General features: G+C 45.3%; 1 long non-coding RNA gene across 1 annotated transcript; it reads right to left on the bottom strand.

Moving 5' to 3' along the window:
• Positions 1–36,976: 36,976 nt before the first annotated feature.
• LOC122464388 lies at positions 36,977–97,654 on the bottom strand. Its single transcript, XR_006288347.1, has 3 exons — positions 97,561–97,654; positions 93,338–93,496; positions 36,977–37,568 (listed from the first exon to the last, which is right to left on the bottom strand). It is a non-coding gene; the product is annotated as an uncharacterized LOC122464388 (long non-coding RNA).
• Positions 97,655–138,511: the final 40,857 nt, after the last annotated feature.

Below are 138,511 nucleotides of genomic sequence, written 5' to 3'. Positions count from 1 at the left end.
ACCAGACAGCAAATGTGAAAAATCGGGACGGGGGTGGGGGGTAATAGGAGCCTATATAAGAAAAAGACCCCAAAATCCGGACTGTCCCTAGAAAATCAGGACATCTGGTCACCTTACACTAAATGGGGGGAGGGGGAGGAGCTGCCTAAGATAGCCAGTGGGAGAGGCCAATGACCAGGACGAGTACTAATCTCTGCCTCTCTCATGGAAATTGGTGCCTAAATATCGGCTGCAATCAGAGGCCTAGCTCTGCAAGTGATCCACAAACATGTAGACATCTCCTGGAGCCAGGTGACTTACTGCTGAAGTAGTTTCTTGCACGAACGTATTTGGCACCTACATTGTTCCATGCAGACTGGCCAAAGGTGATAGCGGTGCCTGTTTTATGATTTGTAGCCCACTAGTTAGTTAGAGCACTCACCTAGGATGCTAAAGACCTTGGTTCAATTCCCCCACCCTCTGCTTGAAGGAGAAGAAAAGATTGAACAGGGGATCTCCTACCTCCCTGGAGGAAGCATGCTACCCACTGTGGGGCTCCCTCAAGAAGCTGTTCCATTGTGGATCACTACAGAGTAGTTAGAGCAAGGGGACTAGACGCTGGGTCTCCCACGTTCCACATAAGTGCCCTAACCACCAAGCTACACAGTCATTCTCTCTCTCTCTTTCTGCCTCAGTGACTATTTAAGCACTGCAGCTCCAACATTTCATTTCTGTGGGTGTTAGGGACCTAAATCCCTTTGTGAATTGCACGCGAAGAGACCAGAAACCAAAACTTGATAGACACTGGGCTTGTCTACATGGGGCAGCTATATCAACATAAGCTAAATTATGAATTTAATTGGCAATAGTTATGCCTGTATAACTCCCCATGTGGACACTCTTATTCCAGTGTAAGGGGGGCTTTTTTGGGTGCAGCGTAAATTAAAGTGGACAAAAAGTTACTCTTATTTCAGAATAAGAGTGTCCACCTGGGAAGTTATACTGGCATAACTATATTGGTTTAAGATACTGGTATAACTGGTCAAATTTTTCCCATGTAGGCAAATCCACATACATTCCTTGCACAACATCATCCCAGATCCAGATTATTGTACATTCAATGAGATTCAAAACTGGACCGTGCTCAAGGTAGAACCCTCAGAAAGGGTTACTGAGGAAACCAGCTCCACAAGCTACACTGATGTGTTGCTAATATTCTAACAAGGCGCTTCCACTAAGAATCTGTCCGCTATGCTCTATGGAATGGGGAGCACATGCCTACAGAGAAGAGAGATGCTGAATCTGTTTATTTGTTTTCCCATTTAAGCACAATCTAATACCCACAAATCAAGAGAAGACCCAACACTCAGAGACTTAACACAAAAGCTTTGGTAGAAATCGGTCCTAAGGTTGGGGGTTCCACGACCACCGCTCCCAAGAGAAGGAGGCGGGTGGTGGTGGTCGGGGACTCTCTCCTCAGGGGGACTGAGTCATCTATCTGCTGCCCCGACTGGGAAAACCGAGAATTCTGCTGCTTGCCAGGAGCTAGGATTCACGATGTGACGGAGAGACTGCCGAGACTCATCAAGCCCTCGGATCGCTACCCCTTCCTGCTTCTCCACGTGGACACCAATGATACTGCCAAGAATGACCTTGAGCAGATCACTGCGCACTACGTGGCTCTGGGAAGAAGGATAAAGGAGTTTGAGGTGCAAGTGGTCTTCTCGTCCATCCTTTCCGTGGAAGGAAAAGGCCTGGGTAGAGACCATTGAATCGTGGAAGTCAACAAATGGCTATGCAGGTGGTGTCGGAGAGAAGGCTTTGGATTCTTTGACCATGGGATGGTGTTCCAAGAAGGAGAAGTGCTAGGCAGAGACAGGCTCCACCTAATGAAGAGAGGGAAGAGCATCTTCGCAAGCAGGCTGGCTAACCTAGTGCGGAGGGCTTTAAACTAGGTTCACTGGGGGAAGGAAACCAAAACCCTGAGGTAAGTGGGGAAGTGGGATACCGGGAGGAAACATGAGCAGGAGTGCGCGAGAGGGGAGGGCTCCTGCCTCATTCTGAGAAAGAGGGATGATCAGTGACTTATCTCAACTGCCTATACACAAATGCAAGAAGCCTGGGAAACAAGCAGGGAGAACTGGAAGTCCTGGCACAGTCAAGGAATTATGATGTGATTGGAATAACAGAGACTTGGTGGGATAACTCACATGACTGGAGTACTGTCATGGATGGATATAAACTGTTCAGGAAGGACAGGCAGGGCAGAAAAGGTGGGGGAGTTGCATTGTATGTAAGGGAGCAGTATGACTGCTCAGAGCTCAAGTATGAAACTGCAGAAAAACCTGAGAGTCTCTGGTGTGAGCAACAAGGGTGATGTCGTGGTGGGAGTTTGCTTTAGACCACCAGACCAGGGGGATGAGGTGGACGAGGCTTTCTTCCGGCAACTCACGGAAGTTACTAGATCACAAGCCCTGGTTCTCATGGGAGACTTCAATCACCCTGATATCTGCTGGGAGAGCAATACAGCGGTGCACAGACAATCCAGGAAGTTTTTGGAAAGTGTAGGGGACAATTTCCTGGTGCAAGTGCTGGAGGAACCAGCTAGGGGCAGAGCTCTTCTTGACCTGCTGCTCACAAACCAAGAAGAATTAGTAGGGGAAGCAAAAGTGGATGGGAACCTGGGAAGCAGTGACCATGAGATGGTCGAGTTCAGGATCCTGACACAGGGAAGAAAGGAGAGCAGCCGAATACAGACCCTGGACTTCAGAAAAGCAGACTTTGACTCCCTCAGGGAACTGATGGGCAGGATCCCCTGGGAGAATAACATGAGGTGGAAAGCAGTCCAAGAGAGCTGGCTGTATTTTAAAGAATCCTTATTGAGGTTACAGGGACAAACCATCCCAATGTGTAGAAAGAATAGTAAATATGGCAGGCGACCAGCTTGGCTTAACTGTGAAATCTTTGCTGATCTTAAACACAAAAAAGAAGCTTACAAGAAGTGGAAGATTGGACAAATGACCAGGGAAGAGTATAAAAATATTGCTCGGGCATGCAGGAGTGAAATCAGGAAGGCCAAATCACACCTGGAGTTGCAGCTAGCAAGACATGTTAAGAGTAACAAGAAGGGTTTCTTCAGGTATGTTAGCAACAAGAAGAAAGTCAAGGAAAGTGTGGGCCCCTTACTGAATGAGGGAAGCAACCTAGTGACAGAGGATGTAGAAAAAGCTAATGTACTCAGTGCTTTTTTTGCCTCTGTCTTCACGAACAAGGTCAGCTCCCAGACTACTGCACTGGGCAGCACAGCATGGGGAGGAGGTGACCAGCCCTCTGTGGAGAAAGAAGTGGTTTGGGACTATTTAGAAAAGCTGGATGAGCACAAGTCCATGGGGCCGGATGCGCTGCATCCGAGAGTGCTAAAGGAGTTGGAGGATGTGATTGGAGAGCCATTGGCCATTATCTTTGAAAACTCATGGCGATTAGGGGAAGTCCCGGATGACTGGAAAAAGGCTAATGTAGTGCCCATCTTTAAAAAAGGGAAGAAGGAGGATCCTGGGAACTACAGGCCAGTCAGCCTCACTTCAGTCCCTGGAAAAATCATGGGGCAGGTCCTCAAGGAATCCATTCTGAAGTACCTGGAGGAGAGGAAAGTGATCAGGAACAGTCAGCAGGGATTCACCAAGGACAAGTCATGTCTGACAATCTAATTGCCTTCTATGATGAGATAACGGGCTCTGTGGATGAGGGGAAAGCAGTGGACGTGTTGTTACTTGACTTTAGCAAAGCTTTTGACACGGTCTCCCACAGTATTCTTGCCAGCAAATTAAAGAAGTATGGGCTGGATGAATGGACTATAAGGTGGATAGAAAGTTGGCTAGATTGTCAGGCTCAGTGGGTATGATTAATGGCTCCATGTCTAGTTGGCAGCCGGTATCAAGTGGAGTGCCCCAAGGGTCGGTCCTTAGGCCGATTTTGTTCAATAGCTTCATAAATGATCTGGAGGATGGTGTGGATTGCACCCTCAGCAAGTTTGCAGATGACACTAAACTGGGAGGAGAGGTAGATACGCTGGAGGGTAGGGATAGGATACAGAGGGACCTAGACAAATCAGAGGATTGGGCCAAAAGGAATCTGATGAGGTTCAACAAGGACAAGTGCCGAGTCCTGCACTTAGGATGGAAGAATCCCATGCACCGCTACAGACTAGGGACCGAATGGCTCGGCAGCAGTTCTGCAGAAAAGGACCTATTGGTTACACTGGACAAGAAGCTGGATATGTGTCAACAGTGTGCCGTTGTTGCCATGAAGGCCAATGGCATTTTGGGATGAATAAGTAGGGGCATTGCCAGCAGATCGAGGGACGTGATCGTTCTCCTCTATTGGACATTGGTGAGGCCTCATCTGGAGTACTGTGTCCAGTTTTGGGCCCCACACTACAAGAAGGATGTGGAAAAATTGGAAAGCGTCCAGCAGAGGGTAACAAAAATGATTAGGGGACTGGAGCACATGACTTATGAGGAGAGGCTGAGGGAACTGGGATTGTTTTGTCTGCAGAAGAGAAGAATGAGGGGGGATTTGATAGCTGCTTTCAACTACCTGAAAGGGGGTTCCAAAGAGGATGGATCTAGGCTGTTCTCAGTGGTAGCAGATGACAGAACAAGGAGTAATGGTCTCAAGTTGCAGTGGGGGAGGTTTAGGTTGGATATTAGGAAAAACTTTTTCACTAGGAGGGTGGTGAAACACTGGAATGCGTTACCTAGGGAGGTGGTGGAATCTCCTTCCTTAGAAGTTTTTAAGGTCAGGCTTGACAAAGCCCTGGCTGGGATGATTTAGTTGGGGATTGGTCCTGCTTTGGGCAGGGGGTTGGACTGGATGACCTCCTGAGGTCCCTTCCAACCCTGATATTCTATGATTCTATGACTCTATGAAATCACTATACTTTGAACTTGCACATATACTCAGGGCTTGTGTACATGGCTCCGCAGTTTGGACTACGGGGATACGAATTATAGTGCAGTCGCACACTGCACAGTACACTAGTGTATGCAGCAGTTCACCCCGCTCCCCATAGTCTGAACTCCAGAACCATGTAGACATAGCTTAAGTGTACTGATAATATAACTCAGTGCTCAACTTATGTAATATGGAGTGAGGATGAAAGCTTTCTTAGGGCTTTAGGGGGCGCGCTCTTATAGAAAATATTTTTGAAAATATTTGACAGATGTTACAATATGGTCCATTCCAAGAGTTAAAAAAAGATGTAATTTTAATAGTTTCATGAGGAAGGCTACGATTTTGTCATGGAGGTAACAGAAGTCACAGAATCCGTGACTTCCGGAGACCTCTGTGTCTTCAGCCCATGGCGACTGGGAGCTGCAGGGTCCCGCCACCTCTTGCAGCAGCAGGGAGCTGTGAGGTACCCCTGCTGCCTGAGGCAGCGGGACCCCAAACTCCAAGCTGCCATGGGCAGCGGAGGTACCCTGCAGCTCCCAGCTGCCACAGCAGTAGGGGCATCCCCACAGCTCCCCGGCTGCCGCAGCAGCAGGGGAACCCCCACAGCCCCTGGCTGCCACTGGGGGAGGGGGGCAGGGAGAACCCCGCAGCTCCCCACTGCAGTGGCGGCAGGGGATCCCCATAGCTCCCCCCCATCAGGGAGGGGGCATGGGGACCCTGCAGCTCCCTACTACTGCGGGGCACAGGGGAAACCTGGAGCTCTGAGCCACCATGAGTGGTGGGGGCTCAGAGCCCCCAGCCACCCCACAGCTGCCCAGTCCCTTCCCATTTTATCATGGATGTTTTTAGTAAAAGTCTAGGACAGGTCACAGGTTTCTGTGAATTTTTCTTTATTGCCCGTGACCTGTCCATGACTTTTACTAAAAACATCCATGAAAAAATCTTAGCCTTATTCACGAGCCCCAGGGATAAATCATCTCTGGGAGGATGGATTTAGTAGTAGCCAAAGATGGGATGAACTACATTAGATGCAGGGAAATCATCCCAACTTTTCCTTCAATTTGATGGTGAGTTTCTCAAGAGACTCCTGGGAGTACCCAAGAGACCCTTCCAGCAAGTTATAATTAGCAAGGCCCTATGCTCAACTGGATGGCCTTTCTCTGTTTGTCTGTACAGTGATAACTTTTGAACACCACATCTGATCAAAATATCATGGATTGTCCTAGGCATCAGCGAGCAGAACCCTACGGATTTAGGTGAAAATGGAAAACCAGACGGGGTGGGGAGGATTAGGGTCACAAAGTCCCTGGCATATGGGGGAGAATGGGGAACCCTGCATAAGGGAAGAGAGCATGGGGGGCACATAGAACCCCTGGCATAAGAAGAGGAGGGTTGGGGGACCATTGAATGGGGGGGGGGGGAGACACAGAATTCCAGGAATGAGGGGAAAGGGCACATGGGGATACAGGGCCCCTGCCATGAGATTCTGCACCAATGAGCTTACAGATGAAATAGATAAGATGGACAGTGGGAGGGACAGGAAAGCGAGGTACAGAGAGAAGTGAAGGGACTTGCCTAAGGTCACACAACAGATCAGTGATGGAGCTAAAAATAAAATTCAGAGCCCTGATCCTAAAAACACCCATATATTTACCTTTATTACCATGAGTAGCCCCACTGAAATCAATGGAATTACTCTGTCATGGGCTTGTCTGCACCAGTGGGGTGTCTCGTGAAGTGAACTTGCCTTAATTTTATAGCAATACATTGATATTTAACTCAAGATGGCCACCTGGGCTTTAAATTCCATAACAAAACAGCAGGCCTTTGCTAGTCCAAACAGAAGGTGCAGTCAGGCCCTGCCAGGCTGGGTTTCAGGGGACGAAAATGGGAGATCCATCCTCCCCATCCCAGCTCCATCCAGAACTTGCCCCCTAGGAGAAGCAGCCAGGACTTTTTATCTTGTCTGCTGGACCCTGATTGGCTTCTGCCTGCTCCTTGCCCTTCTAGCCACAGAAGGACCAATTCTTGTTGGTTCTGCCAGCTCTGTGCAGCTTTTAGAGGTCTGAACTCATGGTTCTTTTTCTCCAAAAAGGGCACCTTCTTCAGGGCATGGTGCTAAGGCAGCAGAACAATCAGCAGGGGGAAGCAAACATCCAATACACTTTATCACATAATCGTGATAGTAAAGTTAAGCACATACTTAAGTGTTTGAGGGAATGGAGGTCCAGGTCTCCTGAGTTCCAGTCCAGTGTCCTATCCACTGGACAATGCTGCCTCTCTCAGCTGTATTGCTACAGACCCGTCAGAGAAGGCTCACACTCACAGGCCACCCTGCTACAGTGAAAAAAACATATGCAGAGTCTTATATATTTTATCTGGAGTACTAGCACCTGTATAGTTAAGGTTTCCTAAGTGCTTCCATTCTAACCCACTTTTTAGTCCCTTATATTTGTCACCACTTGAACAGAAATCTTCCATGCCTCATCTCTGCCCGAGGGTGACTGTCTTTTTTGAAGAAAGCTTGAGCAAAAATGACTCAGCTGGTTTTGAAAATGAGGGCAGTTTAAATAATATATATAAATAAAGAGATACTTTCCCAATTATGAACAGTTTTTGTGATTTATCTTTGATGGGGTCTAGCATCAAAATGGACTAGAACAGTGAAATTTGGTAGGTTTTTCCTACAGAGATTCTTTTGTGTCCCAGGGGAAACAAATGGCATTGATCTGGCTCAGTTAAAAGAAGTAGGAAATTGTAGTTGGTTCCTGTGCTGTGATTTTTTAAACAGTGCAAGTGTTGTTGTTTTTTAAATAATGATCTATCTAGGTACTTCTATACCCCCCCACCCCATCACTGTTGTACCTAATCAGCAAGTTAAAGAAGTATGGGCTGGATGAATGGACTATAAGGTAGATAGAAAGCTGGCTAGATTGTGGGGCTCAACGGGTAGTGATCAATGGCTCCATGTCTAGTTGGCAGCCGGTATCAAGTGGAGTGCCCCAGGGGTCGGTCCTGGGGCCGGTTTTGTTCAATATCTTCATAAATGATCTGGAGGATGGTGTGGATTGCGCCCTCAGCAAGTTTGCAGATGACACTAAACTGGGAGGAGTGGTAGATACGCTGGAGGGTAGGGATAGGATACAGAGGGACCTAGACAAATTGGAGGATTGGGCCAAAAGAAATCTGATGAGGTTCAACAAGGACAAGTGCAGAGTCCTGCACTTAGGACGGAAGAATCCAATGCACCGCTACAGACTAGGGACCGAATGGCTCGGCAGCAGTTCTGCAGAAAAGGACCTCGGGGTTACAGTGGACGAGAAGTTGGATATGAGTCAACAGTGTGCCCTTGTTGCCAAGAAGGCCAATGGCATTTTGGAATGTATAAGTAGGGGCATTGCCAGCAGATCGAGGGACGTGATCGTTCCCCTCTATTCAACATTGGTGAGGCCTCATCTGGAGTACTGTGTCCAGTTTGGGCCCCACTCTACAAGAAGGATGCGGAAAAATTGGAAAGTGTCCAGCGGAGGGCAACAAAAATGATTAGGGGACTGGAGCACATGACTTATGAGGAGAGGCTGAGGGAACTGGGGATGTTTAGTCTTCAGAAGAGAAGAATGAGGGGGGATTTGATAGCTGCTTTCAACTACCTGAAAGGGGGTTCCAAAGAGGATGGCTCTAGACTGTTCTCTGTGGTAGCAGATGACAGAACAAGGAGTAATGGTCTCAAGTTGCAGTGGGGGACATTTAGGTTGGATATTAGGAAAAACTTTTTCACTAGGAGAGTGGTGAAACACTGGAATGCGTTACCTAGGGAGGTGGTGGAATCTCCTTCCCTAGAAGTTTTTAAGGTCAGGCTTGACAAAGCCCTGGCTGGGATGATTTAGTCGGGGATCGGTCCTGCTTTGAGCAGGGGGTTGAACTAGATGACCTCCTGAGGTCCCTTCCAACCCTGATATTCTATGATTCTATGATTCTATCTCCCAAGTATGTTTAAACAGAAATAAACATCTCTCTCACCTCAGGCTTTGGGTCTTGAGCCAACTGCTAACTATTAGGGATTAGGATGAGACCTTCATGAGAGAGACAAGGTAGGTGAGATGATATCTTTCATTGAACCAACTTCTGTTGGTGAGAAAGAGAAGTTTTCAAGGTATACAGAGCTCTTCTTCAGGTCTGGGAAACTTACTCCGGACAGGTCTACACTGGAAATGCTACATTGGCGCTTGAATGAAGATGCTCCTAGGCCAATGGGAGAGCTTCCCCTCAACATAGTGCTATCTACATGGGGGATTAGGTCAGTATAACTACGTCGCTCAGCAGTGTGGCTTTTTCACACTCCTGAGAGATGTAGTTATACCAATATAGATCTGTAGTGGCCTCAGAGTGTCACGGCTAAATACAAGATGGAACAGATTGTTTCGCATAAGTAGTTAACACATATTTCAAGGGGCCATTCAAGGTGAAATGGCCTGTTAACACACCTCCAATCATAGGGAGAAAAGAAAGAGAGGAGAGAAGTTGGGGGTTATAGATTGTTGTAATAAGTCATAAATCCAGAGTCTCTATTCAGTCCATGATTTCCAGTATCTAGCAAAGTTATGAATTTAGGCTCCCAGGCTTGTCTTTTCAAAGTGTTGTGCAGGTTTCCTTTGAGAATGAGGCCTGGTAGGTCAGATATAGAGCGATCGCTTTGTGAAGAGTGTTCACTCTGAGGCTATGTCTACACTACAGTTTATGTCGGCGTCACTCATGTCACTCACGGGTGTGAATAAAGCACCCCCCGGAGCGATATAAGTTGCACTGGTCTGGAGAGCTTCTCCTGCTGATATAGTTTCCGCCACTCACGGAGGCTGGAGTAGTTAAGCCAATGTGAGAACTCTCCCATCGGCTTAGAGTGGCTGTATTAGAGAGCTTTCACTGATGCAGCTGTGCCTGTGAACTCCCTCGTGTAGCCGTGCACTGAGTAAGTTTCCCAGACCTGAAGAAGAGCTCTCTGTAGCTGGAAAGCTTGTCTCTCTACTAACAGAAGTTGATCCAATAAAAGATATCACATCACCCACCATGTCTCTCTAATGTCCTGGGATGGACACAGCTACAACAATACTGCATACCGTCATGAGGGACAGATTAGCTCACATCTGCCTCCTGCAACGTTTCTTGCACTTGCCTCTGAAGCAGCTGGTGCCGACCACTGCCAGAGACAGAATACTGGACCAGAGGGACCTCAGATCTGAGCCATTCCATCAGTTCTTATGTTCCGCTCATTTCCTCCCTTCCTACCCTCCAGGGATGTTAGCTTGATTAGTTTCTTGTGAAGTTTTCTTTGTTTGCTTCTTAGCGACTGTGGGTGAGTGAGTGGGTGTAGTGTGAGTCTGTTTGTAAAGAAGTTATTGAGGGAAAGCTAAATAGAAGAAATTAATCTTATTTCTAGGTCTGACTGTGGTGCAGTCATGATCATAATATCTCTTGTGGGAGACAGTCCATAGTCTAGGCCCAGCTCCATGAGGAGGTCCCCCTCATTGACTGACAGTGTCATTCTTCTGTTGGAGCAGAGTTGTCAGGGTGAAGGGAGGGGGAGAGATTTTCACTCTGGTAGCAGGAGGCAATCCATGGAGAGCTTTGGAATATCAGCATAGAGACCTGACTCTGCATTCAGTGGGGAGCCAATACAGAGACAGGACCTCTGGGATGATATGATCACCATAACCTGTATCTACAGCTTTAGCATTCACTTTGCAATCTTAACATTCTCTCAGTGAAGGGGTTTTTCCTTTTCTTTGTTTGTATTTTTTGTTTTGTTTCATTTATTTTATAGAACACAGATTCGATGATCACACACTAGAACTAGAAATTAGGAGATGCAAGTTCCTTTGGAGATCTGAGGAGAACCCGCTTTGTAATGAATCTGACACAAGGGAAACCGAAATATTACTCTTCTTATTTAGTATTATTGAAATTGTGTGATTATTTCTGTTATTATTTATTTAGTGTGTAGGAGACAACATGTCCCTACCCACAGCAATGTACAATCGAGCAACAAAAAGATTTCCCACTAAGAAACTAGGAGGAAATCTGTGCATTAAGGCAAAGGGGAAGAGTTTGCAGGAAAACCACACTGGATGGTAGTGACCTGCCCCAAATGGGCAAGCATAGACATCCGTTTCTTTGAAACACTGTCATAGACACAGTATCCTCCCATTTGGGCTAATATAGCTCCATTGACTTCAATGGACCTTCTTCTGATTCACACCAATGTGAGCAAGAAAAGAATCAAGGCCAAGTGCTTGATGTGCCAGGAGAAAGAGACTAGGAAGAGCCTAATTCTGCTCAATGAAAGTATGTCTGCATGACGGAAGATCCCCAGGTAGCAGCAGCAGGCGACGGGGGCCTCAGGGAAGGGGCAGAGCAGGGAGGGAAAGAGGAGGGGCCACCATGGCCCAGGTGTCCGGCGGCGGAGCAGCAATGGCTACACAAGGGGAGGCTTAGCCTCCCCTGGCCTATTATACCTGCCACCCATGTCTACACTGCAGTCAGAGGTGTGACTACAGTATGTGCAGACTTACCCAAAGCTAGTTTTGGTCTCGCGAGCTCGAATAATAAGAGCAGTGAAGCTACAGCAGCCTGGGGAGCGGCAGAGACTGTACACCTCACCCCAGGACTGTGGATATGTACGCCAGTGGCTAGCCCCTGCTGCCATTGCCTCACTGCTATTATTATCAGAGCTAGGGAGAACAAAGCTAGCTCAGGAATGTCGACACATGCTGCAGTCACATCTCTGATTGCCGTGTAGCCATACCCACTGAATTTACATTGGCGTAGGGAAAGGGTTATGTTGGGGAGAGTGGCCAGTAGGTCTGACCAAACTCCTCTCATGGAGAGGTAGGTGAATGGGCTCTCTCTCTACACTGCATTACATCAGTTTTACATTGATATGACTCTACTGAATGCTACTAACAACGGTGCTGTTGCACCCCAATGTGTACGTGTGTGGGAATGATTCTCTGATGCTCAGATGCCATGCCAATGGCTGCAGAATAAAATCCTAGATAGAGGAACTTTATCCCGCTTAGGCTGTGGATTTTCCCAGTTCAAATCCCATTTATTTGGTTTTGGGGAGATAATCCAGGGTTTGTCCCACAGACAGTATTTCTTCAAGAGCTCGGTGCATACACTGTAGCTTGTACCAACCATGCAAGTTGTGATTTTTTTATCTTGTATGGAGAAAGTATGGTCTGTTCTAAACTTCAGGCCAGCTTTTCAGCTGGGGTGAATAGACATAGTTTCAATGGAGCTGGGGATCTGGCCCTTTGCTTTATATTTAAAAATCAGAGGTGGTGTCTGGCTGAAGAGATATATATCTATATATTTGCATATCTGGTATTTTATAGCAGTCTCCACAGTGGGAAGATTGTTTCTCCGTAGTCAACATTTTAGAGGCCCCTCCAGGCTGGAGGCATTAAAAATGAATAATTTAAAGCAGCTCCATGAGACAGAATTTTGAACATATGTTTTACAGGCCATGCAAGACACCCCTCCCCCTTCTTTTGTCTTATTGTTTAATATTAGAAGCAGGCTGTGTTGGAAGCCAAAGAGTCTTCATTTAGGGCTCAAGCTGAACCCTGCTGCATACCAACACAGGGGACTTCTGGGTTCTAAGGGTCCCCCTTATGCCCAGGTGCAGGCTACCCACATCACTGGACCCTGTGCAAAGAAAGAAGAGGGGAGCTGCCATCGGGCTGCTAATCCCTCTCACATGCAGATTGGCAGGGCCTGGGCAGAGCTGTGACTCTGCCCCCACATGCCATAAAACACACCCGAGCTGATGTAGAGGTGCAAGTAAGCAAAAAGGCTGGAACAGATTACTTCAGCCCTGCAGCACAGGGGGCAGGAGCCAGACTGTGACTCTCAAGGTCACAGTCTGGTCCCTGCCTTGTCCCATAAGGCGGGGTTCCCAATGCAACCCTGCCCAACAATTTATTGCTGCTTCAGAGTTGCAGTTAAAGGGGAGTCATCCTGGTTACTTAAAAAGTTCTCTAAGATGAAAAAACTTGTGCAGTTTGGAGAAATATGTCAGCAAGACCTAAGGCTAACATGCCACGCGGGGAGTAAGAAGGCATGTGTTTTCCTTCACTCTCTCCCAATTTACTCTCGCCCCCCTCGGTAACCCTCCATCATTTAAACAAGTCAATTTCCTTTGAGCCTAGGCCAAGAAAGAGTTAAAATAGAACTTCAGCATTTGGAGTGTACAAACCTCCTGTCCTTGCCTGTGTAAAGTGTGTGTCAGAGGTGGCTGGTTTGCTTTAGAGGATGTGGACTAGCTAAATATGACACCTGCGCTGAGTTGCCCACTGCGGAAAAGGAGGTTCAAGAGAAAGCCAATAAACAGACCATTGCAGCTGACAATGGTCCAAGTACTTCCGATTTCTTTGCTGACCCACTGCTTTCGGAGGGAAAGTTTTTATAGGCAATGAAATGTCACTGAATAGTTACTGTAGCTTTTGGGATTGTGGAGTTTGTGGGAATGCTTATTTACTCTGGAACAAAAGTCCAATCATTACCCCAATCCTGCAGTGAACTCCACGCAGCTAGACCACTGACAAGCCTGGAGCCCCATTGCTGTTATTCCTTAGCAGGAGACACTGCAAAGTCATCTCTCATTGTCTCCTAGAGAATCAAGGAGACTCAGCACTTCTTAAGATCAAGCCACAGAACTGAGGATGGCTTATGCCAGTCAAAGGTGTGATCCAAAGCCCATTGAAGGCAATAGAAAGGTGCCAACACAAGGGAGTACTGAGTTCTAAAGATCCCCCTTATGCCCAAGGGTACACTACCCACGTTACTGGAGTGACTTCAGTGGACTCTGGATCAAATCCTCCTGAGCCTCCACACCTCACAGAATTGAGTCCCCGATTTGTTAAAAAAAAAATCTAAGTAAACATACAAACATTCCAAATTGCCCCTAGAGTTCAAAGGGCTGGGAACTGGAAGAGCCCTGTGAGTATTCTCATCTGACCAGCACCCCGAGTATTTGCTTCAGTATTCCTATACACGGGACTGCACCATATGCAGCTTTGAAGGAGGTGAGTTTAGGCCAAACTGCAAAATGGATGCCCATTTCAACCTGTGAGGGCTTATTAGTATTGCATATGCTATGTCATATATATAAAGGGAAGGGTAACCACCTTTCTGTATACAGTGCTATAAAATCCCTCCTGGCCAGAGGCAACATCCTGTTACCTGTAAAGGGTTAAGAAGCTCAGCTAACCTGGCTGGCACCTGACCCAAAGGATCAATAAGGGAACAAGATACTTTCAAATCTTGTGGCGGGGGGGAGAAGGCTTTTTTTTGTCCTCTTTGTTAACATTTTGTTCTCTCTTGGGACTGAGAGAGGCCAGACAGAAATCCATCTTCTCCAACCCATCCTAATCCAAGTCTCCAATATTGCAACCAGTATAGGTAAGCCAGGCAAGGCGGATTAGTTTATCTTTTGTTTTATGTGAATTTTCCCTGCGTTAAGAGGGAGGTTTATTCCTGTTTTCTGTAACTTTAAGGTTTTGCCCAGAGGGGGATCCTCTGAGTTTTGAATCCGAATACCCTGTAAAGTATTTTCCATCCTGATTTTACAGCGGTGATTCTTTTACCTTTTCTTTAATTAAAATTCTTCTTTTAAGAACCTGATAGATTTTTCATTGTTCTTAAGATCCAAGGGTTTGGGTCTGTGTTCACCTGTACAAATTGGTGAGGATTATTATCAAGCCTTCCCCAGGAAAGCGGGTATAGGGCTTGGGGGAATATTTTGGGGAAAGATGTCTCCAAGTGGTCTCTTTCCCTGTTCTTTGTTTAAAATGCTTGGTGGTGGCAGCATATTGTTCAAGGCCAAAGCAAAGTTTGTACCTTGGGGAAGTTTTTAACCTAAGCTGGTAAGAATAAGCTTAGGGGGTCTTTCATGTGGATCCCCCACATCTGTACCCTAGAATTCAGAGTGGGGAAGGAACCCTGACATGGTGGCAGAGCGGTGGGATCATTCTGAACCAGAGATCATTTTGAACCAAAAGCACAGACCTGAAGAGGTTTTTTTTTAAGCTGAGAGCAGCTAGAGGTTTTTTTGTCTATTTGCCTGGAGACAGAGGTGTTAGTTTTTTTACAAACGGATTTTTCTTTTTTTGAGCTGGAGTTTTCTCTACCTAAAGGCAGGGTAGTTAACCTCCTGCAGGGAAATTCACAAGTGTTTTTTTTTTTCTCCGAACTCTCGGTTATAGCTAGAGTTAAGCACAAGAAAGCAGGAAAATGACTACCAGTGAAGCAGCTAATAAACTAGAGCTGGCCAGATTCGAAGTTAAAGAGAAACAAAAAGAGCATGATAGACAGATGGCCTAAAGGCGCTTGGAGGTGGAGGCAGAAAAAGCCAGGGTGGAGGCAGAGGAAGCTGCCCACAAGAGAGCTATGGAGGCAGAGGAAGCTGCCCACAAGAGAGCTCTGGAGGCAGAAAAAGCCAGGGTGGAGGGAGAGGAAGCTGCCCACAAGAGAGCTATGGAGGAGAAAGAAAAAGAGAGGAAGCATGCACTGGAGATGGAGAAGGCAAGGGCTCAGCAGAATATACTAACCAACCCTAGCAATCCTTCTCCAGATACCGCTTCCCATCCCAGAAAGTTCCCCACCTACAAGGCAGGCGATGATACTGAGGCCTTCTTAGAAAACTTCAAAAGGGCCTGCCTTGGGTACAGCATCTCTACAGAGCAGTACATGGTAGAGCTGAGGCTGCAGCTCAGTGGACCCTTAGCTGAGGTGGTGGCTGAAATGCCTAAGGAACACATGAACAGTTATGAACTTTTTAAAACCCAGGTGAGAGTCAGAATGGGGCTAACACCCGAGCATTCCTGTCGGCGGTTCAGAGCCCTAAGGTGGAAACCAGACATGTCATTTACCCAACACGCCTACCACATTGTGAAACATTGGGATGCCTGGATATCAGGAGCAAGTGTTAAATCTCCAGAAGAGTTGCCCTTCCTAATGCAAATGGAGCAGTTCCTAGAGGGTGTTCCTGAGGAAATAGAAAGGTACATCCTAGATGGGAAGCCCAAAACTGTAATCAAGGCGGGGGAGAATGGAGCCAAATGGGTGGAGATGGCAGAAAAGAAAAAAACTAGTAACGGGGTGAATATCAGAAGGGGCAACCCGAAACAAAACCCTATGACCAGGAGCAACCCAAGGCCCCACCTACATCCCAAGGAAAACCCTAGACACCTTATCGTCCCACCACACCAGTCTCCAGCATCCCACTTCGCCCCAGAGACCAGTCAACTGGGCGATGTTTTAAATGTAATGAGCTGGGGCATGTGAAGGCCAACTGCCCCAAGAACCCCAACAGATTACAGTTCATTGCACTGGGGTCACACCAAAGATCCTCAGGCCCAGATGCCTCCCAGATACCCTTAGAGAGAAGGGAAACTGTGAGTATGGGTGGGAAGAAGGTTACAGCGTGGAGGGACACTGGAGCGCAGGTGTCAGCTATCCATCAATCCTTAGTGGACCCCAACTTAATCAACCCAGAGGCCCAAGTGACAATTCAACCCTTCAAGTCCAACTCTTTTGATTTGCCTACAGCCAAGTTGCCTGTCCAGTACAAGGGCTGGTCAGGAATGGGACTTTTGCAGTCTATGATGATTATCCCATTCCCATGCTGCTGGGGGAAGACTTGGCCAACCAGGTAAAGCTGGCCAAGAGGGTGGGAATGGTCACCCCCGCAGCCAGACTAAGCAAGCTTCCACACCTATCCCTGTTCCTGAGCCTTCCACCAGGGCCCCATCTGTGTTACCAGAGACCCAGATGGAGGTGGTGGAACCGGATCCACTGCCAACAACTGCAACGGCCATAGTGGGTCTAGTCCCAGAGACCCAGCCAAAGCCAGTCCCCTAACCGAAACTGGTGAAGCAACCAGCACCAGAACCATTGCCAGCACTGAGTCCAGCGCTTGCAACCCTGTCTACAGCTCCAACACCAGAGGGCACCACCGAGCCTGCACTGGCAGCAGCAGCAGATGACTCTACACAAGAGGCTCAGCCAGAGCCTGAAATACCCCATAGTGCACCAGCGGAGAGCAGTTCACCATCAACGGAAACAGCCTCATCACCTGCATCGCTTCCAGAGGGACCAAGCTCAGGTTCACAATCCATTGAGGAACTGATGTCTCCAGCATCAAGGGAACAGTTCCAGACCGAGCAGGAAGCAGATAAAAGCCTCCAGAGAGCTTGGACAGGGGCATGGAGCAACCCACTGCCTCTCAACTCTTCTAATCAATCCCAGTTTGTTGTAGAAAGAGGACTTTTATACAAGGAAACTCTTTCTGGTGGGCACCAGGAAAACTGGCATCCTCAGAGACAGTTGGTAATTCCAACTAGTTACTGGGAAAAGCTCTTGAGCTTAGCCCACGATCATCCTAGTGGCCATGCTGGGGTGAACAGGACCATAAACCGTTTGGGGAGGTCATTCCACTGGGAGGGAACGGGCAAGGATGTTTCTGCCTGTGTCCGATCTTGTGAGGTATGCCAAAGAGTGGGAAAACCCCAAGACCAGGTCAAAGCCCCTATCCAGCCACTCCCCATCATTGAAGTTCCATTTCAGCAAGTAGCTGTGGATATTCTGGGTCCTTTTCTGCAAAAGACACCCAGAGGAAAGCAGTACATACTGACTTTCATGGATTTTGCCACCCAATGGCCAGAAGCAGTAGCTCTAAGCAACACCAGGGCTAAAAGTGTGTGCCAGGCACTCGCAGACATTTTTGCCAGGGTAGGTTGGCCCTCCGACATCCTTACAGATGCAGGAACTAATTTCCTGGCAGGAACTATGGAAAGTCTTTGGGAAGCTCATGGGGTAAATCACTTGGTTGCCACGCCTTACCACCATCAAACAAATGGCATGGTGGAGAAGTTTAATGGAACTTTGGGGCCCATGATACGTAAATTCGTAAATGAGCACTCCAATGATTGGGACCTAGTGTTGCAGCAGTTGCTCTTTGCCTACAGAGCTGTACCACATCCCAGTTTAGGGTTTTCACCATTTGAACTTGTATATGGCCGCGAGGTTAAGGGGCCATTACAGTTGGTGAAGCAGCAATGGGAGGGGTTTACACCTTCTCCAGGAACTAACATTCTGGACTTTGTAACCAACCCACAAAACACCCTCCGAACCTCTCTAGCCCTTGCTAAAGAAAACCTAAAAGATGCTCAAAAAGAGCAAAAAGCCTGGTATGATAAACATGCCAGAGAGTGTTCCTTCAAAGTAGGGGACAAGGTCAGGGTCTTAAAGATGCTCCAGGCCCATAAAATGGAAGCATCATGGGAAGGGCCATTCACGGTCCAAGAGCGCCTGGGAGCTGTTAATTATCTCATAGCATTCCCCACCTCCAACCGAAAGCCTAAGGTATACCATATTAATTCTCTAAAGTCCTTTTATTCCAGAGAATTAAAGGTTTGTCAGTTTACAGCCCAGGGAGGAGATGACACTGAGTGGCCTGAAGGTATCTACTACAAAGAGAAAAGTGCTGGTGATGTGGAAGAGGTGAACCTCTCCATGACCCTTGGGCGTATGCAGCGACAGCAGATCAAGGAGCTGTGCACTAGCTACGCGCCAACGTTCTCAGCCACCCCAGGACTGACTGAACGGGCATACCACTCCATTGACACAGGTAATGCTCACCCAATTAGAGCCCAACCTTACCGGGTGTCTCCTCAAGCTAAAACTGCTATAGAACGGAAGATCCAGGATATGCTACAGATGGGTGTAATCTGCCCCTCCTGCAGTGCTTGGGCATCTCCAGTGATTCTAGTTCCCAAACCAGATGGGGAGATACTTTTTTGCATGGACTACCGTAAGCTAAATGCTGTAACTCGCCCCCGACAACTATCCAATGCCATGCACAGATAAACTATTGGAGAAACTGGGATGGGCCCAGTTCATCTCTACCTTGGACTTAACCAAGGGGTACTGGCAGGTACCGCTAGATGAATCCGCCAAGGAAAGGTCAGCCGTCATCACACATGTCGGGCTGTATGAATTTAATGTGTTTCCTTTCGGGCTGCGGAATGCACCCTCCACCTTCCAAAAACTTGTAGATGATCTAGTGGAATTGGGAGAATATGCAGTTGCCTACCTTGACGATGTGGCCATATTTTCAGATTCCTGGGCAGAACACCTGGAACATCTACAAAAAGTCTTTGAGCGCATAAGGGAGGTAAGACTAACCGTTAAGGCTAAGAAGTGTCAAATAAGCCTAAACAGAGTGACTTACCTTGGACACCAGGTGGGTCAAGGAATTATCAACCCCGTATAGGCCAAAGTGGATGCTATCCAAAAGTGGCCTGTCCCAAAGTCAAAGAAACAGGTCCAATCCTTCTTAGGCTTGGCTGGATATTATAGGCGATTTGTACCACAATACAGCTAAATCGCTGCCCCACTGACAGACCTAACCAAAAAGAAACAGCCAAATGCCGTTCAGTGGACTGAAGAGTGTCAGAAGGCCTTTAACCAGCTTAAAGCAACACTCATGTCTGACCCTGTGCTAAGGGCCCCAGACTTTGACAAATCGTTCCTAGTAACCACAGATGCATCCGAGTGTGGTGTGGGAGCAGTCTTAATGCAGGAAGGACCGGATCAAGAGTTCCATCCTGTTGTGTGTGTCAGCAAGAAGCTGTCTGAGAGGGAAAGCCACTGGTCCGTCAGTGAAAAAGAATGTTACGCCATTGTCTACGCTCTGGAAAAGCTACGCCCATACGTTTGGGGACAGCTTTTCCACCTGCAAACCGACCATGCTGCGCTACAGTGGCTTCATACTGCCACAGGAAATAACAAAAAACTTATTCGGTGGAGTTTAGCTCTCCAAGATTTTGATTTCGACATACAACACATCTCAGGAGCTTCTAACAAAGTGGCTAATGCACTCTCCCGTGAACGTTTCCCAGAATCAACTGGTCCAAATCGTCCTTAAGATGTGGGAAATATTGTTAGTCTTTAAACACTTGGTAGTATATTTAGAGGTGTATGTGTCTTATTAACTGTTTTATCCTAGAGCTCCAGGAAGAAATCACAGCCAGTGTTTAACCCTATCTGTGATTTGGGCAGTGTGTCATAAATAAAGGGAAGGGTAACCACATTTCTGTATACAGTGCTATAAAATCCCTCCTGGCCAGAGGCAACATCCTGTTACCTGTAAAAGGTTAAGAAGCTCAGCTAACCGGGCTGGCACCTGACCCAAAGGATCAATAAGGGAACAAGTTACTTTCAAATCTTGGGGGGTGGAGAGGCTTTTGTTTGTGCTCTTTGTTTACGTTTTGTTCTCTCTTGGGACTGAGAGAGGCCAGACAGAAATCCACCTTCTCCAACCCATCCTAATCCAAGTCTCCAATATTGCAACCAGTAAAGGTAAGCCAGGCAAGGCAGATTAGTTTATCTTTTGTTTTATGTGAATTTTCCCTGTGTTAAGAGGGAGGTTTATTCCTGTTTTCTGTAACTTTAAGGTTTTGCCCAGAGGGGGATCCTCTGAATTTTGAATCCGAATACCCTGTAAAGTATTTTCCATCCTGATTTTACAGCGGTGATTCTTTTACCTTTTCTTTAATTAAAATTCTTCTTTTAAGAACCTGATAGATTTTTCATTGTTCTTAAGATCCAAGGGTTTGGATCTGTGTTCACCTGTACAAATTGGTGAGGATTATTATCAAGCCTTCCCCAGGAAAGCGGGTGTAGGGCTTGGGGGAATATTTTGGGGAAAGATGTCTCCAAGTGGTCTCTTTCCCTGTTCTTTGTTTAAAATGCTTGGTGGTGGCAGCATACTGTTCAAGGCCAAGGCAAAGTTTGTACCTTGGGGAAATTTTTAACCTAAGCTGGTAAGAATAAGCTTAGGGGATCTTTCATGTGGGTCCCCACATCTGTACCCTAGAGTTCAGAGTGGGGAAGGAACCCCTGACATGGTAGCAACGTGGGTAAGATGTGAGTGAAGGGTAAGACACAGCACAACCTGCTCTCCATAAAAATCCAGGGGCACAAAGTAAGAAAAGCCTTTCAATATTCAAACTTACACACAGTAATCATGATTTCAGAGGCTTTAGGCAGCCACAGCTCTTCAATCAGCTCCTGAGCACAGCCACATAAAAATAACCCCCACTATAAAAGACTGCTTTGCTTTTACACTCTTAGATAAACTAACTTTTCACTATAAAGGCAAAATAAAATCTAAGAGGAATAATAAAAGTTAGAGAAGACTAAAACCCTACGGGGATATTAAGCTAGATAAAGACATGGGACTACTGTCAATATACAGGAAGTTAAAATCATGTAAAAACATTCACCAGCAAGCAATAGGTGAATAATAATAATAAAAAAAGCACAGCACAAACATCCCCAACATAAACGGATGATAAAGAGAAGTAAGTAGATAGTAAAGAGGGGTAGCCATAGTGCAGCTTATCGAGCGTTTTATATGCATGTTACAGGAGTAGTCTCCCAATCACAGATAACTCTTTTTAGCCCAGCTGCCATCACCTACAGAAGTCAAAACAGAAAAATTAGCCTGATGCACTGAGTGCATCTCGATGCTGCAATGCCCTGTGAGCACCAGCTCCCATCCATTTCAGTTGGGAATTCTCAGCTTTTCACAGGGTGAAGCTTAAAAACTGCGTGTGACATTACCAGTGTCATTGAATCTCATCTCATTTGCAGCTGTCCTCCAGCATAGATGGAAATAAACCGAAGGCAAGATCAGAGACAGCAGCAGAAAATAAATGCTGTTGGTTAGGTCAAGTATCCATCAGGTATGCTTGTGAGACACATGGCTCCAACCCCCATGAAGTATGATAAGCAAAGCCTATTAAAGCAACATTTTGACAAGCATGCATTTTCGGTGGATCAAACAGAACAAATACAGTAACACAGACCAACCCTTTCAAAATCAGGCTTATGTGCTCGTCTGATCAGACCCAGCGAAACATTTCATTTTTCCTGCTGTCAAACAAGTACACAAACTGTGCTGTAGAGCAGTTTTAGAGATAAATGGTTTCCTCCCCTCAGACCTCAAAGGACACAGTGCATTTCACAAAAGGCTGTACATATTAAAACACCTCACCTCACCCTACCAAAACAAAACACTGCTCTGTACATACCATTCTCAGCCCTGAGGAGAGCATGAAAGAAAGAACAAGCAATACATGACATCGCTTAATGAATGACTAGAAGGCACTCAGATACTGGTGATGACAGCTGTGTATAGACGAGTACAGATTCCCTTGTGCTAGATACACAGGGCCAAATGAACAAATCTGTTGCTAAAATTGCACCAGCAAATTTTGCGTGTGCAACCAACTGTGTGTGAAAACCCAGGCTGGAATTTGCAGGTGGGCATTTGCATGCAACTGCTTGCTTAGATAACCAACTTGCATTTCATATTTGAAGGCAGGTTTTCCATACAGTCATGGGTTCACATGCAGAACTGGCTGCCTCACATTTGGAGGGCTGTTTCGAAATTTGGACCACTGTGTAAATTATCTGATTAAGGAATAAAGACATTAAGCACGGCATTGAAATCTATGGGTTTGATCCTGTAGTCTTTGCTTACTTGACTCAGGGGGACAGTGTTGGATGTTTACTTATCAGGCATGTAGAGCAAGATGAACTTTCACAGTACTGTCCTTTATGCTTGGTACATTTCAGTGGAAGTGTGATGTTATTAACGTATTAAAAGATTGCTGCTGAAGGCATCTTCAGTAAATAAGGGAATATTTATGATGAAAAGCTCGATATATGATATGCATCTGAAGTGGTTTTTTACCCTCGAAAGCTTATGCCCAAATAAATCTGTTAGTCTTTAAGGTGCCACTGGACTCCTTGTTGTATTTATATATGATCTAGGAATTATTATTATAATGAAAAGGTTTACACCATCAATCACATATTACACAATAATACAGGAAAGTTTTCTGCGGATTAATCATTCCAAAAATGTAGTTTCTTTGCAAGATTTTTTTTTTGAGAACTTCCTTTAAAAAAAGTTAGCTGGCATGGGAGAGTCATGTTTGCACAACCGAATGTGAGTGACAGTCCAGTGTCTTCCTTTATTGTTTGTCTCTGTAATTGAAGGATAGATTCTTCCCACCATGTCCCATTCCCACCCTCTTGTTTTGATTAGGAGAAGACTCTGTGACAGATATGGCAATTTCCTGCTATATCTTTGAGAGGTCTTATTGAATTAAATTGAAGTCTCTTTGGGGTCCATTGTAGTAAGTGCAAAGTTTATGCATTGTGGGCCAGGATTGTATACAACCTCTCTAGCAGGGAGCTGTGAGGTGAGACTGGGAGTTCAAAGGACTATATTAAAAATGTGCCAGACAAGAATGGACTTTTGGCACAATAAGTTTTAAGTAGATTTCCTGAGGAATACCTAGGGGAAGGTGAATGCAAACTCCCCACCTCTAGTTATGAAAAAACCTAGACGTCTGAAACCTGAATTTGTGCTGAAAATGGCCCACCTTGATTATCATACATATTGTAAGGAGAGTGATCACTTTAGATAAGCTATTACCAGCAGGAGAGTGGGGTGGAGGGAGAGAAAACCTTTTGTAGTGATAAACACCCATTTTTTCATGGGGTGTGTGTATATAAACATCCTCTGTATTTTCCACAGTATGCATCCGATGAAGTGAGCTGTAGCTCACGAAAGCTTATGCTCAAATAAATTGGTTAGTCTCTAAGGTGCCACAAGTACTCCTTTTCTTTAGACGTTTGAAGTTACACTCTGAGGAGTGGGACACTGTCTGTTAATTACCTGTTCCCAGAGACAAGATCAAAAGCCCCAGCTGTATAAAGAAACAGCTGAACTGCCCAGTCGGGGTTCTGGTTCTGAATCCAAGACAGTTATGAACTTGTAACCATGGGAAAACCCAGTTGTTGGTTTTGAAGGATTGACACCTACCAGAGTCCAAAGTGAGAGTTGGGGTGAGCTGTGATAAGCTTTTTAGCATGCATGTGGGTTCTTTTATTGTTTTGAATATGTTTTCTCTGTAATGCTTTCACCTTAAGAATAAGTGTGCTTGCTTAGAAGGAGCTGTGTAGTAATGTGTAAGTGCAGGCAATGCACTGGGCAGAGCCTCTGAAGTGCAGACGTCAGTGTGTTGAGGCAGTCTGGCTTCCTGGGAATATCACACTGTAGGCAAGGAACAGGGCAGCCTGGAAAAACCCCAGTCAGGAAGGAGACTGACACAGGTCTGTACAGGCGATGGCTGAGGGGCCAGGGGCAGGTGCCCTCAAGGGACTGCGGAGGGGGGAATACAGAGGCAGTTGGCTTGCACTGTGACAGGCTCAAAAGTGGGTGCCTAACAAGATGTGGAATAAGCAAGAGCTGCCTTAGCCAACGTTCCAGATTCATGACAATGAATTATGAAAGGATGAGATCTCACACAAGGGCATTTTAATTCTAGGAACAACTGAAATAATTTTGAGTTCTCCCCCTGCACATCCCTAAAGAGGGAGCCCCATTGCATGGTTGAGCAACCAAGCTTGACCTATCTGTAACTTTAGATATCAATTGCCAGATCCTCAGCTGGGGTAATTGACCTAGCTCCTTTGACTTCAGTAGAACTATGCCGATGTAAGGATCTGGCCCCAGTTTCTCTAGCATGTGACATTTTGAATGCATATTCCCTCGCCCCTTATTTTTAATTTTTTTTATTTTAAAACAATCTGAGGCCCGGATCGAGCCTGGTCAGAACTGTATGGTAGGCTCTTACTCTATTGAGACATAGATAACCTGGTGATTGATAATATTAATGCTGTCTATTTTGTACAAATGTTACAAAATGTCCCTCTTCATAGGAAAAACCCGCTGACATCTGGCCAAAATGGTCAATACATTTTTTTAATAAACATATATTTGTATTTTCTCCCCAATAAAACTTGTACAGACACACAAAAATGGTCTCCTAATATGGGAAAATATACTTTTTAGCATGCAAGCTTTCAAAATAAATGTAAGGCAGGGCCATCACTTCTTTCTCGGTTTGTACAGTGCGTAGTGCAATGGGGCTCTGACCCTGATTGGAGTTTCTAGGTGTTACCACAATACTTATAACGACAGCAAGTAAAAGGAGACTGAAATATTTTCATACGTTTTAAGGCCAGAAGGTCTAGATACATCATCAATTCTGACCTCCAGTATAACACACATCATAGATATCATCCAGTTACTACTGTACTGAGCCCAGTATTTTGTGTTTGACTAAAGCACGTCTTCCAGAAAAGCACTTGAAGACATCAAGATGGGTGAGATAATATCTTTTACTGGACCAACTTCTGTTGATGAGAGAGACAAGAACTCTGTAGCTCGAAAGCTGGTCTCTCTCAGGAACAGAAGTTGGTCCAATAAAAGATATATTACCTTGCCCACCTTGTCTGTCTAATATCCTGGGACCGACATGGCTACAACAACACTGCATACAACCACTGAAGACATCAAGACATGGAGAAGCCATCATCTCCCTTGGTAGCCAATTCCTTGTAATTAATCACCCTCCCTTTTAAAAAAATCATGCCTTATCTCCAATTTGAATTTGTCTGGCTTCAGCTTCCAGCCATTGATTCCTGTTATGCCTTTCTCTGCTAGATTAAAGAGAACCTGGCATTCCCACTCCGTGAAGGGATTTATACACAGTAATCAAATCTCTTCTTGAGCTTCTTCAGCTTCTCACGGCAAGGTATTTATTTTAGGGCTGAAATCATTTCTGTAGCTCTTTTATTTTAAACATCTGCCCCTCCCCATCTCCTCCAAGGCATCGATCTTGCAAAGATTTAACATGAATGTTAAACCAGGACTACTGGCGTGCTGTACTTAATGCCCTGTGTGTAGCTACTGCACTCCTCACAGAGCATGAAGATAAACACGCATGTAAGTCTTTGCAGGACAAGGGCCTAACGTGGGATTTGACTAATGTGTACACTCTCTATAACCCTTATATGCTATTTATAGTGCCTTAATCCAGGGACATTGCATTAACAGGATAACTTCTTTCTATTTATATTGCTGCTGGAAATTGACTGGATTCTGCAATCATGAATCTTTGTATCTTTGCTTCTGGCCATGACTCAGGAGTTAATGTTGTCTCAGCGTCTCCGTTCTCAGCCACCTTCCTCCAGCCCTGTTTCCTAGCTAACAGCTGTTTCCAATCACATGAAGCTGACACTCCAGCAGGGCCAGCAAGCAGCCCAGATGTTTTATTTTTAATAAAACAATAGTATCTGGTGAGTTATGAAGCTGAGAACAATGAATGCATTCTTGGGGACTGTGATGCTTTTCTCCCCCGCCAGGAGGAGAAAAATGTCATACGGCCTCAGTCAGTAATGCAGACAATGCATTTACGCAGCCAGGCACCTTACCTTTATTTTAAAAAACAGAACATTACCCCCAACCCTCACCCCATAATGCTGCTTATGAGGATGCAAGAGAAGAGTCATAATTAAAAAAATTACAGGCAATCTGCCTTCTGCCAAGGAAAAACTGTAGCCACGGGTCTCCTGTAAGCAGGGGAGTTTCACAGCCATTCACCCTGCTGAAAGGCATCATATAGTGCTGGTGCTGCTGGCTGGGAATAAGGGGGCTGGGGAGGTAAGAACGCTTCAGAACTCCATTTGCCCTCGGTGCATCCACTGCCACCAGCCATTGGGCCTCCCCCCACCCTAGTCTCTCCCTCTTTCCTCTGTCCTTCCTTGCCATCGCTCCCTCGCGTCCCCCCTTTCTTTCGCATAGGTCTGAGCGCAGGCAGGGAGACATGGCACCCCAGTGGCTGAATCTTGTTGTTATAACATTGTCTGTTTCTGCCTGTGGGGCTACAATATGCTTGTTGCACAGATGACTCGTGTCTCCCCATTCTGGAGGGCCACAATCTAAAGGGGAGGACACGTGACCGCCCCATGTGTCTCCACTGCCCAGTGACCCCCCCCCCCCGGCCCTATGCCTAGCCCAGGGCCGCCACAGTCTCCTGGCCCCATGTTATCGGGGGTCGGGGGGGGAGGGGGGCTCTGTCCTTCTCTCCCTGTGCCTTCCCCTGCTCTCTCTGGCAGCCGGGCGGGGAGTGGGATGGGGCCGCTTCTGCCTGAGAGATCCTGGCTGAGAGGCAGCGGCAGCCCACTCCCTGCCCGGGCTCAGCTGCCTGGGATAGGGGCTGAGCATGCCAGGGGGAGGAGGAAGTGGGGGGAGGCCCTCCAGCTCACTTGGCCCCTCTTCTGGGCATCTCAAATCTGGGTCACGACACCCCCCCCAGCTCAAAGTGTAGACATACCCCTAGAGGGAGTGAGGTACTAAGCAGGTGTGCCTAAGAGCACTGCCTCTCCTCCCTCCAAAGCTATGGTTGGGGCCAAAGCTGAAGCAGAGTCAGGACCAAAGACAGAGGCTGAATGCCAGAGCTGAGGGTTGTTACAGAGTTGGAGCTGGAAATCAGAGCCAAGGATAAGACCCAGACTATGTGGAGTCAGGGAGGGCAGGAGCGAGGCTGGCTGCAGGGCAGGCGGGAGGCTGGAGCACGGCTTGGAGCCAAACACAGGAGAATCCATAGGTGTGTGCACTGAGCAGCCACTGACCTTCTGCAGCTGCTGAGCTAAGAGCAAGCCACCTGACTGCCTTAGCCAATCAAGTGCTTCAGCTGTGGCCCAGCTGCCCTCGTTGGCTGCCTGATGACTGGGCAGGTACAGCTGCTGGCCCTCATTCCTGACAGTTGAATAATATTTGGGGCAGCTAGCCCATCCCATAGCTCACGCTGCAGTGGCTGCCCTCTATTTTTAGTGCGCTCACTCAATCAGAGCTAGGGCGGGTATGTCTCCTTGAGCTGGGAATCACACCCCAGCTTGAAGTGTAGACATGCCCTGGTTCTGTAGTGTCGTCATTCCCTAGCTCCATCTGCTCTGCCGTTGCCCAACAGCCTGTGGAAGCTCATCCTGTCTTAGGGTTGGAGCTGCTCTTGTGTATCAGAGCTTCTGAAAACCAGGTTCCAATAATGAACCCATAACACTCAATTACGTACCTCCGTTTTGTGGAGATTCGTAAGTGTAAATGACCCTAATTAACTTATTCTAGACACTATAATGACTAGACGCACCTAGCTAGAGTTAAGCGAGTGCAGGTCAGGGTTGTTTGACTCTACATGACTGTGTTTTGCAGAGGTTATGTCTGAGCTAGAGCATTAGTTCAGTGTGTGTGTGTGTGAGAGACACAAGTGATATATATTTTATTGTTTCCTAGTTCTGCAGCATCTGAGGGTGGTGAAGCTACATTAGAAATCCCAGAAATCATCCATAAAAGACAGTTGGCAGAGAAAAGTCACATCAGCAGCCAGTGCGCTTGGATAATGAAGGTGTGTGGCTGACTTGTGGAAAAGACAGTTTCTGTTGATTTCTTCTTTTGTTCCAAGATGCTGCACTTCCTGGTAAGGACTCACACAGAAGATCACTTTTAGCCTGAACATGAAATTCCTGGGTTGTGCTTTGGGCCATGAAAAGGAAGAGAGGCGCTTACATTGCATTAAAATCCCACAACCTCTTAAAACCTCTTACACCACGCCAGTTCTGATTGCTTATATTATGTGGGCCTTAGGCCTTTTCTATACTTCAAAGGGTTTGCAGTATAGATATACTGGTAGAGCTATAACGGCAAACCCTTCTAGTGGAGATGCAACTTGTATCTGCGAGAAAGTTCTTTGGCTGGTATAGCTTAAACAGTTCTCTGACTAGAATCAGCTAGGCCGGCAAAAGACCTTTTCTGGAATATAACTGCATCAACGTTAGGGCTTTTGCCAGTACAGCAATGTCAGTTAGGGGTGTGGGTTTTTCACACTCCTAACTGACTCAGCTATGCTGGGAAAACTTTTGAGTGTAGGCCTTATTCTCCACTGTTTTACACCCTGGGTAGCCATTCGCATCTGTGCTCAGTGGGTATAAAATGCTGCTGTTCTGATTAGGTAGTGTTTGACATTCATTTTGTACTAGTATACACAGTTAGACAGGAGGGCACTACCATTTAGGTGACCACAACCTGGATGTTGACCTAGGAAGCAGACGCTTACAATGGCTGTGCCTTTGCACATCCTCTGGACCTATGTCTAATAATATAACAATGCCTGTGTTATACGCATGCACACCAGAGGCATGTTTAACTGTTTCCCCCCCCCTCCTTGGAATCCATTTTGGAATCCCACATGGCTGGGGAGGGGAGAGGAAGAGAGGAATGGGGACAGTGAAATGGAGGTTCTTCTCCCCTCAACTGAAGCTAAACCTGCCCCACAGCATGTACCATCCCCCATAACAGTAATGAGATGGGTCATAACCAGAACAGGTTATTAGACAAACATCTGTCAGGAATGGCCTAGGTATACTTGGTCCTGCCTCAGCACTAGGGGAAGGACTAGATGACTCTTAAAGTCCATTCCAGCCCTACGTTTCCATGATTCTGTGATTCTATAACCCATCCAACACAGCCCCTTCATGCTGCAATATCCCTCATAACAATAACAAAGACGGCACCACATAATGCTCATCTGCTGTGCTGCTGTTTCCTCTCTGGTCTGTTCCCTGGTCCCTTTCTCAAACAGGCCCTGGGACTCCAAGCTGAGATTGCACTGTCTGTGCCCTAAAGCAGTCAGTGTCTGTCCCTCTGCCCCCACTCAGATAATAACACTCAAAAGCCATTCTGCACAGCCATGGTCTCTGTCCTTGGGGCAGGGCAGAGCACACGGTCAGGCTCCTTGTAGTAGGAGCAGGTTGACGATGAGTTTACAGACTGGCCGTTGGCATCTTTTGCCTTGTGGTACACAGTCTTCAGGTTTTTGATTCTTTCCCTGCACTGAATTCCCTGCCAGCAAATCCCCTTCTCTGCCAGCCCTTTGGAGATGTTATTGCACATGTGATGATTTTGGTTATGTCTCCCCAATTCATGCCCCTTGCTGACCTCACACCAGAGTCCACCAGAACATTTTTCAGAGTAGCAGCTGTGTTAGCCTGTATCCACAAAAAGAACAGGAGTACTTGTGGCACCTTAGAGACTAACAAATTTATTAGAGCATAAGCTTTCGTGGGCTACAGCCCACTTCATCGGATGCATAGAATGGAACATATAGGAAGAAGATATAGATATAGATATAGATATAGATATATATACACACACACATACAGAGAAGGTGGAAGTTGCCATACAAACTGTAAGAGGCTAATTAATTAAGATGAGCTATTATCAGCAGGAGAAAAAAACTTTTGTAGTGATAATCAAGATGGCCCATTTAGACAGTTGACAAGAAGGTGTGAGGATACTTAACATAGGGAAATATATTCAATATGTGTAATGACCCAGCCATTCCCATCTCTATTCAAACCCAAGTTAATGGTATCTAGTTTGCATATTAATTCAAGCTCAGCAGTTTCTCGTTGGAGTTTGTTTTTGAAGCTTTTCTGTTGCAAAATTGCCACCCTTAAAACTTTTACTGAGTGGCCAGAGAGGTTGAAGTGTTCTCCTACCAGTTTTTGAATGTTATGATTCCTGATGTCAGATTTGTGTCCATTTATTCTTTTGTGTAGAGACTGTCCAGTTTGGCCAATGGTGTCAGCTTCAGCTAGCAACACATTGGAAGGAGGAATTCCTGGATGGCGTCTCTGTTCAAGTGCTGTTCAGCAGCTATGTAGAAATGGAGCAGGCTGTGTGAAATGTAGGGTTTAAATGCTGACCAGGAGTCTATAAACTGGCAGGTGACTTCTGGAGATGATTCAGGGAGTGGGTAGAAAGGCAGAGAAATATGGCTCTGGGCAACTTGTGGGAAGGCTCTGGAGGACTATCAGCACTCAAGTTAAGCAGCCTGCATTCACACTGCAAAGTGGGCAGGTTACAGCCTGAGTTAAAGCAGCACCCAGGCTCTTACCTATATCTGCAGCTGGGTCAGCTGCTCTGGCTTTGAAGCACCTCTAAACTGTGATCTGATGTTATTGTGTGCGGACAGTAGAAGGGGTAGGGTAATATGTGGTAAGATTCTGTATTAACTCTGCAATGAAGACAGACCCCACATGATTACACCAGGCAAAAGGCAGTGGCGAATCAGGCCCTGTATCTGTACAAAATTCTTGTCTTTATTACAAGTTGCACGGGTTTTATTAAATCAGTTTTTAAATCTATTCTGTTAAACCAGTGAAACTTCCCATGTGGATCCTCTAAAATTGCTTTAAACTTGACATATCAGCTCAGCTAAAGTCAGTAAGGAATTAACTTAAGCTAAATCCATCTAAGGCAGATTTAAAGCACAGGGGTCCACCCAGAGGTTTTCACTGGTTTAACTGAATCGATTTTAAAATCCACCTTTAGTTAAAACAGCATAACTTGTAATATAGACAAGTCCACAGTCCATATATGAGACTTTCACTGGCCTTATAAATGTGATGCAAAGCAAAAGTAAGCACTGTACAAAAGAAATCCTGAAGGATGAATGCAAAAGTATTATACACATAGAATAATACAAGAACTGAAATATTTTCCAATATTTTGATACTCATCTTTATTTAGCAAAGATAACCCCATATTAAACAAAACATATAAAACTCTCAGTCTTCTTCCTCCTCCCCTCTTTGACAGTTTATTATTTGGACTAAAATATTATTATAATCATTTATTTGTAACATCACACAAACATCCCCGTGACAACTGAAATAATATTTCATGGAGGATTAAGGGAATTTGCAGAAAGAGTGAGTGTTTCATGTGGGAACAATCAAATGTTCACTCTACGTTCATCTCTATTCTTTGATCTTAATTTATTTGTGCCAGTATCTTTGATTTGTTTTACAAATTTAACATAGATGGGTGGGATGGAAAGCCACTTAAAAATCTAAAATGATAATGTGACCAGATGGAAATATTAACTTTAGAAAGTCTGAGCACTAAAACTAACTGTTCTGGGTATTTGCCTCTTAAAGTACTTACATAAATCATATTAGTCTTTATGAGGATTATTTTTTAAGTATGCAGACTTTCAGAAGCATCTTCATCTCAAAAGGTAGCACATAGAGCAGATGAGCATGTGACTGTAAATTGGGGACTCCAGAGCTCAAATTCCAGCTCTGACACTGGCTTGATGGGTGGTGTTGGACAACTCAGTTGCGGCCAAATTTTCAGAAATAGCCTCTATTTTTGGGTGCCTAGTTTTAGACACGCTGATTTTACAGAAGTGCTGAGCACCCAGAACTCAAATTAAAGGAGGCTTGCCAACTCTCTTGTGAGCCTTGTAATATTTGGAGTTTTTCTTAAAGCCCCAGCTCCTGGAGGCAAGGGATTATGTGAGAATCTCAGCTTTCATTTAAAAGAAAAAGTAAGTTTCTTGCCCTCCTAGTTTCTGATAAAGTCCTGAAAACATGAACTGAGTACACCTAAAGACTCAGAAACCAGAAGGCAAACAAAAAGAACCCAACATTTATTATAGGAGTTTCTGCACTGTATAAGTTAACACAGCATCAGCAAGACCAGGAAGAAAGAAACAATGCACAACAGAGTTTCAGTCTTAGCCAAAACTCAATCTAGCTTCAGACAGATTTTAATTCCAAAGCCTTGTTCCTGCATTGTGATCCTTGTGAGTAGATTGCCATGAATGCATGGAACCCCCTTGAAGTCATTGGCTGCAATGGGGTTCCATGGAGAGTTGGCAGTAGTCCACCCATGCAGATTACAATGCAGGATTAGGGCCCAAGAAAATATTCCTGACATCCAGACTGCAGGAAACAAAGACAATGATTTACCTACATTCAAAAAGTCAAAGAATTGGGGGTTTCTGCAGCTCAAACATCTCAAAGAGCAAAAGACAAATTCCTTCCTGGGTTCCTTTGGTGCTGACTAGACTCACTCTATGTTATGTACAGCTCCAAGCACACTGCATAACAAGATCCAGTGCTTATTATTAGAGCAAAGGTTTCGTGAGCTACAGCTCACTTCATCGGATGCATACAGTGGAAAATATAGTGGGGAGATTTTATATACACAGAGAACATGAAACAATAGGTGTTACTATATAGACTAACAAGATTGATCAGGGAAGGTGAACTATTACCAGCAGGAGAGCGGGGGGGAAAAGACTTTTGTAGTGATAATCAAGGTGGGCCATTTCCAGCAGTTGACAAGAACAGTAGGAGGGGAAATAAACAAGGGGAAATAGTTTTACTTTGTGTAATGACACATCCACTCCCAGTCTTTATTCAAGCCTAAGTTAATTGTATCCAGTTTGCAAATTAATTCCAATTCAGCAGTCTCTCGTTGGAGTCTGTTTTTGAAGTTTTTTTGTTGAAGAATTGCCACTTTTAGGTCTGTAATCGAGTGACCAAAGAGATTGAAGTGTTCTCCGACTGGTTTTTGAATGTTATAATTCTTGACGTCTGATTTGTGTCCATTTATTCTTTTATGTAGAGACTGTCCAGTTTGGCCAATGTACATGGCAGAGGGGCATTGCTGGCACTTGATGGCATATATCACATTGGTAGATATGCAGGTGAACGAGCCTCCGATAGTGTGGCTCAGACTGACTCCTTAGACATTTAAAGGTGCAGTACAGAGAAAAGTGTTACATAAGTGCATACAACACAGTTTTCTTGTTGCAGGATCTTATCCTGAGGTTTCCCCACGTAGAATTTTTTTAAACAGCTAGTTATTTTGATGCCCATGGAAGGTTCAGCTTGATGGTGGTGGAGAATGCAGATCCAACAGGTTACACAGTCCTCTACCTGCCTAACAGGTCGAGCATGGCTTCCTCAGCACCAACCGAACTGCCAGGAAGCCCTTGTAGTCCGTATGTCCATTCAGTCTGAAATCTCTCTGTAGCCTGTCATTCTGTATTTTATAGGACAGACAGGTCTCCACTGAGAACTTGAAGATCTCCGCTCATTTCACAGAGGCCACCAAATGGCTTGCAGTAACATTGCTAACTGCTGCCCTGGAATGGATTTGCAGAAGCAACCAAAGATGAAAGATCCTACTGGTGAAATTTGCAAAAGCATTTAAGTGACTCAGCAGCCTAATAGGCCAGATTTCCAAAAGATATTTAGGATGCAAAGAGGCACCAAGTGGGATTTTCACAAGTGCCTAAAACAGGTAAAACACCTAACTCCCACTGACTTGAAAAACCCAGTAGGTGCATTTTAAGTGCCTAAATACCTTTGTAAATTGTCCCTAAATCCCATTTTCCAAAGTGACTCAGCCCAGTCCAGTGCCCTATCTACTAGGTAACTATTCACACATTGGTATGGTGCCTTTAAGAACTGTCTGCCAAAGTGGACAGTCAGTAATACATTCTTATTGCATAGGAAGATCTGTAGATGTTCTCTAATCTCTGCTCAGAGCAGACTTCACTCCACTGTAACGGCGAGACTTAAATCAGGGTTTCTTTGTTATATGATAAAAAGTTGGGTGAACTCAGCACTGTTTTGCGAAGACACAACCTTACGTATGCTGCCTAGACAAATGAACCTTTTGGCTATAAGAGAGCTTTGGATATAAAGAAAAGGAGTACTTGTGGCACCTTAGAGACTAACAAATTTATTTGTTATAAATAAATTTGTTAGTCTCTAAGGTGCCACAAGTACTCCTTTTCTTTTTATGGATACAGACTAACATGGCTGCTACTCTGAAACCTTGGATATAAAGGTTTATTTCCAAATAAAGAGTTCTGCAAAACAAAATCCCCATGGCAATGGACAGGTATCTTATGGCTGAGAGATTCTGAACAAGCAGCAGATTAGAGACTGACATCATCCTGAGCCGATCATTTGTTTGATTACTTTCACATCTTTTTTTCTTCTGAGCACATGATGTCCTTGAATTAACACTATTTGCAATTACTGGTACAGCTCTTCAGCAAATTATTCGGGATCTGCATGCTGGGTAGAATTCATCCCTTGTGCAGAGGGTCTCTGCAAGGCTTATGAATCCCGTAAATTTCACGTAAGCCCCAGAGGTATAGGTGAGGGCTCAAGCCGGATTTGTGTTGTGCTGGATCTCTGCACAGGGGTGAATTTCATCCATTCTGCACATTCAAATTTTTCAGTTGCATATACAGCTTCTAAATAAGTCTCTAGCTCTTTTGCTTGTAGAGGTAGCCTGGAAAAACGAAGCCAGTATAAACTGATACAAGTCAATTGCTGCAGTAAAAAAAAATTGTCACTAATTTCTCTGTAAAGGTCACAGGCTATTTGTGGTCACCCCCTGTAACCATATTGCCATGTAGAGCTGGCACTTGGGTCCCAAAGAACAGTCCTCGTGTGGTAATCCCAGATCTCTTGCAGAAATAGACGCAGTCCTACTCAGGGTGTCACTACACTCATTATCAATGTATTCTAGGTGCCTATATGGCCTCCATCACTATAGTACCTGAGTGCCTCATCACAGCATCCCTGTGATGTAAGAAAATCCTAGTACCCGCATTTTATTGATGCGTAACTGAGGCACAGAGAGGCTAAGTGACTTGCCCAAGACCAAATAGAAAGTCTGTGGCAGAGTTAGGACTTGCACGCCAAACTCTGGCCAGCATCCCAGCCACTGGACCATCCGTCCTTCACTTTCAGCCAGATCCACTTTCAGCCAGGCCTCTGATGGCAAGCAGGGGCAACTCAGAAGTGCAATATGAGTTGCTTTAACAATAAACAATTAATTTAAATAGCTAGAGTGGGAGCCAAAATTCTGCTCCTAGGTGCGTATGACTCAGATTGAGTTTTGTGGAGGATCCAAGGGCAGAAATCAATCCTAGAATTATAAATGCACCCATAGGTGCCGACTTTCTCTGTTCCTGGGGGATGCTCGAGCCCCGCTCTGCCCCCGGCCCCTCCCCCACTCTGCCTGGCCCACACTCCACCCGTTCCCCCAACTTCCCACCCCATTCCTGCCCTGCCCCAGGCCTCAGTCTTGCTCCACCCCTTCACCCCAGCCTCTGCCCTGCCTCTTCTCACCCCTGCTCCGCCCATGCCCCACCTCTTCCTGCCCCTGGCTCCTCCCCCCATGCCTCTTGCATGCTGCTGAACAGCTGATACGCGGCATGCAGGAGGCACGGGGAGGAAGGGGAAGGAGCTGATTGGCGGGGCCGCTGGCAGACGGGAGGCGCTGGGGGGGAGGAGCAGGTGCTGATCCGTGGGGCTGCCGGTGGGTGCTGAGCACCCACTATTTTTTTCCCGTGAGTGCTCCAGCCCCGGAGCACCCATGGGGTCAACACCTGTGAATGCACCAACCTCCAGGTTGGTATGCAACAGAGTGTGGAGGGAGTGCATCGTGTGACTTGGGCCCATCGCTTCCTCTCCCCCATGAAAAGCAGCAGAAAGAGAGAATCCACCTGAAAATCTGCGCAGCTTTGTACAGCAGGCAACTCTGTTGAACCTTCCCTCCTGAGACAACCTTTCCTCCCTCCTGCACTGTGGAGTAGGCAGGGAACGAGGTCTCCAAATCTTGAGTTGGGCCCAGATCTAGAGAAAAATTTGCTGGGTGCCTATCTCATTGCTGATATAGAGATCCAGTGCTTCGGTGCTTCCCTAAGTGACTCCCGTGGCTTAATGGCGATGCTGCTGTTGGCTGTCCCACGGCTGCCTGTAGTCAGTGACTCATCTGGTGGAATCAGAGCACTCCGAGCAGCAGTAAAACCCACATGTGGTTGAGTAGAATATGCTGTGAAGTGTAGCTGCACCTTGGCCATGTGTCTCCTGAGCAGGCTGTATTAGTAATGACATCTATCGTGGGCCATCAGCATGGCTTGAACCTGAGACTTTCAGCACCAAAAAGACAGACCTCTCCTACTCAAGCTAAAAAAGTGTCTCCATATTCTAGGGGCAGTACCAAGCTGTTATTGCCTCTGTGCACCAATCACTGACGGGAGACATGCCACACTTAGCCAGTATGAAACGCACCCCCTAGCCAGGCAGATCTAAATGCCTGCTATTTGCATGGAGGGAATGTGTCTGCAGCAGCCATTATTTGACCCAGAAATGACTGGAATGATTAAAACTTTTCTGAAAATGTGTACTGATCATTGTGCTTCTTCCAATTATCATCTTAATTCTCAGGCTTGTTCCTTGTAAAAATGATAGCAATACTGGCTGTGGATATTTCTGTCAAGGTGCCCACAGCCCAAGTACAAAGACACAGAGCTGGCACTTTACCTATCCTGAGAATAGCTCTGTCTCTGGGTTTTTTTTCTTTTCTTTTCAATTTATTTTACTCTCTCCAATTTTTGTGCCTTCTGAATGTAACTTTACTTAGTATCTTATTAAAATGGCAGGACTCTAATAGCACAACAAAGAGATTTCTAAAACAGCAACCATTTACCCATGGCTATGGTTCATTTAAAACATACCAATTCCTAGGGTATCTAGCGCTTTGTTCTCTGCCTTCAAAATGTTGCAGCAGTTGCCTTTCAGCAAACGTTCTGCATTGCTTGCAATTAGTCGGAAGTTGGGCAGTTAGACCAGTGAAGGATTCAAGAAGTAGAGGATGATAGATGAGCTGTAGCAACTGACAAGGGCATTATTCCATCTCAGTGTTTCAAATACATCATACAGCGCTCGAGCGATCATGTTGTGTCTTCGGTCTCTCGCTCTCTCCACATAGCCTAGGAAAAAATGTAAAGTATTAACACCACATTTTGTGGACTTACAAAAGGTGTCAATGAATGGATCAAGCATGCCCAAGGTATTGACATATTCACATTGTCTATGGACTGACAATAAGCCTGGATAAGAAGAAAGTTACTAGTGGCATCACGGCAGACTTTAATGTATTTCCAGTCCACTTCCTACTCACCAGTATAAAGTTGGCAATGACTGGACTATGTAAAACACACCAGGGAAAAATCAGACACATCACACTCAGCTGACAACAAATATTAAACTCCTGCAGCTGTCACCTCGGTGTTGCTATCTTGTGGTGGAATGATGTCACATGAGTCTATCAGAACCACGGTCACATCTGTCTCCGTTTCTCATAGACTCATAGATTTTAAAGCCAGAAGGGACCATCGTAATCATCTAGTCTGACCTGCTGCACATTGCAGGTTGCAGAACCTCACCCACCCACTTCTGTAATAGACCCCTAACCTCTGGCTGAGTTACTGAAGTCCTCAAATCATGATTTTAAGACTTCAAGTTACAGAGAATCCACCATTTACTCTAGTTTAAACCTGCAAATGACACGTGCCCCATGCTGCAGAGGAAGGTGAAAACCCCCCAGGGTCTCTGCCAATCTGACCCAGGGGAAAATTCCTTCCCAACCCCAAATATGGTGATCAGTTAGACCCCAAGCAAGTGGGCAAGACCCACCAGCCAGACACTTGGGAAAGAATTCTCTTGACCTTGGTATCTGTCTTCTGACTCATTTTGGTAATTAATTTTGACTCCTGCCTTTGACACCTTTGACTGGCCCAGCCGCATACACCTTGGCAATTGCACTTCATCTTGAAAATTTTAATGGGAATTCCCTGGAACAGGTTCAGCCAACAAGCTTCCATTGCCAGTGGGTTTGAACTCTCCTTCCAGTGCCTAGACATGGGAACAGATTAACCACAGTCTCTGAGCTCAAAGCACAAGGAATAAAAAGGAAACAAGAAAAAGCCAAGAATGGAACAGGACTGATGAGAACTGAGGACAAATCAACCCCTCCCCCATACATTTCTGAAGCATTTTAGCTGCACCATTCCAACTGGCTTTCATGGGAGGTGAGGATCCCACAGGCCTCAGGCAATGGTTTGAGAATGTACCCATGACTGTCTAATGCATGTTATCCATCCTAGCTACAATCCTGCCTTTGTTGTGGTCTATACCATGAGGTAATTTACTATCGTGCCATTAGCCAATCGCCTGGGAAAGAATTCTCTGTAGTAACCCAGAGTCATCCGCAGCTAGTGTCCCATGACCGGCCATTGGAGATATTTGCTACTAGCAGTTGCAGATTGGCTACATTCCATTGTAGGCAGTCCCATCATCCCCTCCATAAACTTATCAGGTTTAGTCTTGAAGCCAGTTAGGTTTTTTGTCCCCACTGCTCCCCTTAGAAGGCTGATTCAGAACTTTACTCCTCTGGTGGTTAGAAACCTTTGTCTAATTTCAAGCCTAAACTTATTGATGGCCAGGATATATCCATTTGTTCCTGTGTCCACATAAATAACTCCTTTCCTTCCCTGGTATTTATCCCTCTGAGTATTTATAGAGAGCAATCCTATCTCCCTTTAGCCTTCTTTTTGTTAGGCTAAACAATCCAAGCTCTTTGAGTCTTCTCTCATAAGGTAGGTTTTCCATTCCTCTGATCAACCTTCTCTGCACCTGTTCCAGTTTGAGTTCATCTTTCTTAAACACGGGAGACCAGAATTGTACACAATATTCCAGAGGAGGTCTCACCAGTGCCTTGTGTAACGGTACTAACACTTAGTGTCTTTACTGGAAATACCTCACCTGATTCATCCTAAGATTTCATTAGCCTTTTTCATGGCTGCATCACATTGGCAGCTTATAGTCATTCTGTAATCAACCAATACACCTAGGTTTTTCTCCTCCTTTGTTACTTTCAACTGATAAATCCCCAGCCCAAAATTATTGTTGTTAGTCCCTAAGTGCATGACCTTGCACTTTACACTATTAAATTTCATCCCATTTCTATTACTCCAGTTTTCAAGGTTGTCCAGATCTTCTTGCATGATCTTCTTCTCCTGTGTGCTTGCAACACCTCACAGCTTTGTGTCATCGGCAAATTTTATTAGCACACTCCCACTTTTTCTGCCAAGGTCATTAATAAAAATGTTAATGAAGATTGGTCTGAAGATTGATCTCTGAGGAACTCCACTAGTGACCTCCCATCAGCCTGGCAGTTCATCTTTCAGTGTGACCTGTTGTAATCTCCTCTTTAACCAGTTCCTTATCCACTTTTCAATTCTCATATTAATCCCTGTCTTCTTATGTATGGAACTGTATCAAATGCCTTGCTGAAATCCAGGCAGATTAGATATATTGCATTTCCTTTATCTAAAAAATGAGTTATCTTCTCAAAGAAAGAGATCAGGCTGGTCTGGCATGATCTACCTTTGTATTCCCATGTTATACATTATCCCAATTACCATTTACCTCTGTGTCCATAACTACTTTGTCTTTCAAAATTTGTTCCAAGACCTTGTTTACAATTGAGATCAAATTAATAGGACCATAGTTTCCAGGACCACTTTTTCCCCTTTCTTAAAAATGTGTACTATATTAGCAATTCTTGAGTCATAAGGTATGACCCCTGAGTTTATGGATTCATTAAAAATCCTTGATTTTTGTTTGCAATTTCATGTGTCAGTTCCTTAATATTGGATGGAGATTATCCAGGTCCCCTCCATTTCTGTACCATCTCTTCCCTTATGTCTCTCAAAACCTACTTAAACATCTTTCTGAAACATATCTGGAACCAAGACAGCATCCTTAGTCTCATATACTTGTGATGGGTGGGAAGCTCTCTTTGTGAGAGATACAACCACATGATTCGAGAGTGGATATCATTTCTTGTTCCATATCTTCACGCTTCTGCTGTGTGAGACACATACAATATGATTGGCTGTGCTGCTGGGCTTACATACTTTCTCCTGAGTATTGCCAGTAGGGGCTTGCTGTGTAGACTGGTATGTGCATTTCCAATACAAGTCCCCTACTCTATTCATGCTTTTAATTATTGTGCCCAAAATATGCGGTGAAATCCTGGCCCCCCTGAAGTCAATGGCAAACCTCCCATTAACTTAAATGGAGCCAGGATTTCATTCGTGGTGTCCCATTAAGCTGTCATCATAGACTTGATACTACCATGCAGTCTCGGGAAAGGAGAATATTTGGATAGGACTTCGTTCATCATGAGTTCCTTCGAGATGACCCAGAGTGGTTTATCTGTCTTGCTGCTGCAAGGATTAGCATGCTCGAAATGCCACCAGTACCTTCCGCAGCAATTTATGTCACTTCTGCAGTGGAATAATTTATTTGGACAGGTGTTTCTCAGTGGGATTGTTTGTAGTATGATAGTGCCAAAAGGCCTCCTCCAAGTTTGGGGCTCCATAGCGCTAGGTGCTATACAAGTACATGAGAACCAGTTCCTATAAAGCAGTTTCTAATCTGAACAGAAAAGTCAGACAAAGGGTGGGAGAAAGCCTACTAAGCTCCACTTTGCAGATGGGGGGATCTATATTTAGACATGTAGGGTAACATTTTCACAAGCACCCAAGTGATTCAGGAGCAGAAATCCCACTGAAAATCAATGGGGCCTATGTTCCTAGGTCACATAGGCATTTTTTGTAGTTGAAAATTTTAACAGTAAATAGGCAGCCTGAATTTAAGCACTGCTAAGCACCCATTGCTCCTTCTGAAGGTGTGTCTCCACATCAGGTGGGATGGTGCTTCCCCATGCAGGTCGTCAGACATGCATTGGCTCTGCTTGAGCTAGCTTTGAGCTAGGGGGAAGTGTCCCAGTTGTGGAGAACAGAGAGATGGTTTAGAATAGCAGTGTAAATCCCAGAGAGCCCTTTTTAGGCCTTGGGTCAAAAGCACCTAAATGAGTTAGGAACCTAAGTCCCATTTTCAAAAATGACACAGGTACTTGAGTACAGATCCTCAAAGGTATTTTAGTGCTTAATTCCACTGAAATCAATGGGAGTTAGGCATCAAAATACCATGGATGATATTGACCATGGGACTTAGGCTCCTAAATGCCTGTCACTTTTGAAAATGGGACCTAGGCTCCTAAATCACTCAAGCATCTTTGAAAATTTTACCCCTAGTCTGTGCTGGAGATTAGGCCTGGTAACAGCAGTTGATGGTCGGTGAATTAGTGCAACCCCTGCAGAAGACAGGCAAAGGTACTATTTTCCCTGTGGAGTTTACGCCAAAGTCAAGCTACAGTAAACTTCACTGCAGCAAACTGCACTTTATAGCCATTTACCGTCTGCACTAGGGGTTTGCATTGGGGCAGACACACTGGCTGCTGGCCATTGGTTGCTGAGATCAGACTAATCCCTATTGTAGGCACAGCTTCAGCCTAAATACAGTGACACTGAAGAATCAAACCAAGCACCAAAGGGAAAGAAAAACAGGTGAATGCCCAGCAACGGCAAACTTCAAAGTTGTGTGATGAAGTGTGCCAAAATCCACAGAAGGAAATGTGTTTGGTTTACCAAAAACAAAAAGCAAAAAAAAAAAAAAAAATCCCTTGTGAAAACCACTAACAATATTATCAGAGTCAACAACATCGTCTACAAAGGGGGGAAAAAAACCTTGCTGTGCTATCTCTATGAAGGACAACATCTTAAGGGAAGTTCTGATTGTTAAAGTCAGAGTCCGATCGGCATTCCAATTTACAAAAGCACCGGGACAAAAATGTTACAGTAGAGATACAGCTAAATCTTTGAGTTTTAATGACTATGTTCTTCAGAGGAGAGAGCGAGCCAGAAAAATCCTCTTTACGATCCTATAAATTTAATAGTGCTTACGAGATGAGAAATGTTGACTTATAAGTTAGGATGCATAAAAGCAAGTATTCATTTTGTATCTGGAAGTTTTTATTATTTTATACTGCATCTATTTCTTAATCTCTGCCTGATGGGATTTATCAAAGGATGTTTTATCGCTGCAAATCAAAAGCTTAAAAAACCCCCCACCAACCAACCAAACACTCGCATTGTCCCACCATTTACAACATGTGTTTAGAACGATGCATTGCTGTGACTTTCCTGGGCTCATCTGAACTGACTTCAGCTTTGAGATCAATCCCATCGGCTGCTTTCATGTGTGTCTTGAAATAAATCCCCCTCTTATTTGGTGCTTTGAAATTGTTCACTGGTTTCTTCTGTTATGTTGTAGAGTAGCAGGCAGGCGTCTGGTGGCCATATGCTGCTTTATGTCTATCCAGTTCTGTTTTAGCTAGGTTGGGGCAGGTGCACCTTAGAGCAGCCTCAGAGCTGCTTTACATTGCAGCCAGCCACAATGACCACCAAAGGGCTGTTCTGGCAATGGGGATCACTGAGGCACAGCAGCACTCTGGCGACATCCCCTTTCCCTGTCCATACCTTGACATGCTCCCTGCACTGGGGATTAGAAGGTTGTTGACGTGGGCCTGGCTATATACTGCCTGGGGATTCCATAACATTAGTGGAATCCCTAGATAGCTGATTACATTGTCTTGTCTGGCTATTTGGCTCCACCAGGGCAGTATATAGCAGCCATGGGGCAGAGGGAGTGCAAAATTCTCTCTTTATTTACTTTGGAAACAGTCCTGGTTTGGGGTTTTTTTTCAGCATGTTGAAACAAGACCTATTCTTGCCATTGTGCATTTTTAAGCAACAGCTTCACGGTGCCTCATTCTGACCAGAGATTTTATCTTGTTAGGCTGAATTACCTACCACTTGCTGATTGATAAAATCCAGTCCAGTATCCTTTCTTCTCTTTTGATCTACTTTTTTTCACAGCCCACTTGTTTACTGCATCATATAGGTGCTGAATCTTTATGCATACAAGATAAGCAATTTTCAGATCTGGGCAGGCATACATGATATTTTAAGAAGCGTTAATCAAAGGCAATGCAATGTGATTTTGTACCCTAATTAAACATAGTTTTACACTAATAGCCATTTTACAGCTTCTTCACTTGCTACAGAGCTGACTCATCAGTGGATTCATCGGTTAAGTTGCTTCTCACTGTTTCTCACTGATTTCTGGCCAAATCGTCTCTGATGAACTGGAAACCCTGAAAGTTTGCAGACAGCAGTTTTCATCTCTCTGCCTTAAAAGGCTCCCAAGCACCAGGAGGAAGGGGAACCCAAGTCAATTAGGGTAGAGAGGCAGCTTTTGTATGCTATGCTTGGCATCATCAGAAACAGGACAGAGGAGAAATCTCATGAGGCAGCCTGTTCTCTCCGGCAAAGTTGTGGACCCAGTAATTTGGAGGTAAGAATTCAAATCTTTGGGGGCTTATCCCATTCATATGGAAATTTGGAAGCTGAGGTTTGCCATCAATATGGAAGAAAGGAACACAGCTAGCGGAAAAGGCTAACACATGATCACACAGGATCCTTAGCTGTGTTTTTAATCTGTTGTAAAATAGAGCAACCCAAGGGCTGCTCTGACATGCCACAGAGAGTACAGATTAGCAGCAGGATCTGGGGCGTGCAAGGGAGAAATGTAAGCCATATTTGTGCAGCACCCCTGACCTGCAGTCCATGGCAGCCAGCTTCTCCCTAGAAGCCAATCTGGACTTCATAAGTGTGCTGTAATTATATCCTATTTGCTTACACATAAAATTACAAGTTTAAAAACCCCCACAACTTGATTTCCTTTCCATCCAAAGCTGTCTGCTTTCAAGCGATCCCACTGGCTATACAGGCAGAAATTCAGGTCACAAATCACAGGCGTTGATACATGAATCTCATAATCAGCAACTTGCTGCTAAAGAACAGGCTTGTTTTATTTCTTACTAGTTCTTTACATGCTCATCATCGCACTAGGTTTACTTTTGACTTTAGCACAGAGCTAGAGACAAGTCAAATCAGTATGAAGTAGTTCCGGCCCCCACTGATCTGCCTGCACAGTGCTCCCTCTTCCACACCTTTAATACCATGAAGGGGCTGATCCTGCGTGGGACGTCAAGGCATGCAAAGAATGCACAATGGAGCCCTAAGCATTTAGGGCTATGTTGTGGCTGGAAGCCACACTCTGCATGGGGAAGAGCAGAGCAATAGACTCCCGGGGGGAACTCTGCTGTATTTAGCTAGGATTCCTGCAGAGGTTGAATCAGGCAGCCCAGCAGTGGGAGCAGCATTACCCTTTCACAGCACCTTATTGGGTTCCATATTCAGCAAGTGCAAGGACTGGGGATTGTGGCTGGCCTTGGGTGGGAGCGCAAGGTGGGGGGAAGATGGCCTCTTTCACAATCTGGTCACCCACTAGGCACAATCTGGCTCATCCTCATGTGCAGTTATCAGGATATTTTGGGGTTAGGCAATGGCAGTCCAGCAGAGACGACCCAGGCCGGCTGGAGGTAGAGTGAGGGCAGCCGGCTTCAGCAGTGTTACTGAGCATGCTCAGTCCGTGTGAACATGCTCAGTACAAGCCAAGCAGCAAATCGGGAGGGTGGGGGTATGACCCCTCCCAGATGCATCACCTCTGTCCAGTCACCCAAACCACCCCCTCCATGTAGATCCAACATTGCTTTTATTGGAGAGTAAAAATAAAAATAATTAAAAGTGAGATAGCGAGAGAGAGGGCTCGCTGATTTAACTGAAGTTATGCGGGTGCACAGCTTGAGTAATACAGTGGTGAATCAAGCCCACAAATAGATCCTTGCGGTGAGTCAAATGCTGCTTTCAGTTTAATCACCGTAAATGGGGCATATTTCCACTGATTTGAGTGAAGCTATTATTGGATTTACACCAGCATGTCTGCGAGCAGAAACTGACCCTTAACGCAGGGCAAGAACAGGGCCCAGGACTGAATCCAATGGGAGTTTTGCCATTGACTTTGATGGCAGCAGGATAGGGCCCACAGTGCAAAAATATAAAATAGCATAAAGACTGTACCAATTATATACCAGCTGGGCCTGATCCCCCACTGGTGTGAATTGACAGAGCTTTACTGAAGTCAATGGAGCGATGCCAATTTACACCAACTGAGGATCTGTCCTTTTCAATGTTATTTTGATAGAGAAGTGTTTGGGTACGCTGTAATAATGGTATTTTAATTTGGGTTTGTTCCTGGACAGCATATGCCTTGCTTAATAACATATTTTCACTGGACAACGTAGCCCCCAAGACTGTTTCAGGAAGAAACTGACTTAAAACTGGCAGAAATCAACAGCTCGGGAATGCCTAAAATCCTTCCTCTCTGAATGTGCTGCTTGGAGCAATCCTGCACGGCTCCTGAGGCAGAAATACTAACCCTTCCAGGCTTTTCCATCTCTGATCTCTAAGGTCCTGTGAGTCTAATGTCCACACCCCTGAGTGGCTACTATTACTCTACCTAACAGACAGCATTCATTTTTCATTCTCAGTGGCTGCAGAACTAAGCAACAAGACAGTTGCCTCCAGGACTGTGCCAAAGTTCAGCTTCAGAAAGGCACATCCATCCATCTTCATTTGGTGGCAACAGAGGATACAGGAGCGTTATCATGGATTAGCAAATCTCTCATAGAAGGTTAGACTGTGCCAGTCAGGCAAGGCAGAGAAAGGCAGTGTGCAGCCATATGTCCCAGGGAATGTTCTAGGTGGAATTATACCTCTTCCCCAGGCTCCAGAATGTACACAGGGAGTGCATGGGCTCCACTGTGTTTTCGGAAAGTGCCAACTGTGTCATCTGCTGCTCTTGGCCAACTCTCCATGGGGATGGGGCCATGTCCCCTCCGTACACACACTTTGGGCCAACATGTGCTGGTAGGAATGCACACAGGGAGAAGTATCTATGTTCCTCTCACTCAGGAATTGCAACTGGTCATTGCACAGAGGGAGAGGATAAAGGGGCCTTGTTGTTCCCACAGATCTGTGCAAGGCGTAGGGCAGTTGGGCCCCTGATATTATTGGAAGCATCCCCATGAAAGGACTGGCTGGCCACCTGTCATCATCAGGAGGAATAAAGGTTGTCAGAGTGAGTGCTGCATAATGTGGAGGATGTAGACACAACTGTGACCCAGATGCCTCCAGGGGACGGTAACCTTATGTTTACCCAGATGCACGATTTCCCAGCCAAACTAGGATGTTAAAATCTACTGTAAAAGTGCAGGGGGCAGTAATGATGCTCATGCAGATCTCCTGCTCAGTTACAATAACTCATTGACAGGGACCTTGCATGATTGTGCATCTAAAGCAAACGGAACGATGTAACAATGCGGGTGTTCCGAACGCAGCTGGCTGGGAAAGGGCTATTGTTTCCTGTGGAAAAAATTGACAAAACCAAAAATGTTTTTGTAAAAAAATTCTACCAAAAAGCTGGGTTTTCAGTGAAAAACTGAAACCACCAAACTTTCAGTGGTCAGCAATTTTTTGGTTTTTCAGGGTTTTGTGAAAATAATTTTTTGTATGTTTTTTGACAAAACTCCATTTTTAATGAAAAAAAATGATGATAATATGTTGAACAGCCAGCTTGTGTGAAACCAGTTAGTGCAGTGTGAAAGGAGGGAACAGAGGTCAATGAAATTACATTGATTTATACCTGCTGAGAAATGGGCCCTAGATGGTTAGGCAAGCTGCCCAGAGCTCTTGGGACGCCGCATGACTTCCCAGGGGACTTCTGGTACATTTCTTGCTTGTGATCAGGCTAAAACTACACAACTGGCTCTCATAATATTTCAGCACTTCAGTTTGTGCTCAATAGTCCTGAAGATGCTCAGTGAAAGGAAAAAAATTAAGGGAAATTTATAAGAAATTATTTCTGAACTTCAAAATGGTTTGTATTCCATTCCTTCCTGTGCCATGGCTTCCATTCCTTCCTGTGCCATGGCTATCATCCTGGTATCTGAATGGTTTGGACTCACAGTCAGGAGCTGCTGCTTTAATTCAAACCCGTTTCTCCACCCCCAGATGGAACTTCCTACTTTGGAATTGTAGCCCAGTTGGGATCTATTATCTTAGTCTGTAAATCTTCCTACAGTTTGGAAAGGTTAGAAAGTTATTGCAGCTAAAGAGGAGCCCAGACCCAAATCTTGGAACCGAACAGCGCTGAATTCCGAGACAAAGCGAATGAGCATGGTATCACTATTTAGACTGTAGCCAGATCTGAACATCATAGCTGTCTTCCTCTCTGTATAATGGGATGATATAAAAGCTGGAGCTGACCACCCCTACATTTTGGGTAAGTTCAGATTCAGGTCTGAATTTTGTGCCTTGGGGTCATCTTTAATCATAGCAGGTGAAACTACAAATGCTGGGCATAAGGAAGTCCCAAACCCTCCTCCTCTGGCAATTGAGTAATGGCAATGTCCTGTGACACCACCTATGACAGCAGTAAGACTATTGTGCATTGTACTAAGACACCATTAACTTTTGTTATTTTGTGTCATTGTAATATGCACAAGTGCTAAGCAGAGGGTGCAGGTGCAAGTGTCTGGATATGCACCTACTCCTTCCCAGGCCCAACATCCCCCATGTCAAAGGCTGTATCCCAAATCCATATGATATGCATATAACCCCTTTGTAACGTGCTTAGAGATCTATGGATGAAAAGCCCTATATAAGAGCTCTGTATTACATTATACAAAAGGCACAAGTCAAAAAGCAGCATAAGCAGGTGCGACTCCCAGTGGGAGCAGGGTAGGGAAATGGAGGCAGCAGCCACACCCAAGAAAGGAAAGTAGAAGCCCATATGTGGGACAACTCTAGATCGGGCATGTGTAACTTGCAATGCTAACTCAGCACTGAAATCAAGTTGAAAAGTATTTAAAAGCCACAAAGACTGATGCATGTGCTCTTTCAGATGGGAAGGCAAATTGTGATTGAGCTCAAAACATTTTTTTTTTAAATCCAGGCATTACGCATTCAAAAAGACCTCAAGTTCCTTCCAAGTTAACAGTTTGTAATTACAGTGCTGTGGCATTTAATGCCTCTGTCGCATATTTATTTCCTCCCATATTTCTTGCAAGTGTTGCTGATGCAGAATGAATGGAGCAAATCATTCTTATGAAAACAAATTAAATGGAAAACTCAGTGATAATAAGGTTGGAGGAAGGTGTTTTGTTTTGTTTTAAACTCAGTTGGCATTTAACAGCTAATTTCTCAAAGATCATAGTTCTATTATAGGTTGCAGCAAGCTAAAGTTAGGACCTGGATTGATTGAGCCTTATTTTTCACTACTTGGCACAATTCAGTGCATAAAAAGTGCATAAAAAGAGTTTTTGTCCATCAGTCTTATCCTGCTGCATCTTTTCAGTGTGTAATATCTCTTATTAGCTGCAGGCACTATGGGCAATGATCACGTTGGCAAGACAGAAGAGATTTTAGTGAGAGAATAAGGAGTTGGCACGGAGTAACATTCTTTCTCATCTACACAAAGACAGGTCACAGTTTTACCAGCTAGTATTGGCACAACCTTCCCTATAAAACAGGGTACGGAAAGTGGTAAGGATAGGATCGTCATACGCTAATTGAAATGAACTATATTTCAGGCAATCCTGTCTTTCCACGGGTTTGGTTTAATGATTTAGGGCCTGATCCTGAAAGTATGGCACTGCATTATTATTAATCTTAATAACACTGAGCTGACAATGCCTACTGGGCTTGATTCTGATGGTATTTACAGCTGTTGTGTTCCTGGCATACACACAGAAAAGTTAGATAAAAACATAAATAAACTTGCTGGAAGGTTGCGATGTAAATCTACTTTATTTCTTAGCGTTCAGAATGATAACACACAACAACCCAAAAACAGAGAAGGACAAAGAAGGCTGCTCTCTAAAAACAGAGGTGCAACTCAACCCAGTTTACTCTTGACTATCTGCAGACAGACAGCAGCTAGGTCCCAATTGCACTGTTCTCTACAGAGACCGCTTGCCTACAAGCAGGACCTGGAAAAAACCCTGAAATGTAACAGAATTTACAATACACCACAACATAATTAAATTGAGAATAACTCCTCAAACTTCAGTGAAGTCACCTATGTAAAACCGGTGTGAGATCATACATCACTCCCATTGACTTCTGTGCAAGTTGAGAATTCGAGGGGGAGGGATAGCTCAGTGGTTTGAACATTGGCCTGCTAAACCCAGGGTTGTGAGTTCAATCCTTGAGGGGGCCATTTAGGGATCTGGGCAAAAACTGGGGCTTGGCCCTGCTTTGAGCAGAGGGTTGGACTAGATGATCTCCTGAGGTCCCTTCCAACCCTGCTATTCTATGATAATGTTCAGCACTTCCTAGAATTGGGCTAAGGTGCTTGAGTAGAGGATTGCTATGGCAACAAGAGTTACTGATGCATAACCTCCCAGCATGAAACTCTCCCTTACCCAGACAGTCGTCAAGGGCACTGGGTGGGGGCAAAGCAAGAGAACCTTTTGTGTTTCAGAGCAGCTGCAGAAAGGAAGGGTTAAGTGCCAGATTATGTGGTCCTAGATGAGCAACTTGGACTAGTGGCTTTCCCAGATGGAAAGTACATGAGCTGAGGCAGGAACAAGGACCAGTGTGTTTTCTGAGTGACAATCTAAGAAAAATAGAGGCCTAAGAGCTTGTCTATACGAGAAATGCTTTGCTGGTATAGCTCTGACTATGCTGGCAGAGCTCCCTAATGGAGATGCAGTGTAAGCTGACAGAAAGAGGAGTTCTGCTGGCATAGCTACACCACTTCTCCAGATGATATTAGTTAAGCCAACGGAAGCAGTCTTCGTGCTGAGTCTACGTGCTGGGTTTTGCTGGTGTAGCTGTGCCGGAAAAACTCTGCAGTGTTGTCTAAGCATAAGAGAGCTGCTTTACAGGGACAGGGTTATTTTAGCTGAGGTTTGTGCAAGAGAGTTTTGCTCATGTGCTGGTTGACACCACCCATGTTCAAGGAAACAGGACTCACGTACAGTCCATACAATAACAAATCACACTAGAAAACACTCTTACTCTACAGCATTGATTTCTGCTCCAAACTAGACACTGACCTGGCAGGCCCAAAATCCAGAACCACTTGGCAAAGGAGCAACAGTTTTATCAAGTAGCAATAGCTGCTCCATAGTTAAGATTGACACTTGCTTCCTATTATAAGCCTGACTTGCATTTTTTTTAAACCTCCCATTTCCCCAGAAGGAAACTGATCTTCCTGAAACCTCACATGCTACAGAAGGGATTTTCAGGTAAACTGGATAAAAATCAGAAAAGGAATTTGTAACAGTCAGAGGGAATTGAATTTTTGCTACTGTCCTTCACTTATTTTTTTTACTTACTGCCTGAGCAGCTTGTCCTAGACAGTCCTCTTTTTCTGTGGTTTTCTAACCTTGCTGTGGCAAAGTTCCTGGTAGTGTTTCAAGGAGGCTAGGTGGGGGGTATGGAGTGTATAGACCATATAATTCTTCATCTTTTCTTCTTGCCTTTCCAAATTTACACGGCCCATCCCCACACTGGACCTTGCCCTCTAAAAGTTGCAACAATATATGCAAAGGTTGAGGGGACAAGTTACTTGGAGAGTTGAAAATCTTATTCCGGGGAATCTGAGAAACACATAATTTGTCCCCCACTAGATCAGTGGTCCCCAAACATTTTTTCCCATGTCCCCCCTTACTTGGTCCACACCCCCCTGGGAGCCATGGTTGGGAGCAGGGCCAGAAGCGGGGCTGCGATTGTGGCCGGGGGTTGCCGTCAGGAGTGGGGCCAATGCTACAGCGGAGGCCGGACCTGCGGCTGGGGCTGGAGTAGAGTGGGGGGTGGGGGCGAAGTGGAGCTGGGTGCAGATCAGGATTGGGTAGCGCTCCCTCCTCGCCCCTCATGGGGTCTGGCTCAGGGCCCACCACACCCCCCTGAACATTCCTCCATGCCCCCATACAGGGGTGCACCCCACAGTTTGGGGACCACTGCACGAGATAGATGTGAGGTCCAGCTAGCCCAATATCCTGTCTCCGGCAGTGGCCAGCCCCCGATCTCTGTTCACTTCTTTCTCTTCCAGCTAGGAATTAGCCCACTCCAAAAACAGCTCAGAAGCCTGGACAACATTTGGCCTTTTGCCAGTGTCTCATGACAGCAAGGCATAGTTATATCAAAAGCCAGCACCATTTCTCTCTCACTCACATACATTACCCAGCTGTTCTGTAAATCCAGATTTCCCTTCCATCCCTTTACCTTTTCCTGTTTATAGAAGCTGTTGGTGTGTACAGTGGAAAATGCAGAAGCCAACTTTCCTGTCAGAGTAAATTAGTTAAAATGATGATTCACAGCAGGGGGAAAAATGTACTTATTAAAATCCAGCTCTCTTTTTCTATAGAAAAAAAGTCCCCCTGGAAAACCCTGTCGTGGCTGGCTGGGTGCAGAATGGAGGGTATCTGCTGAATCACAGAGGGAAAGGTAATTGCTGTGTGCTTTGGCAGATGCTGGGCTAACTTCACTTTTTTACTTGCTGAGCAGCAGAATAAATAGAAGCAGAAAAGCTGCCTAAATTGCCAGTGTGTATACACAGACTTTTTGTTTGTGATGGTGAATTCATTAATCAGGAGGCTCAGTTGCAGCTTCCCCCGTGCTTTCACACTGGAAGGAAAAGACACCAGAAGAGATACCTCTTTTCCTGCGTTAATGCCCTGGGGAAGAGGAAGAAGTCAGAATATTAGCACTTTATGAGCACAAGCAGAGCTACTTAGTGCAGCTAGTGGTGCTGTATGTGAGAAGGACGTGAGGTGGGAATGACCGTGAAAGCAGGGCCAATGTCCTGTCCCTGTGCTCTGCCCTCCTCCAACCACCCCTTTTCCTTGAGCCCCTCAGTTCCAAGCCCATGGTGCATGTCTCCCCAGTGCACTCTTGCTGGCTCCAGAGGCTGGTGTGCTGTACCTTTGTAAGGTCCTTATCCTACAAGGTGTTAACAAAGGCTCTAAAAGTGCATAAGCCCTCCTGCTCAACATCCTCCCCACGCTGAGCCATAGGCTTGGTCCACCTCTCACACTGGTTTTACTCCAGTGAATTCAGTAGAACGGCTGGTTTACACTAGTGCGGGGTTTATACTAGTGCGGGGTCAGCGTCATGCCCTAGGTGCTTGCATTTGCACCTCACAGGCAGCATGGCTCTAGTCACCCTGACCCAGCTCTTCCCTCTCGGCACCCCTCTGACTCTACAAGACAGAATACAGCCCTCAGCGGTCTGCTCTTTAACCCTTTAAGCACCTTCTTGGAGCTGCGCAGCCTCATCCCATTTGAACAAGAGATGATCACTCAAGTCAAAAGATATCTGCAGTTGTATGTGAAGCTTGAGAGGAGACCTACCTCCTGTTTGGATCATCTCGAGCTAGGGTGACTAGATGTCCTGATTTTATAGGGACAGTCCCGATGTTTGGGTCTTTTTCTCACATGGACACCTATTACCCCCCACCTCCTGTCCCGATTTTTGACACTTCCTATCTGGTCAGCCTATCTCGAGCATCGGTAGGAAAACCCTAATACAGTGTGCACAGATGATAAAATAGGGATACTTCCCCCTGCCACCCTCTTATTCTTTATCCTTAATGCAGTTTTCATGTTTCTTTGCATCACTTTGATTCCTGAGGGGGCCCAAGATTCCCTTGTGCTCCCCTGTCTGTTTGTTGTATTCACCTGTTGTCTCTTGTCTAACACTTCAGTTATAAGCTCTTTGGGGCAGGGACCATGTTTCTGTTAGGTGTGTACAGCCCCTAGTGCTGGGGTCCTGATCCCAGACCGAGGCCTCTAGGTGTTAATGCAACGAAAATGATAAATAATACTAAGTGATGCTTGTGACAACCACAAATTATAACCTCCCGCACCAAAGAGATTGCTGACTTGTAGCGAGGCGTTCACAAGGCTGGGTCCACAGCAGCTGCTCCCTGAGCTGCACAGCCCAGCTCCTGATTATTAGAGGATGTCCCCACAACCGGAAAGGTGGCCCTGTTTTTGGGTAGCAGCTGTAGCACAGATGTCATGCTGCTACTTCCTTCAAGGGTATTTATCTGGCTGCCATCACCATAGCGTCCAAGCACCTCACAGCCATTAATGCGTTTATCTCCCAACACGCCTGTGAGGTAGGGCCCGGCTATTATCCCCATTTTACAGATGGGGAGCTGAGGAACAGAGGGGCTGAATGACGTGCTCAAGGTCACACATGAAGGCTTTGAATTGAACCTTGGTCTCCCAAGCTAATATCCTAAGCACTGGCCCATCCTTCCTTTCTTTATTCTCACTTCTTCCCCCCTCCAGTTTGTCCTTGAACAGCCCGCCCACACCATACGTACACTCACTCCTCTGCATTTCTTTTCTTTCCCCTTCTCTATATCACCTTTCAGCCATGACTTTGTATTGCCCCAAACCATATAGTGAGACAATAGGCTTGTCTTCACTGCTGAAAAGGTTATGTTTTCCCTCAGGGTAACCGAGGGTGTGCCTAAAATGCAATTAGACACTGGCCCATGCTATCTTACTCAGGCTCATGAGGCTAAGGCTAAGAGGCTGTTTAGCTGGGGTTCGGGCTGTAGCCCGAGCTCTGGGACCCTTCTACCTCGCAAGGTCCTAGAACCTGGCCCCAGCTAAACCCCAACGTCTGCAATTAAACATCCCTTTAGCCAAAGCTCCTTGGCCTTAGTCAGCTGGTTTTTAATCACGACGTAGACATTCACTAACACACACGAACTAATCCAACGTAAAAACACAATGAAGACCAGGCACTTTAGTTCTAACGTGAGATAAAATTACCGAGGTCAACCCTATTCTACTGTCTGGGGCTAACCTTGGTGTGTTTACCCGACAATAAAACAAAAGTGCCTAGTCCACAGTGTGTTTTTACCTTGGGATACCTCAGGTTTGTTACATATCCTGAGGTGTTAGGATATACATATTCAGGCCTGTCTGCAAAGGCCTATACTTTAAGAATTTGGGTATATGTTTATCATTTAGCTAGTTATAGAGGTATAAAAGAAAGAATAAAAATCATTGTCTGACTGTATAAGGCCTTTTCTCACTGTGACAGTCTGAGGCCCTGTTCTTAGGCTAAGGCCTCTGGCTAAGCAGCAGAGGCAGCCATAAGCTAGGAAGTGTATGATCACATGCTTACATTCCAAACTAGTCACATTGAAAGAAGGTGCTATTGGGCTGTTAGGAATATAATCCTGATAATGCCTATCACCTCCAGAGAAAGGGAAGTGCCTAGAAGATGTAAAAGGAAACTTAGTTTGATAGCATCCTGTCTGGCAAGAACTCACTTATCAATAGCTGGGATGTGAAATCCTCATTTCTGCGTTTGTTCTATCACTGTAGTCCCCATTTCCCTATCGTTTGTCTGTATAATCTCTGTCTGGTTCTGTGATTGTTTCTGTCTGCTGTATAATTAATTTTGCTGGGTGTAAACTAATTAAGGTGGTGGGATATAATTGGTTAAATAGTCATGTTACAATATGTTAGGATTGGTTAGTTAAATTTCAGTAAAATGATTGGTTAAGGTATAGCTAAGCAGAACTCTGGTTTTACTATATAGTCTGCAGTCAATCAGGAAAAAAAGGGAGGGAATGGGAATGGGGAATTGGAATCATGTTTTGCTAAGGGGAGGAAATTGGAATCATGTTTTGCTAAAGGGAGGAATGGGAATAGGGAATGGGAACAGGGACACAGGCAAGGTTCTGTGGTGTCAGAGCTGCGAAGGGGGACACTAAGGAAGGAAATTGGAATCATTGCTTGCTGGAATTTCCATTCACCCCAATAAACATTGGATTGTTTGCACCTTTGGACTTCGGGTATTGTTGCTTTCTGTTCATGCGAGAAGGACCAGGGAAGTAAGTGGGAAAGTGAAGGAATAAGCTCTCTTGAGGTAAAAACACAGCTTTTTTAGTAGTGAAGACAAGTTCAATTGCACAGAACCCAGGATTCTAGATCCCCAGTGCCCAATTCTACAGTTTTTACTTGGGGTCTAGTCCTACTGAAGTGAAGGGCAGAACACACAAACTGAGGAGTGAGTATGGACTATAGCAGGCCCTCTCTGAGCTGTTGGCAGGGATCCATGCCATTCCTGTCCTTGGGGGTGTATTTTTTTGAGCAGCGTGGCTTGGAATTAATTGTTTTAACTCACACATAGTTAGAGCATGGCAGGTGAAGTGTTATTTCCCCTCCACTGAACAACAGTAATCCATGGTAAAGATAAGAAAGGGTCATATCTCTCTGTTCTAGGTCTTGTTTTGCCTTGTCTTTGTAGAGCACATTTTAGTTTGCCTAGCAGATTAAGCAAAAAAATTTCATTTATTTTATCAGTCTCAGTTGCACCTGCAAGGCAAAAAGACTGAAGCAGAGCAACAGACCAAACATTAAACTAGAGATGGACCCCAAAGCAACCTCCACAAGCAAAGACACTCCACTTGGGGTATTTCCAATCTGGTTTGGAATCTGGTGGCATTGGAATATCAGTCTCTCAGTCCCCTGCTTTAACCACAAAATTAGACAAACTCCCTCCTTAAAACAAAACCTACTGGGCCAGATTCTTGGCTGTTGTAAATTGGTGTAGCTCCTTTAGAGACAAGGATCTGGATGACTGTTCACCAGCGGTGGAGCTGCAAATTGACAAACACAAAAGGAATGAAAGAGCCTGCAACATTCTGACGGGAGTTCATCAAGACTGTGCAAGTTGCATTTCCTCCCATGGAAAAAGCTTGGGCCAAAATGTCACATCCATCCTGCCTTCCAAACATATCTCCTTGTGACAATTTCACTTATACAGGCTTAAAGATATGCAAGTATGCTGGGAAACATTGGATTCCACATTCATTATTTCTCACCGTGCACACTGCTGTATTTCCTGTTACCACCTCTTTGTATTCCACTTTTTAAATGTGTGGTGAAATTCCTCTTTGTGAGCATGTCATGAATATATCGTCCATAGGTTTCTCTTTTCTGTTACTATAGCCTAGAGGGAAATATATTACAGGGAAAGAGAAATATTTCCCTTCTCCTGAGGATTTTGCAGGCAATCTACTTCATTTGACTCAAATCACTACCTTCTTCATTACATGGATATATGCAAACCCCACTGAAAAGCAATGCTTCACGAAACCCCGAGTTAGTCATTCTGCTATGTGCTTTGGTCGTTAAAACTCCTGATGCAGATAAATCCTTTGAAATCAATGGATTAGGTCTCTTAGTAGTTTTTCTAATTTATTTTTATTTATATTACAGTAATTCCCCCCACCCCCCCATGAATCTGGACCCCATTGTGCTGGGCATTCTACACACATGGAATAAAGAGATAGTCTCCATTGTGAAGCACTTACGCTCTTCATGACTATGTCTTTAAACACTATGCTCACCATGTGAATTCCTGGTTGATTTGGTTCCATGCACGTTCGCACACTGAGTCATACGTAAGTGTTTCAAAATATTCAGAAGCATGTTTTTCCTCTAGACCCGCATTATTACATTTTTTCAACGGTTTACTCTTGGAGTCAGTAGCGTGAGCAAATCTTACATCAACCCAAGCGGCACATGCCCTTTAGCTTTTTAAAATGAGACTTTCTATCAGTGTGATCTTTAAGAGGCAAAAAAAAGTTGTTCAATTAAACTTAATCTCCCAGTTAAGCTGTTGCTAGGGTCCCTTTTTCTGCTTCAGTGCTGCCCTGTGTCTGGCTGATTGTGCTTTGGTCTAGGCTCCCAAAACAAAATGAGCACATAGTTGGACAGCGGAGTAGTCTGGCAGAGTACCGTGCTGTCCAACTATGTCCAACTGTTCAGCACTAACTTAATATTTTGGATGGTTTTCAAAACATCTCTTCAACTTTGACATTATGAGCCTGATCCACAACCCACTGATTTAAATGGGAAGATTCCCAGCGTACATCTACACTGCAATAAAACACCTGCAGATGGCCTGTGTCAGCTGACTCGAGTTTGTGGGGCTCGAGTTGGAACCCCTCTTGTGGGATCTCAGAGCTCAGGCTCCCGCCCGAGCCTGAGTGTCTGCACTGCAATTTTATAGCCCCGCAGCCCAAGCCCCATGAGCCTCAGTCAGCTGTCCTGGGCCACCCACTGATGTTTTATTGCAGTGTAAACATACCACGTTGTCCTTGGTGATCTTCGAATCTGGCTCTGTGGAAGTAACCACTCAGACACAAGCATTCTGAATGACAGCTCCCTCTCAGATATCTATTGAAACATGCTCTGTAGGTAGCATTTTTTCCCCCATTTTGGTGCTGCATTCAGAGGTGGAGTTTGTTTCTCTGATTCCATGATGAGGCAGTGTGAACTAATGGTCATAGCAGGAGAGTGAGAATCAGGAAACCTGGATTCTGGGAAGGAGCAAATCTGGAGGAATAAACACAAGCTTGACACTCAGCCAGATAAGTGAACCGTTGGAAGACAAAGCCAACAGCCAATTATAATAACCAGCAAGATTCAATGACCAAGTGAACATGCAGACCCCTAACACCGTGTAGTTGTAACATGGGCAGATCAGATGTACCCCGTCATACATCCGTGGTCGGTCTGTCTGTCTCTCTGTCTTTTAAATACTTTGGCAACAGCTGTATAGCATTTCGTGCCAATATGTCTCGTTCATCTGAACTGAATGAACTATGTATTCTCTTAAGGATGGTTTTCTTCCTTGCTGCCTGAATACTTTAGATTAAAAAAAAAATTTGAAAAACAGAAGAATTTGATAAACAACAGCCAGAGATGACATAGATTAAATAATATAAATAGGAGGCCATGCCTTGTCACCTTATATTAAAATCAGATATTGGACCAAACCAAAACTGCTCAGGCAGTGGAAAGGGGCCTAAAAGTGGGAATAATGACACCTGAGAAAATCCGCTTGACAAAGGGCCTTCCCAGCCAGTGAAGAGGTGATATAAGGGTTCTACACAGACCTGCTCCCAGTCTCTGGCATTGTGGGTGAATTGGGTGCTGGGAGCATGGTCGGAGTGGATTGCATTACAACTATTCTTTGCTTTCCTGGGGAGGAAGAAGCAGAGTGTAATTTACAGCAGCCTTGAGACCGCTCTGACTTATACTGGGGATTGGGCACGCTTCAGCACAGCCCCAAAATTTGGGAAACAACAAAGGGAATAGGGAAACACCTTTGGGCTGACAACAAAGGTGGCTTTGCACCCCTTCTTCCTGTCATCCCTGTCCTAAGTACAGGGACAGAGTAACAAAGTCCATCCCTGGGTGTATGAGTCAGGGGCAGGTAAGGTTCCAAATCTGAACCTGAATCCAAATTTTGAATGCGTGACCCCATCTTAAAGCAAATCTCAGGCTGCAACCTGCTGCCACCAAGTTTGTGGGACACCTTCAAGAAAAGTAAAATAAGAAAACACTTCATGTTAAAGGGGTTTCTACTCTCATCCATTTACATTGTGTCCACACTGGGAAAATGCACTGTGTTAGAAAACAGTTTAACAAGATGATTCTGCCCTCAGTGTGGTCAAGGACATCTGTCTTGAGAAACACATTACATGGTGCTTTCTTGTGACAGCTGCTATCTTGGCTAGCCCTGGGATTGAACCAGGCACCTCCAGAGCTAAAAACACGAGTCTCTCTTGCACAAGCTAAGGAGTCAGGGCATGCTGCAAGGCATGTAACAGATTCATGTGCTCCATGGATGGGCACAGATGAGGACACCTCAGATGCTGACCAGTGGATTAGTTTAACGTGTTTCTAAACATGACTGTCGTTGTCCATACTGCAGGCAAAAGTCGTGCTTAATGTTGTCTTTGTTAGAATTTTAACACAATGCATTTTCTCAATTCAGACAAGGCCCAAGAGTTCATAGCAGGATGAGAACTTTCCAGCCAACATGAGGCAGCCAATCTGGCAGAAGGAAGTTAATTAGAATCCTCCACAGTCATTTGTACATGCCAATCAAAGAATAATCCATAACACTGCATGGCATGCGGCTGCATCTAAAGGCGTTTCCACCCCACCCCACCCCTGCAGATGGGAGGCTTTATTCTCACTGCTGCCATCCCCTGAGCTTTCAACCAGGCATGGAAATGTTCATCTCAGCCAGGGTGCTCTAGGAGGCCTGCTGACAGGAGCTACTGTGAGCTTAAACTGCGTCAACACATTCCCACAGCTTCTTGGGTCATGACCCCCTTCCCACCCAGTGCAACAACCTTCTGGGGCCATGCTGGAACTTTGGGAGGCCACCAGTTTCCCCTTAATTTGAGCACTGTTTCCAGGGGCTAGGAAAATGAAGAGAGAGAGAATGACTCCTGAATCTGCTGCTGGATCTCTGCCGTGAGGCAAGCTGAGGTAGGCCATCCAGAAACCAGCAACTTGAATGACTCCGGCCAGAAAGAAAAGTCGAACTTGATGCAGAAAGGCAAACAAAACTGCCGGTGCAGAGAAAGCAGCAGGTTTCCCCTCTCTAGAGGCTATTCTTCTCCTCCCGACATAGATGCTGGAGCTAGGTTTGCTGGAGGTCCTGCTGCCACACCCCCTGGCTTGGTTCAATGGTTCTCAGCGCCCCCACTATAAAAATTGTTCCAGCTGCCCTGCCTCCCGAGGGATTTTTCTGACGACTACAGGATCAACGAGAACAAATCACCTCCTTGATCGCTGTAGAGAATATATCCCTCTTCAGATACACAAATCACCAGAGGGTCTCAGCACTGCACCCCAGGACAGAGCATTCTGAACCTGTTGCTAAATGGAATTTCTGCCTGTTACATTTTGCTCTTTGAATGCTAACATAACAACAGCCAAGTTCTCTGAGTTACAGCAGAGTGACTTGCGTCTGCTGGAAACTACCATTTACAATTAATCTGCAAGATGCTCTATATTTTGAGGGCCAAATGTTGTCCGTGCTTTCCTCTTTAAGTCAATGGCAGTTACATGGGTGTAAATCAAGCCAGAATTTGGCCCAGGCACTATAGGAATGAAGTCTAGGAAAAGAATTACAGTAATGCAGACAGCTGCTTGTGGAGCTATGATAAAGTTCTAGAGGAACTTCCACTTTGCTGAGATGTCTTCTATGGTGATAGCTCCCCATTTCTTGCTTGCTATGTAATTTGTATTGTGGTAGCATGTAGGGAGCTCCCATCATGGACCGGGACCCCATGCTAGGTGCTGTCAAAATACACAGTCTCTGCCCCAAAGAGCCTCCAGTTGGATGGAGTCTCTAAAGTAGAAAATTACAGTGGCAAAACCCCCCAAACCCTAGTGTGGACACAGTTAAACAGGTATGAAACTGCTTATACCAGGATAGCTTATTCTAATATGAGAAGCAGAAAACTATACAGGTAGAAGGCACCTTTATACTGATATAACCATGTCCACATGAGAGGTTGAACCAATATAAATACATTTGTAATATGTCACCCCCCAACTGACAGATTTATCCCTGTAGAATTTTTCTAGTGCAGACCAGCCATAAGGCATGTTTTTTTAATAAGGCACTTCAGCATGTTGTATCCCAGAGTCAAAGGGATCAGCAAGAGAGGGGAAGGATGGCCTTGTGGTTAAAGCACTAGACTGAGGGTATGTCTATGCTCGAGCTGGAGGTGTACTTTCCAATTTGGGTAGATGTACATATGTCAGCTTTGGCTGAGCTAGCGACTAACTGTAGAGGTGTAGCTGCAGCTACACAGGCAGCAGGAAGGAGCTAACTTCCTGAGGAAGCACGTAAGGCCCTGGGTGGGACTGTGGTCAGGGGTACATGCTGAGCTTCAGGAGGCTGGGTTCTATTCCTAGCCCTGCCACAGACTGCCCATGTGACCTTGGGCAAATCACTTCACCCTTCTTTTCCGATTGGGAAAATGTTGCCTTACTTTACAGGGTCATCAAGGCTAAACATGTCCATCTTCCTGAGGAACTCTGGTACTAAGGTTATGAGCACTGTGGAAAAGCCTATAAATAAAAGCTGTATTAGACCATCTGGTCCATCTTCCTACTAAACCCAGCACTGGATTTCATACTCAGTGCCAAAGAAGCCCACTTGAGATTGTCAGTCTTCCTTCTCCTGAAGACACTTAGCATAACTATTCTGGAGTAACACAGATATGGCCATATGCTGCTCCCAGTGCTGTCAGTGGAGTTTTAGGCATGGACTTTAACAGGAGTAGGATCAAACCCATGTGAAATGTTTTTATTTCAATGCATTGTCCACGATTTTAGCTAGTATTTGTATTAGCCATACTCAATGTCCTACTCCTTATGCTCATGTTGTTTTACATTAAGGGGAAGATATGTGATTTAAATATAGTCAAAAAATAGGTTGCTAGAAGTGAAGGTCTGGCTTTATAGAAGTGTTATATCCCATAGCTCATGATCCTCCCATTGGATCCAAGTGGGCAGACCAATGTGTCCCTGCAAATTCCCACTGATCTCAGGTACTACATAGGGATGGGGATCTACCCAGATGATCCAGCTGCAGAATCAGGGCCTACATTTTTGAGTGTCTACTAATTCTGGGTGTCTCAGTGTTTGGGTGCCCGGCCTGAAACATGTATGTGCCCTCAGAAACCAAGACACCAAATTTAGTGGACACTTCAGAAAATTAAGACCTAAGTAGCTACTCCAAGGTCACATGACAAATTAGCTGCAGAGCTGGAAATAGAATGTAGGGATCCTGACCCTCGGTGCCCCATTCTAACCACTGGCATACACTCTTCTTAAAAAAAAAGTGACCAGGTCAGATTCTTGGCTGTTATAAATTGGTGTAGCTCCATTAAAGATAAGGATATGGTTCACTATCTATCAATTGCTGATCTGGACCAAAGGGATATAAGTATTACCACGTATGTATCATTACAGATAATCAAATGATTTACAATGTGAAAATAATAACACAGCTCGGGGCCACCTAATAATTCATTAAAATCACCATCCACATATGATAACCATTCAGCAGTATACAAATAATCATAGAATCATAGAATAACAGAGTTGGAAGGGACCTCTGGAGGCCATCTAGTCCAACCCCCTGCCCAGAGCAGGACCAATCCCAACTAAATCATCCCAGCCAGGGCTTTGTCAAGCCTGACCTTAAAAACTTCTAAGGAAGGGGCTTCCACCACCTCCCTAGGTAACACATTCCAGTGTTTCACCACCCTCCTAGTGAAAAAGTTTTTCCTAATATCCAACCTAAACCTCCCCCACTGCAACTTGAGACCATTACTCCTTGTTCTGTCATCTGCTATCACTAAGAATAGTCTAGATCCATCCTCTTTGGATCCACCTTTTAGGTAGTTAAAAGCAGCTATCAAATCCCCCCTCATTCTTCTCTTCCGCAGACTAAACAATCCCAGTTCCCTCAGCCTCTCCTCATAACTCATGTGTTCCAGTCCCCTAATCATTTTTGTTGCCCTTCGCTGGACTCTCTCCAATTTCTCCACATCCTTCTTGTAGTGTGGGGCCCAAAACTGGACACAGTACTCCAGATGAGGCCTTACCAATGTCGAATAGAGGGGAACGATCACGTCCCTCGATCTGCTGGCAATGCCCTACTTATACACCCCAAAATGCCATTGGCCTTCTTGGCAACAAGGGCACACTGTTGACTCATATCCAGCTTCTCGTCCACTGTCACCCCTAGGTCCTTCTCTGCAGAACTGCTGCCTAGCCATTCGGTCCCTAGTCTGTAGCGGTGCATTGGATTCTTCCGTCCTAAGTGCAGGACTCTGCACTTAGAATCATAGAATCATAGAATATCAGGGTTGGAAGGGACCCCAGAAGGTCATCTAGTCCAACCCCCTGCTCAAAGCAGGACCAAGTCCCAGTTAAATCATCCCAGCCAGGGCTTTGTCAAGCCTGACCTTAAAAACCTCTAAGGAAGGAGATTCTACCACCTCCCTAGGTAACGCATTCCAGTGTTTCACCACCCTCTTAGTGAAAAAGTTTTTCCTAATATCCAATCTAAACCTCCCCCATTGCAACTTGAGACCATTACTCCTCGTTCTGTCATCTGCTACCATTGAGAACAGTCTAGAGCCATCCTCTTTGGAACCCCCTTTCAGGTAGTTGAAAGCAGCTATCAAATCCCCCCTCATTCTTCTCTTCTGCAGACTAAACAATCCCAGCTCCCTCAGCCTCTCCTCATAAGTCATGTGCTCTAGACCCCTAATCATTTTTGTTGCCCTTCGCTGGACTCTTTCCAATTTATCCACATCCTTCTTGTAGTGTGGGGCCCAAAACTGGACACAGTACTCCAGATGAGGCCTCACCAGTGTCGAATAGAGGGGAACGATCACGTCCCTCGATCTGCTCGCTATGCCCCTACTTATACATCCCAAAATGCCATTGGCCTTCTTGGCAACAAGGGCACACTGCTGACTCATATCCAGCTTCTCGTCCACTGTCACCCCTAGGTCCTTTTCCGCAGAACTGCTGCCTAGCCATTCGGTCCCTAGTCTGTAGCGGTGCATTGGATTCTTCCATCCTAAGTGCAGGACCCTGCACTTATCCTTATTGAACCTCATTAGATTTCTTTTGGCCCAATCCTCCAATTTGTCTAGGTCCTTCTGTATCCTATCCCTCCCCTCCAGCGTATCTACCACTCCTCCCAGTTTAGTATCATCCGCAAATTTGCTGAGAGTGCAATCCACACCATCCTCCAGATCATTTATGAAGATATTGAACAAAACGGGCCCCAGGACCGACCCCTGGGGCACTCCACTTGACACCGGCTGCCAACTAGACATGGAGCCATTGATCACTACCCGTTGAGCCCGACAATCTAGCCAGCTTTCTACCCACCTTATAGTGCATTCATCCAGCCCATACTTCCTTAACTTGCTGACAAGAATGCTGTGGGAGACCGTGTCAAAAGCTTTGCTAAAGTCAAGAAACAATACATCCACTGCTTTCCCTTCATCCACAGAACCAGTAATCTCATCATAAAAGGCGATTAGATTAGTCAGGCATGACCTTCCCTTGGTGAATCCATGCTGACTGTTCCTGATCACTTTCCTCTCCTCTAAGTGCTTCAGGATTGATTCTTTGAGGACCTGCTCCATGATTTTTCCAGGGACTGAGGTGAGGCTGACTGGCCTGTAGTTCCCAGGATCCTCCTTCTTCCCTTTTTTAAAGATGGGCACTACATTAGCCTTTTTCCAGTCATCCGGGACTTCCCCCGTTCGCCAAGAGTTTTCAAAGATAATGGCCAAGGGCTCTGCAATCACAGCCGCCAATTCCTTCAGCACTCTCGGATGCAATTCGTCCGGCCCCATGGACTTGTGCACGTCCAGCTTTTCTAAATAGTCCCTAACCACCTCTATCTCTACAGAGGGCTGGCCATCTCTTCCCCATTTTGTGATGCCCAGCACAGCAGTCTGGGAGCTGACCTTGTTAGTGAAAACAGAGGCAAAAAAAGCATTGAGTACATTAGCTTTTTCCACATCCTCTGTCACTAGGTTGCCTCCCTCATTCAGTAAGGGGCCCACACTTTCCTTGGCTTTCTTCTTGTTGCCAACATACCTGAAGAAACCCTTCTTGTTACTCTTGACATCTCTTGCTAGCTGCAGCTCCAGGTGCGATTTGGCCCTCCTGATATCTTTCCTACATGCCCGAGCAATATTTTTATACTCTTCCCTGGTCATATGTCCAAGCTTCCACTTCTTGTAAGCTTCTTTTTTATGTTTAAGATCCGCTAGGATTTCACCATTAAGCCAAGCTGGTCGCCTGCCATATTTACTATTCTTTCGACTCATCGGGATGGTTTGTCCCTGTAACCTCAACAGGGATTCCTTGAAATACAGCCAGCTCTCCTGGACTCCCTTCCCCTTCATGTTAGTCCCCCAGGGGATCCTGGCCATCTGTTCCCTGAGGGAGTCAAAGTCTGCTTTCCTGAAGTCCAGGGTCCGTATCCTGCTGCTTACCTTTCTTCCCTGTGTCAGGATCCTGAACTCAACCAACTCATGGTCACTGCCTCCCAGATTCCCATCCACTTTTGCTTCCCCCACTAATTCTACCCGGTTTGTGAGCAGCAGGTCAAGAAAAGCGCCCCCCCTAGTTGGCTCCCCTAGCACTTGCACCAGCTTAGGTGGCATCCTTGCTGTAAGCCAGGAATTCTCAAACTGTGGGGCACAAACAGGTTTTCAGGAGTCCTTGTTGAACCTCATCAGATTTCTTTTGGCCCAATCCTCCAATTTGTCTAGGTCCCTCTGTATCCTATCCCTACCCTCCAGCGTATCTACCACTCCTCCCAGTTTAGTGTCATCTGCAAACTTGCTGAGGGTGCAATCCACACCATCCTCCAGATCATTAATGAAGATATTGAACAAAACCAGCCCCAAGACCGACCCTTGGGGCACTCCACTTGACACCGGCTGCCAACTAGACATGGAGCCATTGATCACTACCCGTTGAGCCAGACAATCTAGCCAACTTTCTACCCACCTTGTAGTGCATCCATCCAGCCCATACTTCTTTAACTTGCGGACAAGAATACTGTGGGAGACCGTGTCAAAAGCTTTGCTAAAGTCGAGGAATAACACGTCCACTGCTTTCCCTTCATCCACAGAACCAGTTATCTCATCATAGAAGGCAATTAGATTAGTCAGGCATGACTTTCCCTTGGTGAATCCATAATGCAGAAAAGAAATTAACTCACTAAGGCAGTAAATCAAAGCAGCCGCAAGTGCCCCTTTCTACCCCACCCGAGAGCTCCTATCCTCCTGTCTGTTCAGAAGATGGTCATCTGAGTCAGTAATGTTCTGCCAATTGTCTTCAACAGCTTAGGTGGCATCCTTGCTGTAAGCCAGGAATTCTCAAACTGTGGGGCACAAACAGGTTTTCAGGAGTCACAAACATGCTCCTTTTCTTTGTGGCTATATGGGAGGTGAATCCCAAAACGTTTTTTATTGTAACACAGGGCCCCAGTATAGCCTCCCTGTGGAAAAGAGCCACACCAAGCCCCACCAGACAGCACTGCACTGAATGACAGCAGCACTAATAACAAAGCGTTTCCTTTACATACATCTGCATTGCCTAAACCAAAGCAACACGAGGCGATAACCTGGTCCCCTAGGAGATGAAGGGGGGGAGGGATAGCTCAGTGGTTTGAGCATTGGCCTGCTAAACCCACGGTTGTGAGTTCAATCCCTGAGGGGGCCATTTAGGGATCTGGGCCAAAAATTGGGGATTGGTCCTGCTTTGAGCAGGGGGTTGGACTAGATGACCTCCTGACGTCCCTTCCCACCCTGAGATTCTATGAAGTTCCAGACTGAAGGCAGAATAGATTATTGCCAATGAGGAAATTGGATTATTGCTGAGGAAAATAGAACATCCCTTCTATTATGCCTTGTTAGACTGAGGATTAAACGCAGCTCGCACAGAATGTAGCAGCATGCACAGCTTGAGCTAATGATCATTGGCACAAGCTGGTGTAGTCTGATGTACAGATGAAAGAGTAGTTTAGTGATTTGTTTAATACATAAGAACATAAGAACGGCCATACTGGGTCAGACCAAAGATCCATCTAGCCCCGTATCCTGTCTTCCGACAATGGCTAGTGCCAGGTGCCCCAGAGGGAATGAACAGAACAGGTAATCATCAAGTGATCCATCCCCTGTCACCCATTTCCAGCTTCTGGCAAACAGAGGCTAGGGACACCATCCCTGCCCATTCTGGCTAATAGCTATTGATGGACCTATCCTCCATGAATTTATCTAGTTCTTTTTTGGATCATGTTATAGTCTTGGCCTTCACAATGGAGGCAGAACAGGGACACGGATTCAAGAGATGGGCCAGGGAAGCCGTCTGTAGTTTTGGCTTTGATAAACTTCATCTATCAGGTTTTGGCTTTGCCTGACCAATCCCAAAATCAGGGGTGCATCAGCTTGTGGTTCCATTTTATCCAAACCACTCATGATTGGGACGTCTCTTAGATAGAATCTTTCATTTGTGACCCATCTCTAATGGAGCTCAAAAGCTACTGCACATCTGTGCTCTAAAGCATGTTATTAAAGACCTGGATCAAAATAACATTTTCCTTTCCAGGCCATTGACACAGCTGTGCTTGAATGTTTAGTCTTGACAGCCCACGTCACACTGAAGTGGCCCTATGAGCACTCACATAACTGTAGTAGTACAGGACAGGCAAACCCATCCAGACCACATTCCCAAGATCCAGAGGAAGAGCGTGTGTGGCTCTGGGAGAATATGTGACAGCTGTTGTATGGCTCTTCTAAATATTAATGTAGTGCCAGGATGGCAGCAGTGGAAACTGAAGTCCTTTGTTTCAGCTGTGGACCACACACACAGCAAGGGAAACAGCAATGCAAGCTTCCTCCGAACCATGGCAATAATGTGCATCAACTCTGAGCTGAAGGGACTACCTCTGTGGGTTTGTCTTCACTGCAGAATTAGCTCAGGCTCTTTCTTGGCTGTTGCTTCTAACTTGTCCCCTGTTCACACGTAGAAGCATCTCACAGATGGGTGGTGGCGCTTTCAGCCCAAGCTAGCTGGCTCGTCCAGGGGTACAGGCTAAAGCCAGAGGCTGCTTTCATTAGGGATGGTAACCCACCCACCATAGCTGCCAAACCACTGCCGGACACTTGGGCCCTGCCTGTGCTCTGACTCTTCCTGTCCCTGCTCCACCCCTTCCCCGAGGCCTGGTGAGTCCCTTCTCTCCTCCACTCCACCCCCCATCTCTGGAGGTCTCTGCTGCTCACCACGTCCCTCCTCTCCTCCACCCCCCCTCTGCCGTGAGACCGCTCCCCACTTGCCACGTCCCTGCAGGCAGTGGGGACCTCGTGGGGGAAGGAGGGTGGAGGAGAGGAAGGATGTGGGAGCAACAGGCGGTGGGGGCCTCGTGGGTTGAGGGGGGGTAGGTAGAGAAGGAATGCGGTGAGTGGTGGGGCCGAGTGGGGAGGGGACTGAGCGGGAGTCAGGGCAGAGCCGCGGGTGGAAGAGGCAGGACAGGGAGCTAACCTCCTGCGGGGAAGCTTCACTTGCTGCCCATGCCACCCACTTTCCAGTGAGGAGGCCACCTATGCCATTTGAGTGTTGATAGTCTTCCAGTGCCGTCCCACAATTCCCCCATGTGCCCAGAAGGACAGACAAGTTTTCTCACAATTCACTGGGAAAGAATAACAGAGTGGCTCAGCTTACTGCAGCACAAAGAACTGAGGGATGTGCCCCCAGAAGTCCCAGCAACACATACAGGGGAGTGCATCACCAGTGAGGATGTGGCCACTCAGGTAGGGCTTTGCAGCCCTTTGCAGGATGACCTGGGTGCTTAGGCCCAGGTACCAATCATCTGAGGTAACTCTGCAATGAAGACATACCCTAGATATTGCAGAGAGTAGTTCAGTCTCCATGCACTATTTGGGAGGGTACTGAGCACCTTCAATTCCCATTTACTTTAGTGAGAGTCGAGGGTGCTAAGCATCTCATAGCAGCTGCTCGGCACTTTGCACAAGACCTTAGTCCTTGGACTATGGGCTAAGCCTGCCAGCCACAGAACCTATTACTGCCACCAGTGGAGGTAGCTTTATGTTGTGGACACCTGTCCATGGGAACGGTGGGGCTGAGACTTCCCTCACTTCACTTCACATGGGTTACTATATTACTGTCTACACTATGAAATTAGGTTGAATTTATAGAAGTCGGTTTTGTAGAAAGCTTTTTTATACAGTCAATTGTGTGTGTCCCCACACAAATGCTCTAAGTGCATGTAGTCGGCAGAGTGTGTCCACAGTACCGAGGCAACCCTCGACTTCCAGAGCGTTGCACTGTGGGTAGCTATCCCACAGTTCCTGCAGTCTCCGCCGCCCATTTGAATTCTGGGTAGAAATCCCAGTGCCTGATGGGGCTAAAACATTGTCGCAGGTGGTTCTGGGTACATATCGTCAGGACCCCGTTCCCTCCCTCCCTCCATGAAAGCAAGGGCAGACAATCATTTTGTGCCTTTTTTCTTGAGTAACCTGTGCAGACGCCATACCACGGCAAGCATGGAGCCCGCTCAGCTAACCGTCACCGTATGTCTCCTGGGTGCTGGCAGACGTGGTACTGCATTGCTACACAGCAGCAGTTTATTGCCTTTTGGCTGCAGACAGTGCAGTATGACTGGTAGCCGTCGTCGACGTAGTCCTGGGTGCTGTTTTAACCGGGCGCCTGGGCAAACATGGGAGTGACTCAGCCAGGTCATTTCCCTTGTTTCGTCTCATGGCGATTGAGTCCTACCAGCAGTGCACTGTCTTTTAATCTGCAGAAGACGATGGCCAGCAGTCATACTACACCGTCTTCTGCTGAGCACCCAGGAGATGATGATGGCTAGCGGTCGTACTGCACAGTCTGCTGCCAGCAAGATGTATAAAGATAGATGAAGTGGCTCAAAACAAGAAATAGACCAGATTTGTTTTGTATTCATTTTCTCCTCCTTCTGTGAAATCAACAGCCTGCTAAACCCAGTTTTGAGTTCTATCCTTGGGGTTTTGAGTTCTATCCTTGAGGGGGCCATTCAGTTTCTCGCAAAGCCACCCCCTTTGTTGATTTTAATTCCCTGTAAGCCAACCCTGTGATCCATGTCATCAGTCGCCCCTCCCTCCGTCAGGGCAATGGCAGACAATCGTTCCGTGCCTTTTTTCTGTGCACATGCTATACCACGGCAAGCATGGAGCCCGCTCACATCATTTTGGCAATTAGGAGCACATTAAACACCACGCGCATTATCCAGCGGTATATGCAGCACCAGAACCTGGCAAAGCGAAACCGGGCGAGTAGGCGACATCAGCGCGGTGACGAGAGTGATGAGGACATGGACACAGACTTCTCTCAAAGCAAAGGCCCTGGCAATGTGGGCATCATGGTGCTAATAGGGCAGGCTCATGCGGTGGAACGCCGATTCTGGGCCCGGGAAACAAGCACAGACTGGTGGGACCGCATAGTGTTGCAGGTCTGGGACGATTCCCAGTGGCTGCGAAACTTTCGCATGCGTAAGGGCACTTTCATGGAACTTTGTGACTTGCTTTCCCCTGCCCTGAAGTGCATGAATATCAAGATGAGAGCAGCCCTCACAGTTGAGAAGCGAGTGGCAATAGCCCTGTGGAAGCTTGCAATGCCAGACAGTTACCGGTCAGTCGGGAATCAGTTTGGAGTGGGCAAATCTATTGTGGGGGCTGCTGTGATGCAAGTAGCCAACGCAATCAAAGATCTGCTGATATCAAGGGTAGTGACCCTGGGAAATGTGCAGGTCATAGTGGATGGCTTTGCTGCAATGGGATTCCCTAACTGTGGTGGGGCCATAGATGGAACCCATATTCCTATCTTGGCACTGGAGCACCAAGCCGGCGAGTACATAAACCGCAAGGGGTAATTTTCAATAGTGCTGCAAACACTGGTGGATCACAAGGGACGTTTCACCAACATCAACGTGGGATGGCCGGGAAAGGTACATGACGCTCGCATCTTCAGGAACTCTGGTCTGTTTCAAAAGCTGCAGGAAGGGACTTTCTTCCAAGACCAGAAAATAACCGTTTGGGATGTTGAAATGCCTATAGTTATCCTTGGGGACCCAGCCTACCCCTAAATGCCATGGCTCATGAAGCCATACACACGCAGCCTGGACAGTAGTCAGGAGCTGTTCAACTACAGGCTGAGCAAGTGCAGAATGGTGGCAGAATGTGCATTTGGACGTTTAAAAGCGCGCTGGCGCAATTTACTGACTCGCTTAGACCTCAGCGAAACCAATATTCCCACTGTTATTACCGCTTGCTGTGCGCTCCACAATATCTGTGAGAGTAAGGGGGAGACGTTTATGGTGGGGTGAGAGGTTGAGGCAAATGGCCTGGCTGCTGGTTATGCACAGCCAGACACTAGGGCAGTTAGAAGAGCACAGGAGGGTGCAGTGCACATCAGAGAAGCTTTGAAAACCAGTTTCATGACTGGCCAGGCTACGGTGTGAAAGTTCTGTTTGTTTCTCCTTAATGAAACCCCCCGCCCCTTGGTTCACTTTACTTCCCTGTAAGCTAACCACCCTCCCCTTCTCCCTTCGATCACTGCTTGCAGAGGCAATAAAGTCATTGTTGCTTCACATTCATGCATTCCTTATTAATTCATCACACAAATAGGGGGATAACTACCAAGGTAGCCCAGGAGGAGTGGTGGAGGAGAGAAGCACCGGGAGGGGTGGTGGAGGAGGGAAGGACAAGGCCACACAGCACTTTAAAAGTTTTAAACTTTAAAACTTATTGAATGCCAGCCTTCTGTTGCTTGGGCAATCCTCTGGGGTGGAGTGGCTGGGTGGCCGGAGGCCCCCCCACCGCGTTCTTGGGCATTTGGGTGAGGAGGCTATGGAACTTGGGGAGGAGGGCGGTTGGTTACACAGGGGCTGTAGCAGCGGTCTGTGCTCCTGCTGCCTTTCCTGCAGCTGAATCATACGCTGGAGCATATTAGTTTGATCCTCCAGCAACCTCAGCATTGAATCCTGCCTCCTCTCGTCACGCTGCTGCCACCTTTCAGCTTCAGCCCTCTCTTCAGCCTGCCACCTCTCCCCCAGGTCATTTTGTGCTTTCCTGCACTCTGACATTGTCTGCCTCCACACATTCGTCTGTGCTCTGTCAGTGTGGGAGGACAGCATGAGCTCAGAGAACATTTCATCGTGAGTGCATTTTTTTCATCTTCTAATCTTCGCTAGCCTCTGGGAAGGAGAAGATCCTGTGTTCCTTGAAACACATGCAGCTGGTGGAGAAAAAAAAGGGACAGTGGTATTTAAAAAGACACACTTTATAGAACATGGGTACACTCTTTCAGGGTAAACTTTGCTGTTAACGTTACATACATAGCACATGTGCTTTCATTCCAAGGTCGCATTTTGCCTTCCCCCAGTGCGTGGCTAGCCCCTCCCCCCTCCCCATGGCTAACAGTGGGGAACATTTCTGTTCAGCCACAGGCAAACAGCCCAGCAGGAGCAGGCACCTCTGAATGTCCCCTTAAGAAAAGCATCCTATTTCAACCAGGTGACCAAGAATGATATCACTCTCCTGAGGATAACACAGAGAGATAAAGAATGGATGTTGTTTGAATGCCAGCAAACATACACTGCAATGTATGGGGGGGGAGGGATAGCTCAGTGGTTTGTGCATTAGCCTGCTAAACCCAGGGTTGTGAGTTCAATCCTTGAGGGGGCCATTTAGGGATCTGGGGCAAAAATTGGGGATTAGTCCTGCTTTGAGCAGGAGGTTGAGCAGGGGGTTGGACTAGATGACTTCCTGAGCTCCCTTCCAACCCTGTTATTCTATGACACACAATGCTTTGTTCTACAATGATTCCCGAGTACGTGCTACTGTCCTTGAGTGGTAGAGTGTCCTACCATGGTGGATGGAATAAGGCTGCCCTCCCCAGAAACCTTCTGCAAAGGCTTTGGGAGTATATCCAGGAGAGCCACAAATGCCAGGGCAAATTAAACATGCTTGCTTTTGCCATGTATAGTATTTTAAAAGGTACACTCACCATAGGTCCCTTCTCTGCCTGGCGGGTCGGGGAGGCAGCCTTCAGTGGGTTCGGGGGGTACTGGCTCCAGGTCCAGGGTGAGAAACAGTTCCTGGCTGTTGGGAAAATCGGTTTCTCCGCTTGCTTGCTGTGAGCTATCTACAACCTCACCATCATCATCTTCCTCGTCCTCAAAACCTGCTTTCGTGTTGCCTCCATCTCCATTGAAGAAGTCAAACAACATGGCTGGGGTAGTGGTGGCTGAACCCCCTAAAATGGCATGCAGCTCATCATAGAAGCGGCATGTTTGGGGCTCTGACCCGGAGCGGCCGTTCGCCTCTCTGGTTTTCTGGTAGGCTTGCCTCAGCTCCTTAAGTTTCACGCAGCACTGCTTCAGGTCCCTGTTATGGCCTCTGTCCTTCATGCCCTGGGAGATTTTGACAAATTTTTTGGCATTTCGAAAACTGGAACGGAGTTCTGATAGCACGGATTCCTCTCCCCATATAGCGATCAGATCCCGTACCTCCCGTTCGGTCCATGCTGGAGCTCTTTTGCGATTCTGGGACTCCATCATGGTCACCTCTGCTGATGAGCTCTGCATGGTCACCTGCAGCTTGCCACGCTGGCCAAACAGGAAATTGAAATTCAAAAGTTCGCGGGCCTTTTCCTGTCTACCTGGCCAGTGCATCTGAGTTGAGAGTGCTGTCCAGAACGGTCACAATGGAGCACTCTGGGATAGCTCCCGGAGGCCAATACCATCTAATTGTGTCCACAGTACCCCAAATTCGACCCGGCAAGGCCGATTTCAGCACTAATCCCATTGTCGGGGGTGGAGTAAGGAAATCGATATTAAGAGGCCTTTAAGTCAAAAAAAGGGCTTCGTCGTGTGGACGGGTGCGGGGTTAAATCAATTTAATGCTGCTAAATTCTACCTCAGCTCCTAGTGTAGACCAGGGCTAAGGATGGGTGAACAGGGTGAGGTGAAATCCCTCAGCTTTTACCCATCCATTGAAATGAATGTGTATGAATGAACGAAATAGAAAGTGAACTACCTGAGAGTTCACATGGGCCTGTTCATTAATGTTCCTTAACCATAGGTTTTATACCTGATTTAATACGTCCTCTGGCAGAACTAAAGTCTGTGTATAGTCAGTGGGCCTGCGACAGATGATTTTCACTCCAAACCTTATTTCAGTGAGTATTGCTTAGGAAGACCTGTGCTCCTCTCAGAAAACAGATAGAGTGAAAAATGTTCCCCTCCTGGGATGCTTACAATTGTGAAGTCAGGAACAAAGTCTGTACTGTACATCCTCGCTCCCACACGCCATGGTTTTCAGCCACCTTCCTTCGTTCCTTTCCTTCCTTTATATTCTACTCTGGGAAATTTGTGTCTCTCTCTCTCAAACATTTGTCAAGTGGCACAGAAAGTGTTTTTTTTCCTGCAAAGGAGGACACACACAAAGGATCAAACAGCAAAATAAAATCACTGGGAACCATACATTAGATTTAAAAAAAATCTCAATGATTTATCACCTAAGTCTGTTCTCATAGCACATAGATGCTGCTTGGGGATGAAGAAGAAAGGGATGCAAAAATACAGCAGATGAAATAAATTAATCAAGCCCCTTTAATGACACTCAAGCATAGTGATCTCCAAACAATGATAAACAATCATCAATTTGATGGTGCGTTTTATTAAAAGAACCCCCTGCTAAGGTGGCAAGTTACTTTAGTTCCAAAACATAACTTCCCTGCCCTGCCATAACTTCCTGAAACATACAAACCCCCTTTCTGCCTAAATTTGCCATGCATGCTCTTTAGCCAGTGCAGACTGCTTTGGGAACTTTTGAGGTCGCCTAGAGAAGGTATTTTAAAATTGTGGGACTTTCAAAAATGGGATGGAATTACCTTTTTTGGAAATGTCGTCTAATGTGATCTTTTTGATTGTTTGTAATCAAAAGACTTATCTAAATTAAAGGCTTGGGCTAGGGAACTCCAAATTGTCTTATTCTACAGTCCTGTTCATACTGTACACTACAAGGGATCACCTATTGGTGTAATAACAATAAAGAGGACCATGGGCATCGTTCACTATGAAAGGTAGAGTAGACAAACCACACAATGATACGCTTTACTAGCCCAGCAATAATCAGCTACTTCTACATTTTCCTGAAGCATCAATATGGCTAGAAAGGTGCAAATATTTTCTGTGAGACGCTTACGCATTTAGAGCCAAACTGTCCCCTCAGTTCACTGGGGCTGTACAGTGCATGTGTGAGGAGACCTTAGCCTGTTGATTCTTGTGTTCTTTCCTCCCTTCCACTTGTATTTGAGCCAATGCCACCTATCCCTCTTCCGCCCTTTCTTATCTCATTTTTTGTCACTGTGTTAATGAAATAATTTTGCACAACCTTCCATGCATAGCTGCCATCCAGAGAGTGGTTTGGCTTAAGAACAGCCCATTTCAGGGCTCCAGTTGCTGGATATTGTGGCTTATTTAAAGGTACCCGTAGGCTTGCAATGGGGCCTGAGAGAACACTTTTGTTGAGCTGCTTCTGTAAAGACATGGCAGGCTAGCCAGCAGAGCCAAAATTAACCCTTGCCCAGCACTCTCTGAAATTGGTATCACATCCATTTTATAGATGGGTAAATGGAAACAGAGAGATTGGCTGACTCGCCTAAGATCATACAGCGAGTCAGTAGTAGAACTAGGAATGGAACCCAGCAATCTTGACTTCAAGTAGCCTTTGCTAACTCCTAGGACATGGAATACATTGGTTATATGTGTCCTGAAATATAATCCATGTGAAAGTATGATACATAATCTAGGTAGTCAAAATTTCCCTCAAACAGCCAATTTTCATGACAAATAATAGTGTAACCAAACCCGTCAGTGTGTGTGGCATGCATCCCACGCTGTGCCAGCTCCACAGCAGATGTGCGTCTATCACAGTCCATGCAGCCCCTGAGGCTGCCTCTTTAGCTCACTTTGTAGTGATTTCGGCTTTTATCGCTGAAGTCCCTGGTTCAATCCCCAGTGTGTCAGTCACCCTGGTGGCCATTACAATAGCAAGCGTCTTCTATTTCCCTGTGAAAAACCTGGCCTAACGATGGTCAAAACCTGCAGCAGTTTGATAACTTTTTGGACCCATGGGTGGCAAAGGCAGCAACTCAAATGGAGAGGTGTGGATAGGAATCACTCGACTCATGCAAGGCGTGGATGATTTTTTCGAGGTTGGATAGTACTACTTCACTGTTTGTTTGAAAGACATTGGTAAAATGTTTATTTGGGCTGTGGTGTGCTCACAGTGCTGTTTATACACCCTGTCCTCTCAGTCCCACTTGCATTTAGTTAAGGGGGTGAAGCGTTACTCCTGTTTGTTAGTATTTTGAGGCACATTTGCTGTTTTAACCACCACTCACCCCCTCACTCTTAGGTTCTTCCTGAGAAATTTAGCTTTTTGTTTTTGAACTGTGTTTGCCATGGGGTCTGGCATTGGTCATCTTGTCAGACTACTCACATGTGCTTCCCTTGCTGGTTAGCGTTGGCCTCCTGACTCATTTTCACTTAACCTTGATGTTTGCTTTATTCTTGATGGAGAATGATCTAATGCTGGAAAATAAGGGCTTCCTGGCTTGGGAACAACATGGCAGTGTTCCTCTTCCATCCAGTATATTCCTCTATTCCAAGAGATCTACTCTGCAAATAATAATAAAAAATCCTGCTATATACCCTTTACTTCTCCTCCAGAAAACATTTTATTTTTCTTTGGGGGGAGGGATTGCTGGACAGTTTCTTCTCTCCAGTCCCCTCTTTTGGAACAACATAATGGATGATGGTCTAGGGGTTTAGTGTAGGGGATTGGCCACCATGACTTCTGCCTTCCATGTCTGACTCTGCTACTGATTTCCTGGGTGACCTTGGACACATTTCTTAACTACTCTGTGCCTCCACTGAGGTGATGAAAAGTGCTCTGATGTTAAGTGCTCTGAGATGCTAAGAGGAAAAGTGGAATAGGAGTGTGTTAATATAATTTGAAAATTATATTAAAAGGAAAGGTGATACCAAATGTTGGAAATTTTTGGGGCCAGTTGTACAATGCTTTATACATGGGAATAGGGGTTTTGATGACGGGGTTTTTCTCGGACCTCCACAGGCTATTATGTTATGCCCTGAAGCATAACATGTGTTCACGCTTTTTATATTAGCTTTCAGAACTATTAATGTTATTAGCAGTCATAAAATCAGGTTTTATTTGACATACAGAACACTTGGCTCTAGGAACTCAGAATATTATTACTATTTTGCAGAAGCTTAAGCTTAACTGTTCCTCCCCCTTGGAAAAAATAAAAGGAAGCACATTATTTCCTCTTTGAAAACACCTTTCCTTCATAAAAATGATCCTCACAACATTGACACCCTTTTCTATCCCCCTAACCCACTACCAATCAAAACAGATGCCCTAAACTAAGCAGAGTTTTCACCCTGAAAATGAAGTGCTAGTTTGTATTTGTTAACTATCTTCAAAAAGTCCACCACGGACTTTGCTGTTGCTATTCATTTTACATGGAAGGTTCTCAGATACCATGGTGCTGGGAGGCAGTATAAAAACTCAAGAGAGATAGTCTGATAGATAGACACATTTAATGCACTTTCCAGTATATTTCCATTCCAAGAAAGATTATACTGTGCTGGCCAGCAGCCACTGAAGAGAATGGTATCAGATAACCCTGCCCCACAGACGTTTCCTGTTTCACTACCAGGTCAGATACTCAAGCACGTGAGCTTAGAAATTTCTTTCTAGGTGAAACTCACCCGTGTGCAGAAAGTCAGACCAAGACTTACGCGCTACTTAAGCCCTCTGCAGGGGAGTGAATTTCACCGTCTATGAGCATTTGTGTGAGTCAAACATGACGGCTGGACTATTTGTGGAGGTAAAACAAATACAAACAGGTTATGAGCCTGATTGTGGAATGTGAGTGGATACTCGTTGGAATTTGTGGGTGTATTTGGACCAGCTGTAATTAGTTTCACTTGGAGAAAGGTTGTAAAGGACTTGGCAGGCCCAGCGAATTATATGTGTTACTGATGTTCCATGTAGGTGCTACTTTGCTGCTTAAAGAATACTTTATTTTAAGCTTCCATAAAAAGTGTCTTCATTTATTGTTTCTCATGATGTGGCTGTTGGGGTATGTTTGTTACAGGAGTGCTATATAAACAAGATAGACCTGTATATATGTATACACGCAGCTAGTTTATAGAGCACCCTCTACTGATCAAGAATATATAGTATTGGTCACATGACGGCATAGGCGCCGACTCTGTGGGTGCTCCGGGGCTGGAGCACCCACGGGGAAAAATTAGTGGGTGCTCTGCATCCCCTGGCAGCCAAACTCCCCTTACCCCCTACCCCACCTTTTCCTCCTCCACCTCCCCCTCCCCTGAGTATGCCACGTCTCCGCTCCTCCACCTACTTCCCAGCGCTTCCCCCCCCGGCCGCTACCTCCCAGCTGTTTGGCAGTGTTAGCACGCTCCGGGACTTGCGGGGCGGGGAGAAGTGGGAACGTGGCGCGCTCAGGGGAGGAGGCGGGGAAGTGGCGGGGCCGGGACGGGGATTTGGGGAAGGAGTTGGAATATTGGCAGGGAGGGGATGGAGTTGGGGTGGGGACTTTGGGGAAGGGGTTGGAATGGCGGCTGGGAAGAGGTAGGAAGAGGTGGAGCAGGGGTGGGGCATCATGGAAGGGGTGGAGTGGGGGTGGAGCCGGGGGCAGGGGAGGGTCAAGCATCCAGGGGAAGGAGAAGAAGTAGGCACCAATGCATGATGGTAGGATCAATAAAGTTGTTACACACTGCAGATGGCTTCCTTATTAAGCAGCTCTTCACAAAGTTTCACCACCGTATTCTTGATGTAAGTCTTTAGAAAACAAAATTAAGTTTAGCATAGCCTTGTAGGCTAATCACAACTGACCATAAGGGATGTCCACCAATCAGTACTGCTAGCTTGCAGTTGTTAGCTGTCTAAGGCCTAGGGTACACAGTTCAGCACATCTGAGTCCACCCAATAGAGGGCAGTGGTACCCAAATGCATGATCCAGTTCATTATAATCTGTTAATTAGAAAACACATATTTTTGTTTAAGGTGATTGATAATTTTTCAAATAAGAGGAAGATGACAGCTGGAAAGTAGTGCAGTGTATCCAGTTTTGGGGCAATGAAAATGATTAGGGGGCTGGAGCACATGATTTATGAGGAGAAGTTGAGGGAACTGGGATTATTTAGTCTGCAGTAGAGAAGAATGAGGGAGGATTTGATAGCTGTTTTCGACTACTTAAAAGGGGGTTTCAAAGAGGATGGCTCTAGACTGTTCTTAGTGGTAGCAGATGACAGAACGAGAAGTAATGGTCTCAAGTTGCAGTGGGGGAGGTTTAGGTTGGATATTAGGAAAAAAATTTTCACTAGGAGGGTGGTGAAGAACTGCAATGGGTTACCTAGGGAGGTGGTGGAATCTCCTTCCTTAGAGGTTTTTAAGGTCAGGCTTGACAAAGCCCTGACTGGGATGATTTAGTTGGGGGTTGGTCCTGCTTTGAGCAGGGGGTTGGACTAGATGACCTCCTGAGGTCCCTTCCAACCCTGATATTCTATGATTCTATTAATGTGACAATTAGTTGTAGAAATGCAACCAATCATAGCTACTGCTGCCTTTTGTCAAAGGAAGATCTTGTATGGACTACATACTTGTCAAAGGTCAGGTGTGGAGAATGGAGTCACATGAAAAGAGGCTGAGTGGGTTATGTCAGAGGATGTGTTCAAAGGATCTTATAGTTTAGACATTGGTCTTAATTGTTTTTTATTATTTATTGTTGTTATCCAGTTCACAGAGCTTTGGAGGGGCAGATTTTCAAATAAATCATATTCAAAAATTAAAAACACCACGACAAATTCAGTGGATGACCTTCTATTTTTTCCATGTGGCACGAGAGGGCCTGGCTTCCTTTGTATTTTGTACCCATGGCTCTATGGTTGCGGAAAATTCCACTTCAATATTATACTGTCCCTGCGTGCTTAAGGGGGTGTGTGTTTGTCTGTGCATGCACGCATGTTAATATGGAAGGACTCCCTCCCTCTGACATCACATTTGTGTCCTGACTCATCTCCATGGCTACATCTAAAGTCCAAACTAGAGGATGGATTCCCAGTTCATGTACAAATAAGCATGCTATCTTGGTGAGAGCTGGTGCAAGCATAAATGGTATAGCTGAGACAGCACAAACAGTGGCAGCTGTACATGTACCTGGGCTGGGAATCACACCCCAGGTCATAGTTTTTGCATAGCCTTGGTCTCACGAGATTACGCAATGCTTAGTGCAAGTCTCCAGGTGCTGGAGAATCGATTTCTGCAATGTGTCACATCAGCTCATGTCTGACACACATAGGTCACTGGGAAGAGCAAAATTCCATCAGTAGGAAATCTGCCATCCTGTGACTGGTGCACTATATTATATGAGGATATTGATATAATAGGCATAACAGACCCTTGGTGGAATGAGGATAATGAATGGGACACAATGAATGGGCTGTTCCTAGGGAGGTGCGGGGCCCGGGGCCATAGGCATGGGAACTAGGGTGTGGGAGATGCTGCAGCACCTCTGGGCTCCCAGCTGCCAGACTCCCCCCTGGGGTCCTGGCTGCCGGCCCTGCACACCCAGGGTCCCGACTACCAGCACCTCCGGGGTCTCGGGCACGAGCCACTCACACCAGCCCACAGGGCCCCCCAAAGCACAGAGCCCTGAGCAGTCGCCCCAATTCACTGTACCCAAGGGACAGCTCTAGACACAGTAATACCAGGGTACAAAATATATCAGAAGGACAGAACAGGTCGTGCTGGTGGGGGAGTGGCACTATATGTGAAAAAGTATAGAATCATATGAAGTAAAAATCTTGAATGAACCAAACTGTACCACAGAATCTCGATGGCTAGTAATTCCATGCTCTAATAATAAGCATATAGCAGTAGGGATCTGTTACCGACCACCTGACCAGGATTGCGATAGTGACTGCGAAATGCTCAGGGAGATTAGAGAGTCTATTAAAATTAAAAACTCAATAATAATGGGGGATTTCAACTATCCCCATATTGACTGGGTACATGTCACCTCAGCACAGGGTGCAGAGATAAAGTTTCTTGACACAGTAAATGACTGCTTCTTGGAGCAGCTAGTCCTGGAACCCACAAGACAGAGGAGAGGCAATTCTTGATTTAGTCCTAAGTAGAACACAGGATCTGGTCCAGAAGGTGAATATAGCTGGACCAGGCGTGGCGAGTTATATATCCGTGTGGTGCCTTAGCACCAGCAATATTCAGAGCCCAGGGGCCCAGCTCCACCAATATTTGGTGCTGGGTGTCCCCTCCGGCCCCACCTGCCACCCCCATACCTCCCCCGAGTGTCCCCCGGGCCCCTCTTGCTGCCCCCGGACCCCCAAGCGCCTCCCCGGGCCCCGGAGCAGAGCGTCCCTGCCTCTGCCTCTTCCGTGCAGCTCCATGCTGCCTCCCTGCAGCAACTGCTGGCACGGGGTCCTAGCACCCCCCATTTCGACTGCCAGAGCAGACTGACTCTGAGCCCGCCCTTCCACCTCAGACCCTTCCCTTTTCCGATGGGACCCTCCACCAGCACGGGGGTCCAGGAATCCCCCTCGCCTCCCCCGTGGTGGCTGCCGGGGGGTGCTGCGTGCACCTCCTCCCCTGCTCCTGCCCCATGCTGGGCAAGGAGGCAGCCCCATCCCTCACCCCCAGTGAGGCTACAGTCAGGGGCAACAGCAGGGGAGGAGGTGCATGCAGCACCCCCCGGCAGCCACCACGGGGGAGGCGAGGGGGATTCCTGGACCTGAGTGGGGCCCTAGGAGCACATGCAGTGACAGTGGTGGGGGTGAGTGTGTTTCTGGGGGGGGGCGGGAAAGGGGGACTCCTCCCCCAGAGCTCAGTGCTGCCGGCAGGGAAAGGGCTGGGGGGAGTCCTCCTCTCTGGCCCCTGTCCCGGAGCAGCCTGCCTGCACCCCAAACTCATCCCCAGCCCTGCCCCACCCCACAGCCCACACCCCCCGCCAGAGCTTTCATCCCCCACTGCACCCTCAACCCTCTGCCCTAGTCCTGAGCCCCTCCAACACCCCAAACAACTTATCGCCAGTCCAAGCCAGAGCCCTCATCCCCCCACACCCTAACCCTCTGCCCAAGCCCTAAGCCTCTCTAACACCACAAACCCCTCATCCCCAGCCCCAGCCAGAGCCCTCACCCCCTGCACTCCAACCCTCTGCCCCAGCCCTGAGCCTCTCTAACCCCCCAAACTCCCCAGCCACAGACAGAGCCTACACCCCCCAAACTTCTACTCTCACCCTGAGCCCCTCCCACACCCCAAACCCTTCATTCCCAGCACCAGACAGAGCCCTCACCCCCTACACCCCTACTCTTGCCCTGAGCCCCTCCCATACCCTAAACCCCTCATGTGCAGCCACACCCCACAGGCCTCACCCCTGCACCCCCTCCCTCTGCACCCCCCCCATCCCCAAACTCCCTCCCAGAACCTGCACCCCCTCCCTCCGCACCCCCTCCCACCCGCAAACTCCCAGAGCCTGGACCCTGCACCCCAACTCTCTGCCCCAGCCTAGGGCCTGCACCCCAGACCTCCTCCCCCACCCAAACTCCCTCCCAGAGCCTTGGGCAGGTGGGGGGCGGAGTTTGGGCGGGGGCAGGTTCTGGGCACCACCAACATTTCTACAAACCTGCCACCCCTGAGCTAGACCCCTTCGTAATAGCGACCATAATACAATTAAATTTAACATCTCTGTGGCAGGGAAAACATCACAGCAGCCCAACACTGTAGCATTTAATTTCAGAAAGGGGATACACAAAAATGAGGAGGTTAGTGAAACAGAAATTAAAAGGTACAGCACTGAAAGTGAAATCCCTGAAAGCTGCATGGAAACTTTTTAAAGGCACCATAATAGAGGCTCAACATAAATGTATACCCCAAATAAAAAAAACTAGTAAGTGAACCAAAAAAAAGCCACCGTGGCTAAACAACAAAGTAAAAGAAGCAGCGAGAGGCAAAAGGGCATCCTTTAAAAAGTGGAAGTTAAATCCTACTGAGAAAAATAGAAAGGAGCATAAACTCTGGCAAATGAAGTGTAAAAATATAATTAGGAAGGTCAAAAAGAATTTGAAGAATAGGTAGCCAAAGACTCAAAAAGTAATAGCAATTTTCTTTAGAGTACATCAGAAGTAGGAAGCCTGCTAAACAACCAGTGGGGCCACTGGATGATCGAGATGCTAAAGGAGCACCCAAGGACAATAAGGCCATTGCGGAGAAAAAATGAATTTTTTGCATCAGTCTTCACAGTTGAGGATGTGAGGGAGATTCCCAAACCTGAGCCATTCTTTTTAGGTGACAAATCTAAGGCACTGTCCCAGATTGAGGTATCATTAGAGGAGGGTTTGGAACAAATTGATAAACTAAACAGTAATAAGTTACCAGGAGCAGATGATATTCATCCAAGAATTCTGAAGGAACTCAAACATGAAATTGCAGAACTCCTAACTGTAGCCTGTAACCTATCACTTAAATCAGCTTCTGTACCAGACGGCTGGAGGATACCTAAGGTGACACCAATTTTTAAAATGGGTTCCAGAGGTGATCCTGGTAATTACAGGCCAGTAAACCTGACTTCAGTACTGGGCAAACTGGTTGAAACTATAGTAAAGAACAAAATTGTCAGATCATAGATGAACATAATTTTCTGGGGAAAAGTCAACATGGATTTGTAAAGGGAAATCATGCCTCACCAATCTACTAGAATTCTTTGACGCAGTCAACAGGCATGCGGACAAGGGGGATCCAGTGGATATAGTGTTCTTAGATTTTCAGAAAGCCTTTAACAAGATCCCTCACCAAAGGCTCTTAAGCAAAGTAAACTGTCATGGGATAAGAGGGAAGGTCCTCTCATGGACTGGTAACTGGTTAAAATATAGGAAAAAAAGGGTAGGAATAAATAGTCAGTTTTCAGAATGGAGAGCGGTAAATAGTGGTGTCCCCCAGGAGTCTGTACTGGGACTAGTCCTATTCAAAATATTCATAAATGATCTGCAAAAAGGGGTGTCATAAATATAAAGGGAAGGGTAAACACCTTTAAATCCCTCCTGACCAGAGGAAAGACCCTTTCACCTGTAAAGGGTTAAGAAGCTAGGATAACCTCGCTGGCACCTGACCGAAATGACCAATGAGGAGACAAGATGCTTTCAAAGCTGGAGGGGGGGAGAAACAAAGTTTCTCTCCGTCTGTGTGTTGCCTTTGCCGGGACCAGAGCAGGAATGCAGGTCAGAACTCCTGTAAAGGGCTAATAAGCAATCTAGTTAGATATGCGTTAGATTCTGTTTTGTTTAAATGGCTGATAAAATAAGTTGTGCTGAATGAAATGTATATTCCTGTTTTTGTGTCTTTTTGTAACTTAAGGTTTTGCCTAGAGGGATTCTCTATGTTTTGAATCTGATTACCCTGTAAGGTATTTATCATCCTGATTTTACAGAGGTGATTCTTTTACTTTTTCTTCAATTAAAATTCTTCTTTTAAGAACCTGATTGCTTTTTCATTGTTCTTAAGATCCAAGGGTTTTGGTCTGTGTTCACCTGTGCAAATTGGTGAGGATTTTTATCAAGCTTTCCCCAGGAAAGGAGGTGTAGGTTTTGGGGAGGATTTTGGGGGGAAAGACTTTTCCAAGCAGGCTCTTTCCCTGTTATATATTTGTTAGACGTTTGGTGGTGGCAGCAATATAGTCCAAGGGCAAAAGGTAAAATAGTTTGTATCTTGGGGAAGTTTTAACCTAATCTGGTAAAAATAAGCTTAGGGAGGTTTTCATGCAGGTCCCCACATCTGTACCCTAGAGTTCAGAGTGGGGAAGGAACGTTGACAAGGGGTAAACAGTGAGATGGCAAAATTTGTAGATGATACAAAATTACTCAAGGTAGTTAAGTCCCAGGCAGACTGCAAAGAACTACAAAAGGATCTCTCAAAACTGGGTGACTGAGCAACAAAATGGCAGATGAAACTGAATGTTGATAAATGCAAAGTAATGAACATTGGAAAATATAATCCCAGCTCTCCATATAAAATGATGGGGTCTAAATTAGCTGTTAGCACTCAAGAAAGAGATCTTGGAGTCATTGTGGATAGTTCTCTGAAACATCCGCTCAGTGTGTAGCGGCAGTCAAAAAAGCAAACAGAATGTTGGGAATCATTAGGAAAGGGATAGATAGCGAGACAGAAAATATCATATTGCCTCTATATAAATCCATGGTACACCCACATCCTGAATACTGCATGCTGATGTGGTCGCCCGATCTCAAAAAAGATACACCTTTACCCCAATATAACACTGTCCTCGGGGTAGAGGACAATCTTACCGCATTATATGTGAAACCGCGTTATATTGAACTTGCTTTGATCCACTGGAGCGTGCAGCCTCGCCCCCCCAGAGCACTGCTTTCCTGCATTATATCCAAATTCATGTTATATCGGGTCGCGTTATATCGGGGTAGAAGTGTATATTGGAACTGGAAAATGTTCAGAAAAGGGGAACAAAAAATTATTAGGAGTATGGAACGGCTTCTGTATGAGGAGAGATTAATAAGACTTGGACTTTTCAGCTCGGAAAAGAGATGACCAAGGGCGATACGATAGAGATCTGTAAAATCATGACTGGTGTGGAGAAATTAGATAAGGAAGTGTTATTTACTCCTTCTCATAACACAAGAACTAGGGGTAACCAAATGAAATTAATAGGCAGCAGGTTTAAAACAAACAAAAGGAAGTATTTTTTCACCCAACACAGTCAGTCTGCGGAACTCTTTGCCAGAGGATTTTGTGAAGACCAAGACTATAACAGAGTTAAAAAAAGAACTAAATAAATTCATGAAGGTAGGTCTATCAATGGTTATTAGCCAGGATGGGCAGCGATGGTGTCCCTAGCCTCTGTATGCCAGAAGCTGGGAATGAGTGACAGGGGATGGATTACTTGGTGATTACCTGTTCTATTCATTCCCTCTGGGGCACCTGGCATTGGCCACTGTCAGAAGACAAGATACTTGTCTAGATGGACCTTTGATCTGACCCAGTATGGCTGTTCTTATTTGCTTATAAAAACTTTAGACAGAGGGTAGACTTTTGAAAAGTGCCTAAGTCTGAAAGTAACTGAAGCCTTGTCTACACACAAAAGTTGAACCACTACAGTGGTATAGTTAAAGCTGTACAATCCCTTTAGTGTGGATGCAGTGATACCAAGACAACTTATTCCTGTACAGAAAAAGGAATAAGTCATACCACAATAAGACATCTTTATGCTGCTTTAACTGTGTCCACACCAAGGGTTGTACTGAAATAACTGTATCAGTAAAAAAAGTCACACCCCTAACCAAAATGATTTTACCAGTACAAAAACTATGTGAGGACCAAGTCTTAGGCTCCTAATGCCCAAGTGACTTGTGAAAACAGAATTTAGGTTGCTAAATCACTTAGGTACTTTTGAAAGTTTTACTCCGTCAATTTGGGTCTTCTTCCTTTTGAAGTGCCTCTCCCTTTTCTCCCCTAATCTTTGTAAACCAGCTGTTCTTTTTTGTTGTGATGCAGAACATATCCTGTGGCTTTAGCATAAAAGATTAGCATTTAACTGTGGAGGGCTCACAGCAGCCATGATTTTAGTGTGACTGTGCCGAAAGAGCTCTCCAGAATGCAGTACAGCTGGATACAATCCAAACGCAAGAAACTGCTGAATGAAATGTGGAGAAGTGGGAAATATCTATATTATTGTGTGTGATATTGCACATGCCCTTGTGTGTTTGTCTGTGATGGGCTACATGGTAGATCAAAGGGGCTGTTAGAGAAAACAAGCAGAACAGGTAAAACAATGGCCTAGATTAGGAGAATCCAGGTACTCAGACACAATAGCCAGGTTTATAGCCAGGAAGCAGGATTCCTCAATCCCAAACCTAGTTACATAACTGTTTTGCTAAGGCAGATGATTTGGACATCAAAAGACAACGATCTTTTAAAAGATCTGCCCTCCAGAAAGGGAGAAGCAGAAAGGGAGAGGCAGAAAGGGCTGCCAGCTGCTGCAGGCTGATAGAGGGCTTGTCTGCACAGCAGGTTACTGTGGGGCAAACCAGGGTGTGAATCTACAGCACACCAGGTAGCTGTGCAGTGGCATCTGACAGTGTCCACACAGCAGTTATTGCATGGCAAGCTGGTGCACTGTAAATTCACACCCTGGCTTGCTGTGCAGTAACTTGCCGTATAGAGAAGCCCTGAGAGTCAGGGTCTGCAGAAGGATTTCCACAACTTGGTCCCCAAGATAGGTGCAGGGCAGACAAACCTACGTCACATCTATCTAGGGGCCAGAGAAAGGGAAATGCCAAGTGCAGGTAAGACAGTATGTCTATAAGTCTCTGTTATATTAAGTCAATTTCACGGGATGCTGTGCAGCTTTTGGCAAATAAATCTTGTTTTGCTTTGAAGAAGCTGCTTCTGTGTCACTGCATTCTGTACAGTCCACAGGCTCCCGAAGGGAAACGCTTCCAGAAGCCAAGCCCATGGGGCCTGCTAGGGATCACAGGGGGTGTAACCCAGAGACCCACTCAGGGAGTAGTTTGGATTATGGGGTCTTACCCAAAGAGCAGTGCAGGCACATGCCTGTCACTTGAAAGGGGTGCACTCGGGAGGGAAGAGGGTCTCAGAAGGAGCAACCTCCCCAGGGATAATGACAATGATGCTATCAAATCTATCAATCAGTCTTTAGCAAACCGTTTGCTGGGAACATTTTGGACAACACTGTATCAGACATAACTACTTTAAAACAGCAAACTCCTATACACTATGAAGCATGGCGGGTCACTATTAGCGATGGGTTTGAATTATTTTGACAAAAGCTTTTCATTGGAAAATGCTCAGTTGACAAAACGAAATTTTGCCATGTGTGCATAAGCGATGCCTGCCCCAACATAGCCAAGCAGTCAGGTCAGGGTACAGACTTAGGATACGGGAGATCCAGGTTCAAATCTCTGCTCTGCCTGAGAGCAGGGACTTGAACCTGTTATGTCACTGCACCCCATATTCTTCACAGTGATATTATTATGATATGATTATGGCATAACAACGATGCATTTTATGCAAGATGGGTCATGTGAGATGTCATTGGAAAAGTTATGATTTGCTGAATATGATTATCCTATTTCTATGAATGTATCATTTTTGTATCTGAAGTTAGGAATATTGACTACGTCTCTGTATTTCAAGTGTAGTTACACCTGGGTAAGGTACACTAGACAAGATACTTTCAGTCTAGATCAGTGGTCACCGATCGGTAGATCACAATCAACGGGTTGATCCTGGAGCCTCTGATAGTCGATCTCAGTCTCAATCTAGGGTTGCCAACCCTCCTGCAGCCAAACCGGGAGATTGGCCACTAACAGTCTGGTGGCACAGCAGGGCTAAGACAGACTCCCAGAAGCAGCCGGCACATTCCTGCAACCCCTAGTCAGAGGGAATAGGGGGTCTCCATGCACTGCCCTCGCCTGCAGGCACTGCCCCCACAGCTCCCATTAGCCAGGAATGGAGAACCGCAGCCAATGGGAGCTGCGGGGGTGGTGCTGGTGAACTGGGGCAGCGAACGGAGCCAGCTGCCCCTCCTCCCAGGAGCTGCTGCCAGAGCAGTTACACTCCCACAGCCGCCTAAGCCCCGCTATGCTGCCGGAGCCTGCACCCCAAACCCCTCCCACACCCCAACCTCTGCTCCAGCCCTGAACCCCATCCTGCACCCCAACCCCCTGCCCCAGCCCTGAGCTCCACTGCACTCAAATTCCCTCCCAGAGTCCGCACCCTGCTTCTCTTCCTGCTCCCCAATGCCCGGCCCCAGCTCTGAGCCCCCTCCCGCACACCGCATCCCCTCCCACACCCCAACCCCCTCCCAGAGCCTGCACCCCACACCCACTACTGCACCCCAACCCCCTGCCCCAGACCCCTCCAAGATCCTGCACCCTGCACCCAAACCCGCTGCCCGAGCTCTGAGCCCCTTCCTGCACCCAAACTCCCTCCCAGAGCCTGCACCCTGAACCCCTTCTACATCCCAACCCCCTGCCCCAGGCTCAGCCCAGAGCCCCTCCCACACTCTGAACCCCTTGGCCCCAGCCCAAAGCTCGCACCTCCTCCCGCACCCCAACCCCCTGTCCCAGACTGGTGAAAGTGACTGAAGGTGGTTGAGGCGTGATGGAGTGAGCAGGGCAGAGCCTCAGAGAAGGGGTGTGACAGGGGGCATGGCCTCAGGGAAGGGGCCGAGTAGGGGGCAGGCCAGGGTGTTTGGGTTTGTGTGATTCCTGTTATTTCTACATTTTCTTTGAGGTAGATCCTAGGTTGCACTTAAATTCAAAAAGTGATCTTGTGTTTAAAAAGGTTGGAGACCACTGGTCTAGACAGTGGGTGGGGAAGGGCCTATTTGGGGCAATGGGCCATTAGGAAAAAACAATAGGCCTTAGGAGAAGCTTATCTCCCACCTTGGGAGCCTTCCTGAGAACACTACAGACAGCAGCCTATGAGTGATAGCTGCTATGTCTCTACAAGGACATGTGATGAGACCGCATGTCTCTAGACTCCATCTATCCAAAATCAGTATTTTTCCACAGACCGGAAAGCTTTGGGAACAAAGGGTTCCCGCCATATGTAAAAGCTATATAAGGCAGGGAGTGACATCAACTGGTGTTCTTCACTCCCCACACAAGAAGACTCCTGGAAACACCTGAGGAACAAAGATTGAATTGGGAGAAGAGCTGGATACAGGCTAATGGGATTTTAGCCTGTGAATGAAACACCTGGGGATTCCAAGCTGTAAAGCAAGTGCAGCTTGCTCCTTAAGAATCTGCAGCCTGCTTGTTTCATCTGTTAGGTGAGAATCTGCTATTCATATCCAATCTATTTAGTATATTAAGTTTAGTTTGCATCTTTTGTTTATTTGCTAGGTAATCTCCTTTGATCTGTTTGCTGTCACTTATAATCGATTACAATTTATCGTTTGTAGTTAATAAACTTGCTTTTGCTTTATCTAAACCAGTGAGCTGGAGTGAAGTGTGTGAAAATCATAATTCAGGGGCAAAAGGCTGTTGCAGATCTCTCTCCACATTGAGGGAGGGAGCGATTTTCTGAGCTCACACTGTACAGTTCCCTGTGCAGCACAAGATGGTACAATTTGGGGTTTATACTGCAGAGGTGGTGTGCACCTGAGGAGCTGGGATTAGCCTTCCCATGCAGTGGCTGGTCAGAGAGCCTGCCTGTAACTGTAGCTGGGTGTGCCCCTACCTGTATGTATGCTGGTGAAAGTGCAGGCTGAAGGGCTTTGTAGCTCATCACAGCAGTACAGTGCAAGAGGGCGCCCAGGCAGATGGGTCAGGGGGCTCAGTGGTACCCCAGTTCCAGGTGGCACCCCAGGGGGAACCCATCACACCTGTGTCTCTCATATCCGAGGTGAGAGCCAGCAGGCTATTGCCTACACTGCGGTAGAATATTCTCTTGCACGCACATGTGAAAATTTTCAGAAGCTCTCCGTTTCATCCCATGATGGAATGGGAATTTTTTTTGAATCCCATAACTTTTTTCAGGATGAGGAAATTGTTTCCCAACTGGCACCCGTCACAACTTCTCGGGTGGATTTCTCTAAAGGAAGTCAGAAGTCTGACACTCTTGCCTTTAAACTGTATAAGTGCAAAATGGAACGAAGTGGGAATTTATATAATCTTAAAACCCTGGAGCTGGAGTTTTCCCATGACCGGTGTATTTTGCTACACTTTGAGCAATACCAGATTGACTGTCAGTAATGCAGGGAAGCCATGTGGTGCTGTTAGTGCCAGCAGCAGTCCCTGGAAAATGTCAAGCAAAATTAGGGCCAGTCACAGACTTCAGACTGCTTCCATTACCACAAAGTGTGCATTGGCTGAAACTGAAGCCAAAGGCCCAAAGCACCCTACCAAGTAGAAGTGTTTAGTGAAAATATTGCTTGAAAACCAATTTAGCAGTGTTCCCAATCATGCTTCTCAGATGTTCCCCTCCTTTACACTTCCTGTCTTCAAAATAATCCTTCCACGCCCTTCCTAGCCCTCTGCTAACCATATTATGTCCATGGTCTTAACAGGGATACTGGTTTTATGGTTCATTACAAGAATTTGTAACACACCACATCGCCTGCTACCCTTAACTGCCCACTTTAAATCCCTTTGTATAACAGTCTAACCTTCAGTTGCCCACTTCATTTCAAGGGACCTCCGACAACATGTGCTATCCATTATGCTCAAGGATCTGTCCCAATCAAGGATGTTCTTCCCCAGACCTGAAGAAGAGCTCTGAAACCTGCTACCTTCCTCCAACAGAAGCTGGTCCAGTAAAACATATTACCTTACCTACCTGGTCTCTCTCATGTTATGTTCACGGTATACAAACAGAGAAGGTAGAGTATTCTGTGTTTTTCTCTTTCTGCACAGTTGCAACATAACACTATTTTATTTCTTAAAATTGAGAATTTTAACACAAGAACCAAAAACAGAGACACAAAGCAAGCTGTTCCCTTAGACAGAGAGGCACAGCTCAGTCCACCTTGCTCCAGGCTGGCTCTTTGCAGAGTGCTTGCTGCTAGATCAGACCAGATCACACACTTCCCTATAAAGCCCTCTAGCCTGCAAGCAGGACCAGGAAACCCCCAATTCTTAAAGGGATAGCTTGTAACTTTAATGGAGTTTTATACCACAATCCACTTCTATGAAGGTTTGGTGAGACCACGAGGATGTGCTGTGCTTTGTAGGAGGAAAGGTATGTAGGAACGGAGAGGAATGCCTGAGTAAATCTCCTTTCTGTCATGAATGCCACCCTAGCATATCTCTCCACTGCCAAGAAGCACCTCCTCCTTCCTGGCCCTCAGTTAGAGTAGTTTTTTCTTGCTGCTGGTTCTTTCTCCCTATTCTTCATACTGGAAATACGGGCCTACAGCAGAAGAAAGTGGTGCAAGTTTCCTGGAATAGATCCCAATGTTCCTTTGTGGGAAGCAGCAGCTAGCTCTGGAGAAAGAGAGGCTGGCCAACTGCTGTTTGTAAATGGCTCTTCAAAAAACCATACTAGGGCTTATGAAAAAGGCTTGGGATGTGGTAGGAGGCCTGATTCTGAGGAGAGGAAACTGGACCAGAATGGGTCATATGCTGCATGTTAGGGAGTAGGGCTGCAGTGGGTCTGCAGACCACATGTGATCATTATTAGAGCGTGGTGCTGGAGGGTTTTGGTGTCTGCTGGCAAGCATGTCTGATCTATGGGCAATCACAGACCTTGCTGAAGCTGATGGGCATCTTAGCCACCTTTCATTCAGGCTAAATGAGCGAGCAATTAAATGCCCCTTGGCTTAGTAATAGCTGAAACCATAGTAGCCATTGCCCAAGGTATGGACCAGTAAGGTAAGGCTGAAGAAGCTAAGCCACATGGCCTGAGGGGTTTCCCTGGGACTGCAAAATGCAGGGCCTGGGGAATTGTTCCGGTTGCAGCTGCCTGTCTGTGCGTGAAAGGGTCCAGGAGGCAGACAGAAAGTGAGAAGACAACAAGAGAAACTGTGAACATGGCCCTGGGAGGAAACCAAGACAGGCAGAATACTGACTGGAAAGGCAGGCTTGGAAATTGTGAGCAAGGAAACTGCTCCTTTAGTTGTTCCTACTGTCTTCAGGGAAACAGGACTTGATACATTCTTTGTGAAAAACAAAAACAAAACAAAAACAGGATTGCATCAAAGAAATACCTGTCTAGTATCATCAATTTCTTAGATGAGTTACCCAGTCATCCAGCAAGCCATTGGCAGAGCCAAGAATAAAACCCAAATCTCCTGAGTCCCAATCTAGTGCTACATCCATTAAGTCACCCTGTCTTTCATAGTTGGCAGGTACATATAGTAGAGGGGCTTTCTTGCCTGAGATATTGATATTCCAAGGTTTTTGTGGGAGAGGGGACAGAAATACCATGCATTACAGGGAGAGAGGTTTCCAAATGGACTTCAGCCACCAAAGCAAGGGAGGTAACTCATCCTGAAGTAATTCACCCCACAACAGTAACAATTAAAAATATTGTGATACATAAAAACCTGTCACTAACACCAACTAACAACATATACAAATTAGCTTTCTTTGTGTTCTTACCGTTATAACAACAGACGGGTCTGAAAGAAGGAAGGAAACTAGAATTCTGAGTAAATGTCCCTTCTGGGAAAATATTTCTATGAATATGAGGTGAGAGCAAAGCAGTCTCTTAATGATTCTTTTTTTACCCTTTGAATTCTTGTTTGCTGGTTTGTTTGAGGTTTCCCTTCAGAAGTGCAGTGCCAGTTTTCACACTGTCTCTTGGGCTTTGATGGCATTGTCAAGGGGATGAAGCAGGCTCTTCTACAGTGCTGAAGTAACAGGCTTAATGCTTTGATCCAGGCCACCTAACTGCAGAATTAATTGTTACTGGGAAGGGACAGACATTTATACAAATATAGAAAAACACCTTCCAGGCATGGTCTAGATCACACATAGTCCTGCCTCAGTGCAAGGGACTGGACTAGATGACCTGTTAAGGTCCCTTCCAGTCCTACATTTCTATGAAATCCAGTTTGGGCAAGGTCTTATTTGTTTTCCTCTCTAGTCCATTGTTTCCTGCACCTTTATTCCATCCTCCTCCATTCTACTTTGTCCCTTTATATTATCCTTTCTGTAATCTCTTTCCATTTAATTTCTCTGCCTCTTTCCTCTGACCCTTTTCTTTGTCTCTATTCAATTTCTCTCTCTCCCCCTCCTTTTAGTGCCTGCCAGTTTCTCATTCCTTCTCCTTGCTTGTGCTAACTTTTCTTTTCTTCCTTTGCTCTTCATTGACTTTTCCTTCTGTTCAATTCCTCCTCTCAGCTTCTTTTCTGCATGTTTTATATTCTCAGTCTCCCTAGACACAGGCTTTCCTGCGGACGCTGCCTCAGTAGCGATTCTGACCTCCCCACGTAGGAACCAGAGATCAGGGTTTGACGAAACACACAGAAAAGACATCTTACATTTAAATGTTTCCACTTGTGACAGCAACCAGTTCAATTTTCTCAGGCAACTTGGCTCATTTTAGCTGCCACATCAGGTGCCAATTTATCTGCTGCTGTCCCTCTTATCTTCTGATCTGAGCCTTCAGTGTTTCCTAGCCTACCTGCTCCTATGCCGTCCTATGCTGGGCTATCAGGAACAGAAGTCACTCCATTTCTTTTTACTGAGTCCATGGCACAGGTCCCCTTCCACTTCTGTTCTGAAGTTGGGAGGCATCTAATTAGGCAAAATGGACTCCCCCCTGTATGTAGGAGGGGAAGGAATATGAATGACTGGAGGTACATATAGGGCTGGAGTCTTACCTGGGGGGCATGCATTTCATCGGGAAGGACATGCTTGGGATGTCATTCACAGAGAGCCCAGGGCAGATGGTAACTGGGCACAGAGGAGAGGGTCTTGCACAGAGAGTGAGCTTAACAAAGAAGGCTCTGCAGTGAAGAAGCATATGTGGAGATGCACCTGGGGAAAGTCCAACAAGCAGAAGTCACAGTGTTTTGTAGCAGGCAGCTCTTAACTGATGAAAGTGCACCAGTGGCTTTGATTTTCTTCAGTTTCTTCAGTTTTTCTTCCATATGCAACTGTGTCATTTCAGCTCAACCTCAGCTGGCCCTCATTCTTCCCCACTGTCCCAACTGCTCCAAAACTTTTCAGCGCACGGCTGAAGGGACGGGACTGTCTCACCACACCTCCTGCTTCTCCATGTACATCTGGCTTTCCCTTCAAGACTCTTCGTGGCATGTTTTTTTAGAGCTGCCCTAACAACTGGTCTTGTACTGCCATTTGCTTGGAAGATAGGGGCAAGCAGACATGAAGTAGTCAATAGCCCAGCTAGAAAGCCATCTTTGTAGGTTTTTAAGAACAAATCAGACAAACCCCTGTCAGGAATGGTCCAAGTTTACTTGGTCCTGCCTCAGCACAGGGGGCAAGACGAGATGACATCTCACAGTCCTTTCCAGTACTACATTTCTATGAAATATGAAGTTCCTACACCAACATCATCCTCTGCTCCCATTTAATGGTCACATACATTCACCACACCCAGGAGACATTGTAAATTTGGAGATTTGATTGGAATGATAGACAGACAAACCCCTGCTATCCCAGAGAGGTCTCTAAATATTGGCTTCTGGACAGCAAGCCAGCCTCCCACCTGTAAACTGGAGGACTCGCTCTTACATTTCCTTCCAACATAGGGCCCCAGATCATACCAACTCTCAGTTTGTACTCCATCCACCACCTGTCAGGGCCCACACATGGGCAGTCTCATCTAATGGTCAGAGCCCAGAGTGGAATCATGGTGGTGGTCAGGAGTCACACCAAGGATCAAACCAGAGTCGGGGTCAGAGTTAGAAGCCACACCAAGGGTCAAACCAGAGTTAGCAGGAGGGGGCTGGAACAATACAAGAAGGCAGGGACTTGGTCTTAGGGGTCTGATGATCAGCAACCAGCCCAATAAGTAGCTGCTCAGACCAGGAGTGTGGCAGGAACAGGAACTTTTATTCGAAGAGGTGACCAATCAGCAGTCTGTTGCTAGCCAGCCGATCCTACTGAGTTGCAGGTGTAGCCCCTGTTTGAGGGGGCACTTTCCTTATCTGGCCTTGCAGTGTAGTGGCATACCTAGGGCCCTACCAAATTCATGGCCACGAAAAAATGCGTCACGGATTGTGAAATCTGGTCTCCCTCTGTGAAATCTGGTCTTTTGCGTACTTTTACTCTAGACTATACAGATTTCATGGGGGAGACCAGCGTTTCTCATACTGGGGGTCTTGACCCAAAAGGGAGTTATGGCGGGAGGGCGGGGAGGGGTGGCAAGATTATTTTAGGGAGGTTGCCGTATTGCCGCTCTTACTTCTGCGCTGCCTTTGGAGCTGGACGGCTGGAGAGCGGCAGCTGTTGGCTGGATGCCCAGCTCTGAAGGCAGCGCCCTGCCAGCAGCAGTGCGGAAGGAAGGCTGGCGATACCATACCAGGCCACCCTTCCTTCTGCGCTGCTGCTGGTGGTGGCTCTGCCTTCGGAGCTGGGCTCCCGCCGCTCTCCAGCTGCCCAGCTCTGAAGGCAGTGCTGCCGCCAGCCTCAGCACAGAAGTAAGGGTGGAAGTACTGTGACCCCTCCCCGCCCCAAACTCCTTTTTGGGTCAGCACTCCTCCAGTTACAACACCATGACATTTCAGATTTAAATAGCTGAAATCATGATTTTTAAAATCCAATGACTGTGAAATTGACCAAAATAGACAGTGAATTTGGTAGGGCCCTAGGCATAGCATGTAATGCTCTTGCTTAGCACCCTAGTGGGTCTGGGTTTGAGGATCACCCCCTCAACCTCCCCCCCCCCCCCAACACTCTCAACAAGTAGGAGATTACACTGTCTCCTATTCACCCACTTAAGGCCAGACACCAATTTGTACCATAGTATCACATAAATGTCAGCTTTAGACAGCTGTATCCCCTCCAATGCCACATTCACAGGGAGTGCGTGCTGGACTGACACTTGATATAGACTGAAAAGGTGGCTGTGGGTCATATCACTCTAGACAATGCTGCTGTCATTCATGTACACAGGGAAGACTTATTTATATCACTTATTTATATAGTTGTCCCCCTAGAGACCCCAACCAGGTGAGGGCCACATTGTGCTTGGCACTGTACAGACATATAGTAAAATTCCCTTCCTTAAAGAACTAACACTGACTCTTTAAGGGAGGGGGGTGAAGGTAGCAACCCCCCTTGCCAGCTTCGGGTACCCTGACAGTAGGAGGGGATGAGAGTTGCAGCTGGTTGCTCCTCAGAGACAACTTTTCCACATTTTTGGAGTATTTGAATGCAAGATTTTGATTGGGATTAGAGAGGGCTGGAAAATGGAAAATCTGTTCCAACATTTAGATTTGCCGTTGTTGTTCCAGACTGGAACAAAAAGCCAAAATTTTGAAATTTCCCACAAAATGAAAATTCCAAACTTTTTTGATTTGGGACCATCCAACTATTTCATTTCAATACAGTCAAAAGGTTTCATTTGCATGCGGTCATTATAATATCACATGATATATGTTACCTACATCATTAAATATAATGCACAACTGTCATATAAACATTTTAATATAAAAATTGAAAGGAAATGAATTGAAATGAGGAAGGTGAAACAAAATGCCATGGCATTACTGAAGTGAAATGAGAAAGATGGGAAGATTCATTTTCACCTTTTCCCTTGAAAAAAATGCCAAAATTGACATGTGCCTATGAAACTTTTTGTTGTTAGCAAATCTGCAATTTCTGACAGGAGACTGTGCCATCAAACAATGTACGATCAGCCATAGTTGGGACCTCTCTCAAATAGAAACATCCACAGCAATGGATGTAAGACAACATTCCTCTGTTATATACACATGTCCATTCCCATATACACACACATTACGTACTGCATGCCCCATACCTTTGGATAACAAAGGCATTCTCATTGAATGTATGTAGAGAAGTAGCCCTCCATGTTACACACTCTGCACACTCTGTGTGCTGGCAGGCATGGTGGGGAGACTGACAGATTGAATTATGACTGGTGTATAGGCAAAAATTACGTAATTTACTATGGCACACAGGCTGGCAACAGACACAGTAAAAACCCTAAACCGACTGCAAAGTAATCCAGATAAGAAGGGAGCAGGGAGACATTGTCCCTCCTCTGTTCTCTCCAGTGTTCTAATAAACAATTGCTCTCCCTTAAAAGAAATGTCTGTCCAGTTTTCCTTTTAATTTACAATTTAAAACTGTAGTCTGCCCTTTTGTGGCATTTCTTGCCTGTTTGAGACATGATTTAATATGCTCATTGTTAACAGCTGGAAACAGATTGTGGCAATTTGAGTGCAACTGGCTCCATCGTAATTTCTTTTTCTTTTCTTTAAAAAAAAAGTCTGAATTTAGTATTTAAAAAAGGGGCAAGCATGACAGCCCTGCAGATTGAAATCCTCTTTCTATTCACAGAAAGAGCACAGTGCAGACAGCAGCAATACAAGCAACCCTGGCCTGGAAGAATCCTCTCTCCTAAAAGGAAGAGGTAACTCGGTCATCTTGGCCTCTCTGTGAGACTCCCATGGTTTCTTTGATGTGGTCAGGTGTGTCTGCTAAGCACTGGACTGAGAGCAAGAGCTCCATATGCTAGACAGTTGAATACATATTGATTAAATACGGGGGGTGGGGGAAATTGTAACAGATTTTGTTCATTGGTGCAATAAATGAACATGACCCAAAGGGCCCAGTAGAGAACCACTATGGCCAAGCCACTCCTCAGATATATTTGGAGAGTGGGTGTCTCCCTGTCCCTATCCAACCGACTGCTGATGGAGGGGAAAACCAGACAATCCTCACTGGTATACGGCCATGTCTACACTACGGTGGCTATAATCCTATGCTGGCATAATCCTGGAATGTAGACACAGCCTGCAGTGACGGAAGGGGTTTTTCCATTGCTACAGGAACACCACCTCCCCGAGTTATAGTACCCAGGTTGACAGAAGCATTCGTCCATTGACCTGGCTGTGTCTGCACCGGGGGCTAGGTCGGCATAGCTACAGCACTCCGGTGTGTGGGTTTTCACACCCCTCAGCTGAGTAGCTATGTCAACCTAAATTTTAACTGGAGACCAAGCCTAAATCATGCCACCTGCATTGGAGGATGGGTGTGGTCAGCCTCAGCTGATATGGCTCAGCTACTAAGGAAATAGGTGCTAATATAAAAACCCAGATTGATATAGAGAAGGAAGCTCATTCATCAATCTATCCCAAGAGGTGAACCCTCAACAGAAGGTTGGAGGCAGATGATTTCAGTGAAATAAGTTTTTATTGCCATTTTTTTTACAGAAAGAAAACACAAAGTAAAAGCTAGTTAAACACACATGTGCTTAAGACAAAAATGCATGGATGATTAAGGCCAGAAGTGATCATTATGAAGATCTGCTTTGAGCTTCTGAGTGGCACAGGCCATAGAATTTCCTGGGGGCATAGACAAATTATTTTTATTTTGTGGGGGGTGGGTAGCTAGAGTTAAAAAGTAATGCCTGTCAAATCTCACTTCAGTGAGTAGTTTTGTACCATAATTAAATTTGTCCACATTTAATAAAATGAGATAAATGAGCTTCTGTTCCAAACTCAGTATTTCCTTTATTTATTAATGCAAGCTCTCTCTATTTTGGGCGGAAGGCACTAAATCCCCCCCATCCCTAGCTGTTTACACCCATGATTTAATCTAGTGGCGCCTGTATATAACCTAATAACTTGCAAACAAGTGAGTTTAGAACTCACAACCACTAGTTCTTAATCCTCGGCACCTTCCTATAGGCCAAAGGCTATTTTGACCATTTAAAGTAAGAATTATAATAGAATCATAGAATTGTAGGACTGAAAGGGACATCAATAGGTCATCTAGTCCAGTCCCCTGGACAGAGGCAGGACTAAGTATTATCTAGACCATCCCTGACACGTGTTTGTCTAACTTGTTCTTAAAAATGATGGAGATTCTACAACCACCATAGGTAATTTGTTCCAGTGCTTAACTACCCTAACCGTAAGGAAATTATTCCTAATATCTAACCTAAATCTCCTTTGCTACAATTTAAGCCCATTACTTCTTGTCCTGTCATCAGCTGATAAAGAGAACAATTTATCACTCTTCTCTTTATAAGGACCTTTTACATACCTGAAGACTGTTATCACATCCCCCCTCTATCTTCTCTTCTCCACACTAAACAAACCTATTTTTTTCAATATTTCCTTGTAGGTCATTTTTTCTAGACCTTTAATAACGTTTTTGCTCACCTGCGGATTTTCTCCAATTTGTCCACATCTGTCTCAAAGTGTGGTGGCCAGAACTAGACACAGTCCTCCAGTTGAGGCCTTATCAGTGCTGAGTAGAGTGAAAGGATCAGTTCTTGTGTCTTACTTATAACACTCCTGCTAATGCAGCTCAGAATGATGTTCGCTTTTTTTTTTGCAACAGTATGATATTGTTGACTCATAGTTAGTTTGTGATCCACTATACCCCCCACAGATCCTTTTCTGCAGTACTCCTTCCTAGGCAGTCATTTCCCATCTTGTATTAGTGCAACTGATTATTCCTTCCTAAGTGTAATACTTTGCATTAGTCCTTATTGAATTTAAATCAATTTACTTCAGACCAGTTCTCTAGTTTGTCAAGATCATTTTGAATTCTTATCCTCCAAAGTGCTTGCAACCCCTCCCAGCTTGGTAATGTCCACAAACTTTATAAGTGTACTCTCTATGCCAGTATCCAAATCATTTATGGAGATATTGAATAGAACTTGACCCAGGAAATGTCTCTGCAGGACCACACTCAATATATTCTTCCAGCTTGACTGTGAACCATGGATAAATATTCTGAGTACGGTTTTTCAACCAGTTGGGCACCCACTTTGTAGTAGGTTCAGCTAGGTCATATTTCCCTCATTTAATTATGGGAAGGTCATGTGAGACAGTATCAAAAGCCTTACTAAAGTTGAGATATATCACATCTACTCCTTCCCCCCACCCACATGTCTTGTTACCCTGTCAAAGAGGGATATTAGGTTGCTTTGACATGATTTGTTCTTGACAAATCCATGTTGAATGTGACTTACCACCTTATTATCTTCTAAGTGCTTACAAATTAATGGTTTAATTATTTGCTCCATTATGTTTCCAGGTATTGAAGTTAAGATGACTGGTCTATAATTTCCTGGGTTGTCTTTAATCCCTTTTTTATAGATAGGTACAATATGTGCCCTTTTCCAGTCCTCTGGGATCTCTTCCATCTTCCATGAGATAATTGCTAATGGCTCAGAGATCAGTCAGTTCCTTAAGTATTCTAGGATGCATTTCACCAGGGCCTGCTGACTTGGAGACATCTAACTTGTCTAAGCCCTGGTCTACACTATGAACCTATGTCTATATAACTACATTGCTCAGGAGAGTGGAAAATTCGTACCCCTGAGCGATGAAGTTATACCGACGGAACTCCTGGTGTAGACAGTGCTATGTCAACGGGAGGGCTTCTCCCATCGACATAGCTACCATCTCTTGGGGAGGAGGAGTACTTACAATGACAAGAGAAGCTCTCCTGTTGGTACGGTAGCGTCTTCACTAAGCGCTACAGCGGCGCAACTGCTAACTAATTCTTAACCGAAGCCTGATCGATGTATTAATTATATTGATTACCTAAGAATTTCCAGTTATTACTTTGAGGGTTGACAGGTTGTTCTTTCACTATTTAAGCCTCAGATCCTATTCCATTTACACTGTTGTTCATTATGTTTGTTGTCCGATCACTGCTAACCCTTTTGGTGAAAACTGAAACAAAAAAGGCATTTAACACTTCGGCCATTGCTGCATTTTCTGTTATTGTCTTTCCCTCCTCATTGAGTAATGGGCTTACTCTGTCCTTGGTCTTCCTCTTGCTTCTAATGTATTTGTAAAATGTTTTCTTGTTACCCTTTTTTGTCCCTATCTATTTTAATCTTGTTTTGTGCCTTGGCCTTTCCAATGTTGTCCCTGCATGCTTGTGTTGTTTTTTACATGCATCCTTCATAATTTGACCTAGTTCCCACTTTTTGTATGATTATTTTTTTCCAGTTTCAGGTCATTGAGGATCTGTTGTTTAAACCAGGGTGGCCTCTTACCATCTTTCCTATGTATTGGGATAGTTTGTGCCCTTAGTAATGTCTTTTTAAATAAAACTGCCAACTCTCCTGAATTCTTTTTTCCCTTAGACTTGCTTCCCATGGATCTTACCCAACAATTCTCTGAGTTTGCTAAAGTCTGCCTTCTTGAAGTCCATTGTCTTTATTCTGCTGTTATGCACCCTACCAGTCCATAGAATCATGAACTCATTTCATGACCACTTTCACTCAAGCTGCTTTCCACTTTGAAATTCTCAACCAGTTCCTCCTTATTTGTCAGAATCAAATCTAGACCAGCCTCTCTCCTAATTGCTTTCTTCACCTATTGTAATCAAAAGTTGTCTCCAGTGCATTCCTAGAACTTGTTGCATAATCTGTGCCCTGCTGTATTATTTTCCTAACAGATGTCTGGGTAGTTGAAGTCCCTCATCATCACCAAGTCCTGTGCTTTGAATGATTTTGAGAGTTTTTTTTTAAAAAACCTCACCCACCTCTTCTTCATGATTAGATAATCTATTGTAAACCGCCTCCCATAACATCACCCTTGGTTTTTTACCCCTTTTATCCTTACCCAGAGACTTTCAACAGGTCTACCTCCCACTCCTATCTTGACCTTAGTGCAAGTGTATATATCTTTGATATACAAGGCAACACTTCCTCCCTCTTTTCCCTGCCTGTCCTTCCTCAACAAACTGAAGCCTTCTATACCAATATTCCAGTTTTGAATTATCCCAGCCATGCATTCTCCTCCAGAATGTGTCTATCTCTACCTGGGCCCCCACCCTTGACCAGAGGGATCATTGAGAGTACTACCTGCACCCCCAACTCCCTCATCCGTATTCCTAGAGCCCTTTAATCACTTCTGATATCATCAGGTTCATAGCTGCAGTATCATGGAGTAGTAGTCAGAGGGGTGGATGATCCTCTGCCATCCTTCCATAATGTTTCAGATACAGGCCCATGGCAGACAGCACACCTCCCAGAATGCCAGGTTAGGCTGGCAGATGGGTGCCTCCATCCTGCTTAGAAGGGAGTCACTGACCACCACCACCAACACCCCCTTTTTTTCTCTTGGGAGTGGTGGCTGCAATCCTCCGAGCATTGGGGGTACATGGCTTCTCTTCCTTTGCCTTCGGGGGAGATTCCTCACCCCTCATTTCCAGAGCCACAATACTGTTTTTTTTAATCTCTATGGATGGTGGGCTTGGAGCAGGGGTGGAGCACTGCCTACTGCCAGTAGCCAGCAGCTGGCTTCCACCTTGTGAAGGAGCCATTTCCTCCCACTGGTGCTGCTACTGGACTCTTCTCCAGCTTCCTCAACAGTGGCAGTCTCCATATGCAGATTTTCAATTAATTCCTTGTGTGCATGGATGCTTCTCAGCCTAGCCACATCCTTCTGTAGCTCTCCCATTGGCAGAGCCATCCCTAGGGTATGGTGAATTGGGGCAACCAGCCCAGGTCCCATGCTTTGGGGGGCTCCGCAGGGGGGGGGGGTGGGCGGGGTGAGAAGGCAAATGGGGAGCTGAGCGGCAGGCCTGCAGGTGGGCATGTGGTGGGGGGGGGGCAAGGAGGAGCCCCCCTACCAGAACCTCCCTCTTCCCCCAGTGCCTCCTGCCCACCAGCGGGCCCCACCGATCAGCGCCTCCCTCTCCCTCTCAGCGCCTAGTGCAGATTAGATGTTTCACCTGCGGCATCGGGAGGCGCTGGGGGAAAGAGAGAGGAGCAAGGGCACAGCGTCCTAGAGGGAGGAGGCAGAACTGGGCGAGGAACAGGCGGGGCAGGAAGAGGCAGGGCTGGGGCAGAACAGGGGTGGGAAGAAGCAGGGTGGAGGTGGGGCCTTGGGGAAGGGGTAGAGTGGGGACGGGGCTGGGTGGAGCCAAGAGGGGGGAGCCCCCCCGGCGAATTAGAAACTCGTCACCTATGTCCCTGCCACACCCCCTAGGGATGGCCCTGCCCATCGGCTTCCTGAGAGATTCTACCAGTCGCCCCTTTCTCCACAGTCTGGCTTTCTGTGACAGGGAAATGCAGGTCACAGTCTCTGCAAATCCACACCAGGACCTGGGCAGAGGCATCCACGGTCCAGTTCTGTCTGGATGCAGGTACAAGTGGAGGAGCTCGGAGCAACATTGACCTTTCTGAACCATGCTGATTTTATTCTTTCTCCCTCCTACAAACTCCCCTGTTTGCTGCCCCCTCTTCGCTAGCTCCCCTTGCATGCTTAGAGTCTGGCTCTTAAGCCCTTCTTTGCTAGGTAAGTCCTGCCCCTTCATTAACAAACGGGGAAGCGTGATTGAGGATGATCAAGGGTGATGAAGGATCAAAGGACAGGAGGCTAGAGGTTGCTAATGCACACTCAGCTAGCAGGCTTCTGGTCCCCACTCCCACACAGGCCCCAAGAACACAATCACCAACAGACTACATGGTAAACTTTAAGCAATCAAAAATAAATTGCTAGTCTTAACACTGAATTGAATGTGACAAATATTGCAAGATCACCAGGATTTACAATACAGTGAACTATGTCTATCATCCATCTCACACCTTCCCATCTGTTGGGCACGGTGAGGTCATGTCCTTCTCAGAAAAAGAGACCAAGCATTTGAATAACCCCATTCCCTTAAATTATAATTTATCCCCTTCTTATGTAGCAATGTTCACTGTTGCATAATATGGTTACTGCCTACATGAGACATTTGCTTACGAGTGAATCATAAAGAATTCATCTGCCTTCTAATGTCAGTTTGTGCTAAACAATATATGTGCCTGCTATCAGCATCCAGTATGACCTTTTGAGCACATTAAATTGTCTGTAAATATCGCTTTCTCCCAAATGTTAATCTGTCATTGTTTTGTGTTAGCAGAGATTCTATTAAAAACACATTAAAGAGAGCCAGACAAAAAATGTAAAACTAGTTTAATAAAAATGTTCAAAGTTTTGGGATTGTTTTCATTTACCAAGGATTCAAAGTGGATCCATTTAATTCACTAATTTATTTCATTCCGCCCTCCCACAAATTGCTATAGAAAATGTTATCAGAATGAGGTGGTTATAGAAATTTTTAAATTTACGGAAAACTGGGTTTTCTGGAAATGACAAATATTGACAAACTTGGAAAAAATATTTTAAAAGAATGAAATTTTTGCAAAAACATCTTGATACCTTTTTATGAAAAACCATGTTTTTTTTAAAAATGAAAACATTTAATTTGAAAAAAAAAAACGTGGCCAGCTCTAACACTGAATACTTCCTGATCATGCAAATGGCGCTAAACATTATTACATGCACCATACTTCAAGACAGCGAAGTGAGCGGGGAGGGTCTCAAAGCTTGGGTTCCAGCCTGAGCCTGAATGTCTACACTGCAATTTTTAGCCCTGCAGCCCAAGCCCTGCAAGCCCGAGTCAGCTGATCCAGGCTCTGAGACTTGGTTCCACATGTTTTTTATTGCAGTGTAGACATACCCTGAGTGATTAGTCCTGTTACAGACCTGCAGGATCACACTTGGTTTGAAAAAATCAAATGGTAAAAAAAAAAACCCCGAATATTCCTTGGGCTGAAGCCGTATATGCCAAATTCCAAGCCAAAGACTTTTAGCATTAGCATATACTCTTATAGCCAAGACTTTTCCAGATTCACTTGGCTATTGATTTTGGGTGCCCAACTTGAGAAATCTTAAAAGGGACCTGATTTTCAGAAAATGCTGAGGACCCACCCTCTGAAATCAGAATTCTTGAAAGTGCGTCAAGTGAGGCACACAGAATTTCTAGTCACTTTTGAAGACCTTGAGATAGCACCTACCATCCTAAATTAACCCTGTGATGAGCTATATCAGATGTTTGCTAATCCCTACCGGATACCCTACTGCCATGGCATACCCCACTGTCTGAAGCTGGCTTTTTGGATGAGAAGAACATTGAGCTCAGATCTCCAGGGGTTGCTTAGAGAGGCTTCCAGGATCAGCAGCTGGCAGAACCAGAGAGATTTGGGTCCTCCAGTGGCTAGAAGGGATGGAAGCAGGCAGAAGACAATCAGGCAAGATAAAAAAGGCAGGCTGCTTCTTTCAAAGGACAGTTCTGGGTGAGGCTGTGCGAAGGAAGGATGGCTCTACTGGTCTTAACTGAAGAAACCTGGCTTAGTCAGAAACGTACCAGACAATACTTTGGGTTGCATCAGCAAAAGACAATATGGACTTTAATGCCCACGTGGGCATTTTGAGTTGTGTCCATTTATTTTCGGTAAAATGAAGGAAAGCCCATTTCATGGGATGCTGGGGCTAAGAGGAACCTGTGACAAACCCAAAGTGATTTTCAAACTGTATACTGTACATACACAAACTCCCCGCTCCGCACTGAAATACAGCCACTACTGGCATGGAATTTGGCAGCTGTTTAACAGCAAGCAAAATTAGAAACCTTGGAAAATATGTAAAGATTAATAATGGAAACACTGAATTATTCATGAAGTGTCATTTCTGATTTGTGTCAAATGACATATTTGCTTTCATTCTTCCTAATTACCAATACTACTTTGGGAAATGGAATATCTGGGTGTATTTACTGCATGTCTAATGACATATTTACGTCATTCCACATAATTATAAATTTGTGCGACTAGATTACTACCCCTGGAGATGTTTCTTTGAATTATTTGGAAGTTATAAGTCTGTAAAATGCAATGAATTTCATGAGTACTATTTTAATTAAACAATTGAGTCCAGTGGGTGATTTTTAGAGTTGTACCAGACATTTTGAAATTATTTTTTTCAAGACAGGCAAGTGATTATTTTACAGTATGAATCAGCCTGCCAAATAGAGTCTAGGTTTATGCTTTTACTTGTCTGATAAGGCCTCAAATCTGTGGTTTAAGTCAGAAAAATTAAGAGGGACAGTTGAAGCCATTTTTCTGTGAAGCCCCGTTCCACAGCCACTACTTCTGCTGAATAATATCTTACTTTGCAAAGAGTCCAGTTGCAGTACTGATAACCTCAAGTGTTCAAAAATCATGAGTCCGGCCTCAGATCATTTATGAAATTGGTTTAGCAACTATAAGATTTTCAAAAACAGTAAATGTTGGGTTCTGTTGATTTGCCTTCTGGTTTTGAGCCTTTCAGGCTCTCATTTTTAAGCTTTTCTCTGCAAAACCAGTAAGATTAGAAACTCATTTTTTTTAAAAAATGAAAGCTGAAATGTTCACGTAATCACATGGCTTCAGGAGAAGGGGCTGTAAGTGACATATCAAATACACAAGACGCACAAAATCATGAGTTGACAATGTTGCCATTGAAATCACTGGCTCTGACATTTTGTTTGTTACCATACAAAGCACAAATAAAACCCAGTCGCTACATCCCGGGTGCAGAAGGCTGCTGAGCAAGTGCCATAGAAGAGTGGTTTGTGGCTCCTTGATCTTAGATCTGTTTTTTGGTAGAGCTGGATGGGAATTTGATGCTTTGAGATTTTGAAAACTTTTCCCATCCCGACTTAGGGGGAAAAAAAATCAAAATCTCAAAAGTTTTTGTGAATTGATAACCTCCCCACCTCCCCACACATCCCCCACCCCCAGATTAGGTCAATCAAAATGTTTAGTTTCAATAAAAAGTTCAAAACATTTTGTTTCGATTTCACCTTTAAAAATTGTTTTGACCCTTCTTTTAGTATAAATGAACTAAAATTTCAAAACAAAAAGTCATTTCAAACTAAAACTTTTCATTTCAAAAATGTCAAAATGGGACATTTCAATAATTTCAAAACCTTTTCTTTTTCCAAAAATGTTTCAAATCAAGAGATTCATCAAACCGCCCCCTTCCTGCAAACAGTTTCAGCTACAACAAATCATTTCATTGGAAAATTCCCAACCAGCTTTAGTGATTTGCCATCCCCAGCATAGTCTACGATGTCTATTGTTAGCTCATAATAGCCCCCAAGAAGCTGTCACGCTGGCGGGCGTCACATTTGGCCATGTCAATGCACAGCCTGATACAACCCCTATGCCACGGGGGGGGGGTCAGAAGGGAGTTTTATAGAGTCAGTCATAGCAGCGTTCCCCCGTGATGGAATTTCCACCAGTCAGAGAGCTGCCCTCAGCCCAAGGACCAGGACCTAGCCCCCACTCCCCATACAAGATAACAAGCATTTATATTGATCAAATAAACAGCTTGCCTGATTTTAATCTTGTACAGTTTAAAAAAAAAGCAATTCTTTTTGTATAACCGTTTGCAGCCTGCAGCAGATTTTTAATGTTAAAGTGTTTATAATGGAAATCCCGAGACAGACACCTAATTGCAGTATGACGGGTGACTCGGTGCTGCTCTAATTAATACATGGAAAGACCTTTTCTCAAAACACTTGATACTTTGCCCTTTGGAGATACCTGAAGTATGCACAGACTCCTGGGCTTCTCTTGGATTCTAGCTTCCTCCTGCCAGCAAATCTCCCACTGTTGCTCCACTACCAGTGCATCTTCCTCAGTGGCAGATGTGGTGGGAATACGAGGGCTCAGGCCTTCTGCTGCTTCATCATCCAGCACTTCCCAAAGCAGGTCCAGAGGTCACAGCGGTAAAGAGGTGTTAGCCCTCTCTACGCTGTTGCTACCAGGGGTGGTGCTGCACGGGTGCTAGACATTCTGGAAGTGCTAATGCACACAAAGCCCTGGGGAAGAGGAACTCCTCAAACCATTTAGTCCACATTCTCTCTTTGCCTCCACTCTCTCTCTCCCAGGCTTCATCCTTGAGACTGACTTTGCTCCCATTCAGCCCCCTGCTTGGAAATGTGTCCAGGACCAGCTCCACAGCATGACCCATGCATGCCACCCCTACCATGGCACCACCTTTGCTGGAACCCTTATCCATGCTGTCAGCTCCTGCAGCCTCCTTCACTATGGCCTCCCCATGTCTCAGCTCCCTGGAGCCCACCACGTAGGCTCTTGCCAAGCTTCTAACACGTACGAAGAAACAGGACTACATCAGTCTCATTCAGAAACAACTTTCCTGACTCCTCACTCACTTCAATATCATTTAAGGATTGCCCTCCTTACCACTGCTCCAGCTTCCTCCTCACACACCTTGGGGGGAACCCTGGCCCCAGGGATGTCAATGGCAAAACACACCATTTCTGCTGGTCACCTTGTTCCCTTTGTTGCTCTGGCATCTACATTCCTCCAGTCCCTTCATACTCTCTACCCACTGGATGCCCAGTAGTCCCTGCAAGGTTCTCTGCCCCTGGCAGTATCACCTCTATGAGAGGAAGGAGCACGAGTAAAGCAGCAGCTGTGTCAGGGGTCTTTGCATCTCGTGTGTACTGGAGAAGTGGGCCCTAGGTTAGCTCCCAATATGCCAATATGGAAGGGAACTTAGGGGGCAGGCCAGGGAACTGTTACCCAAAGCAGTGGTAACTCAACTGTTTCTCTCCAGGTAGAGTCAGGAATAAATCAATGGGAACACAGCGCTTCTGTCTGATAAATGATTGATAAAGCAGGCATGCTCTTATCTAAAACTATTTATTAGATATTAAGCACACACATGCAATAGGTTACATTCCAGATATAGCTACCCACAGTATGAGATGGTTTTGAGTCATCACCAGCTGGACGTTCAGGGGTCCTCTTTCCATCCAGCTGATGGGGAGTTTAAATGTCAGCTCCTTGCCCTAAGAAAAGCTCCTTCGGGCTGCTCTAGGTATTTACTTTCACCTAATCTTTTATAGCTAATGCTAACAAAATGCATAACTTATCACAGGTGCCAGCTTTTTCCTTTGCCCGGGGGTACTCAACCCCAGGCCCTGCCCCCACTCCACACCCCACCCCACCTCTTCCTGCTCCCACTCTGCCCCAGGTTCCACCCCCACTCCACCCCTTCCCCCAAAGTGGGTGGTAGGTGCTGGGGGGAGCTGGCTGCTGATGGGTGCTAAGCACTCACTAATATTTTCCTGTGGGTGCTTCAATCCTGGAGTACCCACGGAGTCGGTGCCTATGTAACCTAAAGTGACTCTTAGTGGGTCAGCATAATAACCTCCACTGGGTCACCAATTCTAATTTCAGCAAACTACTCCTTATCTCAAAACATTGCTTGTATTTCTAGCCAAAACAACAATAGGTCAGAGGCACCTAAAACCAAGGTCGCTATTCACTCACTCTCTTCCATAACTTTCTGCCTCTCCTCCCATTCTAATTAACAAACTGCAAGTATGCAGCTGTCTGATCTTGTCTCACAAAGGCCTAAGATTATTCCGAGCTAGGTGATGTTTGGTTTTCAGCTGGCAGGGGCTGAACATACAAAATGGCTGACTGCAGTACTGTCAAGTTCTGGGGTACATGCAGGAATGTCAAAACCAGCACATCTATGATTCCTGTGGTCAGGAGCCTCTGTGTAACTATTCTAGCCCACACTTTGCTATAACATCTGTGGAGGGAGTGAGCTTAAGCCTCAGGGCCTACATCCATTCCCCTTAGCTCTCTTCATAAATCCTGAGTAAGTGGGCTTTGTCCAAGATTGTGAATTTCACTCTTGTTGCAAGAGCCTTCTCCTCTGCAGCTCTTGCTCTCCAGAGGATCCTTCCTGTATGTCCCCTTTTAAAACTGTATCTGAAGATACAGCTTTTCTTTCTTACCTGTACTTAGAATCATAGAAGATTAGGGTTGGAAGAGACGTCAGAAGGTCATCTAGTCCAATCCCCTGCTCAAAGCAGGACCAACCCCAACTAAATCATCCCAGCCAGGGCTTTGTCAAGCTGGGTCTTAAAAACCTTAAGGATGGAGATTCCATCACCTCCCTAGGTAACCCATTCCACTGCTTCACCATCCTCCTAGTGAAGTAGTTTTTCCTAATATCCAACCTAAACGTCCCCCACTGCAACTTGAGACCATTACTCCTTGTTCTGTCATCAACTACCACTGAGAACAGCCGAACTCTATACTCTTTGGAACCCTGCTTCAGGTAATTGAAGGCTGTTATCAAATCCCTCCTCCCTCGTCTCTTCTGCAGACTAAATAACCCCAGTTCCCTCAGCCTCTCCTCATAAGTCATGTGCCCCAGGCCCCTAATCATTTTTGTTGCCCTCTGCTGGACTCTCTCCAATTTGTCTACATCCTTTCTGTAATGGGGGGCCAAAAACTGGACAGAATACTCCACATGTGGCCTCACCAGTGCGGAATAGAGGGGAATAATCACTCCCCTCAATCTGCTGGCAATGCTCCTAGTAATGCAGCCCAATATACCGTTAGTCTTCTTGGCAACAAGGGCACACTGTTGACTCATATCCAGCTTCTCGTCCACTGTAATCCCCAGGTCCTTTTCTGCAGAACTGCTCCTTAGCCAGTTGGTCCCCAACCTGTAGTGGTGTATGGGATTCTTCTGTCCTAAGTGCAGGGCTCTGCACTTGTCCTTGTTAAACCTCATCAGATTTCTTTTGGCCCAATCCTCCAATTTGTCTAGGTCACTCTGGACCCCATCCCTAGCCTCCAGAGTATCTACCCCTCCCCACAGCTTACTTCTTAATGTTCCTCTTCACCCAGCTAAGCATTTTGGAGTATAGTTGTGTGAAAAATGCTGTGCACAATGAAGTGTTATGCTCCCCTATGGAGGGGGAGCAGATGTCTGGATCTTTGCAGGTTGGCTTCTCAGTGAAGGAGAAATCGGCAACCCAGAGTCTGAGTGTATTCCAAGTGTAATTTGTTTTATTTAGCCACATTCACCAGTCGTGGAACAGAAGTGCTCACAAATAGCATGCAGGCAAGCCCTTCTTTCAGGTGGGTCAGCCCAACACCAATGCTAAGTTCCCAGGGAGCAAACCTTCCTGGCAGAGAGCAAACTGTCTTGCTTTTTGCACAGCTCTCTGAACACCAAACTTTGCATAACCAAACATCACATAGCACGTCTTCCTGAGACTGAACATTTGCTCAGACACGGAGAAAAAACAATTTGAAAAACTAAATGGAACTATGCCATCTGCTGACACCGGTCATAAAGTATTGTAAATTATACTCTTCACTTTGAGATATTTAGAGAAAGAGCTAACAAAGAGTTTACAAACATTAACAAATTAATCTCCGTTACCTTTCTGTGGAGTCAGTACAATATATATGTTTAAACTAATTTTCAGTATTGCCAACCCCAAGCATTCCAAAAAAGTCAGACTTCTCAATACCATATGATTTTTGGCTTTAAAAAGATGAGATGGAGTTCTATTTGTCTTCTTGTTTTTGAACGGTTATGGTTCACATTTTCAAACTTTTCTCTGCAAAAACAAGGACTAGAGACTTTTTTAAAAAAAATTAAAGCGGAGATTGCCACATAATAGCATGACTCCAGAAGCTGAGGCTTTAGGACAAAGGTCATGAGAATGCAGATAGGGAAACTGAGGCAAGTAGAAACTAAGGCCCAGATCTGCAAAGAGGTGAGCACATTTTTGTACTTGCTCGTTTTTCACCCATGCAATACTGGATACATGCACCCAAGTGGGAGAGCTGCATGCATACATACCCCTGTGTAAATTAGGGGCATGCAGAAACGTGTATGTGCTCATTTCTGAAAGTGGGGCCTGACTGATTTGCCCAAGGTCACACAGTTTAAGTAATCTTCCTCCTGTTATTGGCAGTATGCAAAAGGATGCTAAAGGGTGCCCCTTAAGCATTCCTCAGCCTCAGGAATTAATTGATGGTTTTTGTTGCAATAACTATTTTCTCTGCATTAGTGGAAGTTAGTAGTATTGTCTCAGTAGTGAAAGTCTATTGTGTAATGGTTGTGGTGTCTGTCTCTTCAGGAATCTGACCCCTCTGTGACCTTGCTGTTTGCCTCCTCTGGTACTATCAGAGCATAAGTAGTCCCTTCCGGACAGCCCTGAGCCAAGTAGGGAGTCTCTCCTGTGAGCAGTACACTTAAATAAGCCATATTCCAGTCAATAGCCAGCAGATCCAGGTTTCCTTCCTGACACAGCAGTATCTCGTGTTGAGTCCATGCTGAGCCCTCAGATCCACCAAATGCACAGCGCTCTGGTCCAGATCCTCAGCTGGAGTCTCTCAGGCCAATTTACTTTAGCTGAATTCCTGGCCCCACGTGTCTCCAGAATCACAGAACTTTTGGGTACAATTCCTTTCTTTTCCAGGAGCAGAAAGCACTCTAAGCAGAGGTGAGCACAGGCCATTCAGAATGAGCCTGTGAAAAGGCAACATTCTCCTTTATCAGAAAGCTGAAATTATTCAGCAAAAGAACACTGTAGCCTGTGACACTGTCATGTAGCTACAGTTTTATAATGGGCACTATATAATGAGTGCTATTCAGGAGAGCTGGTTATTATAGCCTAGCTAAAGGTCGGACACTGGCATACACAGAGCGAGTAATTTGTGCAGTATGAAAGCTCCACTATACTTCGCTGTTTTCCTAAGGGATTCAGAAAGGGAGTATGTTAAAAACGGGGTGCATCACGCCCAGGGGTGACTGGCAAAGTGCTGCTGGGGGTAATCAGCGGAGACTGAGGGCCTGATCCTGCAGATGTTGGCTGCTCAGCTCCTCTCAAAAGGCAATTTGTAGGAGTACAGGGCTCAATCCTCCTCTCATTACAATCAGTGAACATTTTGCCATTAACATCTATGGGAGAAAGATCAGGGCAACAATGAGGCACAGTACAATGGGTTTAGCACGAGGAAGGTCCTTGGCCATGTCTGGCTGAAGGCTCAATATTCCTCAGTTCCTGTGCTTGAAGTGGGGATGGGGCAAAGGTAGCTGCAAGCCGCAGCTGCACCCAGAATTCTCAGCTCTGCCTTAAGGCAGCTCTAAGTTACTCTCTCGCTGCAATGGCCCTCTAAGAGCCACGGGCCAGCTGAAGATAGCTGGAACACAGAACACACTGGACTCACTCCTCTCATTCTGCCCCATGGGTATGGAGGGCAGCATAGGCTGGGTCAGCCCCTTAGGCTGGGGGTAACTTCTGGGAGTTGTTCCTCCCCCTGGATGCTGCCAGTGTGGTATAGAGGGGCCTGGTTAGAAAAAGGGAGTCAGGCCCAACTAATGCAGCTTTGAAAACAGTGAATCCCACATTAATAAGGATGCATTTGAGGGTCCAGTGACTGCAGTGGGCAAAGAAATGAGTGTCCAGGTTGTTTTCCCCGAGAAGGCAGCTAATTAGTGATCGTTTGTGGTCCAATAAAAGATATTATCTCACCTCACCCGCCTTGTCTCTGTAATATTCTGGGACCGACACGTCTACAATGACTCTGCATCCTCCACCTTGTGTCTTAAATAACCAGACTATGTATGAAATTAAAGCAGTTACCAAGGAAAATATTGTGCTGCCCCTTCCAAACAAAAACCACATCCTGGTTCTCGGCAGAGCCATGCACGCTGACAGATTAAACACAAAGGACTTTGTCTCCCTGTGTGGCATGGGGTGCCCTCCTAGAGAATAGGGTCATTGGATCTGACATTTCCAAAGGGAGATAAATCCAAGTAATGGTAGACCATGCCTGCAATGGCTGGCTGGCTCATCCTGTGTGGAGGTTAACAGCCAGCATAGGTAGGAGACCTGGCTGCTAATGTGCCATGCCCTGTGATTTAGGGGTGGAAAAAGAAACCTTGTTGTCAGCCTGTTTTTTTGTGGAGCAGCAGTGTGGTTTGGAGAGTCCTGGAGCAGGGTGCTCTGCAGGCTTCCTGGAAAGACAGCGGCAAGGATGAGAACAAGGTCATATTTGTTGTTATAACTGGAAGGGAAGCGAAAAGGGACTGCGGAGGGGGAGAAAGGAGTTTGGAAAGGAAAACCTCCTCAGGTGGAAAACACAAACACTGCATTAAGAAGGATTCAGAGAGGAAAGGACCTGAAAGTGAAGCTGGGAGGAGGTAACTCACTGACTCTCTAGGAGAGTGGTGACCATCATTTACACTAGGGCTTATCTAGACTGGTCTAAACACACCAATTTAGTTACACAGTGCCATCTCCTAATGGCCACACAGTGCACCAGTGCAAAATGGGGCTTGCACTAGTACAACTGACCCAGCGACATATTGGTGCAAGGTCCATGTTACACGCCTGTGCAGCATATCTACACTGGGGGGTTGCATCATTGCTATGTTAGTGTAGCTATACCGGGGGGTTGCACCCGATGAATGTAGGAGTCAGGTCTAGTGGATGGAGCTGGCATCCAGGTTGGGGAACAAAGCCAAGGGTCAGTACCAGAGTCAACTGCCAGTGACCAAAGCCTGGGGACAAGCCGGAGTCAGAAGCTAGGGTCAGAGCCAGGACTAGTAACTGATGATAGGAGATGAGGTGTAAGGGCAGGAACCGGAGAAGAGGCAAGGCTCAAGTACAGAGGGAAGCAGGGGTGAGGCAGGACCTGAGCAGGAATCAGGAAGATTGGGTCCAGGAGGCAGGCACAAGCAGGGCCCACTACAGCCACAACAGGGAATCACCATGTCGCTCAGACCCACTTCCTGTGCCACCTCCTGGTTTAAATGCCACGACTGGACCATCAGTGGAGCAGCGAGATCCTCCAGCCAGGGGTCCTGAGCGTGGTGCCTTGGCCAAGGCTATAGTTCTACTAGCTTCTCAGTCCCCCAGGATTCAGCAGACATTGGGTGGAGGCCAGGATACAGCAGCTGTCCGGGGACTTACAGACCTGGGCCCAAGACATGGGATAGTACACTGCAAACAGAGGCTGCACCTGCTGACTACTGATTGGCAGGCACAGGAAGCTTTATGCTAAGAGGTGACCATTCCCCCACACCTTGTCTGAACAACTAGTTACTAGGCCTGCTGCTGACCAGACCCCTGAAAGCAAGGTCTGTCCTGGGAGGAATTCTGTGCACAATATTTTAAAATTCTGCATATTTTATTTATCAAAAGAACGCTATATAATCATACCAGTTTTGATTATTTTGGTAATTTATTTTAAAATACCTGTCAGCAACTATGCCTGTAACGCAGACAAAAAAATTCCCCCAGGAGTAGAGTTAAAGAAACCCCTATGACAACCCAGTTCCTATTTCTCTGCCCCCTCCCCTCCAGAGCCCAGTGGGAGTGGGGGGAGGGCAGACACCCACACCCCCTTTCCACCAGAGCCTAGCTGCGGGGCCCCCCACAGCCCAGACACTCACCCTATTCCCCAGACCCAGTCAGGGGGCCAGACACCCACACCCCTCAGAGCCCAGCTACAGCCCCCCCCAGCTCAGACACCCCTCCCCCTGCCCCCCAGAGCCCATCCATGGGGTGCCCCCCAGTCCAGACACCCACATCCCATACCCCGCAGGGATCCAGAGGGAGAAACAGCCTGATGCTGGGTTCTAGGCTTGTGCGGAGTTTCCTGCATGCCGCCTCCTTCCTTCAGGATGTGCTAGGAACTGCAGCTGCTGGGAACCCTCCAGCTCCCTCTCCTCCTTCACCTCCCCAGGCAGGGTCTTCTATTTGCGAGCTGAGGAGTTGTGCTCTGCTGGGTCCAGTGGCCCTTAGTGGCAGCGAGCCACTCTACAGTCTATTTCTCTAAGAGGAAAAGACAATTCTGAGCAGAACATTAATTTCTGTGCAAATTCTGATTGCACAGTGGCACAGAATTCCCCCAGGAGTAAAGCTTCTTGTTTCTGTTACCTCACTGGTACCTAGTGCCAACTCCCTCACCCTAATTCGAGTCATCAGCTCTGGTTTGATACTTGGTATGACTCTCACTCCAGCTTGAACCTTGGCATGGCTCCTGACTCTGACCTTTGGTGTGACTCCAGGCTGAATATGAGAAAACTAAAGGTAAAACACTTTCTAAACTTAAACTAGAATTGGTTCAACATAAAGTCCCTTATCAGATTTCCAGTAACAATGCTGACAAAACTCTCAGGCCAGGATTTGATTCCAAAGTCCAATAACTGTTTTTTGTCTTCTTAGGTGAAAAGAGAGAGATGGGTAGAGATAGAGAAACTGGGATGTTTTTGCCCCTCACTTTTATAGTCCAGTTTCCCTTTGAGATGAAATTACTGCACAGCTCCTAATTATCCATGTTTTTTTTTCCTCCCTGGCCTCCCCAATCATTTTACCACAGATCCAGGCTCTCAGTTTATATCCTGGTTTTGGAAGGAAGTGTTTCACCTCCTGGTAGTCCATTCTCATACATCCACTGCCTATCACCCCAGATGGATGGCCAGTTGGAACAGGTCAACCAGGTACTGGAAAAGTATCTATATCATTTCCTAAACAATTTCCAAAATAATTGGGTTGTGTTAGCCAAATTTGCTTATAATAATGCAGAAAATGCTCCCATCCAATTCAATCTGTTCTACTCTGTCACAGGGTCACTCACCATACTGGCGCCACCTGCTGGCCATTTCAGGAATTAGCTCTGGTCAGCAGGTGTGCCCTCTGGTGGTAGTGGCTCTCCCATCCTCATCTCCACCCGCAGACCCACCGCAGTTCCAGTCTCACTGCCTCTGCTTCGTGGCACAGCCCTCGAGCCATGTCACAATCCAGGTTCCTCCCTTCCAGGGGACTCCTTCCGCCACAGTCTAGCCACTCCTCACAACAGCTTGTCAGATCATAGCCTAGCTGCTTCTTCAGCAGCAAGGGGGGGAACCCAGGCCTGCCCACTACTCTGGGCCCCAGCCCCAGGACCCTGTAAACAGCTTCCCACTGCCCCTTCTTTCTTTCTCCACCACGCTGTCTCAATTCCCTTGGCCACTTCCCCACAGCCCCAGCACCTTCAGTCCCTACCTTTGGCTCCTTCACCCTCTTCCCCGGGCCTTGGGCCTGCAAGTCCTAGCAGCCCTGTTCATGGTGCTAGTCTCTGCAGCCCTCTAGGAAGCTGGTCCCCTCCGTGGGGTTTCCCCATTGTTCTGGCCTGCAACATCCTTTTATATGGGCTGACTGGGCCCTGATTGGCTGGTCCAGCCGCCACCCTAATTGGCTGCAGCCACTGCCCTAATTGGCTGTTTCTTTGCAGCCCTCCAGGCTGGGTTTTAACCCTATCAGGACCAATGCAGGGCAGACACCCCGTCACATACTCCAATTATAGTTTTCATCTATGGTTCCATCCCTCTGTCTCCTCATCCCATGGCAGTGGTGCCTCCAAACTGGTAGAAACTATTCATAAGACCCAGGCTAACCTAAGGGAGCATCTGGAGTCTGCCAAAATAGCCTATATGCTTTGAACATGACTAACACTTTTCATCTGAGGATCTCAAAGTATTTTACAGACTATTTAAGCCTCACAGATAGCATTGGTCAAAACGTGGAATTCTTTTCTATAGGAAATTCCAATATTTTGAGATTGTTTTCATTCCAAACTGGAACAAAATTTAAAAAAAAAATGAAAAAATTTATTTGGGGTTAATCAAAATGCAATGAGAAATTAAATTAGTTTGTTCTGATTTTGACTGATACCATATAAAATTTTAAATGATAATATAAAATTTCAAAACATAAAGTCAGGGTTTCTTCAGGTATGTTAGTAACAAGAAGAAAGTCAAGGAAAGTATGGGCCCCTTACTGAAAGAGGGAGGCAACCTAGTGACAGAGGATGTGCAAAAAGTTAATGTACTCAATGCTATTTTTGCCTCTGTCTTCAAGAATAAGGTCAGCTCCCAGACTACTGCACGGGGCAGCACAGCATGGGGAGAAGGTGACCTGCCCTCTGTGGAGAAAGAAGTGGTTTGGGACTATTTAGAAAAGCTGGACGAGCACAAGTCCATGGGGCGGGATGCGTTGCATCCGAGAGTGCTAAAGGAGTTGGCGGTTGTGATTGCAGAGCCATTGGCCATTATCTTTGAAAACTAATGGCGATCGGCGGAGGTCCCAGATGACTGGAAAAAGGCTAATGTAGTGCCCATCTTTAAAAAAGGGAAGAAGGAGGATCCTGGAAACTACAGGCCAGTCAGCCTCACCTCAGTCCCTGGAAAAATCATGGAGCAGGTCCTCAAGGAATCAATTCTGAAGCACTTAGAGGAGAGGAAAGTGATCAGGAACAGTCAGCATGGATTCACCAAGGGCAAGTCATGCCTGACTAATCTAATTGCCTTCCATGACGAGATAACTGGCTCTGTGGATGAAGGGAAAGCAGTGGACATGTTGTTCCTTGACTTTAGCAAAACTTTTGACACGGTCTCCCACAGTATTCTTCCCGGCAAGTTAAAGAAGTATGGGCTGGATGAATGGACTATAAGGTGGATAGAAAGCTGGCTAGATTGTCGGGCTCAACGGGTAGTGATCAATGGCTCCATGTCTAGTTGGCAGCCGGTATCAAGTGGAGTGCCCCAGGGGTCGGTCCTGGGGCCGGTTTTGTTCAATATCTTCATAAATGATCTGGAGGATGGTGTGGATTGCACCCTCAGCAAGTTTGCAGATGACACTAAACTGGGCGGAGTGGTAGATACGCTGGAGGGCAGGGATAGGATACAGAGGGACCTAGACAAATTGGAGGATTGGGCCAAAAGAAATCTGATGAGGTTCAACAAGGACAAGTGCAGAGTCCTGCACTTAGGACGGAAGATTCCAATGCACCGCTACAGACTAGGGACCAAATGGCTTGGCAGCAGTTCTGCGGAAAAGGACCTAGGGGTTACAGTGGATGAGAAGTTGGATATGAGTCAACAGTGTGCCCTTGTTGCCAAGAAGGCCAATGGCACTTTGGGATGTATAAGTAGGGGCATTGCCAGCAGATCGAGGGACGTGATCATTCCCCTCTATTCGACATTGGTGAGGCCTCATCTGGAGTACTGTGTCCAGTTTTGGGCCCCACACTACAAGAAGGATGTGGAAAAATTGGAAAGAGTCCAGCGGAGGGCAACAAAAATGATTAGGGGACTGTAACACATGACTTATGAAGCGAGGCTGAGGGAACTGGGGATGTTTAGTCTTCAGAAGAGAAGAATGAGGGGGGATTTGATAGCTGCTTTCAACTACCTGAAAGGGGGTTCGAAAGAGGATGGCTCTAGACTGTTCTCAGTGGTAGCAGATGACAGAACGAGGAGTAATGGTCTCAAGTTGCAGTGGGGGAGATTTAGGTTGGATATTAGGAAAAACTTTTTCACTATGAGGGTGGTGAAACACTGGAATGCGTTACCTAGGGAGGTGGTGGAATCTCCTTCCCTAGAAGTTTTTAAGGTCAGGCTTGACAAAGCCCTGGCTGGGATGATTTAGTCGGGGATCGGTCCTGCTTTGAGTAGGGGGTTGGACTAGATGACCTCGTGAGGTCCCTTCCAACCCTGATATTCTATGATTCTATGATTCTATGATTTTGAAATGAAAAATTGATAAGAAAATGTTGACCTTATCAAATCCCCCGTCCCCCAAAATGAAACTTCATCAAAATCAACATGTTTCTGTGGAAAGTTTTGATACAGCATTGTCCAAAAGGAAAAATGTTTCATCAGAAAATTTTTGACCAGCTCTACTCAGAATCCAGCTCCAAGGTAGCTATTATATCACCCCTTTACATATAGGGAAAATGAGTTACAAGGAGAGTAAGTTGAGGGGGTCTAACACAGTAGCTTAGTGGTAGAGACAGAAACATAATTCAAGAGTTATTCTAGCCATTAAAAACACACTCTCTGACAATAGCCCCAGATGAGCAATAAGGCACAGGGGAAATGATACCATGCATGATTAATAATCCTCCTTGACATTTAGAAAATATGTCACATTTCTAAAGTGCTGTTCAAACATTAGGCCCAATAGCGCATTTCTGTTGGGCTCACAGATATCTTTAAGTGAAGCTGAAGTGATTTGGAAGTCAGCTGTAAATCTTGCAGGCAGACACAGTCCAAATGTTCTGTCATCCCTCGTACAATTTATGAAGTTGGTTGATCAGCGCTTTCCTATAAATGAGGCTGTAAGTGACACACTGACACACCACTGCATTTTTTGACTTCAGGGAAGTTGCTCCATGTCTTCCCAGTTGTTCCTATATCACACTTACCTTGCCATCTTGGTCACTAAGTGAGAAACTGAGGGCGCTCTCTTTATCACTGGTGAAAACAAATCCCAGACTAGAATAACAGAGGAAAAAATAAATCCCTTTTTTCCTCTTGTCTATTGAGAGTTTATTATTGCAACAAATAGATGTAAATAATTTGACCAATGATTTTGCTGCTGAATGCAGACAAAGGAGATTTTAATAATATATTCCCAGAGTGATTACCTTTTATCGAACATAAGAACAGCCATATCGAGGCATATCAATGGTCCATCTAGCCCAGTATTGTGTCTTCCTACAGTGACCAATGCCAGATGCTTCAGAGGGAATGAACAGAACAGGGCAATTATCGAGTGATCCATCATCCCCTGTCGTTCTCACCTAATATCTAGCAGTCAGAGAATAGGGATACCCAGATCATGGGGTTGGATCCTTGAGCATCGTGGCTAATAGCCCTTGATGGACATATCCTTCATAAATTACCTAATTCTTTTTTTGAATCCTGTTATAGTTTTGGCCTTCACAACATCCCCTGGCAAGGAGTTCCACAGGTTGACTGTGTGTTATGTGAAGAAGTACTTCCTTTTGTTTTAAACCTGCTACCTATTAATTTCTTTGGGTGACCTCTGGTTCTTGTGTTATGTGAAGGAGTAAATAACACTTCCTTATTCACTTTCTCCATACTATTCATGATTTTATGCATCTTAATCATATCACCCCTTAATTGTCTCATTTCCAACCTGAAAAGTCCCAGTCTCTTTAATCTCTCCTCAAATGGAAGCTGTTCCATAACCTTAATAATTTTTGTTGCCCTTCTCTGTACCTTTTCCAATTCTAGCATATCTTTTTTGAGATGGGGTAACCAGAACTGCACACAGTATTCAAGGTGTGGACGTAACATGGATTTATATAGTGGCATTATGATATTTTCTATTTTATTATCCATCTCTTTCCTAATGGTTTCTAACATTCAGTCTGCTTTTTTGCAGGGCTGTCAGTTAATCACAGTGAATGCATGTGATTAATGCAAAACAAAGATTAAAAAAAGTCACTATTAATTGCAGTTTTAATTGCACTGTTAAACAATAATAGAATACCAATTTAAATGTATTATACATGTTTTTGGATGTCCACTTCTTGTTCAGCCAATCACTAAGACAAAGAAGTTTGTTTACATTAAAGGGAGATAATGCAGCTCGCTTCTTATTTATAATGTCACCTGAAAGTGAGAACAGGTGTTTTCATGGCACTGTTGTAGCCGGTGTTGCAAGATATTCACTTACCAGATATGCTAAATATTCATATGCCCCTTCATGCTTCGACCTATAGGCTCCAAAGATTCACATTGCTTTGTTGTTGAGTACAGTTATGAAAAAAAGAAAAGAAAATAATTCTCCATTTGTGAATTGCACTTTCATGATAAAGAGATTGCACTACAGTACTTATATGAGGTAAACTGAAAAATACTATTTCTTTTGTTTATCTTTTTTACAGTGCAAATATTTGCAATCAAAAATAATAATATGAAGTGAGCACTGCACACTTTGTATTCTGTATCGTAATTCAAATCAATATATTTGAAAATGTAGAAAACCATCCAAAATATTTATAATAAATTTAAATTGGTATTCTATTATTAACAGTGTGATTAAAACTGTGATTAATCATGACTGTTTTTTAAATCGTTTGATAGCCCTAATCTTTTGACTGCTGCTGCCTTGGTAGATGTTTTCAAAGAATTATCCACAATGACTCCAAGATCTCTTTCTTGAGTGGAACAGCTAGCTTAGACCCCATCATTTTATATGTATAGTTGGGAATGGGATTATCATAGAAGATTAGGGTTAGAAGAGACCTGAGAAGGTCATCTAGTCCAACCCCGTTTTCCAGTGTGCATTATGTTTTCCAATGTGCATTACTTTGCATTTATCAACATTTAATTTTACCTGCCATTTTGTTGCCCGGTCACCCAGTCATATGAGATCCCTTTGCAACTCTTAGCAGTCTGCTTCAGACTTAACTATCTTGGCTAATTTTGTATTGTCTGCAAATGTTGCCATCTCACTCTTTATTCCTTTTTCCAGATCATTTATCATTTATAGTCTTATTCAGTGTGTGTACATTTATATTTTGATGTGTGTACATTTAATTACTAAAAAAGAAAAGGAGTACTTGTGGCACCTTAGAGACTAACAAATTTATTTGAGCGTAAGCTTTCGTGAGCTACAGCTCACTTCATCGGATGCATTCAGTGGAAAATACAGTGGGGAGATTTATATACATAGAGAACATGAAACGATGGGTGTTACCATACACACTGTAACCAGAGTGATCACCTAAGGTGAGCTATTACCAGCAGGAGAGTGGGGGGTGAGGAAACAATGGAAATTGTTGACGTCTGATTTGTGTCCATTTATTCTTTTACGTATTCTTTGTGTGGTTGCTGGTGAGTATTTGCTTCAGGTAGGGGGGCTGTCTGTAAGCAAGGACTGGCCTGTCTCCCAAGATCTATGAGAGTGATGGGTTGTCCTTCAGGATAGTTTGTAGATCCTTGATGATGCATTGGAGAGGTTTTAGCTGGGGGCTGAAGGTGATGGCTAGTGGCGTTTTGTTATTTTCTTTGTTGGGCCACCAATGTGATATATGCCATCATGTGTCAGCAATGCCCCTCTGCCATGTATATTGGTCAAACTGGACAGTCTCTACATAAAAGAATAAATGGACACAAATCAGACGTCAAGAATTATAACATTCAAAAACCAGTTGGAGAACACTTCAATCTCTCTGGTCACTCGATTACAGACCTAAAAGTGGCAATACTTCAACAAAAAAACTTCAAAAACAGACTCCAATGAGAGACTGCTGAATTGGAATTAATTTGAAAACTGGATACAATTAACTTAGGCTTAAATAGAGACGAGGAGTGGATGGGTCATTACACAAGTAAAACTATTTCCCCATGTTTATCCCCCCCTCCCGACCCCCCACTGTTCCTCAGATGTTCTTGTCAACTGCTGGAAATGGCCCACCTTGATTATCACTACAAAAGGTTTTTTCCCCCCCAGCTCTCCTGCTGGTAATAGCTCACCTTAAGTCATCTCTCTGGTTACAGTGTGTATGGTAACACCCATTGTTTCATGTTCTCTATGTATTTAAATCTCCCCACTGTATTTTCCACTGAATGCATACAATGAAGTGAGCTGTAGCTCACGAAAGCTTATGCTCTAATAAATTTGTTAATCTCTATGGTGCCACAAGTACTCCTTTTCTTTTTGCGAATACAGACTAACACGGCTGCTACTCTGAAATCTTAATTGGAACAGCGCAATATAACAATCACACACCGCACCATCAGTCATGAAAGATAAGGAACTTGCATGATGGAGACTATGAAACTGCTGCTTACAGCGAGTATTGTGGCCTCTACCATGATACCAGACACTGTATCTCTTTCCCAAGTGCTTTGTAGCACTAAATGTTTTTATACGTGAGTTACTTGAATGTCACACAAATGGCTGCATTGTTTCCTTAGAGGACAGTGCATGGCTCGTAATGGAGGATGGGCTTCCTAGCATATGATGCTCCTAGCATGATTAACTAGGCAGTGTTTCCAAAGTCCTCTGAAGATGCAAAAGGCTAGATAAGTACCCCTAGGTATTATTGATAGTACTGCCGAAAATGTTGTACTCCATCTGTGGCAGGGTACAGACCATAGAATAGCAAATTTTTCTGCCTCCTACTGTTGCCAAATTAAAGTTCCTGAGCCAGGGAGTATAGAGTACTCCCGGGGGTATTAAAGTAGCTGATGATAGTGGGTTTTGTTTTGTTTTGTTTGCAAGGCAAAACCAGTGGCTGAAACAACATTATGATTACGGAGATATGGACCATCACCCTGGAGGAAAACATAAAAAGTTAAGAATACTCACCAGCTGAGGGAGGAGGAAGAGGAAGGGTGGTCAAGCAAGAGATGCAGCAAGCTACAATCTACTGCAAAATGGCTGATACTGTCTTGGTCTGACAAATTTAAAGGGCCATCTACCAGAAAGGCATGCTGGGAAAGATCCTTATAAGAGAATGTTAATTAGAGTTAATTTGTAGGATTTTAGAAGTATAAGATTGATCAGTATTTAGAGGAGTCAAGTATTTAGGCTTGAGTAAGATAAGCTGAAATGCAAGAACCTGTAGGTTGAGGCCTGCAAGACTTTAGCATAGCTATTTTAGGCCTTGGAGACAAGAAATGATGACATAAGTGACCGGAAAATAACCCGATGCCTAAAGATTATGGGAAAAGAGGAACCAACTGGTAAGTTTGTGAAAAATTACCCAGAAGATGAATATTAGATCATAAAAATATTGTAAAGGCGCATCAGTCTCCAACATGTGTCTTAACCACGGGATACAGGTTGTGCGTCAATGCTAATCAGAACAAAGGGAATTTACACGGCCTATGGAAAATTGGGCTCCCTTAAGTTTCCATGGGACATAGACCCATAAGAGAAAAGAGGGTTGACACTTTTATGGACATGCGCAGAATGTAGGTATAGACAGAATCACATTATAAAAAGGGGATGCCCAGAATGAGAAAATTGAGCTCCTATGGGAGACTCCAGCAGGAACCACCCCTCTACTGATGATCAATCCATGAGAGAGACATCAGACCATAACAGTGTTGTTAAGGATGTGAGTATAACTATATTTGTAACTTGTGCATGGGTCTGTATAGAATTTCTATATGCTTGAGTAATCATAACTTTAATTATAACTTAAATAAAACTTGTAAAATAGATGAGACCATGTACTTGTGAATGTCTGTGTGGTCACTATGTCTTTGGTCTTTATGTGTTCCTAAAGCAACTCTGAAGCAACTTTATGTGTTCTAACTCTGAAGCAAGTAGCAGAGGTGACTTTCACTCTCTTAAGCTTGAAACTGTTGCCACCACAGCCGAACCCACGATGGCGTAATACCACATTATGAAATTCACTTCAAATAAAATAAAAGGCTACCCAGGGTTGAGTGGCATAGTTAGGTCAACTTAAGTTTCATGTGTAGATCAGACCTCAATGTTGTTCTTGTTTCCTCAATTGCTTTACTTGATACATTTCTCTAAAACATTTGGTTGTCCATTGAATCCCAACCTAAAATGCAAAGATCCCAGTGGCAAATACAGCAGAATGCTGCTGCAGGTATCATGGTCATTTATCATTGTGCTCACTAACAGTATATGCAAATCAATAAAATCATGAGTTTCCCAAATCAGAAAAGTGCAATCTGTTTTAGGAGAGAGAGAGTGCATTGATAGGTAAATCGTAATGATAATTGCCTCTAATTAACACTACCACAAGGTGATAAATCCTTTACATGTAGCTGAGTGTCACTTGAGAATGTGCAAATTCTTTTTTTCCTTTGAAAACATCAAAGGGAAAAAATCCAGTGAATTGTTTCCAATCTGTTCCTTGTACTTATCATTGTAAGTGAAGGGAAGGAATGCATCGGAAGAAATGAGAAGTGTATTTATAAAATAAGGGTCCAGTCCGCATGCCAGATTCTGTTCTGCGTAGATACTTAGCCCACTCTCCTCACTGTAGTATCTGAGAAGCTTCTACAGGGTCAGATGAAGGGGAAAAAATGGTGATGGTATTTTTCCAAACTCCACCTACAAAACAAGCTCCACCAATGTGTTGTGTGCGTTGCTGCTCACAGGAGACTGCACACATGTTTAAAATATGATCCTGCATATTTTCAGTGCTCCACTGGCACCTTCTTGGGTGGGGAAAAAAGGAAGTGCTGGCTTCTCCCTAACATCGCCTATTTGTGGCACCAACATGAGAGTCATTCATAACAAAAATCTGTGAACCTTCCTTTCCTTTCTTAAGTGAAGAATGAAATAGGTAATAAAGTGGACATTTTAAATGCTCATCACTGGGTATCTGAGTTAATCTCTCACTGAGATGAATTAGGCAGTTTGCACCTCTCAGAACTATTGTTCCAGGCTCTCTGCAGGCTTGTGTAGACATCTCTGCATCGATCAGACTCAGTTCACATGTTTTAGATTTTTCTTCACAAATCTAACAGCTCGAAACTTACTTTTAAAAAAATGAAAGCTGAGATTCTGGAGAATAAGATGGTGTCTTCAGAGAAGGGGTAAGGTGCCATACCATTGTATACCATGTCTTAACCTTCCAGCAGTGAGGTTTGTGATGGTCCTTAGTTCCTGGGGGGAGTTCATTTCTCAGTCTTGGGCTGGCCCCCAAGAAAGTTCTATGGTCCCCACTGACAAGCTCATAGTAGAAAGTTCCATTGTGCCCAAAGAGCGAAGTTGTCAACCATGGTCCTTATCCTGGAGCTATAGATGATCTTTCTTATAGGCCAGGCCCAGCCACTGAGTGCCATGAAGATAGAGATCGGTTTCAGAGTAGCAGCTGTGTTAGTCTGTATTCGCAAAAAGAAAAGGAGTACTTGTGGCACCTCAGAGACCGAATGCATCCGATGAAGTGAGCTGTAGCTCATGAAAGCTTATGCTCAAATAAATTTGTTAGTCTCTAAGGTGCCACAAGTACTCCTTTACTTTTTATGAAGATAGAGACTGAGACTTTGAACCTAATATTCTATTGGAAGCCAGTGTAGGGAGTAGAGGACAGGTTTGATGTTTTGCGATGTCCAGTGTTGCTGAAGAGATGCACTTCAGCATTCTGTGCTAATTGGAGTTCCCTATCAGCTGATGGCTTCATGCCTGGGTATACTGCATCGCTGTTCTCTGGACAGGAGGTGATGAAGGTGTGTATAATTGAGACGAGAACATCATTCGCCAGGATGGGATGCAGCCAACCAGAGATGCTAGAATGCATTACTCATACATGCTGTTAAGTGAAAACTTACTTCAGCAAGGAATATGGGATTCCAATGAGCACTCCTAGACTACAAGCTGAATTGAGCAATTGTGGGTGTGTGACTTCAACCAAAGGAGACTGCACTGTGACTGCAAACTCTTCCATATGCTTTCTTTTGCCAACCAGAATCACCTCTCTTGTACCCATGGTGGGGGTTTTGACCATTGGCTGGGCTATTGTGTGTTTAAAGGAGAAAGGGAAGACTCCCTTCAGAATGAGACATTAGCTATTTTGGTCATGAATAGCACCAATCAAACCTTATGACTCGCTTTCACAAACTAGAAACGGTAGGCCAGAGGTCAGAGTCATAGGTCTCGTATCAGGTTGAGTCTCCTTCAGTGTGTCTGACAGCTTTTGAATTGAATGGAATGATTTTAGGAAACACAGGCATAAGAACACAAATACTGGGTCAGACCAATAGTCCAACTAGCCCAATATCCTTCTTCTGGCAGGATGAGTGATTCATCCTCTGTCATCCAGTCCCAGCTTCTGGCAGTTTGAGGTTTATGGACACCTGGAGCTTGGGGTTGCATCCCTGACCATCTTGGCTAACAGCCGTTGATGTACCTATTCTCCATGAATTTATCTAGTTCTTTTTTGAACCCTGTTATAGTTTTGGCCTTCATAACATCCCCTGGCAAAGAATTCCACAGGTTGACTGTGCGTTGTGGGAAGAAGCACTTTCTTTTGGTGGTTTTAAACCTGATGCCTATTCATTTCATTGGGTGACATCTCATTCTTGCATTATGTGAGGGGATAAATAACACTTTCTTATTTACTTTTTCTACACCAGTCATAATTTTATAGACCTCTATCATATCCCCCCTTAGTAATCTCTTTTCTAAGATGAAAAGTCAGTCTTTTTAATCTCTCCTCATGGAAGCTGTTCCATACTCCTAATCATTTTTGTTGCCCCTTTCTGGACCTTTTCCAATTGCAATACATCTTTTTTGAGACGGGTCGACCACATCTGCACACAGGATCAAAGATGTGGGTGTACCATGGATTTATATAAGAGGCAATATGATATTCTCTGTCTTATTTTCTATCCCTTTCTTAATGATTCCCAATATTCTGTTAGCTTTTTTGATTGCCGCTGCATATTGAGTGGATGTTTTCAGAGAACTTCAGAGGCTTTCTTCCAGCAACTCGCAGAAGCTACTAGATTGCACGCCCTGGTTCTCATGGGCGACTTTAATCATCCTGATATCTGCTGGGAGAGCACTACAGCGGTGCATAGACAATCCAGGAAGTTTTTGGAAAATGTAGGGGACAATTTCCTGGTGCAAGTGCTGGAGGAGCCAACTGGGGGGGGAGCTTTTCTTGACCTGCTGCTCACAAATTGGGAAGAATTAGTAGGGGAAGCAAAAGTGGATGGGAATCTGGGAGGCAGTGACCATGAGTTGGTCGAGTTCAGGATCCTGACACAGGGAAGAAAGGTAAGTAGCAAAATACGGACCCTGGACTTCAGGAAAGCAGACTTCAATCCCTCAGGGAACTGATGGGTAGGATCTCCTGGGGGAATAACATGAGGGGGAAAGGAGTCCAGGAGAGCTAGCTGTATTTCAAGGAATCCCTATTGAGGTTACAGGGACAAACCATCCCGATGTGTTGAAAGAATAGTATATATGGCAGGAGACCAGCTTGGCTTAACGGTGAAATCCTTGCGGATCTTAAACATAAAAAAGAAGCTTACAAGAAGTGGAAGATTGGACAGATGACCAGGGAAGAGTATAAAAATATTGCTCGGGCATGTAGGAATGAAATCAGGAGGGCCAAATCACACCTGGAGCTGCAGCTAGCAAGAGATGTTAAGAGTAACAAGAAGGGTTTCTTCAGGTATGTTGGCAACAAGAAGAAAGCCAAGGAATGTGTGGGCCCCTTACTGAATGAGGGAGGCAACCTAGTGACAGATGATGTGGAAAAAGCTAATGTACTCAATGCTTTCTTTGCCTCTGTCTTCACGAACAAGGTCAGCTCCCAGACTGCTGCGCTGGGCAACACAGCATAGGGAGTAGGTGGCCAGCCCTCTGTGGAGAAAGAGGTGGTTAGGGACTATTTAGAAAAGCTGGACGTGCACAAGTCCATGGGGCCGGATGCGTTGCATCCGAGAGTGCTAAAGGAATTTGCGGCTGTGATTGCAGAGCCATTGGCCATTATCTTTGAAAACTCGTGGCGAACGGGGGAAGTCCCGGATGACTGGAAAAAGGCTAATGTAGTGCCAATCTTTAAAAAAGGGAAGAAGGAGGATCCTGGGAACTACAGACCAGTCAGCCTCACCTCAGTCCCCGGAAAAATCATGGAGCAGGTCCTCAAGGGATCTATCCTGAAGCACTTAGAGGAGAGGAAAGTGATCAGGAACAGTCAGCATGGATTCACCAAGGGAAGGTCATGCCTGACTAATCTAATAGCCTTCTATGATGAGATTACTGGTTCTGTGGATGAAGGGAAAGCAGTGGATGTATTGTTTCTTAACTTTAGCAAAGCTTTCGACATGGTCTCCCACAGTATTCTTGTCAGCAAGTTAAAGAAGTATGGGCTGGATGAATGCACTATAAGGTGGGTAGAAAGTTGGCTAGATTGTCGGGCTCAACGGGTAGTGATCAATGGCTCCATGTCTAGTTGACAGCCGGTATCAAGTGGAGTGCCCCAAGGGTCGGTCCTGGGGCCGGTTTTGTTCAATATCTTAATAAATGCTCTGGAGGATGGTGTGGATTGCACTCTCAGCAAATTTGCGGATGATACTAAACTAGGAGGAGTGGTAGATACGGTGGCAGGTAGGGATAGGATACAGAGGGACCTAGACAAATTGGAGAATTGGGCCAAAAGAAATCTGATGAGGTTCAACAAGGATAAGTGCAGGGTCCTGCACTTAGGATGGAAGAATCCAATGCACCGCTACAGACTAGGGACCGAATGGCTAGGCAGCAGTTCTGCGGAAAAGGACCTAGGGGTTACAGTGGACGAGAAGCTGGATATGAGTCAACAGTGTGCCCTTGTTGCCAAGAAGGCCAATGGCATTTTGGGATGTATAAGTAGGAGCATAGCCAGCAGATCGAGGGACGTGATCGTTCCCATCTATTAGACATTGGTGAGGCCTCATATGGAGTACTGTGTCCAGTTTTGGGCCCCACACTACAAGAAGGATGTGGAGAAATTGGAGAGAGTCCAGCGAAGGGCAACAAAAATGATTAGGGGTCTGGAACACATGACTTATGAGGAGAGGCTGAGGGAACTGGAATTGTTTAGTCTGCAGAAGAGAAGAATGAGGGGGGATTTGATAGCTGCTTTCAACTACTTGAGAGGTGGTTCCAAAGAGGATGGTTCTAGACTATTCTCAGTGGTAGAAGATGACAGGACAAGAAGTAATGGTCTCAAGTTGCAGTGGGGGAGGTTTAGGTTGGATATTAGGAAAAACTTTTTCACTAGGAGGGTGGTGAAACACTGGAATGTATTACCTAGGGAGGTGGTAGAATCTCCTTCCTTAGAAGTTTTTAAGGTCAGGCTTGACAAAGCTCTGGCTGGGATGATTTAATTGGGGATTGGTCCTGCTTTGAGCAGGGGGTTGGACTAGATGACCTCCTGAGGTCCCTTCCAACCCTGACATTCTATGATTCTATGAACCATCCATAATGCCTAGAAGATCTTTTTCTTGAGTGGTAACAGCTAATTTAGATCCCATCATTTTATATGTATAGTTGGGATTATGTTTTCCAGTGCGCATTACTTTGCATTTATCAACATTGAATTTCATCCACCATTTTGTTGCCCAGTCACCCAGTTTTGTGAGATTCTTTTGTAGCTCTTCACAGTTAGCTTTGGACTTAACTGTCTTGAGTAGTTTTGTATCGTCTCCAAATTTTACCACCTTGCTGTTTACCTCTTTTTCCAGATCATTTATGAAAATGTTGAATAGGACTGGTTCTAATACAGACCGCTGGGGGACACCACTGTTTACCTCTCTCCATTCTGAAAACTGACCATTTATTCCTACCCTTTGTTTACTAGCTGTAGTTCACGAAAGCTTATGCTGAAATAAATTTGTTAGTCTCTAAGGTGCCACAAGTACTCCTTTTCTTTTTGCAAATACAGACTAACACGGCTGCTACTCTGTAACCAGTTACTGATTCCTTAGAGGACCTTCCCTCTTATTTCATGACAACTTACTTTGCTTAAGAACCTTTGGTGAGGGACTTGTCAAAGGCTTTCTGAAAATCTAAGAACACTATATCCACTGGATCCCCCTTGTCCACATGCTTGTTGACCGTCTCAAAGAATTCTAGTAGATTGGTGAGGCATGATTTCCCTTTACAAAAACCATGTTGACTTTTCCCCAATGAATCATGTTCATGTGTCTGACAATTCTGTTCTTTACTATAGTTTCAACCAGTTTGCCCAGTACCGAAGTTAGGCTTCTGTAATTGCCAGGGTCACCTCTGGAACCTTTTTAAAAAACTGGCATCACATTAGCTATCTAGTCATTTGGTATAGAAGCTGATTTAAATTATAATTTACAGAAGACAGTTAGTAGTCCTGCAATTTCACATATGAGTTCCTTCAGAAATCTTGGGTGAATACCATCTGGTTCTGGTGACTTATTACTGTTTAGTTTATCAATTTGTTCCAAAACCTCCTCTAATGACACCTCAATCTGGGATAGTTCCTTAGATTTGTCACCTGAAAAGAATGTCTCAGGTTTGAGAATCTCCTCCACATCCTCAGCTGTGAAGATTGGTGCAAAGAATTCATTTAGTTTCTCTGCAATGGCCTATCATCCTTGAGTGATCTTTTAGCACCTCGATCACCCAGTGGCCCCACTGTTTGTTTAGCAGGCTTTCTGCTTCTGATACACTTAAAATTTTTTTTGCTATTACTTTTTGAGTCTATGGCTAGCTGCTCTTCAAATTCTTTTTTGGCCTTCCTAATTATATTTTTACACTTCACTTCCCAGAGTTTATTATGCTCCTTTCTATTTTCCTCAATAAGATTTAACTTCCATTTTTTAAAGGATGCCTTTTTGCCTCTCACTGCTTCTTTTACTTTGTTGCTTAGTCACGATGGCATGTTTTTGGTTTTCTTACTATGTTTTTTTAATTTGGGGTATACATTTAAGTTGAGCATCTGTTATGGTGTCTTTAAAAAGTTTGCAAAGAGCTTGCAGGGATTTCACTTTTGGCACTGTACCTTTTAGTTTCTGTTTTACTAACTTCCTAATTTTTGTGTAGTTCCCCTTTTTTAAATTAAATGCTACTGTGTTGGGCTGCTGTGGTGTTTTCCCCACCACAAGGATGTTAAATTTAACGATACTAAGGTTGCTGTTACCAAGCAGTTCAGCTATATTCACTAAATCAAGAATTGCCTTTCCTCTTGTGGGTTCCAGGACTAGCTGCTCCAAGAAACAGTCATTTAAGGTGTCAAGAAATTTTGTGTCTGCATCATATCCTGAGGTGACATGTACCCAGTCAATATGGGGATAATTGAACCCCCCCATTATTATTGAGTGTTTTATGTTTACAGCCTCTTTAATCTCCCCAAGCATTTCACAGGTGGTCGGTAGTATATCCTACTGCTATATTCTTATTATTTAAGCATGGAACTACTAGCCACAGAGATTCTATGGTACAGTTTGATTCATTTAAGATTTTTATTTCATTTGATTCTATGCTTTCTTTCACATATAGTGCCACTCCCCCACCAGCATGGCCTGTTCTGTCCTTCCGATATATTTTGTACCCTGGTATTACTGTGTCCCATTGATTATCCTCATTCCACAAAGTTTCAGTGATGCCTATTATATCAATATACTCATTTAATATGAGGCACTTTAATTCACCCATCTTATTATTTAGACTCCTAGCATTTGTATATAAGCACTTAAAGAATTGTCACTTTTTAGCTGTCTGCTATTATGTGAGGTAAGTGAATGGGACTCTTTTTCATTTGCCTGTTTCTCATCAGGTCCTACCCATATTTTATCTTCTATCCTCTCCTCCTTACTAGAACATAGAGAATCTCCATTAATAGATCCTCCCCTAAGGGATGTCTCTGTCTGAACCACGTGCTCCTCCGCACCTGTCAGATTTCCCCCAGCCCTTTGTATAAAAACTGCTCTACAATCTTTATAATGTTAAGTGCCAGCAATCTGGTTCCATTTTGGTTTAGGTGGAGCCAATCCTTCCTGTATAGGCTCCCCCTTTTCCAAAAGGTTCCCCAGTTCCTAATAAAGTTAAACCTCTCCTCCGAACACCATCGTCTCATCCACACATTAAGACCCTGCAGTTCTGCCTGTCTAACTGGCCCTGCGCATGGAACTGGAAGGATTTCAGAGAATGCTGTCAAGGAGGTCCTGGAGTTCAATTTCTTACCTAGCAGCCTAAACTTGGCCTTCAGGACCTCTCTCCTATCCTTCCCATGTTAATTATGATAAAGCCTTTTTTATATACTTTTTATATATTTTTTACTTTTAATCAAAATGCTTTACAATAGTTAGCTAACCGTACAAACAACATTTGGAAAGATCATTAAGTGGTTCACGAAGACCCTCACCAATTTTCAAGTGATCCACGAAAAAAAAAAAGTTTGAGAACCACTGGACTAGGGGTTGGACTGCTGTATTGTGTCCCTGAAAGTCTCCTCTCTGTCTCTCTTAGCCTCTCCAGTTTAGCCACTCTGGTCTCAAGAGCCTGTGTTGTGTCCTTGAGGGTCATGAGTTGGTTGTACCACATGCACATATATGCCACCTGCCCAAGAGGTAATCATACAAGCTGCATCCAGTGCAATAAACTGTTTGTTGGCTGGTAGAAGGAGAGCAGGCTGTTGGCTGGTACAGGCGGAGTGGATCTATGCTGTTTGAGATAGCTTCCTGAATTAAGTAGGAAGTGAAGTAGGATGATGGTTCTTCCCAGCATATGGTGCTGGGTTCTGCTGTGGATTTGTAGGCACTCAGGTTTAATGAAGTGGGATACTACCCTGGATAGCTCCTTTAGATGGGATTATGTGGCTTCTCTGGAGGCCCGGAGGAAAATCCTTTTGGCCTGTAGTACAGCCTCAGCTGAAACTCTGGAGAAATTCACTGTGTTTCAGCCTGTCCCTTTCAGCCTTTGTGTTCTGCCATTGGCACTTCAGTTTCCATCTTTCTCTGTTCATCTGGTGCAGGATGTCAGAAACCCAAAGATGGGGATGAGTAGGCCAGTGGGCTTTATTCTTTCAATGAGTCTACTTGTGGTAGCAAGCACTACCTAGTACTAACTGTTCTCAGGATTTGGCATTAAAATTTAATCTGCAGATCTGAGAAATCACTACTGTGATAATCACTAAAACCTCATTCCACAGTAATCAGATTCTTGCTCTATTTGGTCACTAGGTCCTCTGGTTGTGATGATCAGAAAGGATAGGCTAAAGGGCAGTAGGACACTGGACCAGGATTTAAGAAACCAGGCTTCGATTTCTGGCTTAGCCACAGATTCCTTGTGTGAGCATAAGCAAATTACTTAATCTACCTTGTGCCTCAGTTCCCCATCTTTAAAATGGGATAATACTTCCTTCCCTCCCACCTAGGTGATGCTGTGAGGATAAATCCCTCAATAACTATGAAGCACTCAGTTGCTACAGTGATGCACACAAGTACCTACTAGGATAGGTTTTCCCCCTCTCTATAAAATATTGGTTACTGAACTTTCTCATCTTGTGCAGTGAGAAGAAGCACTATGCATAAGCAGGCCTCCCAATTCTTCATGTAAGGTTGTGTGAGTCTAGAACCCTGGGTTGTGGAGGCTTAGGTGACCAGAGCACCCACATCACCACTGGGGAGCCAAGCAAAGCAGCACCAAACAGTTACTGGAGAGTTAGGCACCCCAAGAAGTACCACCCAAAGAAGCCAGAGTGACTGAACCCTGAGGTTACCTGATTGGTCCACAACATTTATTTAAACCTGGAAGTAGCCCCAGGGGTCTGTCTGAGCAACAATGCAGACTCTAGCTTGTTACTGCTACAGACCTTGTCTTTTGCCCCCTCTTGCTCCTGACTCCTGCCTTTGAGCCCAGTCTGGCTTGACCTTGGTACCCATCTCCTGACTCAGCTTGGTGACAAGTCCTGACTCCTGCCTTTGACCCCAGCCCAGCTTGACTCATAGACTTTAAGGCCAGAAGGGACCATCATGATCATAGTCTGACCTCCTGCACATTGTAGGCCATAGAACCTCACCCACTCATCTCTATAATAGACCCCTAACCTCTGGTTGAGTTCTGAAGTCCTAGTTTAAACCTGCAAGTGACCCATGCCCAACGCTGCAGAGGAAGGCAAAAAAAAACCCCCAGGATCTCTGCCAATCTGACCCAGGGGAAAATTCCCTCCCAACCCCAAATATGGAGATCAATTAGACCCTGAACATATGGGCAAGACCCACCAGCCACCTGGGAAAGAATTCTCTTGACCTTGGTACTTGTCTTATGACTCAACTTGGTAATTAATCTCGACTCCTGCCTTTGACCCCTGTCCAGCAGACAGTACTGGCCCAGCTGCCTACATTTGCAACTGCACTTCATCTTGAAAACTTTAATTGGAATTCCCTGGAACCAGTCCAGCCAACAAGCTTCCATTGCCAGTGGGTTTGAACTCTCCTTCCAGTGCCTCGACATGGGAACAGATTAACCACAGTCCCTGATGTCAAAGCACAAGGAATAAAAAGGAACCAAGAGAAAGCAAAGAATGGAACAGGACTGATGAGAACAAATCAACCCCTCCCACATAAATTTCTGAAGCATTTTAGCTGCACCGTTCCAATTGGCTTTCATGGGAGGTGAGGAACCCACAGGCCTCAGGCAATGGTTTGAGAATGAAACCGTGACTGTCTAATGCATGTTCTCCATCCTAGTCACAATCCTGCCTTTGTTGTGGTCTATACAATGAGGTAATTGACTATCATGCCATTAGGCACTGCCCTTGCTCTCCGCTCATATCACAGCCAAATTAATTATCCCAGGGCAAAACCCTCAACAGTAAAGGGTATTGTTTAATTATGTAACTTAGGAATAGTGAGGGCCTCAAGTGAAGCAAATAGGGCCCCTGTTTCAGGCCAAAAAGGGGAACAGCTTTATCACCATTACAAATGGCCCTCAAGGGCAATTTATAACATCCTAGTGCTCCTTGCCCACAGCTATGTAATTATTCAGCTTGATCTCCCTTACCGTAATTCACCTGGCTATAAGAGACCCTTCAAACTCCCACCAGAGGAAGATCACTGCTTAGACATGATGCTGCACATAATGGACACATGGAATTTCACAACAACAGCAGAGCGAGACCTTGGTCCCTCCTGCTCTAAGGAATTTATCCAATGTCTGTGGAAGTCATTGATGCATTGATATCAATAGGTTCTGGATCAAGCCCTATAAGCACGTTTCTCCCATTGGAGCTACAGGAGACTCCCCTACAGCTGTCACCAGCACGGTGACTGTGATGTAGGGTTGAGTCCTTCTGATTTTCCCCAATAAAGGACATTGGTACACATGCATGCACACACTAGCCAGCTTATATTCTAAGGCCACCATCAGCGCTTAATTTTGCACAATCGGAGTTGTCCCATGGACTTAAATGGAACTACTCATGGGGTATAAAGTTAAGCACATTTATAAGTCACCCAGAGAACACTTTATTTCAATTTCCATTCCCTCAACCACACTACACACACCTTGTGAAGGAGGGGAAGCCCATTATAGTATTTTAAATTAAACTTTATACATACCAATTCAATAAATGAAAAACTTTCATAGGTTAACTCACTCTCATGTATTATCTGTTTAGCTCATTAGACTAACTATCCTTTTTGATTGGTTTCAGGATACTTTTAAAGCATAGTCACGTTACTGGTATTGTTGTTCTTCAAAATATGAGAGTATTGTTATGCTGGAAGTTGGATGGCTCCCAGAGAGTCTGTCTTTGATCTATGGGGTAGTCTCAAACGTCCCTGAAGCTGGTGGGCATCATATCCACCTTTCATTCAGGATAAATGAGGGAGCAGTTAAATGCCCTTTTGGTCAGTAATAGCTGAAACAATAAAAGCCATTGCCCAAATCACATATCACCAAAACAAGTCTGTAGTAGGAGCTGAGCTGGGCTGAATGCAAATGCAGAGGTGAATAATATTTGATACAGTTGTGTGTGTCTGTGAGCCAGAAGCAGCCAGGAGCAAAAAGCCAGCAGGAGACAAGAGAAGCACTGGTAGCATGGCCTTGAAAGAAAGCCAAGAGAAAACTTTTTGGGCAGACTGCTGACTGGAAAGAGGCTGGGAATTGTGAACAAAGAAACTGCCTCCTGTTGTTTGATTCCTACTGTGTTCTTGGACACAGGACTTTGATACAATCCTGTTTATTTATAAAGAATGTACACAAAGAAATACCTGATTCTATCATCTATTTCTCCTTTTAATGGAAACAACCTGCAAGGCCCCAAACACTGGCTAACCAGTTGAACTAAAAATGGGAATACATATTTTTTATGAAATGATTTTTACCTTTTGGTTCCTGTTAGAGCAGAGATCATCACTGATTCCTCTTAAATTAGTCAAGCTGAAAGAAAATTTAATGTACTTTTCATTATTTATGGCATTTGTTTGCTTTTTGGATTATACTTATCTGGATAGTGAAAGCAAACTGGTGATTTCCCTTCCTTTTTTCTGGTCAGTTTCACTTATTGATTCTCATCCTGATACTCTCTTGCACAATTCTGCTATGTCTGGATTTTAATTGACATATAAGAATATTCATCTTTCAGTGAAACAGTTATTTTGATTTAAACCTTTTAAATAGGAACATTTCTATCCATATTAAGTTTCCTGATCCCCCTACTTTTTTAAAAAAATCTAAATTTGAGACCCAAAATCAGTTGGCAGTGTCTCTTTAAATTCATTTCAGTTTTGTAGTGACAGTAAAATGGTACCTAATGTACAGTAGCTGCTCCTTTTGCA

The sequence above is a fragment of the Chelonia mydas genome, chromosome 2 (genome assembly GCF_015237465.2).
Source record: "Chelonia mydas isolate rCheMyd1 chromosome 2, rCheMyd1.pri.v2, whole genome shotgun sequence".
Taxonomy (NCBI): domain Eukaryota; kingdom Metazoa; phylum Chordata; order Testudines; family Cheloniidae; genus Chelonia; species Chelonia mydas.
This window is presented reverse-complemented; position numbering and strand designations above follow the sequence as displayed.